Genomic DNA, 144,179 nt, shown 5'->3' on the forward strand with positions numbered 1-144,179 from the left:
AACAAAACAGAAACGGACTCATAAATACAGAGCGCTGGTGGTTGCCAGAAGGGAGGAAGGGTGGGAGGAGGGTGGGCAAAATAGGGGAAGGGGATGAAGAAGTACAGCCTTCCAGTTATACAATCAGTCATGGGGATGTCATTTACAGCATGGGGAATACAGTCAACAATACAGTGATAACTCCATATGGTGACAGAGTAACCAGGCCTCTCTGAGCAATCATTTTGTACATCTGTAATGTATAAAAATACCAAAACACTACGTTGGCTACCTGAAACTAATATGATACTGTAGTGGGTCAATTAAACATCAACTGAAGACACAGAATTAAGCAAAGGGACAAGGCAGAGACGGGCAGCATTACAGAGGGAGGAAGCCCGGGATTAGTTAGGAGCTGGGCTCCTCCTGATTCTTGGGGACACCGGGCTTGCACATCTGTGTCTCCGTCTCGTGATTTAAAAGAGGCAGAGGCCTAATCTCTGGGCCCCTTCCTGCTTTAACATGATCTGACTGCACAAGCTACAACGACCAGAGATTGTACTCAGGAGCTGGCGCTCCCCCTAACAATTAATGCACAGAAGCTCTGTCACTACGGACACCCCGTGCAGGGCACCCCTTTGGGAAGGCGGACAGGCTGGTTAATTTCTTCCGGTTCACCGGCTCTGAGGAGACCGAGGAGGAGACGCCAGTGACCGTTCGGGGAAGAAGCCGCCTCCTCACCCGCCACAGAAGCCATCCGGCTGCCAGAGACACCGGGTCCTCCGCTTGCTAGGCCTCAGGCAGAGCCCACAGATGGACTTTCCTTAAAGGAGAATTTGTTTCTTGCTAAAGGCCGGTGGCACTCACTGATTCTAAGACTGCAGTGTGACTTAAGGCTCACAGAACAGATGATCTGGAACTGACCAGGGATGAAATTTTAGTTTCTAGATGGGTTTTCTGGTGGGCTGAGGGAATCAGAGTTGGAGGCAAACGAGCATGCCAGCTGCGTTCTCTTCTGTTAGCTCCCGATGCTCTTCAAACTCGCCTCGGTGCGACGCCTTGGCTGCAAAGCCAGGCTGCCCGAGGCCGGCTTCCGCTCCCCAAAGCTCGGCGAGGCAGAGCACATCCCGTCTCTGGGCAGGCGTCACAGCAACGTTGCCTGCCACGTAAAATACAGAACACCCAGGTAAATCTGAATTTCAAACAAACGGCACATCGCTTTTTGCTCTAAGTATGTTCCATGCAACATTGGGGCATGCTTACGAGGAAAAAAAGATTCGTTGTTTATCTGCAATTCCAATTTAACTGGGCACCCTGCATTTCTATTTGCTAAATATGGTAACCTTAATTGCACCCAGTTCAAGCAAAGACCAGTTGGTTCTTAGTCTCAAAAGCGTAACAACATCCTACAACCAACCTCTCCCCTGCCAAAACAAAAAACGCTCAATACAAAACTTGTCTTTTTATTTCAAGATGTGGTTTTAAAAAGCAGGTCCGTAAGTATCAAATAAAATGCAGAAACAAAGAGATGTAGCTCCTTGGAAGTCTCCCTAAGTTAAGAGCTCAGAGTGCCACCACTGGCCACAGGCACTGGTGCCAGCCAGCTCTTTGGGCAACCCCACCAGCTTCCAACTGGTCAGGGTAGGGGGAGAGGGGAGGAGGCAGGTGTGGGCGGGGGCGGGGGGAGTGCAGAAGAATGAGAGGAAGCAGCGCGAGGGCTCAAGCCACAGCACTTCACGTCCCTCTACAGACAGCAACACCCACCTATGGTCAAGTTAACTGTGAGATAAGAGAAAAAGTGACTGATTTTATAGAATGCCCGGTAGTGGAGGGACACACACATCCCTGCCCCACCCTCGCCCCTGACTTCTCCTAGTCTCTGCACTTGGGCTGGTAACCAGGTAACCCTCCCACGCACTGCGGGCATTCCGGGCTTCTGGGCAGACGGCGCTCAGGGCCTCCGGCAGTTCGCTGTGCTGGGGCAGGTGAAGAGACAAAAGACCTCCCCGAGTTTTTCTGAAATTATGTTTATTATTCTGGTCAAAAGTTACTCGTATAAATGCAGTGGTCTTAAATTTTTATTTTGCATGGTTGACTAGCCTGAATAACGAGTTTGCAGTCTGAGGCAGTTTTCAGAAGCTTTGCTCTTCAAAATGGTGTTAGCGTTGTTGTAGGGCAAAGTCCTCACCAACAAAAAAATCAGACGAAAGAAATGACGTCAAGAACAACGTGCTGGTACCACAGATTACAAAGTGGCTCTAAGCCGAGCCCTTCCCCAACCTCTTAGGGCAAGGGAGATCAAGAGCTAAAAAATACCTTCGAAAAATCAAATGGCACCTGTAACACACTCTTATATAAGGGTCAAGTCTGTAAATTATTAATCCATGGTACTCAAAAGTGATAGAATTAAATGTAAAGCTATAATCTGGTAAATCTTCTCACTTCCTCTTCTTCGTGGAATATAGTTTTTCTTCAAGTGGGACTGGGACAATCCCTTCACACGCTTTTACTTCCTGGGTCAGAGGGTGTTTTACAACATTCGGTCTAATCACATCAATGTCTCGAGACAAATGTTCCATTATGCTTTCCACAGCGGTTGTTGGTGCATAAAAATCCACCAAGAAATACCTGCAATAAAATAAAAATGTGTGAATTCCTGCATTCTGAAATATAACACTTCTACTATTTTGGACAATGTTTTCTACTCCTGCCCAGATAAAGATCAACTACACAAAAACACATACACACCTTTGTCAAAATAGAAAGTACCAGCTGACCAGCTAAACAGAAGTGTTTGCCCACCCCCCACCCTTCCTATGGCTCTTCTCATTAACACTCTTAGGAAAATCCAAATCCAAACTCTGTGGTAGCAAAAAGTGCCGTGACTTTACATAGAGAGGGAAATAGAGACAATATGGTAAAATGATGGGTTTAAGAACAGAATTTACTATTCAACAAGGCTGGATTTTGCAAACTATTTTTGAGAAAACATCTTATTAGGGAAGGCCTTATAGTTTTCCAAAGGGTTACACAAGTAACTCAGTGCACCAGAGACAGTGCAGACCACCAGCCACACTTCACAAATAAAGAAAAACATTCTGAAAGGCCTGGGACTTGTCTAAGACTACCCTCCATGTTCAAGAACTGACAAAGACCAGAAAGAAAATTCTGTGAATCCTGAGCAAGAGAAAGAATGTAACGTTCCTCCACTCACAGCAGAATAACGCAGAAGGGCATCTCCTACAGCTCACTGGCTTCACCACATCAACAACTTGATGGGCTCAGCTGGTTGATGTCACAAAAGCAGCAGCAGCCCTTCTCCCTGCCCACGCCCTCCTCTCAGTTCTAAAAGTTTAAGCCTCCCTTGTACCGTTTGGTTTGAACCACAGTGCTGCAAAAGGCCAGTTTTCAGTGCAGTCATTCAGAATTCTGCAGTGTTCCATCTGGCTAAGGTGACCTTTGACATCACTTACTTTGTTGCAGCCACACTCTCCTCCCCGAACATATTCCCATCCTAGGTCTTCATTCTCACTGTTCCTTCTGCCAGAAATGTTCTTTGCTCGAGTTCCCCATAGCTCACCCCTCACCTCTGTCATGTCTCTGTCCAAATGTCACCTTGTAGAGAGGACCTCTTTGATCACTTCTCCTAATGCAACATCCTCCTTGCTCCACGTACCAAGCCTCATTACTCTCTCTTACGCTCTATTTTTTCCCACAGAGCTTATCACCACCAATACAGCATATGGTTGTTTACAGTCTATCTCACTCCACCAAAACATAGTTGCCGTAAGAAGGACTTTGTTAATCTCTCCCCAGCACCCTGAACAGAGACTAACACACAGCAGGTCCACAGTAAGTATCTGACAGCGGTAGTGTTATGTTAGCTTGAAAGGTGGAATTCTCACGGAAAGCAGGAGAGACCAAACTGAAAATGGACAAATGCAGCAAGGAAGGAAGTTACAGGAAAAAGGATGACGTTTTGTGTAATTCCATACAAAGAGGGTTCAAACTCACAAAACAACTTGCCAGGTGATCGTTCACCCTTAGCCAAGCCTAGTGGGAAAGTTTTTCAAGTAAATAATTATTCAAAGTGGAATGGAAGAAAAACATATACTATGCAAAAACACTAATCAAAAGAAAGCTCCAGTGGCTGCAATAATATTAAAGTAGATCTCAGAGCAAAGAAAATTACGAGGGATAGAAAAAGATAGTATGTAACAATCAGTTCACCAAGAAGACACAGCAATCCTAAATGCGTATGTATCAAACAACAGAACTTCTTCATACAGGAAGAAAACTAACAGAACTGACAAGAGAAATTCACAACTATAGTTGGTGACTTTTAATATTCCTCTCAGTAATCAATAAAACTACTATACAGAAAACCAGCAAGGATATACAAAAAATGAGCACCACCATCAACCAACTAGGTCTGATCTTTATAGACCCTCCAAACAAAAAGAGCAGGATACACGTTGTTCTCAACTGCAAATAGCACATTTACCAAGGTCAACCATATTCTGGGCCATAAAACAAGTCTCAATAAATCTAAAAGGACTTGAATCACACAGAAAAAACTCGGGAAAATCTCCAAATACTTGAAAACTAAACATACATCTAAATAGCCTACAGGTCAAATAAGAAGTCAAAAGGAAATGTGAATTGAATGAAAATGAAAGCAACATATCAGAATGCCACTAAAGCAGGAAATTTGTAGCACTAAACACTTATGTAAGAAAAGAGGAAAAGCCTCAAAATTTCTACCTTAAAAAAAAACAGAAAAAGAGCAAATTAAGCACAAACTAAGACAAAAAAAAAAAAAGAAGAGGAGAAGAGAGAAGAAAATGAAGGAAAGAAGGAAGGAAGGAAGGAAGGAAGGAAGGAAGGAAGGAAGGAAGGAAGGGAAAATAAAGATCAGAGCAGAAATCTCTGAAGCAGAAAACAGAAAAACAAGAAAACATCAACAAAACCAAATAAATACTAGTTCACCGAGATCAGTAAAATTGATACATCTCTAGTCAGACTGATCAGCAGAAAAAAATAAAGAGACAAATTACTAATATTCAGGAATGGGAGAGGTGAAATGATAACAGGATATGACAGACTATTATTATAAACAAATTTTGCAATAAATTTGACAACTTAGATGAAATTCCTTGAAAAAATGCAAACTACCAAAACTCACTCCAAAAGAAATAGATAACCTGGATAGCCCTATATCTATTAAAGAAATTAAATTTGTAGTTATAAGCGTTTCCACAAAGGAAACCAAAGACCCACATGGTTTCACCAATGAATTCCACCAAACGTCTGAGGGGGAAATTTTGTGCCAGTTTTGGCACAAACTGGTCCAGAAAATAAGAAAACACTTCTCAATGTGTTCTATGAAGCCAGCATTACCCTTATGGCAAAACAAGACAAAGACATTACAAGAAAAGAAAAAACTGATCAATATCTCTCATGAACATAAATGAAAAAAAAATTTAGCAAATTGACTACTAAAATATATGAAAAGAATAATGTATCATGATCAGGCAGAGTTTATCACAGAAAGCAAGACTGGTTTAACATTTTTTTTTTTAATGTTTATTTATTTTTGAGACAGAGAGAGACAGAGCATGAATGGGGGAGGGGCAGAGAGAGAGGGAGACACAGAATCGGAAGCAGGCTCCAGGCTCTGAGCCATCAGCCCAGAGCCCGACGCGGGGCTCGAACTCACAGACCGTGAGATCGTGACCTGAGCTGAAGTCAGACGCTTAACCGACTGAGCCACCCAGGCGCCCCTGGTTCAACATTTTAAATCAATGTAAATCCTATTAGCAAACTAAAAAAGAAAAATCATGTGATCATTCCAATAATAGCAAAAAAAAAAAAAAAAAAAAAAAAAAAAAGCAGCAACATTTAACAAAATTTCATATCCATTTCTGATAAACTCTCTGCAAAGTAAGACTACAAAGGAACTTCTTCAACCTTACAAAAGGCATCTCTGCAAAACCTAGAACTAACTAACATCATATCAACTGGTGAAAGTCTGAATCTTTTCTCCTGAGACTGGGAATAAACAAGGGTGTCTGTTCTCACCATTTCTATTCAGTATTTTACTAGAGACTCTTGCCAGTGCAACAAGGCAAGAAAAAAAAGAAAAGTATCCAGATTGATAAGTAGTAAACTTGTCTATATTTACACATGAAATGACTGTGTATACAAGAGAATCTAAAGAAATTTATAAAAAAGACACTAGAATATGTGAGTTTAGCAAGGTTGCAAGATACAAGATCAGTATACAAAGTCAACTATATTTCTATATATTAGCAACAAATAATAACACCTTGAAATGAAATATGAAGTACTTAAGGATAAATCTGACAAAAGGTATGCAAGACCTCTACACCAAAAACCATAAAACATTACTGAAAGAAATTAAAGAAAACCCACCTAAATGGAGGTTTATGTAGATGTCAGTTCTCTAAAACTGATCTATAAATTCAAAAGGATCCCAATCAAAATCCCTAAAAGACACTTTTATTAGATATTGATGAACTGATTTTAAGGTACACAGAGAAATTCAAAGGATCTAGAACAGCCAAAACAACTCTGATAAAGAATAAAGTTGAAGAACTAACACTATCTGATTTCAAGACTCATTATAAAGCTATGGTAATCAAGGCACTATGGTATTTGTATAAAGATACACAAACAGATCAGTAGAACAGAGTCCAGAAACAGATCCATATATGCACAGCTGATTTTTGACCAAAGGCAATTCAGTAAAGTGTCTTTTCAACAAATGGTGGCCAACAATTCTATATATGTATGCAAAAAAGGAACTTCGATCCATACTTGTACCAGATACAAAAATTAACTCAAATGGGACACAGATCTGAAATATAAAACACGAAGCTATAAAACTGGAAGAAAACACAAGAGAAAACCTCTGTGGCCTTGAGTTAAGCAAAGATTCTTTAGACATGACACTAAAAGCAAAATCCATAAAGAAAAATGTGATAAATTAGACTTCATCAAAATTAAAAATTGCTCTTTGAAAGATACTGCTAATAAAAAAGACAAGTGACAGGCTGGGATTTGCAAATCCCATGTCTGATAAAGGACTTGTTTCTAGAATATAAAGAACTCTCAAAATTTAATTTAAAAAAAAATTTTTAATGGGGCATAAAATGTGAATGGCCTTTTCACCAAAGATATATTCTGGCAAAGAAGCACATGAGAAAGATGCTTAATAGGACTAGTCACTAGAGAAATGCAAATTAAAACCACAAAGAGATACCTACTATATAAGCTAAAATTAAGAAGACTGAACAATACCAAGTGTTGGTGAGGAAAGACAGGAACTGGCATTCTCACACACTGCTGGTGGGACTGCAAAATGATACAACTTTTTTGGCATTTTCTTAAAAGTTAAACATACACACTTGCCATTATGATCAAGCCATTCTACTCCCAGGTATTTATCCAAGAAAATTAAAACATTAGTCCTTACAACAATTTGTACAGGAGTGCTCACAGCAGCAACACTTACAATCCCAAACTGGAAACAGAAAATATCCATGTAAACCATGTAAACAACATGTAAACCAATAAACAAACTATGGTATACGATGGAATAGTACTCAGCTATAAAAAGGAATAAGCTATTGATACACACTATTGATGAATCTCAGAATAATTTGGCTGATTGAAAGAAACTATGGTTAAAAAAAAAGGCGGGGGGGTACATGCTGTCTGATTGTATCTAAGTAAGATTCTAGAAAATAGAAACTAATCTATAGTGAAAGAAAGCAGACCAGTGGTTGTCATAGACGGGAAACAAGTGGAGGGAAGGATCACAAGAGGCAGGAGGGAACTTCTGGGGTGACCAGTCTGCTTATTGTCTTGCTTGTAGTGATTTCATGGGTATATATACATATGTCAAACATATATTGTGGGTATATCTACATATGGTACATATGTGAATGTATTATGTATATGTATTACCTTATGTAATATGTATTAATAAAAGCATGTAGTTTACTGTGTTGTCAATTATACCTCTGTAAGGCTGTTGATTTAATCATGGTACATAGAAAGCTGAAAGGGCAGGACTTGGTGAATGATTTGATATGGGTGGTAGCGATGAGGGAGCAATTACAGATAATGAAGCCGCCCAGAATTTCTCAAGAAATGAAACAGGCGTGCCTGGGTGGCTCAGTCAGTTGAGCCTCTGATTTTGGCTCAGGTCATGATCTCACGTTCATGGTTTTGAGGCCCCCCACCCCCCACCCCATTGGGCTCTGTGCTGACAGCTCACATCCTGGAACCTGCTTTGGATTCTGTGTCTCCCTCTCTCTCTGCCCTTCCCTTGTGCTCTGTCTCTCAAAACATAAAATAAAACGTTAAAAAAAAAAATCAAAAAAGAAAAAAAAAGAAATGAAATAAAAATGGTGTAAAGTCCTCTATCATCAGGCAAACTTCTAGGAAGTGACTTTTACCTCTGCTCACTGATGATATTACCATTCGTACTTACCGTGAAAATCACACACCAACCTGGCCAAATTCTCCAAGGTGTAATTCCACTGTGTTATTTCTGCACCACATGGAAGGCACGAGGTTTGCAAATCATCAAACTTAAGAACTGCTCATTTGTTCGATATTTAGTTATTGATTACTTACCTCGAGTAAGGCTCTAATATAGAGCCTAAAAAGTTACTGTGATCAATCATAAATTACCTTCTCTTTGCCAATCCCCAGCCCTTTATCCAACTCCCCCAAGCCCCAGTAACTATGGTGGCCTGGTGGGCAGGGCAGGGAACTCTCTCACTCAACACTGCCCCAGCATTTCCTTCTTCCTATTTCATTCATTTGTTCTTTCATTCTGTATTCATCAAAATGTCCCTCCAAACTACCACAGACAACTTAGGACCTCACCCTCTGTTTGCCAACATTCCCACCATACTTAATTCTACAGTTCCTTCCTCTTCCCTTGCTTTTCATCTAGTTTCCCTAGACTAGTCTTCCTCTTTTGCTTTATTACACTTAAAGCCCTGTGCTGATAGCCTGAGGCAGTGCGCTGGTGAAATGCCACATATCACACATAGGGTAATATGGAAGACCGTGCTAAAGCAAGGGCTGGGCATGCTCTGGGCACTCAATAACCCAGGCAATCACTACTGGCAGCCCTTGAAGTATTCCAAGTGCCCACTACCTCCAGAAGGTCCACAGACATCTCCTGCTCTAGAGTTAAGCCTGGCTTTCTTTACAGTCCAGTATTCAAGTTATTCAAATACCGCATCTGGGGTTCAGCAGCCATTGTTTTCTTCCATTTTCCATTCAAGTGTACCAGAGGCATTTTTGTGGGCTAGCCTCAGCGTCTACCAAACATGTTTCTAAAAGAAAGCGGGTGTACAGTTGCCAACGACCAACTCAACTGCCCACAGCTCAACTCTCGTGCAGTCTTCCCGAACAACATTACCCATCCACTCGCACTCACCAAATAATCCTAAGACACCCAAAGCTTCTGGATACCATTTTGTGATAAGGATAAAAATACCCAAGGATGGAAGGAAGCTAGATGCCAGACATTATCAGAAACCTCCTATTCCAGAAATTAAAAGGAAAGGGTCTCACACAGAACTTTCTAATTTTCAAAGTGCTTTCACATCTTTTAGATAGCTTCTGAGGAAGAGGATAAGCAGGAAGTAGAAGCTCCACCCCACGTGGCCCATTCAGAAAACGCAAGAGGAAGTTCCCCTGGGTGTTATTTTGGTCCAGGAGCCCTCTCTTAGCAACACTACTGCTTTAGCAGTTTTCAAAGTGGGCCTCCTAGAGATGGCCTCCTTTGAGTTTCAGAATGATTAAGTCACTAGCTCAAGGTCACTCAGCTACTGAGTGGCCACAGCCAGGGTTCTAACAGAGCAGATCTTCTGACTCCAGGATACAAGAAGCCACACGCTGCTCTGGGACCAATGGGTTACAGAATCACAGAACGTAAGTGCCAGAGGGGACCACGAAGGCAATGCAGTTCAACCCCTTCATGTCACTTATGAGGGAACTGGGGAACTGATCTGCTCCAGGTCACAGGGTCAAAAAGCAAGTTCCAGACTTCAGGCCCCATAGTTCCTCACTGTATCAACCACATCTCTTGGTTCCTGCAGCCAGAATTCTGGAGGTTTCTCAAGGATAAGGAGAAGTGCTAGAAAAGCCTGGAAGTCCTAAGACTGGGCTGCAACTTGGCTTCTGGAAGATTGCTGTTACTATAAAAACGCTTACAGCCTTTACCTTTTACCTACTCTGCCTTCCCCCTACCAGTCCTGACACTCCTCTAGCAACCAAACCTAAACAAGAGAACTGGCCAAAATGCAAATAGGTTTGTGCCCACCACCACAGCTGTGACAGTCATTTCATGCTCATCACCCTGCTGATCTGTGCCTAGGGTTCGTGTGGGCAAAGACTGCTTCTACTCCCATGTTCCTTATTATACCGTGGAAATTTCCACAAAAATGAAACACCACCAAAACAGAAAAGAGGGGAAGTGGCTCAGAGAGGGGCAGATGTTACTGTGTTCACCAGTCCTGGGTGAAAGCTGAACCTCCTACCTCCCCTGCTCCCACTTAGGGCATTAAGTGGTCTCACCCCACCATGAGGGAACCAAGCATAAGTCCAGAACAAACTCAATCTCCATCTACCCTCAGTGGCCCAAGCCCACGGGTCAATGGTCCGTTATGGCTTCCCCACACAGAAAAGACTATGACCAATTCCTGGTTGTTGCCAGTATATATTCTTTTTTCACGTAAGTGGACAAACTGAACTGGTCAGTGAACATCTGCTATGGGCACACCTCAGAGGGAGGCTAAAAAGGAGGAACATAATGGCCTGGACCACCCAGAACATGTAGTCCAGGCAGGGAGAGAGGTCACAGGGCTACTGGGCTGGCAGAAACCTGGGCTCCCACTATTTACACTGGTCTGCCAGTTCTGGAGGAGACCGTGGCGATGATGAGGTGGTCATGGACATCCGCCTCCTGGCGGCTGGGCTTTTCTCACTACAGAAGGATGACCCGAGGAATGACAGGGGCAGGAGACAGTACCAAGCGCAGCCCTGCATTTCCAGTTTTGCACACAAACAAAGTGAAGCCTAGAAACAGCCTACTTAGAATAGGGGGTTGGGCAGCTCCTGATGCCTGCAAGGATCCCTTTCCTGTGACCACACAGGTCCATAACAGAACTGAAAAAGTGGGAGTTAGGCTAAAAAAAATGACCTTGAACTCCCCTGATACCCACTCCTTACATCCCAAAGGCTACCCGGGAGAAACCATTCTGAAACCCAGATAAGTTGCTGTTCAAGGCAAGGGAGCCAAAAGAGGAATGTCTCAGTGTCTCCAGAGGAATCCGAGAGGCCCTGCCCTCCCCTTCAGCCTGGCCCTCAGGGAGGGGAGGATCAAGAGGATTCAATAACCACAATTAAATACCAATTTTTCCTTCTTCCCCTAACCAAGCAAGCCAGAACCAAAACACAAGACCAAAGTCACAACACATGTGGACTCTCTCTTACCTCCATCCTCACGATTTGAGCTTGAAAAGAGCAGAGAAGTAGGACTACAACTGCCACTGCCTAGACATCCCCAAAAGCTGGCATTCCAATAAGGAAAAATAGTTCTTCAGCTAGCCCCCCATTCCCCAAACAGTGTTTAAGTCAGCGAATGGACAGATCATTTTGGAGAACCCAGCTTAGTGATCTAAAGTCTAATTACATTATACACTCCCAGCACCTTCAACCCTGTGCTGCTCGGTGGCACTGGCGAGCTGGTTCTGCGCACCAGGCGGCCAGGGCTGATGGAAGCATCGCCACTGCCTTAAGCACGAAGCCCAGCAGTGTTTACATTTAAATGGGGGTTTTCCCACGTGTGGTTCTAATGAATCACTTCACCTACAAGGTAGAAATCAGCTTTACCCAGGCATCTCTCTTTCCTACAGAAAAGCACTGACCTTCTATGCAGCACCAACTCTGCAGAAGCACGAGTGAAGTGGTGACTGACACCAGGTGAGGAGAGAAAGGACAGAAAGAGGTTCAATACACAAATGCAATTCTCACTGCAGGTTCCAGTGTTCAAAAGCTGGAGGGAACTATTTCATGGATAGAACCTGCTCCCATATTCAGGGTGGTAATTTACCTTCCTCGGTATTTCTTAAGACACTCTCAACACTACAAATCTCTCCACTACTGTGACTGAAAGCCCCAGGGATCTGAGAAGATGCAGAGAAATGGGTTCCCCAGGATAGACTGAGCCCGATACTGGAAAATGATGCCACTAGGAACACTCCATCCACAGCAGTGTCTTCATGGGGCGCGGAGGGGAGGCAGCAGCAGCATCTCTTCTCACTATCCTTTCCCCCCTCCTCTCTGGGGTCCTACCCCTTGTCTCCCTCAGTCACCTCGTGCCCAAGCTGTCACCAGCCCCCTCCCTGCCCCAGGTTGTTGAGGAAGATATGCGTCTTCTGGCAACGCTCCTACGTTTAAAGGTCGTATTTGTTTTTTATTTCACTTTTGTTTTAACCCTGTTATTTACAAGTTTACCGTAAAAGCGCTCGCTTGAATTTGAGTTATGTTCTTTGTCTCTGTTTCTCTCAGACACAGTCACACACTCACAGCCTCCCCTTCCCCCTGGCAGACAAGTGGAAATTTCCACCGAAGCGCTGAGTGGCTCATGGTGGGTGGGGGGTGGAGAAGGGGGATGGGAGGGATTTGAAACCATGGAGCATCTTCGAGCCTTTTTGAGAATAGGAAACAGATCCATCTGAATGCCAGTTTCTAGACTGTATCAGCTAAACCTTGCTGGCTTCAGGCTTCGCTGAGACAGTGAATTCTTCACCTTAAAACCAAGGAACACTCTGCGTGGAAAAGCCCTATTTCCTTTTATATCTGTTGGGTCTCATACATTTTTAAAACCACTAAACCTACAGCAGAATCCTTACAAATCTTGGGGCGCTGCCACTAAAAAAGAAACCTCCAAGGCCACAGCAGCCCTGCCTTGAAACCCAGTTGTGGAGCACCTTCACACAAGAATGGGGTCAGGATGCTGGCCTGGACTTAATGCTGGCAGGAAAGCACGAGAACATGGAAATGTTAGCTAACAGGAAAACTACAGAGAAGAATCAATCTCCTCTAGAGAGGGTGCCAGCTCTCTTGGAGTAAGCTGCAGACACATTTGGGGAGCGAGTCAGTAAAATTCCACTGATTCACCATAGTGCCGGTTATTTTTATCATTCTGCTTACCCGTAAATAGAAGGGCATCTTATATGTAGGCCAGCAGACCTTATAAGCACTTATTCACATTTTAATGCAAATGAGAATGGAGAAAGAAGGGAAGAAACAGGCAAGAAAAATCTCCTTCACTACTCCAGAGTGTCTTTACACACGCCTTCTGGAATAAGTCCTATCTCAACGCAGTAAAATCAGACCTGGTAAAAATGGTCAGAGCCAATCGGGGGCATCCTCTTAAAAACAAGCACAAGCCCAACACTGAAATATGGACCACAGTCTCTTCTACAGTTCTCCCTCCTCCACCAGAAAGCCTGCTCAGTCTCCGTCCAGCCCCATCTAGTGGAAAGAGAGCCTTCAACTAGTATGCGCAGTCCTGGAGTCTGACACTGGAGTGGTTGTGGCCGAGAGTGACAGACACCACGACTCAGAAAATGCCTGTCCTTTTTAGCAAGGGTCTAAAGGAACATCTACTCCCGCTGCTCCCCTCTGCCTATGTGACATCGTCCCCATTTAGACTCTGAGGAATGCAGTTAAGAATCTTTTCCAACACCCACCTTCCCTTTCTGAGTTGATGAAGGTACCAAGGTGAACATCTGAAGGTACAAAGCAGAGAAAATCTAGTGGCCCCCAGGAGACCAAAGCAAATCCAGAGCTGAGAATAAATCTCAAGACTTGTAAGACCTGCCACCCCCCATGCCTTCCACAACTCTGAGTCCTGCTCCAATCGTTTCTAGACACTGCCTGGACACAACAGGTGGTGAGGCCAGAAGCCTCTATCTATCTGGAAAGCTGGTCCAGAAGACCCAAACTTCCCAACCACCCCAACCTGGCCCAAAGAGCAACAGAGCATCTGGCTAACTCCTTCCTTGTCTAAGTCACGTCACCTGGGGGACAACTTAACTAGCACGTGGAATCCGTACATCCATACATCTGTACATCTGTACTTTCTTTCTGGCATACACTGGTATAATAATGAACGCCAGGCACTGTCTCCTTCTCTGGGGAGACTCCCCAGATAACCCTGAGGTAGCGGTATCTCCCCTACCTACGCACTCTTCTACCCACACATCCTTCTTTTGGGTCTAGGTGGCACGTGTGTAGCAGTGGTATACAGCAGTCTGTGGCCGGCGCCTAGGTCAGCAATATGCTGGCAAGTCCCCGACTAGACTGACAACTCCTTGTGACCAGGAACCACAACAACCACAAGAACCATCCTAAGACCTAGGAATACCACCAGCACATATATTTCGTCCCATAAACTGCAAAAGCAACAAACACAAAATACCAACAGCACCACAGTGTGATGTGGATCCTTGGAGGGCATCTAGGCTCACTCATTAGCCAGCTAAAAAACTAGCTCTCACATACCAACCTCAGGATTCAAATCAGCGCCTCACCGAAAACTGATATGTGCCATGGCCTCCAGGGTTGTTCAAAGAGTTAAAAGCTTTTGAATGCTAGGGGCGCCTGGATGGTTCAGTCAGTGAAGCATCCTACTCTTGATTTCAGCTCAGGTCATGATCTCACAGTTCATGGGTTCGAGCCCCTCTTCCGGCTCTGTGCTGACGGCTCGGAGCCTGCTTGGGATTCTCTGTCTCCCTCTCTCTCTGCCCCTCCCCCACTCATGCCTGCTCTCTCGCTCTCAACAACAAATAAAGTTAAAAAACAAAAACAAAAACTGGGGCACCTGGGTGGCTCAGTCAGTTGAGCATCCGACTTTGGCTCAGGTCATGATCTCATGGTTTGTGAATGCGGACCCCGCGTCAGGCTCTGTGCTGACAGCTCAGAGCCTGGAGCCTGCTTCAGATTCTGTGTCTCCCTCTCTCTCTGTCCCTCCCCCCTGCTCATGCTCTCTCTCTCAAAAATAAACATTAAAAAAAATGTTTTAAAAAAACATTATTAAAAAAAAAAAAACTTTGGAATGCTGAATTCGTAACAAACAAGTCCCCTGTTTCTTCTTAATCACCTCAAAAAAGTGAGCCTTCCCAGCACCTGGTACCTAATCCTGACACATAATCCACTGAATACACGTTTGTAACACCTTATGTGGCTACGTGCAGTGCACACACAGAACTTAGCAGATGAACAAAACGCCTGGTACAAACATCACCGGGGGTGGTGACCCTAGGGGGAGGACCGGCTGAAGTCAACAGGACATCAGACCACCCTCAAGCTCCACGCTGCCGACACCTGACACACCACTCGATTTAAATCTTTATCCAGGTAACTCCAAAATATATTAGCCCCTCATCTCCTCTTTTACCAAAAATCACTGTGAAGAGTATTAATGAGTGTTACAAAATAAAAGATAATGGTCAAATAAAGGTGACAAATGAAGGGATCTAACTGAAGGGCCTCTCACCATCAGTACACTGATATGTGCTACACAGCTCTAGAAGGCATCAGACCACATCTAAATGCTCGCTCTCGCTCTCTCTCTCTCTCTCTCTCTCACACACACACACACACACACCATTTTTTGGTGGAGCATATCTAGTATTTCAGAGACCACACTTTGGGAAACATCACCTTAAACAAACACATACCAGACATTGATTAATCCCAGAAAAACAAGCTTAAAACATGAACCTCTCCAACTGGGAGGTTCTGTGTCTACATAGAGCACACACATACATTACACTTTAAGAATGCTGCTCCTCCTTCGCTGAGGAGTCTGGAAGTACAAGAACCAGAAATAAAACTGCTAAATGTAAATGAACCGAGAGATGCCACAGAGACCTTGGTGGGGCACGTGCACCTCGTCAGGAATCCGGAACGTAGGGCTAGACATCGTCAGCAGTTCTGGCTTAGTTCCAGGGAAGTTCTTCCAGGGTCTGAACTTATTCCGTCCACAAAAGAGGAACAGCAGCACCCAACCCCAGCACCGCACACAGACGGCGGATCTCAGAGTCTGGTCCTCGGACAGAGGCATCAGCGCCACCCAAGTACTTGGGAGAAGTGCAAAATCTACGATGCTGGTCACACCAACCCTCAACAAAGTCAAATCCGCTACTTGGGAAAGGGGCAGAAGAAAACAGTCCTAGTGTCCATCCCTGAGAGCACCTGAATGAGGCAACGGGCTTCTGTCCCTGCTCAGTGCCTTCCATCAGAGAACCTGACTAGTCATTCTTAGCTCAATTTTATATGTTCCTCTCTAAGCAAAAAGGCAAAAGGATTCACGGCCTTGCTGTTAAAATGAAGCCCCTTTGTGGTTAAAAAAAAAACGTTACATACACAATCTCCATCCCTCACTGTTATGATTGTGGGAGAGGAAAATCGCCACTGTGCATTTCATGTTGCCTAGCAACACCTCAGGCGCTCTTCAGAGGTGTTCTCGAGAAGCCGAACACTAGCACAAAACAAGGTGAAGCGATCCAAAGATGAAATCCGCAGGACGCACTACGCCCTGGCAGCAGGTTTAAAGGCGGCAGGAAAGCCTCAGCGTGCAGCGTGACTGCACGCAGGCCTCTCCCGTGCACGGCGCTTGCGCGGGCCCACCGGCTCCACGTGGATCACACTCCGTGCTGTCCACAGAGACATCCAGAGATGGCATCACTCGATCCCCACGACAACGTGGATGGGAGAACGACCACCTGAGTTCAAGTATCCAAGGAAGCAAGAACCAGAGAATAGCGCTGAAGACTCGCTCAAGGCCACAGGGCTGGCAAGTATCAGAGGGAGAATCAAGTCTTCAACTCCTGCACTTTTCCACGACAATGAAAACCGATTCCCATCTTCTCTATCACTACTTTTGGGAAACTCAACAATATGCGAAAATTCCTCATCCGCACCAGAAATCACAAGTGTAAAAATAACACCATCAGGGCTCAGAGGGGCTTCGAACCAACTCACCAAGCAAACTGGTATCAAAGAATTTCTACAAGGATAGTTATTCCTACAGGGTCAGACCTTTGACATGTTTGAGGAAGCTGCCATGAGAAAAAATTTCGTAACAGAAAATTGTGATTATTGTCTGGAGTACATAAACAACCATTTCTCTATTGTGGGTTAGGCACTGGTCAGAAGGAGTACCCTTCTGCTTCTTACCCGCAAGCCACATATTTACAAAGGATGCACTGAGTGTGTGCCCAGCACATTGCTCACTGAGGTGTTTTAAAGGCAAAACTTAAGAAATGTCAACAGAAAACCGTGCTTAGGTTGACAAGAACAGTTTCCCACAATCAAAAGCTTATATACCTGTGGCTCCCAGCATGACTTGCTTTTGTACTCTGATTATGGTTTATTACGGGCCAGCTTTACTCTAGCCCCATTTGACACACAACATGGCTGGAGTGTGGACCCGCACCCCACCTGGCACAAAGGCGATCTACGGAGAAATTATAATAATTTCTAAGATGAACTAACCAGTATTCTTTACAGCCTACCAAAGACATTTTTCAAGATGCATGTAGACACTTACCCTCCTCTACTGTGCCGCTGACTGTGGGCAGAAATCTTATAAGGCAGTGCTCGGTCACCCAGATTTTCCAAGCTCCTCACTACCGCCCCTCTGTCCATCAGGGCTTCTATTGTACGTTTCAAAGCAGCAGCGGTCTCGGGCTGTTTTTTTGTTTTCATTTTTAAAGAAAAGAAAAAAACATATCAGAATCAATAGAAGAACTAGAATGATAAAGTCTGGTCAGTTCCAATCATAACAGCTCTACTGGCAGGGAAAAAAGCAACAGAAACTGTCTTGCTAACTTAAAATTTAAAGAGAGAGACATTTAGTGTAAGGATAGGAGATAGCTCACAGATAACGAAGGAAAAGCTGAAGAACCAGGCCTCGGAGAGTTCGGGAACCAGAGCAGCTCCAGGGATCTGGGAGGCAGGAACTAATAAATGGCTTCTTCAGAGCACCTTGGCCAGGATGAATCCACGCCAATCATGGTCAGTCCTCGTATCCCATGACTCAAAATCTAAACTCCAGGGGAAGAGCGTCCCATCCTCTTGGCAGGACACTCTGATTGGCCGTCCCACCAGAACCATAGCCAGGGGGAAAAGGGTCGTCGCCAAAGAAAAACAGGCAGATTATAACCAAAAGGGGGGGAAAAGGATGATTAAGAGCCAATCTCTGCTCTCGTGGAGCTTACAATCTAATAAAGGGATTAACACAAAAAACCCAGGTAAGAAGACACGAGGGCAGAACACAGGACGTGACACAGGGGCTGGAGAGCTCCTGAAAGAAGGCACATTCAGTTGTGAGAACGACTGCATTAAAGAAAAGCTCATTTGCGAGGAGCCCTGAAAAATGACAACGGGAGATGCAAAGAACAAATGAAACCGGTGCTGAGTGAAGGAGCAAAGGCAAAGAAGTCCGGGCGCACTGAGGAAATAGCTAGGAGTTCCACCGGATGAAGACCAGGACCCGGGAGGGCTGGGAGGTGATAGGCTGGATACAAGCATACAAATACTAAATACCTGTTAGAAAAACAAAATTCAAACAACGTAAAATCTCACCACCCAGAGATAAAAAAACTTTAAACATTCTGGTGAATTTCTTTCCAGATCTCTCTCTTTACATATGTATACACAAAAGAATTCTGGAAGCAAAGATACTTTACAGGGTAAACCTGAGAAGATGTAGCTAATGTGATGTGGAGAATGAGGCAGAGATGTGGCAAAAGAGGGGTGCCAAGATACGGTGGCTGGGAAGACGGTACTGTTGCTGACACCTAACGGAAAATCTGGAGGAGCTGGTTGGGGACAAGAAAAGATGGATTTGGTTTAAGACATGCTGAGTTTGAGATGCCTACAGCTCCTCAAGGTTGACCTCTCAAAATGTTAACTTGAGCTCAAAACAACAGGGAGGGTTAGAGTTACCCATTTAATAATCATCTGCACAGGAGGGCTGTCTGAAGCCCTAGGAATAGCGGAGACGAGGAGAGAGGGTGGGGGGGGGCGGCAAAGAGATCAACCAACAGAACCTTGGGGAACACAACCATCTGGGGGCTGACCGGGGAACTTGAAGTCAGAAAAGCAAACGGAAAAGGTAGTCAGACAGTATGAGGAAAATCAGGCCCACCTGGTCAGAGAAACTAAAAGGAAAGGGGCGGACTCCAGAACAAGAGGGTAGAGGACGAAAATGAAGGCAAGGCCAGCATGTGCTGGCTGCACGGTCACACTGCGGGATGGGGCTAGAAGCTGGATGGCAAGTTTCCGCGGTACAGGTGTGACAGCAAGGAAGAGAGAGAAGCAGAGCCAGGGCCTGAGGGGCATCAAGTCTGAGCAGAGTGTCTCAGGGGGCAGAACACATGAGCAAGTTAGTAAAGGGGAGTGAAGCAAGTGAAGAGGATGGAACGTACGCGGTTTTCAACGACAACGGTGGCAGTGGCCAGTATGATTGTGTAATTGCTGCGAGCCCAGCACTGGCCTGGTACGTACTACATACTGTGACACAGTTAATGTTCACCGAATAAAAAAGACAAAAGGTTTACAGATCTGGAAACTGGGCCTCTGAGGGATGCCAGGACTCTGAGATGCCATGGCCGCGAGTAAGTGGATGAGCCCGATGCAAGGGAAGGAACGCCGGCGAAGTAAAATCGGGGGGCGGGCAGAGGGTGGCCGAGGACACCTCAGCAAGGAAAAGGGACACTTCTCCTCAAAGACATTAACTGAAGGGATGAAGGTAAAGGGATCGCGAAGTGCAGGAATGAACTTCAGAAAAGGCTACCTTCCAGTGGCTCATTTCAGATCAAATGAAAAGAATAATGCAGAATAATTTTAAGTGAGCACTTTAGGAACCAAAGAAAATCCACCGTTCCTATCAATCTTCCTTTCTGACGAATTCTGTTAAAATGCTGTGAATGCGCCGAGTATTAGTTTAAGGTTTACCAACAAAATTTTTACTTTCATTTCACATTGTAGCCCACTGGGGTTTTTTTTTAATTCCTGCTGAAAATTATATTTATGTATTTAACTTTATGATAAAACAGAAATTTCCTGCAAACAATAAAAAGAAGAGCCCAAATTCCTTCACAGGAACACTAACTAGGTGAAAAATCTATGGCAATCTCTCCTTATGATTGTACACAAACATATTTTTATACAGTTCTAATCAACACGTAGACTAAATTCTTCTCACATTTCATGAGTTCACAGACATTTCCGCATTTCTGCAGAAGCCTCATTACTAACAGCAGGGTAATAATTCATTTCATTAACAATGCCATTTCTTGACCTGGTATTGCACCAATTAACTTATGATAATTGGCAGACAAACAGTCTTTCCAAATAAAGAAATGGGTAAGGTTAAAAAAAAAAAATTGATGGATTGCAGTCTTCTGATTAGCTACCCAAATCATAAATTTTAATTTCAGTTTTGCCTGATTAAAAAAGAATATATCTCAATAACTCTTGTCTTGTTTAAATTCCAACTGCAATGTTTACAGTATGAAACATGGAGCACCCTCCTCTGAAATAAAAAATTTTCTTCTATCCAAAAATAGAGTAAAGCTACTTAAAAAGAATGTAACTCAGGAAAATATCAGAACCTATTTTGTTTGACTTAGGTATGTCAAGTCAAATCGTAAACTGCTGGAATAGCCACATTCACTTCATGGTAATTTCATAGGTAATTTCAAAAGTTTTAAAAGAAAGATGAAGAAGCAAAAATAATTCTGGTTTATTAGGGGAGCTCCACTCGTCCCATATCCCTTACCTCATCACTCTATAGCAGGGGTCAAGCAAACGAGGGCCTGTGAGCCATCTGCCTCAGTACCTGTTCCTGCAAATAAAGTTTTATTGGAACAGAGCAGCTCATACATTTAAATAGTGTCCATGCTGCTTTTATGCTAACGGCAGATCTGTAATTACATCTGAGGCTGCATGGCCTGCAAAGCTTAAATTATTTACTCCCTGGCCAACCTCTGCTCTATACTGTAATGGACTGACAGATGCCGGCAAGGCCTCAATCCACTAACCCTAAGATGTGCCACAAATGAAACCATGAGCCTGGCCCAGAGGTATGCAGACAGAGAATTCCCCATGGGATGGGTAATCAGGTAGACAGACGTGGCACCAACCTAACTGAACATTAGCCTGGCCGTTCAAATCACCCCACAGGATTCACAGAAGTGACTCTACAATATTCACCATTCCAACCTCCAAGCTCCTAACTTCCTAATCAACCCAGAGTGCCAACTGCAGCTTTCCTCATCTGGTGAAACCTACAGCTCTATTAAAATAAAATTCTTAGGCTTCAAAAGAAACCCAAAGTTCTCCTTAATCCAATCCAGCACAATTTTCAATCTGTAAGAACATATGGTCTACAGGAAGTAAATGATCTTAGTGTCATAATTCTCATTCACAAGGTCTCTGAACCACTGAATTTCAACCATTCTAAGAAAGGTTGTGTGTGCTTCTCATGGGCTTCTCCCATCCCATCTGAAAGCAACTCCTTAAAACTCTCCTTCAATCCACCATATGGCAATGAAACACAATTTTGGCAAGGCACAGACTGAGGGGCTAAAAACATTCAGTTGAAAAAAACTAAGGAAAAGAAACAATGAATGAATGTGAATGGGAACTAGGAAAACTGGATGCCGGTCCTAGCTCATTCACAAATGAGTTACAACCCTGGGTGAATTGTTAAAATCTGCCCATTTTTAAACTTGTGCCTCAGTTTTCTCCTGTGCAAAATCAATGGTTCCCAACAAATTTTCTGCCTCTACGACCTTTGCACAAACAACTTTTATACTGTAATTCTCAAAATATCCTAGGGGCATACAAAAAAAAGTCTCCCCCTCTTTTCTTCTGTGCTCATCCTGATGTCCTCGTCATCCAAAAGTGCCCCCTGCCTTACTCTGTGTCGTTCCCGTTTATCTCTATACAGCACTTGTGGCGATCCGTAAATACTCTTTCATCTCTAGAATGTAAGTTGCAAGAGAGCAAGGACTGTAGTCCATCATGGACTCAGCTGTATTCCCAAAGTCTAAACCAGTCCACATATCAGGGAGCAGGCACTAGAAATAGTGCTTAAATAAGTACATTAATGTATCAGTTCTACCTCCCTTACTGGCTTACTCCCTTTTTTTCTTGAGGAACCCCAAGCTTCCTCCAATCTATACTACAATTTGAAGCCACTTTTCAATGTAGCTCACCATCGGTTAGTAATTGCAATATTGAAGCAACATGACAATAGTGTTTCTTCTATTTATTTCATGTAATGCCAAAATGTTGATACTAATATTGTAGTCTTAATCCAGAACTCATCTAATGGAAGTGAAACTAAACAGTCATGTATTTCAGAGACCAAGTTCAAATACATATACAAATATAAATTAAACTTGGATTGCTCTAATTATTTGCTGAAAAGATAAAGTACTAAAAAAATTTACACTAAACAATACTTTAAAAAATTCACACTGTGGGGGCGCCTGGTGGCTCAGTTGGTTAAGCTTCCGACTTCAGCTCAGGTCATGATCTCACAGCTCATGAGTTTGAGGCCCACATCAGGCTCTGTGCTGACAGCTCGGAGCCTGGAGCCTGCTTCGGATTCTGTGACTCCCTCTCTCTGCCCCTCCCCTGCTCGCATGCTGTCTCTCTCTCAAAAATAAATAAACATTAAAAAAAAGTAAAAAAATAAATTAATTAAAAAAAATCACACTAGACAAAATTACCAATTTTGGTCTCATTATTACTAAAACTACTGGTATTCAGGCTACAAAAGACGACTGAGGGAAAATCTAACAGCGAACTTCATATATTTGCAGGGCTACTCTGAAAAAACATAGGTATGTCATATTTTGATCACTGAGGTTTAGCACTGTGGTAATCTATAAAAATCTCTGAAATCAGAGGGTAAAAATTCTAGAGAAAGAGAGCCTCAATGTGTAAACAACACATTTCTGAAATTACGGCTGTATGAAAGTGAAATGGGCTGGCATGACCCTCTCATCACTAGAAATGCACAGGTAGAGGATGACCACTGAATCAATCTTTGCATTAGGTGGGAAGCTGGTCTTGCTAACTTCTAAAGCCCCAGCCAAGATTAAATTCCAATACTATTCTGGCACCACTCATCATCCTGAAGGACACTGTGAAGTGAAAGTGGGTTAAAAAAACTACAACTGGGGGGCACCAGTGGGTGGCTTAGTCAGTTAAGTGTCCAGCTTCGGCTCAGGTCATGATCTCGCCGTTCATGGGTTTGAGCCCCCCATCAGGCTCTGTGCTGACAGCTTGGAGCCTGGAACCTACTTCAGATCCTGTGTCTCCCTCTCTTTGCCCCTCCCCTGCTCATGCTCTGTCTCTCTGTCTCTCTCAAAAATAAAGAAACATTAAAAAAAACTATAACTGCATGGTGGTGAAGAATACGATGACGACTAGTCAGGTTTGGTGCTGTTGCCTGGCTTCATATTAAGGCAACAGCTCTTTTACCCACTACTGCTTCTACTGCTTTTGTAACGATTCCCTGAGAGGGTCCCTAGGAAGCCCAGGTTCCTTAGGCTACATTTTGAAAACCCCAGTTCTAGAGATTCTAATGGTCGAAGTTTCTACAATAAAGATGAGAGCAAACAAATGAGAAAAATAAAAGGAAGAACATCTCTACTTGCCCGCAAAATAAAATCTCCATTCAGTAAGGTTACTTAAGCTAAGAATTCGTCGGAGTACTCTACCACCACCATTGGTCAATACCAACATTTTATCTAATTAAACATACGTTCGTCCTAGTAAGAGTAGCTTGTGAACAAAATTATCTTGTCAATTAGACTCTCTGCCAACCATTAAGTTTTTGAAGCCAGTGGCCCTCAGATGCATTCAGCTATCGCTACAACAGCCTCACAGTCCACCAGGAAATACAAATCACACAGAATACACAACATCTAACAGCATGCAGCACCCACGTACCCCTCACCTTTCTCACATAACAAAGAGGTGTGCAACTCCCAGGAGCAGGTAGGATTCAAGGAAGGCGGAGCCAGGCCAGAAAACTGTCAACACCTGTGAAAATGTAAGAGTGAAAGCCTTTCTCGTTCTCTGCCACATCTTAATTCTGGAATTTATGTCCTTAAAAAAAATTCCCTTGAAACCTGCATTTTCAGAGAGAATGTCCCTGGAAATTCTGCATTGAGATTCTCACAGCCATTTGAAAAAAGACCATCTGTGAGCGCCTTTCAACAGTAGAACAGGATTTAAAGGAGGTTTCTGTCACTAGCAGACCTCAGAAGAACAGAATGGACAACCATCTAGTACAAAATGTGTAAAGTGCCAGCACTGCCTAACAACTGCTACAAAGCCCAACTCTGAAAATGATTCCATGGGAACTGTTTCATAAAATATTTTTATGATCAGAGAACCCCTTTTGCCCCACAATTTGAATCAAGAGTTGCAGTCTTTAAAGATGAAAAATTATTAAGCACAGAAGCAATTTTAAAAATTAGCCTAAGATTCAGTAAAGAGAAGTACAGAAAACTAAAAAAATAAAACTACATAAATACATGGTCAAACGTGATTACGTAATATGTACACTGTATAACTTGTGGGTAAGTGACCAGCATAGTAACTTTCAAAGGCTTTTCAAAGGTCAAAGACAGAAAATGCTTCTATAAGTAGAACTGCACTGCTCTACTACTTTGCCTATGAATCTTATTTAAAAGACCATTTGTAACAAATATGGACGAGCTACTGAAGAAAGACTTAACAGGTTTTCGAAAGTGGGGGAAAGGACAGGAGACAGTAAGAGAACCAGCATCTATAAAGTGTACTAGGAAAATAACAAATGATTAGAATTCAGTGAAACCCTTTTTGTAAGCAACTATCAGGTGCTCTGCAAAAAGAAAAGTACCTCAAATATTAAAAACAATTTTAGGTTAAAAACTGTACATTCACAGTTCAGACATATCAAGTGATCATTTAACAAAGTTACGAGCCCGAAGAGCTGCTAAAATGTATAACAAGTGAAAAGAACCCATGAATACGAGATTTAATTTACACGATCATCTTTACGAGAAACAGTTGTAAGAGGAGACCACCTAGAAATCTTTATTGGGGAACAACTTTAAAATAATTTTAATGACACAAATCAGTTATAAAAGAGGAAGCATATTCCTGACATCTGGAAAAGGAAAGAAAACTGAACAAGCATACCAAATTCTGTGAGTTCAGAAATACAGGTTGAGATCACCACTGGGGGAGATTAAGTATAGTCAGATAGTGACCATTTCTTAAGGCTCCACCTAGTATTAATCTGGAAACATTCCTCTCAAAGGCCTCTTCAAGCCAAGTATTTCTGGGTTGCTTACTGTGAAATCCACCTCCAAAAGGGTAGCCACAAGGATGGGAAACACGAAGTCCCAGCCCTTTCAAAGTTTGTGATACAGACATGAAGACAGACACATGTAAGTAAACTAATTAAAACAGAAGTTAAACCTAAACAAGACTGAATCAAAAAGCATCAATGTGACAAGAACTCCAAAGGAGCTGCTACTTCTGACTGCTGGGTTAGAGACAGCTCTGCAACCGGTCCAGGACAGCTGAACGCCTCTCCTAGAGGTGGAGAGAGGGTCCGTTAGGGTGCTTTCAGAGCAGGTCTGGACTAACAGCAGGAAAGAAGGACAGAGAGAGTCAGATGGCATTTATTTTTGGATAGAATCAACATGGGCACTGTGTTTGGCACACGCAGAAGCCATCACCTTTGTCCATTCTGAGCAATTTTTTGCTTAGCACATTAAGAGTTCTGTTCAAACACTCACTTATACTGCTGGTAAAAATGTAAACTTTCTGGAGGGCAAATGGCAATCTAGATTAGTCTCAAATGTGTATACCTTCAATACTACAGCCACTTCTAAGAATTTACTCTGAGAAAACTGCCATACGCGTGCACAAGGACTTAGCTCGGAAAAACTTCACCATAAAGTTATTAGGATGGTGCATAAATAGAAATGGAGTTGTCCATCACAGACCACTGGTTCAATAAATTATTTTCACTGAATAGTAACACAGCCATTTAAAAAAAGGACGTTGATCCTTACGTAAGACGCAAAAATATTTTAACGAAACTAAAAATCAGCCGGTAGGGTCAATCCATATTTCTTTCTAAAAGAAAAAAGTACTTATGTACACATACATTGGAAAAAAGTCTGGATGAATATACAACAAAATGTTACTACTTTTCCCTAGGTAGTAAGATGACAGGAATATTCTGTTGTGTTTTCTTTTCATGTTGCTTTATTACCTGACTTTTTACAGTGAGCAATAAAAAGTTGTTTTAGAAACAAACTGCTTTTGGGGAAAATTCAGTTTTGTTTTGATTTAAAGAGGATTTCTTCCCCTAAGTCTATGCCAGAGACTTGCTTGCTATCTTACTATGGATGCCATAATTTGCAAATTTTGTACTGAAGTCCTAAACCTAAGCCTCAAACATTTAGAACTCATTCACAGACTCCACATCCATATACATTTTTAATACGAATCAGAGAGGTATTGATAGATAAGCTTTCAGTGGTTACTGAGAGAGCCTTGCAAGCTGTACTTCTAATATCATGAGCTATGTTTACATTGGCTGCTCGGATTCTTGACAATCAGAGAAAAACCAGAAATCTAGAAGTCAGGAGCCTAGAGATCACTGGTCCTAAAATCAGAGCCGACTAAGGACATGTGACAGGACAAGACCAAGTCTGGCCCTGAGAACACAATGGTCAATGATATCAAGGTAATGAGTGGTGGGTTAAGCATCCTACTCTTAGTTTCGACTCATGTCATGATCTCATGGTTCATGGGATTAAGACCCAAGTAAGGCTCTGCGTTAACAGTGTGGAGCCTACTTAGGATTCTCTCTCTCTCTCTCTCTCTCTCTCTCTCTCTCTCTGTCCTTCCCACCATGTGCATACATGCTCTCGCTCTCTCTCAAAATAAACATTAAAAAAGAAGAAGAAGAAGAAGAAGAAGAAGAAGAAGAAGAAGAAGAAGAAGAAGAAGAAGAAAAAATAATAATCAAGGTGATGAGAAAAGAGGAACTTGACCATATTCTATGGCCATGCACCAGGACTGAGATTCTTGAGACCTGGGAAATCAAACATAAAAATTTATTCTTTGGGGCATGTGATAAAAATAAAAAGAACCCAGGGAAGAATGGAAGAAAAAAAAAATCAGAGGAGCAAGAGTCCAATAACTGCTGAGTCCAGCACAGATTAATGTGTGCCAATAACAAACTGAAAATAATAAAGCAGTCACACTTCATAGCATGGCTGAGTTTGCAAATGTAAAGGTAGTTAGTAGGATGACCAGTAACTTCAGCTACAAGGTTGGCAAGACTGCCTCTAAATCATAAACTGGACTTACTAAGGGACCCTGCAGCTAGCCCACAGTGAGTCACCAATACCAGCTCTGGTGTCAAAAGATTATAAATGAATGAATTTCAAGACCTCACAGAACAAGAAAGTCATGATTACATGAGATCCAACTCTGTATGAATTTATGACTTGTCAGTTACTTACGGGCCCAGGTTAACAGTAAATCTGTGTAGTTCGACTATAATGCAGTTTTGTTCCTTAATTAATCCACTTGTTTCCCAGGTCTCAAGTCAAAGAATATCAATCAGATAGATGCCATTTCAGGCCAAATTTGGAGGTTCAATTGCATACAACCAACAGTTCCTCTCATGATTTGGGTACACCAAAAGAAAAGGGCAGAATCACCAAGGCATCCTCTAGAGCACAGTGGAATCATCTGAGGAACTTTTGTGTGTGTGTGTGTGTGTGAGAGAGAGAATGAGCGACAGAGGGAGAGGGGCAGAGGAAGAGAATTATCTCAAGCAGGCTCCACACCCAGCACAGAGCCCGATGCGGGGCTCAATCCCATGACCCTGGGATCATGACCTGAGCCAAAATCAAGAGTCAGATGCTCAATCAACTGAGCCATCCAGGCACCCCTAACCTAGGAACTGTAAAAAATGAGATGCTTATGTCTCACCTCAGATATTTTGATTCAATTGGCCTAGGAATTTAAGAATCCTGGGCACTAGCATTTTTGAAACTCTCCAGGTACAGACAAAGCTGAGAACCACATTCTAGTATGAAGTTGGCTGGCTTCTCATCAGCCAAAAAATGAGTGGTTCTGGCCGAACTGTAGTTTATAAAGGACTTTCAACAATGATCTCCTACAACTCTAATTTAATAAACATAAAAGCTCCACTTCTTTTTTCACAATAACAGAGCTCTCCCTGACATGAAATAGAGAAATAACAACCCCAATAGGTGACTACTTGTGGTTAATAGTACTTCAACAGCTGGAAACAATGCCAAAACGAAGATGTCCATCTTTGCTATTCTGAGGACATTCTGAAATCCACACCCTTTTACTGGGAGATTTCCACTTCTGTCTTCCCCATCCCCACTCCAGATGCCTGTACAGATGAATAAAAGATGGGAAAGAGGAAGACGACTGGCAGGAATCCTGGTTACTATGGCAGCAAGTAAATGAAATGCCAAAGCTCATGAAACGGATAGTGAGAGCAGGAATCAGGTATACATCACTGAGCTACCTGTCTTGTGGACTGCTCTCCTTCACGCACAATTCAGTTCCCTGCCTTCATCTTACAGTTCGGCCTCTGCAGGGAGTAGGAGGGCAGCACTGGAATGACAGGGAGACCAAGGGAGGTAAGAACCCGCAAAAGATTTAGTGACTAGAGACAACAGGGTTATTAAAGAAAGAATCCTATTTTATATCCTGTGAATCTTCTAAACATCAGTGTATGAGTTTAGCAAAAAATGTGTTCGTTGACTGGGTTAAGAGAAGTATTTTTTTTAAATATGCCCTGATGGAGAAACTTGGGCCTTGGCAAGAGTCAGATCTGCACTACCCTACAGACCAACTGTGTCCACCAACCAGGCCACTGCAGGGGTGCTTAACTTAGGAGGTGAGAGGAAGGCATTTGAGGGATTGCACTACTCTGAAGAGCAGGAGGAGCAGGGTATAAAGGCACAGTGGAATTAAAGAAATAAAAACATCCTTCCAGATTCAGTTACTTCCTAGAAGTGTGCTTCTCCTCTGCGATCCTACACGGACCGCTCCCATTCCACACACATCTTGCAAGTACAATTATGTCGAGTACCATCCCCTTCCTTAACTAAGCTTCTTCAAGGTTGCATCTATTCATCTTTACTACATGCTGGAGATGCAACGCAACTGGCACACCGAATGTGTTTGCTAAGTATTTGATGAATGCATAAGTCAAAGAATAAATGGAAAAATGAAGGGATGGAAGTTGCTAACTGCACTTGAATTCACTGAAGAGAAAGAAAATGCTAAGCCAAGTCAGAAAATTCAAGGAGAAATAAGATATTCAACTGCAAAGAGGAAAACAGCACCATTTGTTTTCAAAAGACAGATATGCATAATAAAGCTAAAGCACATCCTGTTAGTCAAAAACAGATGCGCAGTCAAGGAAGAAGGAATAAACAGGTGAGAGAGACTGATACAAAACAAAGACACAGCCAGACTCATAAAGGTGCTTCCAAACTTCCAAGGATTCTTGGGACATAATCAAGAATCATGGACATTCTACTCCTAGAGTGTACAGGAAATATTACGCATCCAACTTCAGGACTCTGAAAAGCTAGGACAACTTCTGGAAACCGAGTCAGCAGGTCGTGCTGTCTCTACATACCAAGTAGAGACAACAGCATTGTACAGTGTCTTCCAGAGGGTGTGACAATGAAATTTCCTATTACAACCGGAAGGACAGTGAAACCAAGGGAATGGTAGTCTTCACTGTTGTGTTTACTTCCCACCCCTACAGTCTAACGTCAGTAGTGTGTACCCTGGAGACTGTATTTGCTGATTTAAACATATAAAAAGGGACGTCAAAGTGCCTCAAAGTTGTCTAGAAAAAAAAAAAAAAGACAGGTAAAGGGTCTCTTGCACACCCAAGAGAATGAAAAAGATAAAGCTGGATTTTGAGACTTAAGAGTACCCTTATCTTGAGTATTTGTCTTCAAATACTCAAAGGGAAAAAAGGTAACACTTCAGAGGCAGAACTTGAGCTATCAAATGAAAGAGGCAGACTGGAGGTAAGAAACCCCTTTAAAATCAGAACTTCCCGTAACTGAAGTGCACCTTCTGGGAGAGCGGCTGACAAAGTTCTAGTTCTTGCGGGCGGTGGTTACACGGGTGTTTGCTTCGCAGGTACAGTGGATCCTCATTACGTGCGGAATCCATACATGCCAATTCGTCTACTAGCGAAAACTTATTTGTGCCGCCCAGGTGGACACTCCCACCAACTTCTGCAGTCATCTGCAGACACACGCATGTGGACACCGGCGGAAAATGTGCCACCCGACATGCACATTCCCGGCTGAGGCCCAACAACCGAGGCTCTGCCTTCTTGTTTCAGGTCTCCCATGGTAATAAGCAGGTGTCTTTTCTGCGGCCCACGTAGTGCCATGTTTTCCTGCATTCTTGTGCTTTTTGTCAATGCTGTTTAAAATGGTCCCCTGAGTGTAGTGACATGCTGTCCTAAATGTTCCTTGGTGTAAGAAGGATGTGATGTGCCTTACAGGAAAAATGCATTAGGTAAAGCTTCATTCGTGGCATGGGTTAGGATGCTGTTGGCTTTGAGCTCAATGATTATGAATCAAACATATTAAATATAATGTCTTCATCAGACTTCATCAGAAACACACATAAAAATGAGGTTATGTCTCGGTCAGTTAATTAAAATGTGACCAGCCAGAGGCTCACAGGAACCCAACCCTGCATCTCCTCAAGGGGCAATGACTTGTATTCACGAATTCAGCGTTAGAGGCCACTTTACAGAAAGTAACTGCCACAAATAACAAGTAGCAACCATACTCACTGTGCTGTATACCAGTTCATTTTCATGGGACGGAGTATGTATGTTAAACTCCACACACAAAAAATGTTTTCGTAGGTGGGCTTCGTGCATTGTACAGAAGAATCAAACACACAATTCCTAAGGCCCCTTTTGAAATGTGAACGATCATTAGCTCTGCGCTTTCAGAGACCAACAGAATTTTAAAACTCCAACTGTGCTTCTGGTTGTCAACATGTTCTTTTTGGGAAGGACTGAAATGGGCTATAGACTCAGAAATGTCAACTTTCAAATACTAAGCAAAGAGCAGATACCAAAACTTCCCAGTAAGTTGGAAGTTGCAACACAAGCATCTAATTATACTCCTTCTGAAAAACCTACTAGAACTACAGTAAAGAGCTTTTTAGTGTGTGTGTGTGTGTGTGTGTGTGTGTGTGCGTGTGTGTGTGTGTGTGTGTGTGTTTTAAGGTACAACTCTGAAAGAATGAGGAAGACAAGACGGGAACACAGCAATTCAATCTGGAGAAGAAAGAAAATATATGAAAGAAAGCAGCAATGGGGAAAACCAAGAATCAACCGTACTTAATGGAGAATCCTCCAAAGATCCAAGAATTGGCAACACGGGGTATGCCTGTGAAAGTGGGGGTGAAGTAAGAGGCTAAAATAAAGTCTGTCAAAAGCGTAAGGAGAAACTGGATCCTTAGATGCATGTCTGGAGGTTTATTCTCTGGAGTGGACAAAACAGAGAGAAACCTCTGGACCAGGAGACACTCGCACAGCTCTAAGTGGGGGCACCACACCAAAAAGAGACTGAGGAAAAAAATGCATACTGAATGATGAGACCCCTGGGCTCTTTCCCCACTTAGCTCCCAGAATGATGGCCCAAGGCCTTTCATCCTTCAGTCAAAAACTCTTAAGACTATTCTTTGGGCAATCTGACCTGTTCAAAAGATACCACAGGAGTCATGCAACAAACAGCCAGGCCATGAAGGCCAGACAATGAAGCAGACAAGCTCCACCCACGCATTCAGTAGTCCATTCAGTTAAACCAAAGACCGCATACATTTGAGAAAAGCCTTTAACAGGAGAGCTCGACACAGAAAAAACTGAAGTAAACAAACACTGCAGGAAGAGAAAACACTATCTTCAGAGATGAAAAGATACGGCAACCATGAAACAAGAGACTAGAAAAAAGGAAGATTCGGGGAACAAAGCAGCACTGATAAAGTAAATACCTGAGAAATTTTTTCAACAGAAGGGTTAGAAGATAAAGTTAGAAACACCCTTAGAAAGAGCAAAAAGACAAAGACAATTAAGAAAATTAAAAAACAAGAGACTGTATGAAACTGGACCAGTCCACATGATCCAAAGAGTTGAACAAAATTCCAAGTTCAAAAAACTCCTTTTTTCCAAAAAGGAGAAAACAGAGAGTAATCATCCTAGAAATAAAAGACACTCGGTTGCCAAACTGAAAAGAGCCCACTGAGGGCCAGTACAATGGAAGAAAAACTTTCAAGGCATGTAATAATGAAATTTCAGAACACTGAGACTAGAAGCTAGGGGGGAAAAAAAAGTCTTATGCTTACAAAAACTGAAGAAAAATACTTCCCAATCTACAATTCCATATTCAGCAAAACTCTTAAAAACATCTATACACCTGCAAAAACTTTAATTCTAAAGAGTTGTAAGATTGAAAAATGAGTTAATGTGTCAATATTATCTGATTTCTTGCAGCTGGAAAAGGGAGTAATGGGGAAAGCTAAAAGAACCTTCTAGCACTGGTGTAGAATTAGGAGGCCTCAGATGTATATGAATACCCTACTTCTGTATACTGAAAAGGGCCCAGAAGAAGGGCCATGTTCACCCCTGTAAAGAATGGGCACACCCAGACCTTGATTTCTAAATTCCATTCCCTAACTAAATGCCTGGTCCCAATGGGGAAAGGAAAGTACAAGATAAGCCTGCAACCCCTTGCTGTGTTGGGAAATCAGGAAGCACTGAAAAAATGATACAAATGGGCATCAAGGACACAGAAACTAGTCTGAGGAGAGTATCAATGGCTAAATCTGGAAACATTTGAGCAAAATGATGACAGTAATGGAGTATAACCCACTAAATGAGTTCATACAAATAAATGGGAAGAGGAGGAAGCTTTCCATTTGAGTGTAGCAAACAACAACAAAACTTCACACACAAAAAAATCAGTTTTGCATCATCGTTGTAGTAACTTTGCTCAGGCAAAAATTACCTATGGACACTGAATTCAGGGGTTCAAGCCTGATGAGGAGTAAGTTATTTACGTAATCTCTTATTATTTTCCCACAGATTATTTATTGGCTAAAGGAAAAACAGTAACTTGACAGTGGAGAAACCTGACAGACACCGTCTTAACCAAGTATCAAAGTTAATGTCAACATTAAGGGAACAACATCACGTACCTCCCAACATGAAGCTTTGAGGACATTATCATTGCTTCACTTATGTCATACTCCTGCCAAACATGTATAGTGTGAATCTAACCACGAGGAAATGAGGGGCATTCACAAAATGGCCTCTAAATTTCAAAACTATCAATACCATGGAAGACAAAGAAAAACTGAGGAATTGCTAATTAAAGGAGAGAGACATAAAAGCTAAATACAACGGACTGGCTTCTCAACTTAAAAAATGCTACAAAAGGACATTACTGGAACAGCAACATTTGAATAAAGACGTCAGATTAAAATACTGCATCACTGTCATGTTGCAGATATTGATAATTACATTCCGATTAGAGGACTGTCCTTGTCTTAAATATACTACAACTACCGAAGGAGTAGAGGGGAATGATGTCTGCAACTTAACACTCAAATGGTTCAGAAAAGTGTGTATGATAAAAGAATGACAAAGCAAACGTGGCAAAAATGTGTCCTACTGGTGAATCTGGATGAAAATGATTCCGGAGTTCTTCATACTGTTCTCACAACTTTCCTGTGATCTGAAGTTATTTCGAAACAGAAGTGATAAACTAAGAGAATTTTTATTTACTCGGTGATTGCCATGTCACTCAATTCCGGATCAACACCCGTAAGCCCTGGTTTACAATGGTAAAGAACAGCATTAACTGGTAGGGAAAACCTGTGGTGAGCCAAGAGAAAAGGCACTGAGGTACAACCTCTTCAACTCTAGACACAGAATCTCATCAAGTTTTGAGGGCAGATACGTGTTCATACTGAAAATACTCAGTCACAGAAATGTAAATTTTTCATTTTATTCAAAGTTGGTACAGAAGTGCTAATAACATTTCCATAAAATAATTACTATACTTCAGTTACAGGACAAGATACCACAGAAAGGAATATACTTTTCAAGAAATGTAGTTCATCTGAAGTTTCCAAATACTTTTGAAGGCTAATGCAGCAGCTGGCAAAATAACACACAGTACACAAAGAACAGTGTATTTTACAGAGTCAGTAATGAAAACTGACAGCTCTTTAGCAGATTTGCTTCATTGTTTTTCCATTTTTTCAACAATAACACTTTTAAAAACACATTAAACCAAGATCATACATGTCTACAATTTTAAAAATCAGATTGTATACAGTAGGTTAGAATAATAGTCAAGTTAGACTTGTCATGTATGGTTAACAATCCTAAATCTACAATTTCAATGGTATTCCTTTCAATACAGAAATAACCTGGTTTATACCAAATTCTACTTTCTGCTTGCAACTAAAACATTGTACAATGTGAAGATGGACCCCGATCAAACCTGAAGACAAAACAAAACAAAACAAACAAAAAAACCTGTGGACAACAAACGGTCACTGGAAATCAGTTTACAATTCAAAAAACTCACCAACAACTCAACAGCTTCATTTATAATCACATTTGGTCTACAATGCATAACTGACGAAATGGTACATTTACACAATACACACCCCCAGTGCACAGACTGGTCTCTTACAGAAAATATGAACAGAGTATAATAGGGAGGACACTGGGAAAAACAGCTTTCAATGTAGACATCTTTTTAAAACGCAATACTTACATATCAAAAGTACTAGATAAAAGCAGCAGTACTCTGCTGACATTTGGCTTAAAAATAAAGAAATGAATGAAGCAATTTCACAGGATATTAGAAAAGGAATCGGTTTTCTTCTTGAAGAAGACTACTAACTTTTGCACAGCAACTATTTTTGATATCCACCTTATCAAAAAAAAAAATAATAAGTACTGAGAAGCATAACATAGTTCATACATGATTGCCGACACAGGTCTGGGCAACAGAAAATGGGATGTCCAAGCCAAGAATGGGTAGATCCCTGCTCTATTTCTCAACTCTGCTGGCAATCTATAAACCAAAGCAGTACTGGTGGGGAAAGGCAGGGAACAGATGCCGTATCATCATCTGACACTAACGTAACATGTCATTATTAACAAAAATAAAGCTTTTGCATTTTAACAACGCCACAGAAAAGTCCATGAGCAAAAGGCTTGTTGATCTGTTTTTGCCACTCAAAAGTTAGAGATCTCAAAGTGAAATTAGAAAATTCTAATTATACATATTTACACTGCTAGGACTACTTTCACCTAGACGAATAATTAAAGCAACTTTCCGTGGAATTTTAAACGAAAGAAATTCTGCCAAAGGAATCTTCAAAAGCATGAAGTTCTTGCAAATGATTTTAAATTTAAATACATTTAAAGGTACAGACGCATACTATATAGGATTAACAGATTATAACTGTTTTGCCTTATCACACATCGCTAAGCCAAAGATACTGCTCAAACCTCTTTTTTTTCCTGTATTTCTGGCACCCCTCTGCCCTCACCACACACACCCCCACCCCGAGCCTGAGGTTTTACATTCTAATACTGAGGGAACACACCTGACTGCTTTTTGCTGGAGGGGGAATGAATCTCTCCCTTCAGGCGCTCTGGTTAACCCCTCTAAAACATGTGATACCAGTCTACACCAGCTTTAATCTTCATTCCATGTATTATCCGAGTTGACCAAGTCTTTCCCTAAGAAGATAAATACACAAAATAGAGGAGAGTGGGAACAAAGGTAGTCACTTGTCTCCCATTCTGAGAGTTACAGCTTTTGACATATGGGCAAAATTCAAGACAGAGATTATTTATGCATTCTTGATAGACTGGGACTATGCAGGTAAAGAAAACAAGGGCAAAACCGAGTGCAAGAAAAACACATTTTCTTCTGCTGCACCCACAGATTTCACCTCATCTGGTCATGAAGCGGGGGGAATGGTACAGGTAAAAGAAGCCTTTAGACTCTTACAACCACTGTGAAAAGCAAAGTAGCTCATTTGGCAGAGCTGTCTCAGACTTAGTTTGATGCTCAGAATACTTGGACCAAATTCTGCTCTATTAAAATGAGTGCAGTAAAGCACACGAAAAAATAAAGCTAAGTTTACCTCTTACAAACCTACACAAAGATGAAAGACAAGTATTTGCCCTGTCAAAATGTGAAATTTCTCCATGTTTTCAGGAACCTACCGATGGCAGGTAAAACTTCCTCAAGACTTAAGATCAAAAACCAACTCAAATGGGTCTACAACTTAAAGCAGAAGTTTACCAAACTGTCCCACCCACCAAAAGCTTAAAAGTCTGTCCCAGTTAGTTCCAGATTATAGGAAAGAACCCATAAACCCCATTTTCACTTGTAACCCCAAGTATAATTGCAACATTCTTGACACTGGTCTTCTCTCCCTCCACCACAGCAGTACCAACTTATTCAGATTATTACATTTGAATCACTTCTCATTTAGGACCACAATTTAGATCACCTCATTGTCTAGGGCTTTCAAAACGGTGGTCCTCCATAACTCCCAAGACAGACGCCTGGTGGGCTTTATGACTGGCACTTGCGGGACACTGAGAAACACTGTGAGTCTTGTGCTTTCTACGTGTGGAGATACACACCTGCGTGAACAGGATTTGTGCTTTCTACGGACCTTTACCTTAAGCTCTTTATCTAACATGGAATGTGAAACTGTTGCCACATGTATGTTCTCAGATATGCCTATTAAACCTACACTGGAAACACAATAGTTAAAATATACTCACAGAATAAGTAACTTTATAGTTTTAATGAAGGATACAAAACAAATATAGATGAATAAATAACATTTAAACTGCAACAGGAATTAGAGCTACTTGGTTTCCTTGAACCTAAACAAACGCTGCATATAAAGTATGTAAATATAAATGCATTTTGTGTATTTCCTTGACTAGTTATAACAAAATTTAAAAAGAGGAATTGTAACAAATAAATATATTCTATCAAGAAAGGGAAATGTGTAAACTAGCAGAGTCAATATTGGCAACCAGAAGGCACTAATCAAAACAGAAATTTCAGAAGCTGATTATATTATGAAATACCCTATATACTGGCCTTTGCCAATTTGGGATTTCAATAATAGCAATAAGCTTAATTTCAGTTTCCAACTATTATTACCAAAAAGCGAGTTATTAAGGAAAATTCCACTTACAGAAGTCTAGGCTACAATTAAATACTGAAAAATTATCCAGACTAGTTTGTCCAAAGGCGATAAACAAAGTAAACACTCCTTCCTCCAGCAGCACTGGGGTACAAGGTGAATTTACCAAGATAAATAGAAGTCTCCAATAAGGTTGTGGTTATCTACTGTCAACTTGTGCTGTTACGGAAATCACTGAAATATGTATTTCCCCTATTGATAGAGTTCACGGACTGCAAACTATTTTTAACTGGGGGTAGGGGTAGGAAAGGATTGGAGGGGCTTTAGGATCATGGGCAACAATTATGATCTAGTGCTTTTCTGCGAGTAAAGCCATTGCTCCTACACTAAGAAAAATCTGAGACCGCTGTGCTTTTTGTCTTGACTTGCTCTTCATTTGCTTATTTGTTCTAGCATCCCTCTCTTCACACATAGTATGAATCCAGGTAACCAAACCACACTGAAAAATTATTACATAAAGTAAGGTTATTTGGTTTAAACCAACAGCTTCCAATTATGGTCCTCCCCTTAAAAGTAAAGTACATGAAATGAGTAACGATACAAATACATCAAATCTTTCTCATCTATTTCTGAATAAAAGGCAATATATCAATGGTTAAGGCTGTTAGTTACCAGAGAAACAAAGCCAAAGTCCTATCTTTTCTAAAGGATTTGAGATGGAAACAGAAACATAAATTATATCCATTCTCATAACATTCCTTTAAAGGTGAATCAGTAGTTGAAAGCCTTATTCCCGGCATTGGAGAGAGAAGTTTAAATAAAAACATTTATATGACTATGTGACTGATGGTGTGGGACTCAGCACTGGCAAAGCCTATTATATAGTTTGAACCTTAGCTAAATCCAATTCTAGGAGTCAGAGTAGCTGAATACCAAGTCTTCCAACAGAGGGGAGAGTCTGAGAAAAAGGATACCAAATGAAGAGAAGTGACCTTAACGGAGGAAAAGGGGTTTGCCGCCCTGAGTTAATAAGCTAACCGAATGTAGTAATCAAAAGATTACTTCTTATATAATCCAGCTTCACACCTTACTAGTACAAAAGGGTTTCTCTATATGCCAACTGACTAGTTCCAACTTTGCACCTTTAAAGTACTGAAAGAACAAGGCTTTTTGGCATCAAAACAAACTCCATTCCTCTCTGCATTGTGATACCACCATTTCAAAGGGATCGGTATGAAGTTTAACTATTGTTGTCTCCCTAATTTTTGAAGAAAAGAGTTTTCAGAATAAAATACTGATGGATTATTAGGGCATTTATTAGTGAACACTAGTGAACATTAGCCTGAGAAGATCATTCTGGAGAATTAACAGTTTAAGCTTATAGAAATTTCGTATATTTAAACACGACTATACTTAATGAATCATTATTTGGATCCAAGTATTCAAAACTGGGGCAAAGCAGCACTTTTGCACATCACAGCAATAAACCTGAAAGTGAATTAAGCTGATAAAAGATCAAAACAGGAATCTGAGAAATGTTAAAAGAAAGAATAGGTGAAAAATCAAAGCAATGTGAGGGAAGACAAAGGGAAAGACCAGTCTCTCTGAATGGTAGGTGAGTATACACACAAATAGGAGTATACCCTATTTGTAAAGTCTGTTCAAGCTAACATCAGAATGACTTATGCAATGTAACATTTTGCTAATGAGAAATCTTATGAATACAAGCCTAAAAGCATTTTTTTCTACTAAAGTGTCACTATCAAATATCAGTCATTTAACCTCAATTAGGCTTAAAAACTCCTACTTCACAATATTTAACATCAAACCAGGGTTTTTAACAGGCTGGATCTTATTCGTTGATATACGCATCTATATGAGGAAAGGCTTAAATAAGCTGATAGCCAAGATGCTTCAAGTTCTGGAATTCACTGAATAGAATTCTACGTCTGCACATTTTAACCTAATGTTTGTCTGTTACCTAATTTGTTAAGTTTGTGTTTTTATCACCCAGGTATTTCTTCTCAGCATCTCATTTATAGTTTTTCGGACTTCTTAGAACAATTGTCCTGGCATGTCTCCGTGGTCACAAAATGTAACAGGAATGGTCTACATATATCTCTCAATCTAAACCTGGGGAATGGTAAGGTGTAACTACTCCATACCCACATGGTCCTTTCCAGCCATCATACCTCAGATGAAAATGACACAGCAGAGTAAAAAGTATAAGCAAAGTAAGTAAGCCAAATACTGCCAAGTGGGAACACTGACGGGTCTAATAATATGGCCAGTCTTCAGGACGGTAAAGAATGAGAATAGCCCACAGGCTACACTAAATGATATTCGAAGACAGAGGAGAAGATCCACTCACCCTGTAAGTATAGGGAAGAAAACAGCGGACTGAGAAACGGAGACACTTATAGACTCTAAGCGCCCTGGACGAGACTTCAGTCCCCCACTCCCAATTAGCCTCAGGTTAGAGAACTGAGTGACAACCTCCCAATCAATTCTTAAAATGTGAAGTTTCACATATGATAGGTCTCTGCTAATTACTTGACATGCTAAGAACTATGACCCTGGCCAGCCTCTTTGTACAAAAAGACAATGGATCCTTTGAGGCAAGGGAAATGGAAGCCTTGGGAGAGCAGATCTGCTGAATTTAGGCTAAAGGACACAGTACCACCACTATTGCTTGATGCTTCTCTAACCTAAAGATATGAGTGATAACCTCACCAGGAAAAGAATGGCTGCAGAAAAAGCTCGGCTCAGCTATTTCTAAAGCCACATACTATCTCGGGGCAAAAGGATATAGTATTTTTGGAGCCAATAATTATTCTGCATGCCCGAGTAATAAGCTCTTCTCATCAGATCTTAAGACTGAGATTGTGTGGAAGGACAAAAATCTAAGAACTGGGGATACCATAAAGAACAGATAAGACAGTATTTGTCTCTACTTTTTGAAGACCAGTGTTCTCACTTTTCATTTGGACTCTTAGGTAACTATTCTAGTCAATATCACTCTTACTCAATTCTGAACCTTAGCTTGAGCCAATATAAAAATATATACATATGTCTACAGAGCAAATGTCATCATTTAGGACCCATTTAGTGTAAAGTATGAACATTTTGCTAGCTTAAAACAGACCATGTATCATTCCATGAACAATCATTCTAATGAAATCTAGACTGAACAATGGTCCCCTGAATGAAGTTGCAATCGGCAATCCACATACTTATTCAAGCACATTATCTATTACTGGAAAGCAGTATGAAGGGCAAGCTTCAGGGACTTCAGTCTCAACACAGTGATGTTTATACTGACAAGAATAAACATCCTAATGGATATGCTAATAGTCATTCCTTATTTACAGACATTAGTACTCTAAACTTGACCTACTGCTATATACACACAAATAGACACAAGATGATGTATTTCACGTATCGTACTAAGACAGCAGCAAAGAGAAAGTAGGGGGATCCTAATACTCCAAACTATTAGGACTCGACATTAAACAAAGGGGAAAAAAAACCTACATAAACACCACCTATTAATTTATGCCGTAAAAAGAAGGATTAAGAAGGCTGCCCAGCCAATGTGTCAATCCTCTTTGTGGAGAGTTACACAGCAATGTGTTCAAAGAAAATTTTAATCCCTATGACTTAAAAGCCAATTTGAAAAATCTAAGGTCCTATTATTTCCCCAAATACCAAAAAGGTTGTCTCAAAGGAAAATAGTTCCTTTGAGAAAAGGACTAACCATGAGTCCAGCTTTGGATACATGGTTCTCTGTTCTCCCCAACAGACTTTTTGTAACCTTAGATATGTCACAGCCACAGCCTCCTCCATACAAGAAAAGGATGGTCCCTATTTATTTGGCCCCCAACTTCTAAATCTTAAGAATGAAATTGGGAAAAAAAATTCTACAAGGCACTCTAAGCTCTCAGAAATCATGCTATTCATACATAAATTACTTTTTCATCTACAGACTCAGTCCATCAGAAAGCCTCCTGGAGATGGGAAGACATTATGCTACCTGATAATTTCTAAAATCAACTTTGGACTAATCAAGTCCATCATAATGAAACTAGTTTACAGAATACAAAAAATTGAAAGTTATTAGGACTGAGTTTTGATTCAAAATCTACAAAAGTATCTAAAAAAGTAATACTTTTCCCTAAAGAATACAAGCTTAATAAAATCATGCAATTTAAAAAGTATCAGAGATTACAGGAAAGTCAAAGAAAGTAGATACACAATTAGTTTCCTTCATATGTCACAAAGGAAAAAGGACCATGTTGAGCACACAGACACATAACTACATGATCTATAGAGCTTTCCTCCAACATCTTTTGTACCCTGCCCTCACGAAGGGGAATCAGACTGTGAAAAAGATTCCCATCCATGAAGGTTACAACGGAGTGCCATGCCATGTGAAGATCGAGGGTCCTATAATTTACACAAGTCCTACAATACCCTCCACAAGACATACTATTAAGCCCAGAAGTTCTCATTCTTGACACCTCTTTAACATGCTATCTGTTCTACAGAAAGACAATACTGACGATCTACCAATGGCAAAGCATGCACTCTGACTTTTCTGTTACTGATGCCCAGTTTGCACTGAAACCTCCTCATGCTCTAGGTCAATATAACTTTTTAAACAAAAATGTAGAGGCTGTGTACAGATGGCAAGTCTTTCGAAAAAAAGTAAATCGGGGGGCGGGGGGAACTTCTCAAGGACACAATATGATCTCAGAATTAAATTTTCCCTCCAAAAGCTCAACTTCAATATATCATGGGGCAACCCAGCAAAAAGGCAGTGACAATTTTTTTTTTTTCAAATTTCTGGACATATCTTCTGACTGAATCCACTTGGAAAGATATGTGGCTAATAAAAAATGTTACCAAATGACAAGAACAAAGAACAAAGCTAGAGAATTAGTGGAGTACGAGTAGTCACCTGTTTAGCATAAGCTGACCAAACACTGCTTGAGGACTGCTAATTCCCAAACTGTATAAACAACCTGAACTTGGTCAATAAATCTGGGGATCATCAGCAATGTTTACTTCATTTTCTCCCCTAATCATCTGACAATACAGTCATGACATAAATGTATCAAGATAGACTTGATGGTCATTTGAGTATGGTTCACTTAAACTTCAGTCAAAGCAGGAAAAAAAGAAAAAAAAAAAAGGAACTGGAACAACTTTTGCTCAACATTCCATATATTGGTGGTACAAGAACAGCTACAGGAAAACATTCTTCTTCCTTTCTTTTGGCATTCAGAATCCATAGGCTCATGCTAGCAAAATGAGCCTGGCAAAAGAACTAACTTGTCCCGACACAAGTACCCCACAAGAACATGAGTTAGGTTTTCAGTACACAACTGATTATACAATGTCTACAAATTCAGTTTTAAATGGTAGTAGGGATTACAAAGACAGAAAAAACTTTGAAATGAGCAAGTCTTCTACTTCAGGCTAAGAAGGCCTACCAAGATTTGGCAGTGCAGACAGTATACCTTATTTGTAATATCTTAGCATATATCCTGCTCTACATGTTCTATGAGAATAATTGGTCTCTCTCCTTACTTTGGTATGGAAAATTTTAAACCACATTTGCACAATTCAGTCTGTTAAACAAGTTTTACTTCATTTAGGTTGAAAATTTGCTTTCATCCATCTCTGGGAAAATAAAGTCTTGCAAATAGATGATTTTCTGCTAAGTAAAATTTGGCTAAAACCTACAGCGTAAACAATGCCTGAGAGATGCAACAGTTACATGTTTTCTTTTTTTTTCTTTCCGAAGACCAGTATTTTCTTAAGTTAGTGTCTCATCATATCCTTAAAAGTTCATAAGGAAAAATAAACAAACATGAAAATTCCAAGTGAACACACAGCAAAAAGTCCAATATTTAGTATTAGTTTAACTTGTGGAGGCTCTTCCAACATTTGTAAACAAACAGCCTCCTCCTCCATCAGGTCTCTGAGACTCCTCTTGCTGAGGCTCTTACTTTTAAAGCCACAGAACCAATCTATGAACTTCCAGTACCGGCCTCCATCCTCTGTTTCTTTCTTTCTCTCTTTCTCACCCATGAGAGCTGCTTGCCCATTGGAATAAGCATCTACTGGTGTTTCTGCCTCTGAATGACCTAATGAAGCCACTGGATTGCCTTCTTCTCTGCAGGTCACCAAAAGATTAACATCTTCAGGCTGAAGGCCCTTGATGCTATCTTCAGATTTCCCATTGGGAATGATGTGGTTGATGGCCTCACTATTCTCATTGCATCTCAGAATGCTCTTCTCTTGCATTTTGTATGGTTCATCTTTCGGGGAGCAGCTCTCCTTCACCACCAAGCTCTTCTTAGACCAAAAGGTGGTGGTACGAATCTGTTCCTTTGTGGGAGGTGGTGTGAGAAGGCTAACAATGACAGTAATAAGTCCTGTGACCCAAAACAATGCTGTGGCCACATACATGTAATGGATGTCTTTGATGAAGCCTGGCCTGTTATCAGGTTGGTCACATTCTGGGGCACGGTACGCAAAGGCCAGTGTCAAACGGACTGCTCCAAGAACAAAGCCAGCCATTCCACCATAGAAAGCCCCTTGTTCATTGCAGCGCTTCCAGAAAATTGCCAGAAGGAATAGGGCCGCAACTGGGGGTGTCAGGTAATCTGCTACCTCCTGAATGTAAAGGTACATCTGGCCTCCTTGCATCTCCACGATGATTGGCACCCATGCAATGCTGATCACCACCATAAAAGCCACAAATATCCTCCCCACAATCATTAGTTCTCGGGAGCTTGCGCTCCTGCGGATGAGTTTATACACATCGAGGGTGAATATGGTACTGGCACTGTTAAAGATAGAGTCCAAGTCGCTCATCAAAGCCGCAATCATCACTGCCATCATTAAGCCCCGGAGGCCCACAGGAACCAGCTTCATCACCAGGCGTGGGTAAGCAATATTAGAGCACCCAGCTCTGCTTCCACATACTTGCATGCAGTGCTCTGGGTTGATGCAAGCTATATCATCAGCAAACAGTATCCTGGAAATCATTCCTGGGACAACTATGATAAACATTGGCAGAAGCTTCAAAAAGCCAGCCATAAGAGTAGAGCCTTTGGCATGAGCAATGTTTTTAGCTGCTAAGACTCTCTGCACGATGACTTGGTCAGCACACCAGTACCATACTGAAGCTGGGGTCTGCCCAAGAACGAATCCAGGCCAAGGAACATCTTCATCTGTCGGATTCCGTAACATTTTCAGCGCATCTTTCTTAGGGTGGACATTACAAGAATTTGTGTTGGAAAGGTTGTATGTCAACAAGATGGAAGTAACATTGGGCGAGGCCAACATGTACCTTCTCTTAACTTCCTCAAACCCGCCAATCTCCATCATGCTAATAATCATAAGTGTGAGTGCCCCAACGATCATAAGCAGAGCCTGTAGAGTGTCTGTGTAGATCACTGCAACAAGGCCTCCGGTGACAGTCAGCAAAGCAGTCATGCCAATGAGCAGGATGACAGACACATAGAGGTTCCAACCCAAAGACTCCTGGATAAAGAGGGCACCCGAATACAGATCCACTGAGAGCTTGGTGAAGATATAAAGAATCAGAGACAAGGCTGCGAAATAGACCTGAATCCTATGGCCACCAAATCGCTTGGACAAGTATTCAGGCATGGTGTATACCCCTGACCGGATGTAAATCGGGATGAAAACCCATCCCAGAAGTTGCAAAAGCAGTAAGGCATTGAATTCCCATGCGCCCACTGCAAATCCACTTGCAGCTCCAGATCCTGCCAGCCCAATGAAGTGCTCACTCCCAATATTGCTCACAAACAGAGAGGCACCAATTGCTACCCAGGTCATAGAGCGCCCCGCCAGGAAGTATCCACTCACGGTGCTTCTATTAGATTTCCACATGGCAAAAAAACCAATGCACATGACCAGGATAAAATACAGGGCCACTATGGCAATGTCTGCTGTCTCCAGTACAGCCCTCATTTTGGTAACTTTGTGAATAAGTGTCCAACGACAGGAAGTGTCCAACTTTTTATTTACTCATTAGTAACCCCAGCCAAGTCTGTAAACCATACGTGAACTGGACTACACAGAGCAACACAGCAGGTCAAAGTCTTTGTCCTTTGGTTTGCTGTCTTGATGGTGGTGGTTGTGATAAACTTTGAAGGAGACAGTTTAAATTTTCCTCCGCTTCTTAATTGGGATTGAGAACTTAGCTCGTACTCTTAATCCACTCTCCACAAGACCATCAGCATTTACTCAGGTGCTGGAGGAGAAATTCTGAGTTGCAGCTAAGTTAGTGAAGCCTACTGTACCAACCCTGCAAGGCAGCAAAGACAAAAGACAAAGATTGAATTAGAGGAGGGTCTCACCAAGTGATGAGGAAACTTTCAGTCTAGCAAAACGGCGCAACAAGACATTCTTTATAAAAAGAAAAACTTTTAAAATATACTTCAGTTCCAGAGGAAAGAACTATACTAGCACATCTGATACTTAAAAGTCATGAGAATATTTATCATTTTGAACTAAGAACAAAAATTCATCAACCTGATAACTAAGTGGCCTAACTCCTCTAGCAACTAAGAACTGCCTACCATGACATTGCCTTTTCTTGTCTTACTGTGATCGTCTCAGACTGGAAGAGACACCAAGATCTTAATTAAAGCACCTTAAAGGAGCAAGGGAGAAAAACACTAATTATTCATAAGGGCACCAGAATAAATCTTCAAATGCTTTACATCCTGAACAATGCACTTCTTATAGCCAGTTACGGTCCAGGATGGAACAGGCAGGTAGAGTTTACTGGATGTTATCATCTACCCCCAAATTAAGTATCACTTAGTCTATGCAAATTTATTATAACAAAATTTTCCTAAATCCCCACAAATGTCTATCTGTGGTAGTTATACAGCAATGTAGAAATTGTGAAAGGATTCCTGCCCTAAAGGAAAACAAAACATTCCACGCAAAAAAATTAGGAACATACAACTTAAAAACCCTAAAATTTTACTATTTTTGCTAGCTAAAAGGAGGACATCAGAAGATTTTTGAAAAATGTTCAAAAAGGTAATTTCCTTGCCTTCTTTTTCATCAGGCATTATTTCCAAGAGAATCTGAGAGGAAAAAGGCACACAGACATAAGGTATGATTTTGTTGAGTATTTTTTTTCCTTTTAATAATGCTTTCTCGTTAAAGGGTATAGAAAGCTAGGAGAGTAGAGAGGGGAAGAAAAAATTTCTGAAAGTCCAAAAAATAAAGTATTATTATATCTTCCAAACCTCAATAAAACAAACATTTATCAACCATTAGATAATAAATTATCTTCAATTAAGTCAATCAGATAACTTTTCAATCCTGGATTAAGAAAAAAATCACTCTGGAAAACAGACATTTAAATCCACCTAAAATCAAGTTCATGACTCTGACGATTTTTCTCCTGGAAAAAGAGACAAATTCTAAATCTACAAAGTTAATTATAACTGTAGCTGAAAGATCAATATAAAGAACAATTTGTTATTCAACCTAATGCCTTCCACACATCAACTTCTAATGTGATTTCTCCTTTTGTGATAAAGCAACCGCAAAGTGAAATGTTTTTCTATACTCAACAAAGTAGGTTGCTTTTTGATGAATCTAGGCAACTTCCTTTAAAAATCAGTAGTAAACTTAAACCCTATTAATGATACTAAAGCCACTTCTTTCCAAAACTGTTCAAAACAGACCACAGTATTAAAAACTTTTTTTTTCCTTTTAATGTTTGTTTATTTTTGTGAGAGCGCGCGCATGCGCGTGCATGGGCAGGGGGAGGAGCAGAGAGAGAGGGAGACACGGAATCCAAAGCAGGCTCCAGGCTCTGTCTGAGCTGTCAGCACAGAGCCCAACGTGGGGCTTGAACTCATGAACCGTGAGATCATGACCCAAGCCGAAGTCAGACGCCTAACCGACTGAGCCACCCAGGCGCCCCTTTAAAAACTTTTAAAAACACACCTCTCACTGGCAAGGAAAGGAGCTGGAAACAATGCCTAAACAGAAATGTTCTACCAAGTTAGGTTATCAGGCCTTATTCATAATGCTGCCTAGACAGACATGTCTTACTTAAACCCATCTTTATGCCTTTTTAAGCGTGAAGCACTATAATAATTACACTTAGAAAACTGATTAAAATCCTTCCTCCTAAAAGCCAGTGTCAATAATGACTAAAACTCCCACATACAAAAGCATAAAATACACTAACAGTTGGGATTTGTATCACTTCATACTTGCCAAATCTTGAAGCTGGTCATTAGTTCTGTGACCTCAAAAACTTTCTAAAGGAACCCTTGGACATTATGTAAGAAGAATGACCTAAATTTTTTATAAAATATAATCAGATGACTAATAAGCATTAACTATTTAAAAGAGCACCTTTAGGGGCACCTCGGTGGCTCAGTCGGTTAAGCGTCTGACTCTTGATTTTGGCTCAGGTCACGATCCCAAGGTCAATAAGATTCTCCACACACACACCACCCCGCCACCTCCCTCCACCCCTCTCTCATGCTCACGCAGGCTCTCTCTCTAAAAGGGCGGGGGGCACCTTTAAGGTTTCAGTATAAGGGGCAGGTCCTTAATTACAAAGAAAATAGTTGCTGGTAGCTATGAAATCCTGCCTTCAACAAAGCTCTCCCCACCATTCAACTACCGAGCCGCCTGTTTCAACTTACACAGAAAAGCCTAACTCACAAATCAGAACAGCCCTTTCAGGTGTTGCTCTTCTCCGTGGCGGTAGCCGACCAACCAACCATGTGTTTCCCCCAAGAAGGGACAAACAAAACATCCAGGGGTTTTTGCTGGGAGGGGAGGGGAGAATACGTGCTGTAGCAGCCCCCACCAGTAGCTTATTTGCTCAGAGAACCAAGTGCTCAGAAACAGAACAATCACTAAATCACTAGTAAGCACTGCTAATAGCAGTATCCTTGTTCTTCTTGTCAAATACAATCTATACAAGTCAGATACCCGAACCACATTCTGCTCCCTGATGAAGGGGGAAATGTTCACCCTGGTCTAACCCCTAACTTCTCTACAACAGCAAGTAAGCTAGAGAAAAGATGTTCTGCCCACAGGAGAGGTAGCAGAGAATGGCCAAACACTAGCTCAACTCTGTCTGCCTATGCCTCCTCAGACCATTCAAAAGCCATTGCCAGCAAGTCCCCATCTCACCGGATACCATACCAGCCTGTGGGCAGGCTTAAGATTTTTCCAATTTAAACAAAAAACATCCAGAGACCAGTACCCAGTAGACTGGAAAAGGAAAAACAAACAAAACCAAAAATAGGTCAACTTAGTTTGTAGAACGATATAAAATACTATAATGCAATGCAGCTAAATTTTACAGTCCAGTCATGAATACAGATGGTCACAGCCTTGAACTTTACTCTGTTAGGAAATAAACTGTGCCTTCCTTAAAAATGGTTCCAAATAGAATATACAATATAAGTTCTTCGTATTTTTCTCTTTCCTTTGAAGTAAATATTTCTATGACAAAAACACAATGAACACTAACCAGAATTCCTTTATTTTCAGAAAAAATATACATGCAGAAATTTTTTCATCAGCCAAAAAGAAGCTTTTTATGTTTTTATATTATTAGAACAAAGCTGCTACTTGGTTCAGGTAAATCCCATCAAGTGAGACAAGTAATAAAACAGGTACATGAATGATAAATATATGGGTTGGTTCCCTGGTAGTAAATTTTTAAGGAAACAAGTATTTCTATCCTAGGAGTATTATTTGTAGAATGTATAAAGTGGTCCCCTAGTGGTGATGGGCAGTATAATGAATTTAGCCAAATCTCAAAACACAAGGGGAGTCAGTGTAAAACAGAGCAGAAGCCCCCACAGAGGAAAGAGCTTCTTTCTCAGAAAGTGTTTTGTTGATAGTTTTGCACAAAATTAGAATACCATTTTGGTACTGTTTAGATGAATTAAATTACAACCGAAGAATTAATCTAAATAGAGAAGCATACCTAAATATTTGCTGTGTTTGAACTAAAAAGAGGAAAACAGGTAACACCAAATTAAATCAAATCAGCTATTAACCTCCCATTAGGTAATAGAATAAAAATATAATTATTATAATAAGCAAATCCAACATCTCTTTCCTAGTATCTAGGGTGACCAGATAATTTATCTTCCAAACTAGGAAATTATTCTGGGACAATCTATAAAATCCAGGACATATAGTCACTCTAGAAATAAAGTCACCAACAGAGAACAAGAAAAACAATTCCTAAAGCTATCAGGGCTCCACATCACAACAAATTCAATGAAGCAAAGGGACTAACAAAGGGTAGAATACAGTGACACTAAAAGTGACCAAACAACAATCATTTTAGCTTTGGAGTCACTTTAAAAACCACACAAAGGACCACCTGAACAGGCCAGTCCAGCACTACTAATAGTACTCTTGCCGGGTCTTGCTTACATTCTGATCCAAGGAAAAATGCTCACTGTAACAGCTAGTAAATTCAGGGTTAGAGAACACAGACACTTCTGAAAACTTACATGTATATAAGCGGCGTAATCAAGAAAGCAGACAAACTGAAGGGCTGGAGCCCAAGCTGTTTCTTCCTAAACGCACGATGGAGGCAAGTAATCTCTATCAGCCTCAAGTGTCTCCTCTGTAAAATCAAATCACCAACTAGCTCCTAATGATTTGATAAGGAATAATTAACACAGAAAGAACAGAATATTGCCCACTACAACAAACAGGCACTCAGTAAGTGTCTCTTTACCTTCTACAACTTGTGTGGACTAAAAATGATATCAACTCCTTTTAAATTGTCAACTATAATACAGGCATATTAGGTTCTTCACAAAAGTTATTTACAAAGAAAAGAACTAGGTAAAGTAATATATTAAATATGCAGTTCTCCCACAAATATTTCAAGGAGGCTCTCAACCATATCATGAATAATTAGTTCCTATTTACATCATTTCAAGTAAAACACACACAAACTAAATTTATACAAAATTCTTAGGGACTTTTCGTAACTCATTTTCACTTTTGTCACCTTGACTCAAGGTTCAGTAAAGCAAACTCCACTAGCCCAGTAGACTAATGGTGCATGGTACAGAGTATGTGAGTACTCATACAGGACCTTCTTCAACCCACACTTCTTCTAAAAACGTAGAAATGAGTATTGGCAGCAGTTTATCAGTGACACTTGAAAAGCAAAAGAAGCGTTCCTAATACAACTGATATGAATTCCAGCCAATTTCAAATTACAAGTGGAGCTAAAGATAACTCTACATGTAATCATATGATAGAACAGTCCCTAAAACACGTAAGGAGTTTGCCCTTAAAATCTCTCCGCAAAACATTTCTATTATACCTACAACCTTACCTATTCAAATTTTTAAAAGTACCTAAGAAATGCATGAAATTCTGAATTCAAATGGCATTTAAAGTGTATTCTAGGGATTTCTAGTCCCAGTGTATCATCACAGGGGTGGAAGGAGAGGCAGAGTGGGCAGGGATCTGAGCCCCACTCGAGCAACCCCCTACCGATGGGAACAGCTCCACTTTTAGCGAAGTATGGGGGAGGGAATTGGTTTAGGAGGACGGTTTCCCATGTAAGTAAACCATTTCTTCAGATAAAATCTTATTCACCTAAGAAAAATCATAAACTACCAGATTTATCATTTTATCCATATACACACATTCCCCAAGATATACTCATTGTAACCTGCTTCTATCGCTACAGAAGTCTGGCTCACAATGTTTTGTACTGTTGTTGTCGTTGTTGTTTTAAAAGTCTCAAGAGCATGAAAACCTTTTTGGGTATGGGGACAACTTTCAAATTACCACCAATCTCAACGTTTATGTGGGTGATACCGCATCACGTATATGGAACAAACTCCAATAATCTTGAGAGAAATGAGAATATGAAATAAGACAGCAGCAGCGCCTATGTTTGCTTGTAAGAGGTGACGGTCAAAGACAAGTGAGTGATAAATGACACTAACTGACCTAAGTCCTAACACCTTATATAGACACTGTACCCAGAGTGCTGTGTGCATGACTGTGCTCCTCACAACAATCACGGGACAAGCAGTTATTAATGACCGTTTCACAGATGAGAAACCTGAATCCAAAAAGTAGCATAACTTGCCTCATGTTAGTTATTATTTGTATTTACATCAAGATCTGCACTCACATTCATCTGTCGAAATAGTTTCTGCCCTTGTCATCACTAGGCAATACCAACTTTAATGACAAGAACATTTCTTTACTCATAGAAGAAACATAAACCGTATCAATTAATAAAAGATCATTCCATATCAACCATGTTTAAAAATCTGTGCCTGCAGAGAAAATACCTGAGATGTATATATGTACATACGACAAATGTTTACAGAATGGACAACAACAACACAGGATAAAAATTCAACTGAACTCTTTATGTACGATCACATGTAAATGGATACATGTAAGGAGAAACGGAGGTAAGTAAACAATCAGAGCAGATGGAGTCAGCTGTAAGACCAGGGCTCATCCTCCTCCTCACCATCCAAAGCCAAGGCTTCTGCCTTCATTCTCTCTGCACTGTTAATCAGTCCTTTCACCAGAGAATAAAAAATTAAATCTAGTCCCTTCTCCACCTGACTTTGTTACCGTGGGCTCTATCAAGCTACTACCCAAGCCAGGCTTCCTTCACCTGCCAAACCCTCCATCCTTAAGACATTAGGTTAAAAGAACTGGCAACACCTGGTCGTCTATCGGACGGAAGAGTTCTCCTAGTAAAATCTGTGCGGCACAGTTCTGACTGGAGTTTGGAGGCCACCTATCCTTGTTTGGGAGTGTGAATAACTTGGCTCATATCCCTCAGACCTGTCTTCCTGTCAGTCCTCCCCATCTCAAGGAATGGGGAACCCATCCTCACTACTGCCCAAGTCCTATGATGTCAGTAACAGTCATCCTTGACTGACTGCTGCTGCACGGTCTCTCTCAAGCCACACACATCAGTCCACTGGTCTGTTGGGTCTACCTCAAAAAAATATATCTAAAAGCAATCCACTTAACAATTTCAAATGCTAGAACTCTGATCCCAATCACCATTTAATCTCCTCTAGTTCACGAAATGCCCTCACCTCTTCACCTACCTCCAAAGTTTGGCCCTTGGCCCACTGCACGATATCAACAAACACAGGAAGCAGCCACCCCTTTATTCACAACGCACCAAACACACCTACGGGCCCTGACATTTGCTGTTCCCTCTGCAGGGTACACTCAGCACTCCCAGGTTTTCACAAAACTTGCTTTTTCCTCACTTACGTCTTTGCTCAAAAGTAACTGCCCTAGCCATCTCAGTCTCTCATCCTGCTTTATTTACTTTGAAAAGTAATTTCTACGCACACCGTGGGGCTTGAACTCACGACCCTCAGACCAAGAGTCTGATGCTCTACTGACTCAGCTAGCCAGGCACCCTATCCTGCTTTCTTTCTTTCCACAGCACTCGATACCTTCTACCATACCGTAAACTTGTTTATGTTTGCTGTCTCCTCACTACCAGAATGTAAACTCCATCAGGGTAGAGATTCTTGTCTGTGCTGTTCAGTGATGTAATCTCTGTCTAGAACAGTCTGGCACACAGCAGGCAGGCCAAGCGTTTGTTAAGTAAAAGAATCAAATATTAATGATCAAGTACCCAACCGAGCTACCCGATACTTTCAATATCCTACACGATCATCAACGGTGGGTCTTTTTAGGCAGTAAATGATGGCAGATTATTAAAAGGCCAAAAGGGAGTACAGCATTTGCTCCCATGACAAAAACATCAGCTATCACAAAGTTTGGAAGGTGTGTGGAACGACCAGGCAAATCCAACTAGGCAAGAAGCCTTCTGCTCAGATAAAAATCTCCATCGGGGGGAAAATCTCAATGGGCCATGAGGTAATAAAAATCTGTGTCTGGAGACACGATCTCATCCTACCTGCCCACCGTAAGAGTGGTCTACATACTTCATTGTGCTCACTCCACTTCAGAACGTGCTCCAGGTATTAGCAACATCCGCCTCGTAGCGCGCAGTGATATCCAAGTGCTTCCCGTACCGCAGTCATTTCTACGCAAAAGGCACGTCGGTGTGGGCAAGCAGCACCTTCCTTTAGCCCACTCAATACAAGCCCAAGCCTCTCGCTAACGTCAGCTTATGAAGACTCTCTCCCTTCAGCTTATGAAGACTCTCTCCCTTCTCCGCCCCTTCATTACACCTGACGGTTGAAATGTTTCCAAAGAACTGAGAGTTACTTTGTTAACTACACTTACAAACACTAGTGCCAGGCACCATTTCTACACTACATGTACCAGCTCATCCAATCTTCACAAAAACCCCAGGAGGAAGGCACGATAATTATCCTCAATCTACAGATGAGAAAATTGAGGACGTATCATTAAGGAAGTCCAAGAACATCCTCAGTGAAATGAAGATGAAGAATGTACCCTTTTATAACGTTCCCCAGGAAGATACACAGAACAGGAATAAACACAAGTCAGAAAAAAACCTCACTGATACAAAAGGAAAAATGCAATTAGAAAGTCACCCTTTATAGTCCCTGATGAATCAAAGTCTAACCTTATCTCTAATCATGAGAAAGCAACTATACAAATCCTACGCAATGGTTACAATGGATGCTAGAATCCTTAGGTGAAAGGTTGATGGGGAAATTTAAACTGGATGGATGAGGCTGACACTATCAAGAATCAATCTTCTCTAAAAGGCAGACATATAATGCCACACCCAGAATACTTATGTCCTCTTGCAAAACGAAACAATCAAATTTCTACCTGCCAGTTTACCGAAAATACCCGGAATAGATGAACACATAAAACACCGGGAAATTATCAAATTCAGAAAAGAAGGGTGGGGAATCTGTTAGAGTAAAAGACTCAACAGGCCATCTGGTAAATGTAGCCTGTGGACCTTGTTTGGACTCAGATTCAAGCAAACCAACTGGGGAAAAACATTTGAGACAATTTGGAGAATTTGAACATGGAGCTGTTATGGAATTCATTTGATGTCATAAAAGCACTGTGGTTGGCTTTTGTTTTTCTTTAAAGCCCTTAACTTTTGGATGCATACGAAACACTTACAGGTGAAATCTTATATCTGTACTTTGCTTTAACGTAGTCCAGCAACAAATGATTCAGAATCATCAACAGATGCTAACCCCAGTGGAAGACTGAAGAGAATACTCAGTCTCAAGTTTGTCACCCTAGAGGTCACGGATTACAAAAGGAAGATACATTTACATTAGGGCAATCTAATGGCTATCACCTACACCAACTGAATGCTTAACATCAATAGTGAGACAAACTGACATGCCTCTTGATACAATACACTGACATCCCTCTTTAATAATTATGCCAACAATGTTTAACCTATCTCTAGTCATGAGAAAACCAACTAGACAAATCCAAATCGAGGGATTCTGAAGACCAGTGGGCCTGGACTCTTCAAAGTGCTACTGTCATTAACGACAAGGACCAGAGAATTGTTCTAGATCAAGGAGACTAAACAACTAAATCCTTGATTGATTCTCGATTAAATACTGGATTAAAAAGTTAAAAGATATTAACGGAATAAATTTGAACGTGTACTGAACATTTTATAATACAGTAGCAATGTCAGAATTGTGCAATGGTTATGTTGTAGTTAGGAAGTAAAGCCCTTATTCCTTAAGAAAAAAAAAAGGGCCACGTCAAGATGTCTGCATCTCTCCAACAGTGCAGATTAAAACAAAAACAAAACAAAACGGCAAATATGGCAAACTCTAAAAGCCAGTGATCTAGGTGAAAAGCCTGCAGGTGTTAATTGAACTGGTCTTTTTTTTTTTTTTTTAATGTTTATTCATTGGGGGGTGGGGGGGAGTGGGGAGCAGAGAAAGAATCCCAAGCACGTTCCGCCCTGTCAGTGCAGAGCCCAAAGCAGGGCTCGATCTCACAAACCGTGAGATCAACCTGAGCCAAAATCGAGTCAAGACGCTTAACTGACTGAGCCACCCAAGCACCCCTGGGTCTTGTAACTCTTCCAAAGATTTAAAATTTTAAGATAAAGTTAAAATAAGATAAAATACTTCCGAAAACAAAACCAAAGGGGCAGAGTGTAGATGAAGCAAGATTGGTAAGCGTTGATTGGTTGCTGAAGCTGGGTGATGGGCACAGTATGGAGATTCACTGCACTATTTCCTTTTATGTGTGCTCAATTCTGGATCTTAATTTTCACTTCTACAAAATGGGGAAAAAGATGTACCTTAAGGCAACGTCTAGATTACTAAATGAAAAGGCCCTGTGGACAAAAAATAAGCAATAAACAATTGTTATGCACTGTCAATTCTTTCAGGAAAGGTTTGAAGGCAACCGACAAAACAAAAGCCTGCTGAACTGAATGCAAAGCTAACACAGAACTCCGACATATCTGCACTTGTTCATCTCTTCTGCCCCCAGTTACCGGCAGCAGTGTACTTAAGACTCCTCACTGAAGTTTCCGCCTTGCCTGAGCACTCTAACAAAAATGCAATTTGCCACATTTGTCTCTCATCACGCTTTCTCTAGCATCTGCTGGTTTGTCTCCCTTACTAGAATGTAAGCTCCAAGAAAGCTGGAACTTTGTCTTCCAGTTTACCACTATATTCCCCCAAAACATGGTACTGCCAGTCCTCTCTGCAGGCACTCAAAATAGATGTGAACTACTTCTTTCAATCTAAAGGGACTTTAACTGTACCACCATGATGTTGTAAACTCCTTTTACAGATACAGTGATGAAAAGCAGAGCTTGCTTCTAGGTTGAGACTGCTCGTGAGATGCTGGCCCAGCCACTCACTGAGCTGTGTGACCCTCGGCACCTTTCTGCTTCAGGTTTTTTCACTTGGAAAATGGAGATCACACCACCTCACCCTTAAGATGGCCGAGTATTGAAGGAGAAAATACACACACACACACACCCTGCTTGAACTACCCACTAAGGACTAGGTAGTATCAAACAGAAGGTTCAGAAGGAGAACATCCACCATGTCAACTCTGTGGTTCACCTTCATGTTTTCTGTGCTCATCCAACTTGATGTCTTATATTCCTGGAAAAAAGATTCCTAGAAGGAACACATGCCAAAATTTTCTTTTTCCATGTAACAAGGGCCAGAAAATATAAACACAAGCCTTCTTGTAGACCAGATTCTAATTCTCCCAGGAGGCCAAGGCATAAATAGAAGATCCTGAAACTGGGATGTTTCCTCAAGCAGATACATTTGGTTGGAAAACTCTTAAACTTTCTAATTTTCTTCAAAGGTTGGGGTATACAAGATTTTCAAGAAGTAAAAAGTAAGACCACAAAACAGGATAACTTTACTTCTATTTGGAAGGATTGGTAGAAATCATGGCTTGAATTGAATGTAAAAAGTGAACATACAACTGGGGTATGGTGTTACAGACTACGAATGCAGCTAGATTTTCCCCTTGTATTTCAAAGATAGGAAAGGAGACTGGTCTAAAAAATCCGGAAAAATAGGATCACAACTGCTTTCCATGAATGCCAGAAATTCGAAGATGCTTAAGTTACAGCTTCCAATTATTTCAGCCTAATCAGATAAAATATTTAATTTAAAAAACTTTATCAGGACTTTTTCTTCACCTCAGTCTTCTTAAACTGACCTGGCAAGCACTCCTGGCCCTTAGCCCACACGAGAATGGTTCCTGAGACCGACACCGCTACTACAGCTACTACGGACTTAAGCTCATCCTAATGGAAAGGTGGTGTCTAAGGTTTTCAAAACCGCAATTACTGTATATGAGAAAGCAACTGTGTGAAGTATACTAACAAAACAGAAGGCAAATAGCATACCAGCAAAAGAATGAGAATCAAAACAACGGATCACTGGATCATACATTTACTTAACAGGTTCAACCGATTTTTTTAAAAGTACATCTTTTCTATATGTAACATACACCTGGCACAGACCCTACTCTCAAATTTAGCCTTTCATTCACCAACACTCACCTTAACACTGAATCAAAACCAGAACTGAACGGTATTTTATATTCATAATCTACCCATCTAACTAAAGCAAAGGCTACACATGGGTTTCAAGTCCAGGACCTTCTCAGCACCTGAAATCCAAGTGCAGCTAAGGTCTTGATCACCACCCTGAGAATGTTCCCACAGTGGACTACTCCACAGCAGTCTGGCTATATGATAGCTGCACTTGGGTCTCTTGACGAAAACTCCAGCATTTTAACAGTAAGGGTGGGTGTCAACAAGAACATTTAAAAACTAAAGTCCAAATGAAGACAACACCAGCACTTCTGGATTCTGGGGCAGAAGCAACCGAAGCCAGTTTTCAAGCACTGAGGGCTCCAAGTTGAGGAGGTTCAGATTATGGTTTTGTTAAATCCACACTCTTCACGTGCAATTCTGTTTTTAAGCTCTCACCCACACCAACCACTCCTGAAATGTCCCCCAAAGTGGGTAGGGATTGCCTTAACCAGGACGCTGCAATCATGGTAAAAATGAATTTGGGGGGGGGGGGGTGGGGCGGGGAGAAGCAGGACTAGAAAGGCAGGAAAGAACCTGAGATGGACCTGAGATTTTTAATTTGCTGTTATGTATATGAAGTGAGAGTGGGGAAGTAACAAAGACAAAAAATGTCAGTCAAGATAATAACTTGGCTTCCAATCTACAGAAACATGAAGCCCTGGTCAAAAATAAAAATACTAGCTGGGGCTCCTGGGTGGCTCAGTTGGTTGGGTGTCCGACTTCGGCTCAGGTCATGATCTCACAGTTCATGGGTTCAAGCCCCGCATTGGGCTCTGTGCGGACAGCTCAAAGCCTGGAGCCTGTTTCGGATTCTATGTCTCTCTCTCTCTCTCTCTCTCTGCCCCTCCCCTGTTCATGCTCTGTCTCTGTCTCAAGAATAAATACACATTAAAAAAATAAAAATACTAGGGGCGCCTGGGTAGCTCAGTCAGTTCAGCATCCGACTTCGGCTGAGGTCATGACCTCACGGTTCTTGAGTTCCAGCCCCACGTCAGGCTCTGTGCTGACAGCTCACAGCGTGGACCCTGCTTTGGATTCTGTGTCTCCCTCTCTCTCTCTGCCCCTCACCCACTTATGCTTGCTCACTCGCGCTCTCTGCTCCCTCAAAAATAAAAAAAAAAAGATTTTTAATACAATAAAAAAATACTGTATCATCCCCTTGTTCTAACTGTGACTGGAAGAGCACCTACATTTTTTCAGGGTAATATTATATTCCAAGGCTCACGGGTCATATAAGCTAATGCAAACTTCAAAAAATTTCATTTTCTCGACAAGCTGTCTGCTCAAAATAGTACTGCAAACCCCAAACAGCTTAGTACAATAGGTATAAACCAAACTGCACTAATGCATGCTTAAAATACAAAATACAAAAAAAAAAAAGTGTAGTACTAAAAATACTAATTTCTGACAATTTACATTAAGCCATACTGCAGTTCTTGTGCAAGTCTCTGAAGTCTATACGTACACTTTAGCCTAAATGGGCATACCTAACACAGTAGCCCCAACTAGAAACCAATACTACTTTTAAGAATTAAACATGTTTGCCATTTATAGTAATTAACCGTTAGTCCTATCGTAAACCAATGACCAGTTAAAAAGTGAGTTTATCAACATGTGAGCAGCAATTTCTGAAACCTAAGTTCTAAAAGAAGTCTAAAGACCGTCAGGGACACCTTTAAAAAAATGTCTAAGGCCAATGATCTCAATCATAGATTCTAAGATGGTAGCATATCTGACCAACAGATAGATTTCATTTGGTTCATCGTGTTTAAATATTTTTGAGTTAATTGCCACCATCTTAAATATCAAATTTTCTATAAAATCTGGATTTCTGGCTGCGAACACTAGGGCAGAAAAGGACAAGCTGGCAAAACCAGACCCACGTTCCCAGGCAACAGACTTGGTTAACAAGCACCGTCCCTACCAGGACACACAATCTCCTCCACCCAGCAGCCCTTCCATTTTGCCACAGGCCCTCCCAACCCTTTGCAGTCTTGAGTTGAGACACTCCGAACTAGGACAAAATTTAATCTAAACCGAGGACGACAGTTCATACTTACCCGGTTTTAAAACACAATAGTTAAAAGAATCCAACACACATCCTGGCTATTCCTCAGGCAACTTTGTTAAGTAGCTTTTATTAACTCACGAATACATTTACATTCACATTGCCGGCTCCCAAACAGAATGAAAAGGACTTAAGTTACCAGCATTGCTATTCCTCTTGGTCACAGTCTGGTTTCTTCCGTTATAGACTCACATATACACATTTCTCAAGTGTGCTTCAAATGGTGCCCAATACCTCATACCATCCCCAATCCCATTATGCAACTTCAGCAAAATAAAATAATCAGGTACAAAGTCACAAATTAAGTCTGAAATAAAGTTGGATTTAAAAGATTGACAGTTAAGTAAACATCAAAAAAAATGCACATTCTCTTGTAGAAGATCTTATCTTGGACTCGTTAGATCACGAGTATTCCTGGCTTACAGAACAATTACTAAAAAAAATAAATAAAAGCATATTAATAAAATAAATATATACATTCCAGCAACAGGGGCTGTAAAATAGTTTTAATTCTTTCATAAAAGTAAAATCTGTACCAACAGGAATGGAACAAATCTCTTCAAATCACCAATTAAAATGAAATATTTAGTTTTATAATACAATGCTGCATCAGAAATGAAAAATAGAATACTAACTGAAAATACCATGGAGTGTGAGAAATCAACTGGGCTATCATCTATCTGCTCCATCTGTTTTTCGTACCGAAGAGTTCACCCTTACAGCTTTAGCAATTTGGTCACATTAGCAATCGAATACTCACTGAATAAATCAAAATACTGTTTCCCCCTACACTTGCCTCAAGTCACCTTAATAATTAAGAGCCTATCCAAAGTAATTCTTCTGTTTAGATTTTCCCTATTTGTCACTTTTCCCAACTTCTCACCTAAAATACTGTCTTACTAAGCACTAGTTATAATAAAGTTGGATGGGAATGATAACACAAAGACCAGATGCAAATAGTGTAGTTCTTTATGAGGAGTCCCAGTGCACAGTGCCTGGCAAAAGCCAGCAGTTGTTAATATAAATGATGGACATCGGTCTGACAGATTGTTCTAAGCTGGTGGAGTTCGTGGGAACCCTCATACTCACACGCTACATCTCCTATAATCAAAAGCTTGCCCTTGCTTAATTTGTATGCAAGCTATTATGCAGTATGACTCATGTTATAAATTCAAATACTTACTGAGCAACTACCATATTCCAGGTCTGACTAACTGTCAGATTCTGATAAAACAACTTACATATAAAAAAAATTTACCTTTTGGAGTCTTCTCATCAATAAAGCGGCCATAATGAAAAACTACGTAATAAAAGTTCAATAACTTGCCTGATATCACAAAGCTACTTCGGTGACATACTGAACACCTATTACCTCCAAGGTCATGTTACCACTTTATCTTCAGACTCTCCAACTTAGAGATTACTCCCATTTTACAGCGAGGAAATGAAGATCCAAAAAGGTTAAGATCCCTAGGAGATAGGTGCCAGGAACCAAAACCAGGTCGATCTGTCTCTAGCTCTTTCTAGTATCCCCGTGCCAGTTCTTTATTTCGACATAATACAACCAGTATCTTCATTGAGGGTCTTATGTTCTTCTAATCATTTAGAAAACAAAAATCAGAACACTTACTGAAGCAGAAGCTTTCATATCCCAATCATATCCAAACGTAACAGGTTAAAAAAAAAAAAAAAGGGATTAACGCTAAAGCAGGAAGTCAAAATATCATACATACGTACCTTAAACATTTTATTTAAGTTTAACACATAAATGTACATTCATTTGCCAATCTTAATATGGGGTCAAAGCACTTGGAGAATGGGATCGATGAGGAGGAGCGCCTTGCTGATTGAAGTTCCTTCTGCTTGATCTAAACCACACCTATTAATGCATCATCTACAATTTCCATTTTCAGTTTCATTAAAGTGGAAAGCACACAGAATCCTTTGGGACTAATGTTCTTCCTCCCAAACTTTTAGTTACTACGGCCATATCTAATTCTACAGCCATTATTTTAGGAACTCACCTTTATCAAGTCTTTCCAAAGAATCCAACTTGGTTTTCAGGGGAAAAAAAAGTTTTGCACTCATTTTATCAGTTTACATGATATTTAATTATCATAAAAACAAGATTACCTGCCATCAAATAGTCTTGAAAACGAACACCACTTCTGGTAGGCATATATCTTGCCCAGTGCAAGCCAAGTGCACTGACTTGAAAGCAATTCACTAACACAAGAGGTCAGCATGCTATCACCCAAAACTGTTTCAGAGATGAGAGTAGGAATCCCATAAGGTAGCTAAGTGAACACAGACATGTGCAGTGCAGAGCAGCGGAGAGGATAGAAATGAAACAGGCTGGACTCTCAAGAATTTGTAATCTAGCAAAGAAGGTAAACATTCACCAAGTAACTACAATATGCAGTAGAAAGTGATCCGTGTGATAAGACACAGGAAAACACCATGCAAATCCAAAGGAAAAATTACAGTCTATACTCCCCCAACAGTGCAGGCCCTCCCTCAATATTTTTTTAATGTACTAACGAAGTGAAAATGAATTTGAGGCAAGTTTTCATGTATATCATGGGTAATATGGAAAGGGAGGGCAGTCCAAGAAAAGCAGGATGACACAGGCACCAAAGAAAATGAAACGTAATGGTATTTATGGAGATCTACAACAGGTCTGTTTACTTAATATATGGAAAGGGGAATGAAAGAAATTGATATGAAGTCTGAAAACAAAAAAGTCGGGCATTCTACCACAGGTGGCCTTAGATGCCAGACTTCATTCTGAATGTCTCTGAAAAAGAGAGGTGTGCTGGAATTTGGCAAGTGTTGACACAATCAACTATTACAGAAAGACAATGAAGTACTCAGAAAGCCACCACTATACAATGCTTTGTATCATCTCCTACCTAAAAATGAATCTCAACTGAATCTGAATTTGATGGTCTTACAGCATCTCAAGAACTATTTTTGTACTCCAAGAAACATATTTACTACAGGCATTAATTATCCTCCCCTCAGCAGTGTGTTAGAGACCAGCTAAGAAACTGCAAGAATCAAGATAGAAATATTAGTGGTTCAACCTGAGCAGAGAAGACACCACATGGGATTGGAACTGCAGGAATATAAGGAGTTGCATTTGCTCAGCCACAGGTGACAGAAGACAGAGAAGCCACAGAGTAAGTTAGACCAGTTTTAGGGTAGGCGACTCAAGTCTGAACCATATTGAGTTTGCAGTGCCAAGGGGACATCCAGGAGGCTATATAACCAGCACACAGAAGAGCACAAAACGCCAGGGTTCTTGGCTTGTTACCAAAAAAAGGCAAATCATCCATATGAAAGTAAAAGGTATAGTAATAGGAGGAGGAAAATGGAAGGCACTGATGCAGAAATGTCAGAAAACAGCACCGTAAAGCTAATACTGAACCTAGGAAATTTTGTTTGTATACTCTAAATCAAGGGTCAGCAAACTTCTTCTGTAAAGGGTGAGAACAAATATAAAAAAATAAACAGGGTTATGTCCCAATACACCTACATTTATGGACACTGAAATTTGAATTTCATAAAATTTTCACATCATAAGTTATCCTTCTTTTGATTTTTTTCCCCAACTACTTAAAAATGTAAAATTCTTTCCAAGCTCACAAACCATACAATACAGGCGGCAGCTAAACTGGCCTGTGAGCCACAGTCTGCCGACTCCCTGCTGTAGCATAGAACAAAGATAAGAGAATTGGATTAACTGTCCTTTTCCAAACTCCTAAGGGCAGTTTTTCCTTTAAATATATTAATACCTTACCAGACATTCCTTAAATTTGGTTGATTTCCTTAAATTTGGCTCCACTAAGAGAGAACATGTGTTGACATCCCTGTTGGGTAAGAACATTGCCTTGCACTAAGAAGAGGTATTCTTTATAAGGAACAGAAAAATTATGCTTGTACTACAAATACAGCAAAGGCAACTGAATGAAAATTATTACCTTAGAATTTGTCCCTCATTGCTCTCAAACTCTTTGTTTCCTTTAAAGTGATTTTGTGATCTAAAGGTGAGAAGATTCAATAGCAGTCTGCACATAAATTCCCAGATTTTAAAAACCTATAAACATGAGTAACGAATGTGCGGGTCATGAGTAACAATTAAGAAAATAAAAATTAGTGCAGAAATGTCAACTTCCGACAAGCAGTCTTAACAAATACAAACCACATCTGGTGAGGAAGGATTCCTTACCCCCAAGCCACTCCTTGTACCTTAGCTGTAGCTCAGGGGCAGGAACAGGACTCCTTCTTCAATCACTTGCTGCGGGAATGAGCTGTAACCCAAGAAAACTTTAATACCAAATGAGAGTATAACATTGCCCACAAGGCTCAAGTCTTTCATTACTGGAGAACTATTTTCAGTTGTCTGGTTTCAAGCAGACAAAACACAAAGGGTGATTATTAAAGATACAAGCTAAGCTGTTCAAGGAGGGCCCAAGAGAAGAAAAAGACTAACTTCTCCATCTGACAGCTACAACAAAGAGGTTTCCTTTTGAACTTTTGTCTGCCACCACCTGAGAGCAGAAATGTCACTATTTCCTCATGATCAAATGTTGCCAACAAGCCAAGCTGCAATGACCTAGGTTTGGCCAGTCCCATACTTGAGTTCATTATCATTAGCACTTTAGGTCTCCAAAAGGGATCTCAAATGCAAACATTCTGTAGATATTACTTTCAGAGGATTCTATGGTGGAAACAACTCTAGAACAAACACAAAACTGTTGCCAGTTTTTCTCATCAAAAAGACTGTAGTAAAGAAAAATAGAAGACTCTTCACCGCACAATCAGAAAGCCTACTGCTTTCTATAGGAATTACAGAAATTGTAGAAATATTCAAGGATTGGAATATCACTACACTTCTATTTCTAAACTTGTAAAACCCAGGTTGTAAGTTAAACTCAGATTACAACATAAAACTCTTCGCAAAGAACTATTTCAATGACTGATTTTAAAATTTAAAATATAATCTGCTTTCCAATGAAATTTAAAATGAGAGTATTAAACATAAAATGACCAGTGAAATTTGTTTTAATGGAAAAGAACTCAAGATTTCCAAAGTAGCTATCTGCTATTTTATTCCTATTAGAAAAGTATATACAAGATAAATAAACACTATTCTGTTGTACACATGGGCATTCATTTAGCAATTAAACTAGTTATTTAAACCACTAATCTTTAATTCTTCATGTAAAAATTCCTGAGTAGCCATGGGAAAACTTCAGGAAAAGATATTTGCTCAGGGTTTTCACAACTTTAAACATGCCAACTCTGGGAAACAAACTAACACATGACAATTAAAATGTTCCTAAACTTAAAAAAAAAACTTCCTAAGCAAAGCAACCACAGAATATAAATGTTCTGCATAGATTTTTTCATCTCAAAATTCTTCTTCCTGAACCCATCCTAAAAGTAAAAATTTTACACAATTTACACAGCTTTTCCTAGGCTTTTCTTACACAGCACGTGGCTTTATCATTCACATATTGGCAGCTGTCTTCCGCCTAACTGAAATTAAATACCAATCTTTAAAATCTAATTTCAAGGTGAAATGAAAGGACAGCAGCCATTTTCTCAAACTCGCCAGAGAAAGGTCCTCAGGAGTCAGTGTCAGACCTCACCCGAAATGCATCACCCCTCCTCTCTCTACTTGAGTGTTCCCACTGCAAGAGGACAAGGTGGAGGTGAAGAAGGGACTCTCCATCTCAGTTTCTCAGTCGTCAGAAAACTCCGATGCTACCTGATATAGGTATATCAAGATTCCAATCTTTTTATTCTGGAAACCCTCCTATAAATATAATCTAAGAATGATCTAAGCAACCAACCATCTTTTCAAATGGCTTTAGTCATCACCTTTAAAGGCCTGGTTTCACAACATCCATTACTTTACCATTTCTAATTTCAGAATTTAGCCACACTTTCACCTACTTTTCATGCTAAATTAAAAGTCGGGGAGAAACAAAAATATGACCACTTTTTTTTATATACACACATTAAAACAAACTTCAAGCTAAATGGCATCTGCCAAATAAATTTGGTCTTGGAAGGACTGGTAACTAACTACATTCATGAATGTATAAACTGGGAAATGCAACAAAAACAGAGACTCCTTTAACTTCCAGTTGCAAACTGAGAAAGAACACAGCACTGGAAATTCTAAGGGACTGATCAACACAAAATTGTATAGCTGAATAAGGACTCGTGCTGTACGCTACACCCTGAAATCTGTCAACGGAAACTCCCACAAGTGACTGTACTACAGTGCACTGGGTCTCCGCTACACGAGATGCTGAGCCTCAACACGGTATTGTGTGTTTTAATTTTAAAAGTTCTTGTTTGCTCATTTTTAAGGAGCCCAGCTAGGAGTCAAAGGAAATAAAATAGGGGAGGGGAGAGTAACATACTCCAAAGAGACTAGGAATGCTCTTCAGGCTTCCAGAGTACCACAAAAAAGAAACAAAGAGGAAGACCTCTCTGGGAATCCAAAAAACAAAAAGCTGGAAAAAACAGTCTCAACTTCCATGTCTCCTGTTAAGAACGGTCAACATAAACCCATTTCCTCAATTCCAAGACACATAAATGGTTGGTTGTGGGAGACGGGGGGGGGGGGGGGGGGGGGGGGGGGATAAACCATCACCATTAGAGGGGGTTTCAGAATCTAAAAATATGAAAAACATGCAACTTGGAATTGAGAAGTTACAAGAGGCTTCCTGCAGCAGAAACAAACTGCCACAGACTGGAACGGAGGTTTCCCAGGCCTGCCAAAGGTGTTCAAGCTCACAAGTGGCATTTTGCATTACATACCTAACGTTCACTTTTTCATTCATTTTCCCAAGCACTGATGCTATTTTAGAATCCAATTCCTAAACTGAAAACAAAACTGTTCAAAACCAGGAAGTCTGTTTGTTACACATTCACAACCTCCTCCAAAACTAGTTTTATGGGAGGGGGGGGAAAAGGTATTTTTGCTGTTGTTTAATCTTACTTTTATTCAGGTCAAGGAATTCAACACAACTTCACCACTGTTACGATGTCCTATCAGAGGCCACGGAGGCCTCCTCCTCCAGGGAGGAGTTCACCTTGATTATCTGCTAGTGGGTCGCCCCACCCCCTTGAATTTCAAAGAAACTATTGAATTATTTTCCCCAAACTAGCACTAAAGTAAAAAATGTCTGCGCCACATAGAGGAGCATACAAAAAACAGAACACAAAAAAATACATAGAACATGGCAAAGGCAAAACATTTAACTAATCTACTTGGAGCCATGTGAACTACCCAATGTACTTGGCAGCTATGCTGAAGACAAAGTGCAGCGTTTTCATTTCAAAGGTTTATGGAATGAACAAACATTAGGTCTATACTCGGACTCTTTAGCGATCACCTGTTTGGTCCCAAAACGAGGTAAAATAAATGTCAATAAAACACGTTTCCCAAGCTCTATGGTATCGCCTCAGAAGCACAGATTAAAGGGCAGGGCCTAACCAATTTCTACATAGTTAAAAACGTATCCTTTTAAAAAATGTGCTTTTTGTCATCCCTCGTTCCTCTTCTCTTTAGGCATAATGTCTTAGCATGGAGACAGAAGACCCGGGGTTGGGGGTCGGAGATACTCCAGAGGTTAAACAACACAATCCTATCTTCTTCCAAATTCTGGAAGAACGAAGCTGGGGACACAATGGCATGCCTCACCAGACTCTCCGGACCTGATCAAGAGGCACTGGTGTCCTTTCCCACTTTATAGTGCCAAGACTGTAGCAACTTCCTACCGCTCCCTGACTGCCAGTTTTTCTACAGAGGTTGGACCATGATCCCAGCCTGAAATAAGCTGAACCAAACTTCACTGAATAGCTACTCCTCAAAATTGACCCAGAGCGTGATTATCTAGCTGCAGACAGCTCTGCTTCCCAAGTTCAGACGTGGTACAGGTTTTATTATCATTATTTTTTTTATTATACCTGGGCTTGGGGGTGGGGGTGGGGGGCACACACCACACTCTACGTTACCGAATTCACGGGAAGAATGGGGATTTCGGCGAAGGCTGGTGGAGTACCTGACCCAGAACAGAGGACGAAGAGCTGCCTTCCGGCCGCGGGGCCCTGTCCTCGGCCACACCATCACTTGCAATGAACGGGCTGCAGGTTCGCTTAGCATCCCTCCAGACCTGAAATTCCCTACCTCCAGAGCAATCAAAAGCAGGGGGAGAAAAAATTTCTTCCGGAAGGCGCAAAAAAGGCCACAACTTGGATGAATGAAACCGGGCTAAGGGCACCCGGAGCAGGATTTTCGCTGAAGTCAGAAAAAGAAAAGTCAAAGATTTTTTTTTTAACGTGAGACCGGTTACAAACGCCCGTGGTCCAGATAACTGCACAAACACGCTGTGGAGGACGTTTTATTGAGCGCGGACGGCTCCGGGGCGGCCGGCGGGCGCTAGTGTGGAGGCGGGCGGCGGAGCGGGCGGCGGAGCGGGCGGCGGCGGCGGCGGCGGGACCAGCGACGAGGCGGCTTCGCGACGACGGGAGCGGGGCCGGACGCTCGCGCGTGTCCTCCCGCGGACCTTCCAGGGACTCCCGCGGCCGCCCCGCCCCCCGCCCGCCCCGCCGGCCGGCCGCGTGCGAGGCACACCCTCCCGCGGCCGCGCTCCCGCGCGGGCACACCCCCGCCTCCCGCGCGCACGGGGCCTCGCCGCGCCGGCCGGCCCACGCGCGCCCCCTCAGCGCGGACGCCCGCCGCCCGCAGCCCGCCCGCGGCCCCGGCCTCCCCCCGGCCGCGCGGGGAGGGCGGGGGGCGACGGCCTAGCGGCTGGGGGTGGGGGGGGCGCCCGCGCGGGAAGGCGGGCTCTGGGTGGGGGGGGGGAAGGTCACTTACCCGCTGCATGGCTTTCAGGATCAAAGCCAGCTCGTAGCGGGGCATGCCCGAACGCTCCGCGCGCGGCTCCGGACCGAGCCGGTTCACGGGACGCAGGAGGGGAGGGAACCGCGGGGGCCTGACGGACTGCTGGGCCGAAAGGCTCCCGGGCGGCGAAAGCACGCTCCGGCCGCGCGAGCCCGGGCTTTAAGGCTCTGGCAGCTGCGCAGACGGCCCGCCACGCCCCCTCGGCGCGCCCCGCCCCCCCTCGCACGCCCGCCCCGCCCCCTCCTTAAGGCGGCCGCGCCGCGCCCCCTCGACAGTCTCTTTCCCCCCCCAGGCTCGCCATCCCCGCCGGGACCCCCCGGCCCCGTAGCCCCCGCGTGGGGGCGGCTCCGCGAGCCCAGCCAGGAGGGGCCAGTACGGGCCGCACTCCGCCTCCGACCCTGCCGCCGCCGTTCCAGCTACCTACGGTTCTCGAACCAGCTGGAACTTTCCATGCCTTCCGTCTCATCCTGGGCGGCGGGCGAGCGTGCGCCTTCGTGTGCGCGTGCGCTAAACAGTGCGGTCTCGTCCGTGCGCGCGCCCCTCTCCCGCGACTTCTCGGCGCGGGGGACCTTTTAGGCGTCCACGCTGCTCCGGGCGGGGTCGCGGCTGGACCTGGGCTCTCCCCGCCTCTGGTTGCGCAGGGGAGTTCCAGAACGTTCCGGCCAAGGACTACGGTTCTGCGCGCAGGGAATGCTTGGTGCACCCTGCCCCTCGCGCCCCCTGCCCACAGCCGACCTCACGCGGCTGCAGGCGCGGATTCCCAGGTCCCTTCCCCTGCGAGGTGGGCGCAAGGCGCAGACTGTGAGCCGCTGCGCGCGGGGTCGGGTCAGGCCCCTTCCTCGCCGGCAGCCTGACCTTGGCAGGCTGCTGCGGAAAGGGGATGTGAAGGGCACCTACTTCCCAGGACCGCGATGCCTTTGAGTGAGCTGATGCACGTAAACCGCTGACAACGATGCCTGCACAGACAAAGTGAGGCGCGACACAGGCATCTGTTGTTGTGTGAGCCCGGTCTGACCCACGTGTTGTTGCCAAGGGCAGACTAATACTTTGGCTCAAACCGATATTCTTTAAATGTTTGCTCAGTGTTCATTTAGAGGACCAGCTGAGAACTTGGAAAGCCGTTTAGTAACCGTCTGGGAGCCTGAGCGTGCTCTGGAGGGAGGAGAGTCTCGTGGTGCATTCCCTTTACCCCCAAAACAGGCACGCAGGGCTCACCTTTCCCTCCAACCATTGGCTGTACTTTCCCTGGCAGGCATTGTATAAAGTGCGTTTTCTCCAGCGCCACTCCTTAGAAACTGAGCGTGTGGCCATTGTCGCCCCTGCCCATGCTTGTCCCATTAAAAGGGCCTGTAGGTGAAATGTTTGCCTTCAAAGTGCTTTAATGATACGAGGTAAAACTTACTGAGCACTTACTGTGTGTCAGGCACCACGCTAAGGTTTTTACATGCCTCTCCAAAAATTCTTGCTTTATGAGGCACGTACTATTATTAACTCCCACTTTAGGGATTCAAAGATACAGGCACGCAAAGGTTATGTAACTAGGCCCAGGTCAAACAGTAATAGAGAAAATTTGGATCCACATAGGAAGGCTGAGCCCATACTTAGTCCAGCCTCTGCCTGTCTCCTACCACACAGACTAAGGTGCTAATAATAATATTATTTACCAGGTTTTCCCATGTAAACTTAGAGTCCCTTTGTCACCTTATCCAGAGACCTTCCTTAGTATTTCCCGTAGCTTACCTCCCAGCTCCCACCAAAGATAAAGATGATTTGAACACGCCTACTCTGTGATATTTGGGTTTTAACATTTTCTATTCTTGCGCTTCTCCACAATCTGTATTCTTCCAAAGAAAAACTACACAGGCATTAATACAAATCACCTGGTTAGTGCTGACTAATTTCACTTTTGGTTAAAAAAAAAAAAAAGAATATTATAAATAAATTACAGAAGAAAGCAAAGAATTTTTGAACCTCTAGAAGTGAGATACAGGTGTTCCAAGATGGTCCCTACTTCAGGTGTCCCTCCTGTTATCAGCCACATATCCCATTTTGGGAATGAGAAAACACAGACCCCAAAGTAATAGGACAAACCAAAGGCCAGGGCACTACCACCAGTTGACTTCAACTTTCAGTATTTCCTCTTGGAAGCTCCATAGTTTTTCCTAGCTAATACCCAGGGATGAGTGAGGGGGGTCAATTGGCATAAGGAAATTAGCCTGATTACTTAATGCCTCAACACAGCACCCCCAGCCTTCCCGATCTGGTGGCTGCCCACAGGCTCACTCCATTTCTTCGGAGAAGAAGAGGAAGGGCAGCTGCCCTGATTTGCCCCCTTCAACTTCTTCTTTTTTAAAGCACAGCACCAGAATGCTCATGGGTTCATTATAAAATGATAAAATCCCAGGGAAAGCTGATGCAAATTTAGTGTCTTCCTGTTATAAGTACAAATTTAAATTCACCAAAAGATTCTTTGAGTTTTGTACTATGTATGTAAGTCAGCATTTAGAGTTATAAAATATCACTGTAGTAGTTAATGTATCAAAATTACTCTGGTACTTAGGAATAAGCTTAACCAAGAAGATAAAAAATCTGTACGCTAAAACTATAAAACACTGATGAAAGAAATTGAAGCAGTCACAGATGAAAAGATATCCATGTTCATGGATTAGAAGAAGTAATGTTAAAAAGCCCAGACTACCCAAAGTGATTTACAGATTTAGTGCAATCCCTAGCAAAGCCCAATGACAATTTTTAGAGAAATGGGAAAAAAAATTTTAAATTCGTATGGAACCACAAGAGAATAGTGAAAGCAAATCTGAACAAGAAGAACAAAGGTGGAAGGCATCATACATCCTAATTTCTAACTATGTTACAAAGCTATAGTAATTAAAACAGTAGGGTACTGGCATAAAAACAGACATATAGACCAAACAGAATAGAGAACCCAGAAATAAACACACATATATGGTCAACCAATGGTCATCTGATTTTGACAAGGACCTAAGAATACACAATGGAAAAAAGACAGTCATTTTATTTTATTTTATTTTATTTTATTTTTAAGTTTATTTATCTTGAGACAGAGAGCATGAGAGGGGGACAGGCAGAGAGAGAGAGAATGAGAGAATCCCAAGCAGGCTCCACACTGTCAGCACAGAGCCCAACACGAGGCTCGAGCCCATGAACCCGTGAGATCATGACCTGAGCTGTAATCCAAAGTCGGACACTTAACTGACTGAGCCATCCAGGCGCCCCAAGACAGTCTTTTTAATATATGGCTTTGGGAAAATTGGATATCTACATGCAAAAGAATGAAATCAGACCCTTATCTTACACCACACTCAAAAATCAACTCAAGATAGACTAAAGTCTTAAATATGAGACCTGCAACCATAAAACTCTTTGAAAAAAACTTCTTGATGTTGGCCCTGGTAACGATATTTTGCATGACACCAAGAGCACGGGCAACAAATGCAAAATAGACAAATGGGACTACATGATACTGTAAAGCTTCTGCACAGCGAAGGAAATAATCAACAGAATGATAAGGCAACCTACAGATTGGGAGAAAATATTTGCAAACTATATGTCTGATAAGAGGTTAATATCCAAAACATTTAAGGAGCTCATACAAGTCAATAACAAAAACAGCAACAAACAAAAATGATTACCTGGTTTAAAAATGGGCAAAGAAAGGAGGACCGCCAGGTATGTGAAAATGTACTCAATATCACTAATCATCTGGGAAATGCAGATCAAAACTACAATGACCTATCACCTCACACCTGTTAGAATGGTGTCAGGAGTTATCAGGTGTTGGCGAGGATGTGGAAAAAAGGAAACCCTTCTACGTTGTTGGTGGGGATATAAATTGGTGCAGCCACTATGGAAAACAGTACGGAGACTCCTCAAGAAATCAAAGACAGAACTCCCATATGATCCAGCAATCCCTCTTCTGGTTTCATATATAAAGGAATTGAGAGCCGCCTGGGTGGCTCAGTCGGGTGAATGTCCAACTTTGGCTCAGGTCACGATCTCACGGTCCAGTCCGTGGATTCGAGCCCTGCGTTGGGCTCTGTGCTGACAGCTCAGAGCCTGGAACCTGCTTCAAATTCTGTCTCCCTCTCTCTCTGTCCCTCCCGCCATTTGCGCTCTCTCTCGCTCTCTCTCCAAAATAAATAAACATTAAAAAATTTTTTTTTAATAAATAAAGGAATTGAAATCAGACCTTGAAGAGATACCTGTACTCCTATGTTCATTGCAGCATTATTCGCATTGACTGAGCCATCAAAGTAACCTAAATGTCTGTGGGCAGATAAAGAAAATGGGGTACAATGGAATAGTAGTCAGACTTAAAAAAGAAGGAAATCTTGCCATTTGAGATAACGCGGGTGAAACTGAAGGACAAATACGGACACAAAAAGGCAAATGCTACGTATCACTTACATGAGGCATCTGAAATAGTCGAACTCCTAGAAGCAGAGATTCTAATAGCCAGGAGCTGGGAGAAAGGGGCAATGAGGTGAGTGATATTAGTGAAAGGATCCAAAACTTCAGTTATACAAGAAAAAAATTATTCCGCCACATAGCGTCTCCCAAACATTGTATATGGTATGGATTTAAGATTTGGTTAACCAGACATCTTGATTCATCTTCAAGTAAGGCTTTATGAGAGACAATAGAAAAGAAGAAATAAGGACAGAAGTTGAAATCCAACCCTATTTCTACAAAGTAACTTCAGCATATGCCCTGGGGCAGTTTAATCATTTTTTTTACCTTCTTATTTTATATTACTGTATAATAAGGCTTTACCTTGAGCTCACACAAGGTCGTTAATTCTCAAAGATATGTCAAAGACAGGCCTCCTTCACCTAAAGGCAACTCTCAAAAAGTGAAGAAATGTGCATGTGTTCAGTTAATGGAGAAAATAATCCCACAGTCCAGCCAAGTCATATTTTAAGCTGTCAGTCATCACTCTCCTCAGCCTATCATCTTCTCCCTGAGGAAAGGACACCGCCATTTCTCTGCCTGACGGCTCAGCGTCCATATTTGTTCCTCAGCTGATGGCCCAGACCCAAGTCACATTTCAAACTTATTTTGTGTTTAATGTCTTACTAGTGAACTCACTGGCGTTTCTTTAAAAAGAAAAAAATGTTTATTTTTGAGAGACAGGAAGCAAGCAAGGAGGGGGAGGAGCAGAGAGAGGGAGACACAGGATCCAAAGCAGGCTCCAGGTTCTGAGCTGTCAGCACAGAGCCCCATGCGGGGCTCGAACTCACAAGGCACAAGATCATGACCTGAGCCCAAGTGGGTCGCCCAACAGACTGAGCCACCCAGGCGCTCCTGAACTCTGGTAGTTCCAAACCCCCTTGCACACACCGTCACCCACCCTTGTAGACCGTTATAGGGTCATCTCCCACATGACATTGGCAGAGTGCCCTCCGGCGTGAAACACTTTGCGCAACATACATATGTTATTAGGTCAGGCATTTTTGGAGCTCTTTTGATCCACTAATTTCCTAATCATTCTTCTAATTTTGATCAAGAAAGTTTTTAGGTGGGGGAGACGGCTCAGATTTGGGCTCCACTTTATAAGAAAAAAAAAGTGAAGCAAAGGTTGCCTCAATGGAATGTTTCCTCACTTTCTCCTCTGCCTCCCCTCCCCTGCAAAAAAAAAAAAAAAAAAAAAAAAAAAAAAAAAAAAAAAGTGAGATCTCTTTTAGGAAGAAATACTATATTTTTGAACTTTAAAAAAACAAAATCCTTGCTGCATCTTCACTTAGGGAAGAGCTTAGTTTTTCTTCTGACGTTGTTACAATGTCTTCAACAGCCGACATTGGGGGACGTTAATGTTAAATGTCGATAATGTCGGAGGTGTGAAACAGCTCTGTGTTCTTGCTCCGCAAGTGCCAAATCCGGAACGCACCTGGAAGGAGTTTAGATTCAGTAAAAGGAACAAAGGCTGTGAGCTGAAGACGTGCAGGGGGACGAGGAAGCATCTGAAGGGGTCTTCAGGGGACGAGGCTTCCCCAGGGGAGGCGCTGTATAAAGCGAGCGGGAGCACCCGGCAAAATAAACTAGGGGGCCGTCGCTCAGGGTGAGGCCCAAGACATGTGCAAGCCGGGCCTGCTCAGCAAAGAGCAGTTTTAAGGCTGGACATGAACAGGCAGAAGGTAATCAGACCCTAATGGATTCAGAGGGGGCAAGTGCAGGAGCTGTGTCAAGCTCAGAGGGCGTGGCACAGGCCGAAGAGGGGATGGGGGCTGGCAGAAGTTGAGGGAAGGGGTGTGAGGGGATAGAATCTGTAGGAGTTGGTGACTGATTGGATACTTGCCGGGTAGCCGGTGAGGCAACAATGGATCCCAGGTTTCTCTTCAATAGACGTTCTGGACTGACTTTCCTTGGTTCTGGTCCCGCCTCCATGTGGTATTTCCTCAGCTCCTAATTCATGAAACTTCTATTACAATTCAATGTATTAGTATTTTTGTCTCAGGGTGTCTTAGCTTCATAAACCTTCACAGCGAGATTATAATCTTCTGAAAAACTGACAGGGTATCTTTCATTGCTCTAAATAGTCTCCCTACTCAGGGCTTTAACCCAAAGAAAGAAAGTGATAGTCCTAAAGCCTGTGAGGATCCACCACCTGAATGATCTGGCTGCCCAAAGAATGTTGAAAACTGGGTGTCATGACAACGCTAGTCAACACTTCCTGGTAAGAAGATCAATATACAAGTATCATCTCAAAGTCCAGCCCTCTGCGAGGATCATCTCGCCGGTGCTGCTAGGGCTCTGTTGATTCGTGTGGGGGAGAATGCCCTAAGTATAAGAAGAAAGGCTTGCACAGATTTGATAAAAGGAGCAAAGCCCATCGGCGTTAAATTATATCCAAGAGTTATTAACGCAGCCCTCCCATTGACTCAGGGTCAAAACAGAATTGTGTCCTTGATCTGATCCGAACTTCTTTGGACTTTCCTTTTACTAAGGCAGATGACGGGCGGGTACGAGCGTGTGGGAGGCAGAGGGGATTCCAAAAGACAACATATTCGGGAAGGAAATGATCTTTTGCGATGGAGAAATTGTCTGGGAGGAAGTCAAACCCCTCAAAAGCAGCTATCAGGAAGATTTTATACTTTAGAGCGTACCAAGTCAGGATGTAATATTTTAGTATTAGATAATCTCTATTTTTTTTTCAAATTGCCCATATTAAAAAAAAAAAAACAAACTTAATGGCAACAATAACAGCAGCTATCTATGCTGCCAAAAGAAAAAAAAAAATCCTACGCGCAATTAAAATTACAAGATAATTGGGAGCTATCCGATGATACCTCCTACAATAAATCATCTTGAACTTTCAGCCTAGGGTTACCAAGACCTGAAGAGAATACGCAGGAAATATCTTGGGAATTTAGCTCCCAACTTGAATAAAGAAGTCCACAACTTAATACTAAATACATAATTACTAAGAAAATATTAAACAACCATGTTAACCCAGTGCTCCTCTATAATATTGCAAATGGAACAAGTCATTTTAGTAATTAAAGAATCATTACATATAGTGCTATCATTAAATGATTCCTGAAAGGGAATTCCTAAGGGGTTAGCTTTTGCAGTGATCAGTTATTTACAAATTCTTTTTTTTTTTTCTTTCTTCTTCTGCCCCCAAAATGTTCAGCATCTAAATGAGAGGGCCTTTGGGACCAAGGATGACACTTTATCTTCAATCCATAATATGCCTGGTTGACATTAGAGAGCAGCCAGATAGGAGAATCTCCTCCTATTGTTAATGATTCAGTGATTAAGGCAAAGGCCCTACATGCAGAAAGGAGGGCCTTTGGTCTGACAGGAAGATCACCTTCAAGCCTGGGAATCGGTGCTATTAAATTTGACTCCAGCTGGAAGCCAACAGCTGCAAGCCCTGGACAAGTGCCACAGGCAACACTCTAGAACCAGGAACCCTTTCTTTGCCCACCTCACTGCCACCCATCTGGGTACTGTGAGGTATATCCCCACACTGAGGCCGTAGGATCTTTCTGAAAACGTACATCTGATTCAGTTTCTCCGCAGCTTAAATACTTCAGTGGCTTTTCCTTTGCACTGAAGGTAAAGTCCAAACTCTCAACAGGGAGTTGGTTACAAGGCCCTTCCTTCTGCAGTAGCCCCCCCCCCCACCCCCCCACCCCGACCTACACACACCTACCTCCATCCCTCTCGCCACTCCTCAGTGTCACTCCATGGTGTTTGCAACCCCTGAGCCCTGTACACACTTCCCCTCTGTCCTTTGTCTTCTGCCTGGAACACACTCCAGGCCCTTCCCCAAGTTGCTGAGTGTAGTTGTGGCTCATTTATTTTCATCGCTGAAACTACTCTATTGTCCAGCTAAACCGCTGTGTATCCGTTGGGTTGACAGACATGGTTGTTTCCTTCGTGGGTGGCTTTAACCAATAATAACACTGGGAACATCTTGTACGCATAGACGGGTGCGTATAGGTACATGTGCAGAGTGGAATGCACATGTCTGGAAAGTCTGGATCAGGTGCACCTCATCTGTGCTCTTTTTAGCACCTATGCTTACTCCATCATCACATGAACCACACCGCGTTACAGCATGCACAGGACAGAAGCGAAAAGATACTGCTGAGATCCCCAGCTGCTGTCCCTCAGGATCCATTGCTCTATTAGTTCTGAGGCCACATGTCCCTCCGGCTGCTCCCAGGTTCATTTCTATTATACACAGTACTCCTCTGATAGGTGACTTGGGCTCAAAGACTTCGCAGTGACCTGAACAAACCCTTCTTGGAATTGTACGACAGTCCTCTCCCCTCTGGCCTTCCCGCTTTCCTGCACAGATGTCAGACCTGCGATGTCTTCCCCCAGCCTTCTCTGCTTCCCTCCCTTTGTCCTTCACAGGCATTTCCTCCAAGAAATCTCTTACCTGTCTAATCCCGTCTTGGTGTCTGCTTCTTAGAGAGCCCGATCTAACACCGTGTCTATCTCTTCACTACCCTGTGGCCTTAAAAATTAATACGTAAATTCTCAAAAAAGAAACTCTTGTGCCCGCAGTGCCAACCGGAGGGACTGATATGTGATAGATGCTGAGTAAATATTGGAGGATAAGTGAATATAAATAAATAAATGAGATGCCTACTCCATGTGAACATGTTTTATTTATTTATTTATTTATTTATTAAAAAAAATTTTTTTAATGTTTTATTTATTTTCGAGACAGAGAGACACAGAGCATGAATGGGGGAGGGTCAGAGAGAGGGAGACACAGAACCTGAAACAGGCTCCAGGCTCTGAGCTGTCAGCACAGAGCCCAATGCGGGGCTTGAACTCACGGACCATGAGATCATGACCTGAGCAGAAGTCGGACAGTTAACCGACTGAGCCACTCAGGCGCCCCCATATGAACATGTTTCTGGTGTCATCTTGAAGGCAGAAGAAAACTACTTGGCCCAACTCTAGTGCCTGCTTGCTTTCTTTCTTTCTTTTTCTTTCTTTCTTTCTTTCTTTCTTTCTTTCTTTCTTTCTCTCTTTCTTTCTCTCTTTCTTCCTTCCTACCCTCCTTGAGAGAGACAGAGAGAGAGAGCATGAGCAGGGGAGGGCAGAGAGAGAGGGAGAGAGAAATCCCAAGCAGGCTCCGCACTGTCAGCACAGAGCCCGATGATGCAGGGCTTGAACTCACAAACCAAGAGTCAAAAGCTTAAGAGGGCCACCCAGGCACCCCACCTCCCTTCTTTCCGTGGGCCTACCCACAGACTGTGCTTCCTACTTAAAAGGTGCTGCCAGTGTGCAATGACGGACAAAGGAACTAAGATCTCACTTTCTCTCCATGAGGGAAGGGCAACGTCTCCCATTAGATCATTGGCTTGGGAACACTCTCTTTGGCACCTCATTCCATATTTCAGAAGCTTCTGATCACAACCCCAACCTACCAGACTTGTGTCACTGCCACGTGGCAAAGAGAAGGGGCCTGTGGTAAGTGGCCTTTAGGATGGTCTCCTATGATCTCTGCCTACTGGTATTACACTTTATATAATTCCCTGTCCTTGACTGTGATCCACATTTAAAAACCCTAAGGAATTGTATACAGCGGAAGTGATAGGATCTGCCTTCTGAGTTTACATTATAAAAAGACTGGAGCTTCCATGGGTTGAGAGTCAGAAGACCTAAGTGTAACCTTTATCTTTACAGGGCACTGGCCAAGTTATTTTCTTTTTTAAACTCTTTTTTTAAGTTTACTTATTTTAAGAGAAAGAGAGCATGCTCACACGCTCACAAGTGGGGGAGGGGCAGAGAGAGAATCCCAAACAGACTCAGCACTGTCCACGCGGAGTCTGATGCAGGCAGGGCTCGAACCCCACAAACCCTGGGAGCGTGATCTGAGCTGAAATCAAGAGTTGGGTGCTTAACCTACTGAGCTACCCAGGCACCCCCTGGCCAAGTCATTTTCATCTCTTTATGTCTTAGGTTCTTTATCCGTTAAACGCATTAAGTAATACCTAACTAATTATGATTAGTTTATGTGGGAAATTATATAAAAGCCAACTTTGATATAAGTTGGCGCATATATATATATATATATATATATATATATATAAACTTCCATGGGTGAGTTTCATCCTGTTATCCTGTTATCATCCTGTTATCATCCTCATTTCTTTTTTTTTCTATTCACACATTAGACATTTATCCATACATTACAATTTTATTTTTGTGTAAAAAGTTGTTTAACAATCACTGAATTTCTAGGCCAGGTTCAGGTACCTGAAGAGCCTTTATAACTAATTTATATTGTCTAGATCCAAGGTATGCTGCAAACAGGGTCTGGAGCAAATTGGGAAATAACATCTTTCTAAAGGCAGGCTTAGAACTTCTAGTCCAGCAAGTTAAGATGTTTCCTTTTTCTGGTAGCAAGGCTGACTCATAACTGGCTGCTAGGCCACCATTCACAGGTATAGCCAAGAAAACAGGGTATAGACCACCAAAACCAAGACCAACCAGTCCACCCTGTGTTATGGTACAGGTTTCACAATTCAAATCACCTGCATTCAAAGGTAGATTTACAAAACCTTTGTAAGGTGCATGCGCAGTCAAAAATGTGATCACTGACCATCGGTAAGCCAGCAGCTGTACGAGCCTGTATCACATTTAAGATGCGTCAAAAAAGACTATTTGCTATTAGACCACGGAGAGCAGCATTGAGTGCAATATGTACTGATCCATGTTCAAATAGATTCCTTTCTGCTTCTGGGAGGTGGTTAATTTTTCTGGTTACGGTATCGAAAATTAAGTCTTCCTTGACAGTATCCTCTGGTTCATGACATTTCAGCTTGAGCCCTATGCTCTGCTCACAACCCTCCTTGGCACCCTGGGGTTCACGCCAACCTTTGCTCGACTAGCCTGAACGCAGCCATCTTTTCATACAACTCAGCAGTAAAAAGAAGAGAGCTAGTCACACGTTCAGCAACATGGACGAACCTCAGTTAGGCCGAATGAGAGAAGCCAGACCCCTCCCCCGCAAAAGAACCCATACCAAGTGATTCCTTTCATATGATATTCTAGAAAATTCAAACTACCGTGACACAAAACAAATCAGTGGCTGCTTGAGGCAGAAGTGAAGAAGAGGGATTATAAAGGTGAATGAGGAAATGTTTAGGGATGATGGATATTTTTATTATCTTGATTAGAGCAATATTATCGTGCATGTATACCTAGGTCAAAACTTACCAAATTATGTACTTCAAATATGTGTGATTTATTATGCATCAATTAAACCTCAAAAAAGCTACAAAAATCTAAATCATTCACATCATTATTATACTCAGGAAAGCCATTCTAAGTCATTGTTCTGATATATCTCTGCTCTCTTCTTACCCTGCTTCCCCTTCCCCAAATTCCTGAATAAGAGGTGAAGACCACACTCACCTCTGGTGTTCCCGTCAATTAAGAAAAAAAAAAAAATAGGTCCATATGGAAAGAATTTTAAGTTTTACAGGACATGCAAAGATGGATAAGAAATACTCCACGTCTCTAAGAAATTGTAATCTACGCAGAGAGAGAAGCTATAAGTATGTTTAAAACTAAATTGTCTAACGGGGTTTAAGTGTCAATTCTAAGAAATAGAAAACATCTAAAAGGGGAGTGATTAACTGCCTAATGAAGAGTCGAGGCAAAAATTTCCAAAGACACATGACTTCGGGCTGGGATGGCTTGGGAATGTTTCATGTAGGATGTGGGATTTGAGCTGGAATGTGAAGAATGGATAACATTTAGATAGATGGGAGGAGAAAAGAGAATAAACACAAGATGTTTTGGTGGGGTCAGAAAATGGTGACATTGAGTGAATAAGTCTGACAGGAGGAAAGGTGTCTGCAGAAGACTCACAGGACTTAACTCTACAAAAGTGAGACCAGAGTTGGAGGGTCTTGAGTACCAGGTAGAGAGTCTAAACTCTCAGCCTTTATTTCATCTTAACAACAAGAAGGAAGGGAGCTTTTCGTTGTCAGAATCATTCAGCAAAGAGCGTATGAGCATATATGAGGAAGGTGGAGAGGAGATAACTTGTCTGAATGGACTAATCCCTCCCAATCCTGAGACACTGGTCACAGATTCATCGGCTTTGAAAGCATCAAAGAGGTAGCACTGGATATTTGTTTGATCATATCTGGGTTCCTCTTGGAGGTGGTGCCTAACTTCCATGCCAGGGTCAACAGGGACAGATTTTCCCCTATTCCACCAAGTTCAGCCAGCGAATGGAAAATGATCCATGTACAACCATCAGACTCTCTCTCATGATTTTGAGTCCTGAGTAAATGACTCAGTGACATGAGGAACAGTTAGAGGTCACTCGTCATGCTCACCAGACCCTTCCTTCTCAATGGCTGTGGTTATACTTCTTGCTAACCAGCACTCCAAAGTACTCTTGGTTCCTAACCAGTTCTCTAGTCTCTGGTCAATTCTGAGATTCCCCCAAATATTATTCCTATAAATTTCATTTTTGCCTAAGACTGTAGAGTCTGTTTATGTTACTTGAAGCCAACAACTGGGTCAACGTAGAACTCTATACATCTTAGCACTTCAGGCCCTGCATAAACCTGTTGGCCTTAGTTCAGCCCCTTAGGTCCATACAGAACAAGTCTATCCCCTCTTTCACATGAATTCTTATGTCCGAAGACAGCTCTCTGGCCTATCCTGAACCTTTCTTTCCCTGGGCTGTATGCCCTGTGTTCCATTGGGCACGCATCAACTCACATGGGCTGGATTGCTTCACCAGCCTAAACAGTTTTTCCAAGGCTGCTCAGCTGTTCACATTAAGACCTTGGTGACTTGATAAACATTTGTTGAATGATGGCTACAATTCCTCTTGTAGGAAACAGTCATTCATTTTTGGTTTTCCATGCAAAGGCTATGTTATAGTTGGGGTATTGGTTCAACTACTGAAATAAATATCAAAGTAACATTGACTTAAATAAGATGGTTTATTACATGGAAAGATCTAAATTTAAGTAGGGCTGGGGATCCAGGCTTTTTCCAGCTTGTTACTATCCATTTATACCCATTTATATTCATTTATAACACATGGCTTCATCTTGCGGTCTAGCATGGCCATTCCTGCTTCTAGCACCATGTTCACATTCCAGAAGCAGGAAAGAAAGGGAGAAAAAAAGCCTTGCGGCATTCCTTTTAAGGAATGTTCCAGAAGTTTTACCCATCACCTCTACTTATCTTCCATGAGTTGGAACTTAATCCTAGAGCTTTGCCTTGCCTTCTAAGAAGGGCTGGGAAATGTAGGTTTAGCTGAAAGAGGATGGTGAACCAGCAGTTTCTACCATAGACCATATAATGCAATTTAGGTATCTTCCAATAAAACACTCCCAAGTATAAGGAGCTGCTACACAAGTCACAAGTAGCTTATTGGCTGTAACTTTCTTATATTCAATGTTGAGTATTTTGCAAGTGGTTATCAGGCTAGAGTTATGCTAAGAATTGAGCTTTAGGTAAATTGGATTCATGGATTTACCAACACATGCCTTGGACTAGTCCCTGTACTTATAACCCAAAGGTCAGGTCTACACTGTAAAGTTCCTCCAACTGAGACAATCAAACAGCTATTTCTTTTGAAAACAAAACCCACAAATTTGCTTCACACAATGAGTTTAATATGTGTTCACACATATTAGATAGTATTCTTTTGGTTACAAGTAATACAAACTGACTGTAGTTTGTTTAGAAGGGAGGGATGAATTATTATAAGCGCACCAGATGTATCACAGTACTCAAGGCAATGTGCAGCTGACTGGGCCTCTGGAACAGACTATAATTAAAATGCTCTCCATCTCTTATTTCTGTCCTTCTGCCCAGAAGCTTTATTCTTCTTTGTCTTAAAAGACCCTTTTTCTCTGCTCTCCAGTCTGCACAGTAGACAACGGCTATTCCTAGCTTCTTGGTCTACATGTAATCCCTCAACCCACCCAGAGATATCTGAGGCTCTCCTTCAATTGCCATGTTTATTAGCCTTGGTTGGGTTAGTGGTCCACCTTGGGCCAATCGGCCAGGTCTAAAGAGTAGGCCAAGGGGCTCCTAAGTAGCTCAGTGAGTTAGGCGTCCGGCTCTTGAATTAGGCTCAGGTCATGATGCCCGGGTTGTGGGATCAAGCCCTGCCTGGAGCCCTGCACTGAGAATGGAACCTGCTTGTAATTCTCTCTCTCTCTCTGCCCCTCTCCCCTGCTCTCTCTAAAATAAATTTTTTTTTAATTTTTTAAAAAAAGAATAGGTCAAATCTTATCTTTATGACAGCCAGCAGCTACCTCTGAGCCCCGTAGGTTTAGAGGGTTACAGGCAGGGAAAAATAGCTTCCAGCGAAGGGAAGGCTAGACAGGCATCTCAACAGGCATATCCTCCACCCATTCATACGTGGAGGATTGTCATGAGCGAAATGAAGTTTAAAAATGTAGCTATGAGGTCGGTGACACTCAAGTTAGCAGCATGATGCAATGCGGCTGGGGAAGAAACTATGTCTGCCTCAAGACTGTTTTGGTTGTAACTGAAACCCATCCAAAAGCTCTTAAGCGTATCACTCGAGATATTTAATACCTGAAGAAGGCTTTGATGTACAGAGGGTCGCCTCTAGTTACTTGTTTTAACTATTACTCAAGTTGTCAAAGTTATATTATTTTTTAAAATACTTTATTTTTTAGAGTAGTTTCAGGTTCACAGCAAAATTAAGCAGAAGGTAGTGAGGTTGCCCATAAACCCTCCTACCCCCACATTTGCATGGCCTCCCCCATGATCAAAGTCCCACACCAGAGTAGTACATTTGTTACCGTTGATGAACCCACATTGACACATCATCACCCCAAGTCCGTAGTTTTCATGGATATAGTTCACTCCTGGGGTTGTATATTCTGTGGGTTTGGACAAATGTATAATGACAGGTATTACCTGTTACAGTATCGTACAGAGTATTTTCACTTCCCTAAACATCTTTTGTTCTCTACTTATTCATCCTTCTGTCCTCGCTAACTTCTGGCAATCATTGGTCTTTTAACTACCTTCACGATTTTGCCTTTTCCAGAATGTAACGTAAGTGGAATGATACAGGATGTAGCCTTTGTAGTTACAACCCGAAAAGCACAATCCATGAAAGAAAGAACAACCTGATTTAAAAATAGGCCAAAATCTTTTTCGCAAGAACACAGGTGTCGTGAAAACCACCACTAAACCTGAACCAAAGTGGGAAAGGAAAAGGCTCATATCAACGTCATTGTCATTGGACACGTCGATTTAAGGCTGCCACTGCCAGTCATCTGACCTACAGATGTGGTGGGACTGACAAAAGAACTCTCAAAAAATTTGAGATGGAGCCTGCTGAGATGGGAAAGGGCTCCTTCATGTATGCCTGGGTCTTGGAGAAACTGAAAGCTGAACATGAACGGGGTATCACCGTTCATAGCTCCCTGTGGAAATTCGAGACCAGCAAGTATTATGTGGGCATCACTGATGTCTCAGCACACAGAGACTTTATAAAATACATGTATAAAAAATGTGATTATAGGCACATCTCAGGCTGACTGTGCTGTCCTGATTGTTGCTGCTGGTGTTGGTGAATTTGAAGCAGGTGTCTCCAAGAAAGGGCAAACCCATGAGTATGCCCTTCTGGCTTACACATAGGTGTGAAACAACTAATTGTTGATGTTAGCGAAGTGGATTCCGCTGAGCCACCCTATAGCCAGAAGAGATACGAGGAAATCATTAAGGAAGTCAGCACCTACATTAATAAAACTGGCAGGGGTGCCCGGGCGGCTCAGTCGGTTGAGCGTCCGACTTCTGCTCAGGTCACCATCTCACACTTTGTGGGTTCAAGCCCCGCATCGGGCTCTGTGCTGACAGCTTGCTCAGAGCCTGCAGCCTGCTTCAGATTCTGCGTCTCCTTCTCTCTCTCTCTGTCCTTCCCCCACCCATGCTCTGTCTCTCAAAAATAAATAGATGTTAAAAAAAATTTTTTTTAATTGGCTACAAACCCAACACAGTAGCGTTTGTGTCAGCTTCTGGTTGGAATGGTGACAATGTGCTGGAGTCATGTGCTAACATGCCTTGGTTCAAGGGGATGGTAAGTCACCTGTAAAGATGACACTGCCAGTGGAACCACACTGCTTGAAGTTCTGGATTGCATTCTGCCATCAATTCATCTAACTGACAAGCCCTTGCATCTGCCTCTCTAGGATATATACAAAATTGGTGGTATTGGTACTGTCCGTGTGGGCCAAGTGGAAACTGGTGCTCTCAAACCCGGCATGGTGGTCACCTTGGATCCAATCAATGCTACAGCTGAAGGAAAGCCTGTTGAAATGTACCACGAAGCTTTGAGTGAGGCTCTTCCTGGGAACACTGTGGGTTTCAACGCCCAGAACGTATCTGCCAGAGATGTTTGTCATGGCAATGTGGCTGGAGTCAGTAAAAATGACCCACCAATGGAAGCAGCTGTCTTCACAGCTCGGGTGATTATCCTGAACCATCCAGGCCAAATCATTTCTGGATACGCACCTGTGCTGGATGGTCACACGGCTCACGTTGCCTACAAGTTTGCTGTGCTGAAGGAGAAGATTGATCGTTGTTCTGGAAAAAGGCTGGAAGGTGGCTCCATGTCCTTGAAATCTGGTGATGCTGGCATCGTTGATATGGTTGCTGGCAAGCCTAGTGTGTTGGGAGCTTCTCTGGTTAGCCTCTTTGGGGCCATTTTGCTGTTCCTGACAGGAGACAGACGGTTGCTGTGGGTGTCATCAAAGCAGTGGACAAGAAGGCAGCTGGAACTGGCAAGGTCACCACGTCTGCCCAGAAAGCTCAGAGGCCTGAATGAATATTATTCTCAATACCTGCCACCCCAGTCTTAATCAGTGGTGAAAGAATGGTCTCAGAACCCTTTATGTCCATTATCCATTTAATTTTAATAGTAAAAGACTGGTGAATGATAACAATGCATCGTAAAACCTTCAGAAGGAAAGGAAAATGTTCTGCGGACCATTTGTTTTGTGTGTAAATGTGGCAGTTTTCAGTTATTAGTTTTTTTTTAATGAGTACTTTTTAATGGAAACAACTTGATCAAAAATCTGTCCCTGAACTTCAAGACCCATTAAAACAAAGGTTTAATGAGAAAACCGTGTCTTCTTTTGGTCAACACTGTAACTTCATGCAGTACTCTTCAGGTAAAAGATTAAGAGTTGCCCATAACCTATTTCTGGTGTTACCTTATGTCAAAACTCAGAATTTGGGTTAACATTTTTTTTCTGGATGGGAATTCTTTTCACCTTGTCTGAGGGAGAGACGTCATCTATTTAAGAACATAGTAAAAAGCTATGGGGAAAGGGGATCTGTTGGTGCAACATATCATAGCTTAGAACAGATAAGCAAAGAGTAACAGTATAAATAAATAAATAAATAAAATAAAAAGGTTAAATTCTGTAATACTAAAATCAGTGTGTCGCATGTAATTTGTATTCTATCAATATTGGGTAAACTCGGTGATACCAAAAAAACGGGGGGGGGGGGTCAGGGTTAAGATTTTAACAGATACCTCACCAAAGAAGATATACACATGGCAAATAAGCACATGAAAAGATTTTCCACATCATACATCATCAGGGAAATGCAAATTGAAACAACAATGAGGTAATGCTACACATTTATTAGAATGGTCGAAATCCAGAACACTGACAACACACAATGCTGGTGAGGATTTAGAACCACCGGAACTCTCATTTAATGCTATAGGAATGCAAAATGGTACAGTCATTTTGAAGGACAGTTTCGCAATTTCTTACACAACTCAACATACTCTTACTGTATGATCCAGCAATCGTGCTCTTTGGTATTTACCCAAAGGAGTTAAAGACTTATGTCCACACACATTCACCTGCATGTGGATGTGCGTAGCAGTTTTACTCATAATGGCCAAACCTCGGACACAACCAAGATGTTCTTCAGCAGGTGAGTGGATAAAGAAAGTATAGTATATCCAAAGACTGGAATATTATTCAGCAATGAAAAGAAATGAGCTATCAAGGCATGAAAAGACATGAAAGAAATTTAAATGCATATTACTAAGTAAAAGAGGCCAATCTGAAAAGTTGTAACATTTTAAAACCTAGGTTCTTCCAAAGGCTTTATGTTTAATTCACAACTCCTACCCTTATTTATGTCTAGTAATTTTTATATGGAAATAATATTAATCACTTTCATTTTTTCTCTGATTAATGTTGAATTAACTCAATTTAAGTAGTAAGTTGTCCTAAGTAATTAACCCTATTTATAAGCTTATGATTTAAGTCTCTGAAACATTTTAAGTGCATTTAAAATTAAAATATAAGGCTTTCTAAAACACTTCAAACATCTGATGTGGCAAACTTATAAAACTAACAAGCAAAATTTTTCTAGGCCTTTAAGTAATTATTAAAATTTCATAAACCCAGGGAATGGAGTTTCTTAAGATTCATGGTGGATGACTATCAACTGTTTTCTAGTATTAATGCTCCCCTCTTTGCCTTTAGTTAAAACCTCTGAGCTTTAGCTGGACATATGTCCACCCAACAATAGACTACATTTTGCAGACAGCCGTGGCCATGTGACTAAGTCTGGACCAATGGGATGCAAGTAGATATGATATATACTACAACCAGATCATCTCCCTTAAGACACTTGCCGTGGACCCACTTCTTTCCCACTTCCCTGGGATGTGGTGGTGAGCAAACATCAACCATGCTGAGGAAGAGAACACAGGCAATGGCAGAGCCAAAGGAGAAAAGGAATCCATTCCCCAGACCTCACACAGCAAAGCTGCTTGGCTTACAGCTTTGGACCCCTTACTACTTGACTGTTACATGAGAGTGAACAAACTTCTGTCATCTTTGAGCAATTGTACTTTGGGGTTAGATTGTTCCCCAATAATACAACATTCAAAGACTTCCTACAAACTCAATTAATTGTAATTTCTTAAACGTTTCAAATTCAAATTGCAAGTCCAAAAGCTCGGTTTTCTCATATGTTCGATTTTCTTCAATGTTTCAAGTTCTCTAAGTAACACATAGATTATAATGATGATTCAACACTTGTTTCTGCTGTTACCACGAAAGGGACGCCATATTTCATGGGATCTAAGATGTCTTCGATTTGTAATAATATCACCATTTAAAATTGATGCCACAGATTGCAGAATGCATTCCAAATTCCAAGATGTTAAAACAGAAAAAGTAGCAATACTCTGGTCCTAGCTCAGCTCACCATCTATACTGATCTGTGCATTTTCTTCAGGTTACAAACTTACTTACCCAACCAAGAGAAGAAGATTTGCTGCCGTAGGCCATCTGAATCTAGCAGTGGAAGATTCAGGATTTTGAAGTAGTTACAGGTTCAAGTTCTTGGTAGAGAAGTGAAGGCAGGACCTGGATGTGGGTGCTTGGTACGTCCAGAATGACTCTACCTGAGAAGCTGGATATACCAGTTGGGATACTGGAGTTTGACTTTGTCCTGTCCAAAGGAAGCTCTGTGCCCACACCTTTAACCCAGAATCTAATTTCGTAACACGGTCTTCTGTGTTTTCTGGGTGGCTCTCAAGTTTCTCCCTCAACGTATTTTAATTGTATCTTCTTTCAACTTCTTATCACTTGATTTGAGTAGACATACCCCATACAGATTCACACCCATACATACACATGGCAGATTGCAGCTGTAAGATTAGGGTTATTTGAATGCTTTCTGCAATACTCCATATTTTATATTTTTGCCTATCTCATTGGCCACCATTTTGTAATCATGGCAGTGAACAGGCAAAAACAGGGATTTATTGCAGGATTCCAGACTATCTCCTAGATTCTGGGATAGGATCTGGGGCTCCTGAGGAGCTAGATGTGACATTTTTGGTTTCTCTGGGACTACATGTATCTGTCTCTGCTCTGCTCATGAACCATCTGACCCTGCCTCCCCCTTCTCCCCACCCCATCTTGTCTCTCTGGACACAAGTGCTGTCTGGTTCTCCGTGCCCACTTGGAAGATGGCTAGCCCATAGCCGGAATGTCCTGAGGACAAACATGCTGAGTTCAAGTGACCAACAACACTGACACTCATCTTTCATATGAAATCCATCTTGAATCCACAACAGTGTAGCCATGAAATGCAAACACTTAGTCCTCAGGAAAGAGCCGTCCTCGGAAGCTGCAGACAGGGCAGGTCTCACCAAAGATGGCTGCTTGGGGGGAGTAGAGTTTGGTGGCTAAGGATATGGAGCCCAAGCCAGACTGCCTGGATCCAAACCCAGGTCCTGCTGCTTCATGGCTGTGTGACCTTGACCAAGTAACTGAATGCTCAGAGCCTTAGTTTCCCCATCTGTAACATAATCATACCTGAGGCATAGGGTTGTGGCAAGGATTTCATGATGTATGTGGAAAACATGGGGAAATCTGCCACGTGGGAAGTATTCAATAACTAGTTTGCCATGTATTCTGATGGCAGAGACAGGAAACAGAAGCAGGTTGTGTGAATGTGCTCTCCACCTCAGGTGCTGGAATCTTTGCATTTATGCCTCTGCTTGTTTATTTGTTTATCTAAATCAACTGCTTTGGCTCCCATCTACCAAACCTAGCAAGCTATTCCATCTCAGTCATGACTTGCTCCTGGAATGCTCATTCTCCATCCAGACCAAAGAGATGCATCCAGAGGTAGAGGATTGCATCCCCCCAGGCCAACATGAGTGTGAGTTCATTGATTCACTCACTGTGGAGTGGTCATTATATGTGCTGAGGACTGGGGATGCAATGGTGACCAAAAGCACCATGGTGACCTTTCTGCCTCTGGAAGAACAACTTCAAAAGTGTAATCGGCAAGGCTTGGTGATCGGATGGATGTGGAGGGTGAGCGTGAGGAGGGGGTCAACAGCATGCCTGGGCTTTTGTTTTATGTCATTGGATAGATACTGATGACATTTAGGGAGACAGCGTGAGAGGGAAGTCACAATTCTTGTTTGGGGCAAAAGCCAGGATGTTTGGAGTGAGAGTGGGGCACCGAGAATCAGGCTGCCAAGCCCCAGCCCAGCCCCACACTCAGCAGCATTGCAACATCAGGCGAGTCCCTTAACCTCTCTATCGGTTTTCATGTCTGAAAACGAGGAAAGTAATAGCTTTAGGTCACAGGGCTGTTGTGAAGATAAAACATATTTATACAGGCGTATCTCATTTTATTGTGCTTCACTTTATTGTGCTCTGCACATATTGCGTTTCTTACAAATTGAAGGTTTGTGGCAACCTGGCATCGAGCGAGTCTATTGGCACCATTTTTCCAACGGCAATTGCTCACTTCCTGTCTCTGTGTCACATTTTGGTAATCTCACCATATTTCCAACTTTTTCATGGTATTTGTTACGGTGACGGGCTCGCTGATTGCATCTTGCTGAAACCTAAGATGATGGTTAGCATTTTCTAAATGAAAGTATTTTTAAGGACGGTATATACATCATTTTTTTTAAGACACAATGCTATTGCTTACTTAAGAGACCCCAGTGTAGTATAAACATAACTTTTGTGTGCACTGGAAAACCAAAAAATCCATTGACTTGCTTTATTGCAATATTCACTTTATTTTGATGGTCTGGAACTGAAACCACGATATCTACAAGGTGTGCCTGTACACATAAAATGTCTGCAACTGTGCCTGGCTCTCTAAGTGTCAGCCTTTAGCACATGATGGGTTTGAGGTGCCTTTGAACCATCAGCAGAATGCAAGCTCCCGAGAGCAGGGATGTGGTCAAATTGCTCTTGGATCCTGGCCCCTGGTATAGCGGCTGACACATAGAGAGCACCCAACAAATATTTGTTAGCAGGACAAGGTAAGGATTTTGTCTAGAGGGTGGAATGCAAATATCAACCTATGAGTCCCTGTATGGGTAGGAGCTGAAGTCTTTGGCTAGGTTGAGTCCCTAGGGAGGGAGAATAGAGGGAAAAGGGTCTGAGCTGGAGGGCTTGAGGAGCCTTAGACCTGGGGCCAGGGGGTCCATTTGGGACATGGGTGTCTCCCATTTCTGCCCCCACACCCCTTGCCTTTTCAGCCTCATTCTCCCCATGGATCCCTAAACATAAACATTCCAGGGAGTATTTGAAGACAGCTTGAACCTTAGGATAAGGATGCTGGCCTTTCCATCCTAGTGTGGGGTGGGAAAACGTGGCATTTTCTACTCCTGGATCCACAGCTGGGCAGAACAATAATATTGCAACACCACTGGAGTTTTTCTTCCTACGAATCTATCCTGTGGAGAGTCAGCTATAACCCATGCCGGCTGTCCTGTTCCTGCAGCCAAAGTCCCGTATGCCACCCCCCCCACCCCCTCCCTTTCCTCCCTCTGCTCTTGTTGGAAGACCTCGCAGGTGCCAGAGACTGGCCCCTGAACTCTTTCAGGATGGTCACCCTGTCATGGCTCATATGCCTCCCTGGGCCAGCTGTCTGGCAATTTCCCCCTGTCTTTGATGGTGTTATTTCCCCACGGCCTACAAGTTCACTCTTGGCATGCCAGGGTGGGGCACTCAGCCAGAGGGGCCCGCAGGAGGCTGAGCGCCTACACTTGTGAGCCCACCTCAACGCCTTCATGACCAGTATCAAGGGCAGGCTGTGGAAATGAGCAGGGAGAGGGTCTGGTTCCCAGTGGAGGGCCTGCCAGAAAGCCCCAGCCTGCTTCCGTGAACTTCCCCAGCTCAGCAGATAGAGCCCAGGCCACAGAGGACAGAGAGGGGCAGAGGGAGGACCAGGGCAGTCTTGTCCTTGAAAACCTGAGGAAACAAGGTCGCTGTCAAATTAGGTTTCAGGGTTTTAAAAAGTTATTTTTATTATATGCATTTTCCCATTGTAAGATCAATAAAATCTCATTACAGAAAATTTGGGAAACAGGAACAAAAAATGCCCCAAATCCCACAGTGCAAACCCAGCCACTGTTGACATTTTAGAGGTTTGTTTCTAAACTTCCTATGTGTGTGTTTTTATTTACATAGTTTTAATCATGCTGTATATATATTTCTGTGTTCTATTTTCTTCTTGGTATGTAATCGTTAGCATTTCCATGTTCTTTTTTTTAATTTTTATTTTTTTTACATTTTATTTATTTTTGGTAGAGAGAGCACAAATGGGGGAGGGTCAGAGAGACGGAGACACAGAATCTGAAGCAGGTTTCAGACTCTGAGCCGTCAGCACAGAACCCAACGTGGGGCTCGAACCCACAAACTGCGAGGTCATGACCTGAGCCGAAGTCGGACGCTTAACCGACTGAGCCACCCAGGCGCCCCTCGTTTCCATGTTCTTAACTGACCTTTGTAACTAGTATTAAACACTGTTACATTATATTCTACCCAAGGAAATGCTGTTGTCCACTTAATCATCCCCTTTTGGACATTCTGGTTCACACTTTTTCACTCTTCGTTCTTATAGCTAATTCCAAGATGAACATCCTTCTGCATCGGATTTTTCTGCAATTAGGAATGCTTCCTTTGGTTGGCATCCCAAAGTAGGACGCCTTGAATCATTTATGGCTCCTTAGGTCTATTGCCACTGTTTTTTCCAAAGGGCGTGCCGGCAGTGTGGAGCAGATTAGAATCAGAAGCAGGGGAAACTGAGGTCCAAAGAGCAAGGACCCTCTGCTCTCAGTACCCCAGAAACTGCAACGTGACTTCCCCAGGGCTCGGGTGAGAGGTCAGAGGTTCTAGGAAGAGGACCTGGGGATGACGGGAAACGCCTGATTTATGTGAAAATCTGTGCCAAAGAATGTGAGTAATAAGTCGATGTGTAATTGCCCGTGTGCGGATGTCGTGTTCCCAGGCCTCCCCAGAGCTGCACCGCCCTGAGCAGCTGATTGCTCGAGTGCTATATAGCAGTGAATTACAGGAGAAGGACAGGTGAAGGCCACAATCCTAGGGGTGTAACATTTAAAGGAGAAGCTCTAATCACCTGGCAGGTGGCATGGAAAGTTACTGAAGGACAGAATGCACCCCACCCCGATGGCTCCTGGAAGCCACCTCGCCCCCACCTCACTTAGAGCATCATATAAAAAGAGAGTTCCAGCACCTGCTCCCTGCTTGGTTCCAGGCTGCCTGCCTCAGCCATCCTGGATTGTATCCTTTCGATGTACAGTCTTACTGGACATTCTTTCATGTTTCAATTATGTCCAATGGCAAGGTCCTTGTATGTTTGAATTTGGTTCCTTCAAACCATAATTCTGGTTCCAGCACCACCTGCTAGCATCTAGCAGGCTTTGGGGCACCTCTCCATTTCTTCCTTTCCCATGCCATCAGGACGACCGCACCTCCCTCCCTGAGCTCTCTCCTTGTGCGGTTGGGTTCCACGGCCCAGACCCCGCTGGCATCTGTATCTTCCCCCGGCCCAGACCTTTCTGTTGGGCTCCAGGCCCACATTCCAGTCTGGAATTCCAAATGCAGTTCAGACGCAGGAGTCCAGGTGAACCCGGCATCTCCCCCTTTGGGTTGCACCCGCCCCAGCCCCTCGTCCTGTGAGTAGTACCACGAAACAGCCAGGTCTTAGGCCAGAAAGGCAACCCTCCCAGGCATGCCCTTACTTCTTCCCTCCCATCCAATCAGTCGCCAAGTAGTTTTCAAATCCACCCCTTCCTTCTGACCCACCTCCCTCCGGGGTCCTCGAATTGACTCCTGGGATCACTCCTCACTGACCCAAGTCTTCCTTCTTTCCCTCTGTGGCTCCCAGAGTGCTCCTTCTCAAATGTCCATCTAATCAGGTCACTTCTCTATTTCAAAGTCTAGCTGGCTCCTGGAGCAAGGGATGCTACAAGGTAACATTCCAGATCCTTTGATTCATTTACTCATTCGGCAGATACTTACTGAGGTCCTACTATCTGACAGGCACCGTGCCAGCAGTAGGTATGCATTGAGAAAGAGAACAAACACAGCGATATAATATTCAGTGAAGTTCAAGGTCACCTGTGAATGGCTCTTCCATACATATCCAGTTTAATCTCTCAATGCATCCCTGCCTTTTACCATGTAGTCCTATCCATGACCTTGCACGTCCCTGCCTTTGATGAGTTGCTTCCCAGACTTGTATAGGCTTCTCCGTTTCTTTGGATAAATGTGCTCTTCCTAAGTCACTTGTGCTCTCTCGGCTCCTCGAAAGCTTTCCCTAACACCCCACCCCAACTCCTCCGGATTGACCTGCCCTTCCTCTATGCCCCAGCACCTGTGTTTACCTCTGTGATTGTATTTACTATGCAGTGTGGTGACATAATTTACTGGCCTGTATTCTCTTTCACACACACACACACACACACACACACACACACCTGCTCCTTAAGATAAGAATATTTTTTATCACCCAGGCTCAGCAATGTGTGGTACATAGTCAGCCTTTGGCAAATATACCATATAAAAGTAACACATCATTCTTGTTGTTGAGTTAGTATCATATTTAATATGATATATAAATTTATATAATTCATAATAAATACAGGTAACCATCTTGGTCACTTTGGATGCAACATTTAATAAGCTATTGAGAGAGTAGCATTAAGTACATCTATTCAGTGCCCATCGAACTAGTTTTTGCTTGGTGCCTACTATGTGCCAGACGTCATGTTAACACTAGAGATAACGGCAGTGAAAAAGTTAGACAAAACCCCTCTCCTCATGTAGCTTGTATTCTAGTGGGAACTTCCTTCTAGTGGGGAAGGAAGGAGGGAACTAATTCTTGAGACTTAGCAGAACAGTGGAAGTAGGAAAAAATGTCTAGACAATATTCCATATGAAGCCATTCTAGACCATCTCCATCAAGATCTTGAGTGGCTTGACTCAAAATTCTCAGCTTGGTCCTCTCTCCATCCTTCCCTCCTTCCCTTCCTTCCTTCCTTCCTTCCTTCCTTCCTTCCTCCCATCCTCCCTTTTTCCCTTCCTCCCTCCCTCCCTTCTTTTTGGTTTGTTTTAGTTATACAAAATCATACCTATAACTTCTCCCAACAGCACTCAACCCTCTCCCTATAGGCAACCACCATTTTTAGGTATGGATACTTCTGAAATTATTCCTTATGTGTATGTATATATGACCATATATCTAAAAGTATATGGTACTGTCTTGTTTTGGTATGAATGTACTATATTGTGTGTATCATCCTGCAACCCGCAAATTGTTTAGTTTTCTCGGAGGTAATAATATGTCTTCAAAAACTCCCCACTGTCACTATGTAAAAATCTATTTTGTTTTTTAAAACTGCTCCTTAGCATCTCAACATGCCATAATTTACCTGTATCTTGGTGTATTTAATCATTCTTTTTTGTATTTAGTTACTTGGTTCTATAATGACTCATTATCCAATAGAGCAAATCCTTCTGTGTTATTATTCTTCTTACGAGTGCTTTGCTAAAAGAATAAATGTTGTTAAAATGTCCATATCATCCATAACAACCTACAGATTTCATTCAATCCCTATAAAAATATCAAAAGCATTTATCACAGAACTAGAACAAACAATTCCAAAATTTGTATGGAACCACAAAAGACCCGAATATCCAAAACAATCTTGAAAAGGCAAAACAAAAGTGGAGATATATCACAATTCCAGATTTCAATTTATATTACAAAGCTGTGGTAATCAAAACAATATGGTACTGGTACAAAAATAGACACATAGATCAATGGAACAGGATAGGAAATCCAGAAATAAACCCACAACTATATGGTCAATTAATCTTTGACAAAGGAGGCAAGAATACACAATGTGAAAAAGACAGTCTCTTCAACAAATGGTGCTGGGAAAACTGGGCAGCAACACGCAAAAGAATGAAAATGGACCACTTTCTTACACCATACACAAACTCAAAATAGATTAAGGACCTAAATGTGAGATCTGAAACAATAAAAATCCTAGAAGACAGCACAGGCGGTAACATCTCTGACATTGGCTGTAACAACATTTTGCTAGATGTCTCTTGAGGCAAGGAAAACAAAAAAGCAAAAATTTTGGGACTACAAAATAAAGAGCTCTGCAAGACAAGGAAATGGTCAACAAAACTAGACAACCCACTGAATGGGAGAAGATACTTGCAAATGACACATCTGATAAAGGGTTAGAATCCAAAATACATACAGAACTTATACAACTCCACACCAAAAAAAAAAAAAAAAAAAAAATCAATAGAAAATGGCAGAAGACATGAATAGATATTTCTCCAAAGAAGAGATCCAGATGGCCAACAGACACATAAAAAGATGCTCAACATCACTCATCGTTAGGGAAAAATGCAAATCAAAACCACGATGAGATATTACTTCACACCTGTCAGAACGGCTAAAATCAAAAACATAAGAAACGACAGGTGTTAGCGAGGACGTGGAGAAAGGGGAACCCTAGTGCACTGTTGGTGGAAATGTAAACTTGTGCAGCCACCGTGGAAGACAGTATGGTGGCTCCTCAAAAAATTAAAAATATGATCCAGTAATTGCACTACTGGGTACTTACCCAAAGAATTTGAAAACACAAATTCAAAAGGATATATGCAACCCAATGTTTATTGCAGCATTATTTACCATAACCAAATTATGGAAGTTGACCAAGTGCCCACCGATGGATGAATGGATAAAGAAGGTGTGGTAAATATACACAATGGAATATTATTTAGCCATAAAAAATGGGATCTTACCATTTGCAACAACATAGATAGGTCTAAAGAGTGTAACGATAAGCAAAATAAGCTAGTCAGAGAAAGACAAATATTACATGATTTCACTCATATGTGGAATGTAAGAAACAAAATAAATGAACATAAGAACCAAAAGAGACAAACCAAGAAACAGACTTTTTTTTTAACTTTGATTTTTTAAAAAAATGTGTATTTATTTATTTTGAGAGAGAGAGAGGCACCGAGAGAGGGAGAGAGAGAGAATCCCAAGCAGCCTCTGTGCTGTCAGCACAGAGCCTGACATGGGGCTCATTCTCAAACTGTGAGACCATGACTTGAGCTGAAGTCAAGAGTTGGACACTTAACCAGCTGAACCACCCAGGCGCCCCAAGAAACTGACTCTTCACTATAGAGAACAAAGTGACGGTTACCAGAGGGGAGGGGAGTCGGGGGTGGGTGAGATAGATAAAGGGGATTAAAGAGCACACTTATCTTGATGAGCACTGAGTGCTGTATGGAATTTTGCATCACCATATTTTACACCTAAGGCTAATATATCACTGTATGTTAATTACCCTGGAATTAAACATTTTTTAATGAGAATTTCAAAAAGTGCTTTACTCTTCTTGGTCCTTTGCATTTCTATACCTGTAGGTTCTTTTGGATATTTTACACATACTCTGATATAATCTATATATAATGAGAGTTGTATATTTTTCTTTCCGATTAATATATCTTTCATTTCCATGTCTGGCTTTTCTTCATTGGGTAGGACTTCCAGTACAATGTTGAATAGGAATAAAAGTGGACATTTTTGCCTTTTTCCCCACTTTCAGAGTGAAATCTTTCAACATTTCACCAATGAGTAAGATGTTTGCTATAGCTTTTGTTTTTTATTCAAGGTAAGTTTCACCAGATTGAGGAAGTTCTCCCCTATGCCCAATTTTCTAAGAATACTTTTGTATGGATGATAATATTGTATTAAGCTCTTTATTTTAATCCCAGTACAGTTAATGTAGAGTGTTATATTAGCTTCAGGTGCATAATACAGTGATTCAACAATTGCACACACTACTCAGTGTTCATCATGATAAGTGTATTTTAAAAGGATAATAAAGGGGAGCCTGGGTGGCTCAGTCGGTTAAGCATCCGACTCCAGCTCAGGTTATGATCTCACGGTTCGTGAGCTTGAGCCCTGCATCGGGCTCTGTGCTGACAGCTTAGAGCTTGGAGCCTGCTTCGGATTCTGTGTCTCCCTCTCTCTCTCTGCCCCTCCCCTACTCATGCTCTGTCTATCAAAAAAATGAATAAACATTAAAAATAATAATAATAAAACAATAAAAGGATGATAAAATGTCTCAAAAGATTTTTCTTCATCTCTGGGATAATCACAGCTTTATTGGTTCTTGTGGTAACTTCTACTGATTCTCAAATGTTATTCTTGGAGCTGATTTAATTCCATCATGAAATTATCTTCTACTTAATGCTAAATTTGGTTGGCCGGTGTTTGTTTGGGACTTTTGCTTGTGGATTCTGTAGTAAGATTGACCTGAATTTTCCTTCCTTTTCAAGTTTTGGCATCAAGGCTATGCTTTCCTCATATAATGACTGTTAGATTATTTTTTCTTCTTCTAGTTTCTGAGACCATTTGTGTAAGATTGGTGTTATTCTCTAAATTTGTGCAAATTCACCATTGAAGACTTCAGCGACGAGAGTTTTCCTTGAGAGGAGGTTTTAAATAATAATTAAATTTCTCTAATAGCTATTCAGGTAATATGTTTTTCTCGAGTCTATTTTGATATGTGGAAATTTTCTAGGAACTTCCTGCTTCCTTTTTTACACACAGTCTTTTCAAACTCCCCTCTTAAAAAAAAACCTCTTATCTTTTTGAGGCCGATGGGATCTGCAGCGAAGTTCCTCTTTCAATTTTTGCCTCTTTGGTCTACTTTAATGTAGATAATACTATATTATATGCTATATACTATAATCTATATATATATACTATCTATATATACCATATACTATAATCAAGCCTGGATCTGTACTGTCACACAAACACCATTTCCTTCATTGTTCCTCTCATCTGGAAAGCCAGACTTCACTTCCCTGCCTTTTCAAATGATGCTCATCCATTAAGACTCCACACAAGTTTCATGTAGAATTTGATGACTATCTCATCCTGCACTTGTTTCTTTCTCCTCAGGACATCTATATATTTTTATCTCTAATCTCTATTTTTATCTCCAATTCGTTCCTAATCATACACTTTTTCTGTTTTATTGTTTTGTCCCCTCTAATCAAACTGTCTGTTCTGAAGGTAAGAACAAAGACATTTTCAAATTTCCCATAGCAGTCAGATGGTGATAATTACACAGAAGGGCTCAGTTAAAGAAGAATACTGACTGAGAGACTAATCCTATAGTCCTATAAACTCAATGCTACAGAAATATCACAAAAAATAATACAGAAATATTGCCAAAAAATCACAATCTCACAGTCTCACTGCTTGATTGATAAAACAGTAGAATAACATACTAAGGATAGGAAAAAATAAAAGCACAACTAAAACCGTTCATATGCCAACTCTTCAGTAGGAAAAGAGCATCACCCTTTTACACCAGCCTCCACTGTCTCTATTCCCACAAAACGTAAAGTCTGAACTTAATAAGCTTACGTGTGAAAGTTAAACAATGAAGTTACAATTTATTTTTTTAAATGTCAAGAAGCAAGTAAGCAAAATAAAACTAAAATGGGGAAGAAAACTACTTCTAACTGGAACTAAAAAAAAGCCCTGTTTATTACACGCTCTGATTAATCTTATCCAGATATGATACAATGTGGATTAAATGGAAAGACAACTTTGGGAGTCACTACACAATTCCATAGTGCATTAGTCTAGGACGATGGGACAGGTAAACCCATTTGGAGAATCATCAGAGAAGGAAAGCCATGAAGACATTGGGAAAACTACAAAAACTTGAGGGGACTTTGTAAGAGATTTTAGTCTGTTCTTAACCTGTTCAGGCTGCTATAACAAAAGTACTGTAGATTGAGAGCAACAGGAATTATTTCTCACAACTCTTGGGAAGTTCAAGATCAGGGTGCCCACAGATTCAGTGCCTAAGGAAGGCACTCTCCCTGGTTCACAAAAAGCTGACTTCTTGCCCAATTGTCACATGGTAAAAAGGCCAGGGAAGTTCTCTGGGGTCTCTCTTACAAGAACGTTAATCCCATTCACCGGAGCTCCACCCTCGTGATCTAAAAGGCCCCACCTGCAATACAATCACATGGGGGGGGGATTAGGTTTCAACATATGAATTGTGGGGTGACATGCACGTTTAGTCTATAGCATTCATTGATACTTGTGAAAAATTGAGATCCATGAGGCAAACTACTATAAAAATAGAGAAGATATTTGGAAGTTAAAAAAGAAACGTACATCAGAATAACCTTACTGGGGGTGCTGAATAGCAAAAACAAACACAGTGTTTGCACAACTAAAAAAAATGAAAACCAGGAAATGGACATTTTAAGACTAGGATATGAAATATGGGTAGAAATCTAAGAGAGCCAGCCACTTAAATGAGTTCCAAAGGGCAATAATTCACTTGGGAGGAGAACCATAATCCATTAAATAGTTTTTAAAACCCCTCCCCTAAAGAAAGAGTTGGATTTTTATATCAAAGGAACCCACCAAACACATGTAGCAGGAATATTAAAGAAAACAGTCAACTAACCCTGCCGTGATGAGATTTATTTTCCCCATATTTATTCCCCAAATAATAAAGAAGAATGTATTTCCCCATATATTTAACGTATAAAACATGATGATTTGATATGTGTACACATCGTGAAGTGATGACCTCAATCAAGCTAATTAACACATCCATCCACCACCTCACACAGTTAACTTTTCCTGTTCACCTGTTTTTGGTGAGAACACTTAAGATCTACTCTCTTAGCACATTTCAACTATAACAGTACAGTATTATTAACTATATTAGTTCTATAGTTACCATGCTGTGCATTAAGTCCCCAGAACTTACTCATCTTACAACTGAAATTTTGTACCCCTTGGCCAACATCTCCCATTTTCCCCACCGCCCGGCTCCTGTCAACCACCATTCTACTCTCTCTGTGCATTCAACTTCTAAAAAATTCCACCTATAAGTGAGATCATACAGTATTTGTCTTTCTGTGTCTGGCTTATTTCACTTAGCATAGCATTCTCCAGTTCCATCTCTGTTGTCACAAAGCTGAAGATAAAAATCCTACACCCTTCCAGACAAAAACAGAAGACTACTGACGGAAGACTCACGTTGAAATTCTCATCTGCAGTTTTCAAAGGCTGGAAGAGAGAAACCACACTGACGGAATGCAGAGGGAATTCTAGAACTCCGTTCCCAGCCAAACTAGGATTCTTCTATGATCAGAAAAAGAAGGCAGGTTTGGACATACAAAGATTCAAATTACATGTCACCCCATAATCTTTCTGATTATATCTTATTTAATTTTCCCACGATAACCGTGGGTATGACTTCTTATTAGCTCCATTATATAGATGAAGAAAACAAGACACACAAATAATTTGCCCAAGGTTGTACAGCCTTTTGGCAAAGCTGACCTTTGGACCCGTGAGACTGACTACACAGCCACCGCTCTTACTCATCTTTTTTACTTTGATGATAAACAACAAAACCATCTATTAAGTTATTCTAGGTGCTAAAGATATAGGTGTAAATAAAACAAAGGAACTATCCTTATCATATCTGCACTCTTGTGAGCACAAAGTCAACAAACATACATGTGCTATGAAGAAAAACAATGTAGAATAAAGAGTGAACGGAAAAAGCTGCTATTATTGATGATGGTGGTCAGAGACGGCATCTCTGAGGAGACATTGGATCAAAGACCAAATGAGGTGAGGAAGGCTGCCATGAGGATGTGGAGGGGAAGTGTTCCAAGCACCGAAAAGGCAGATGTAGTCTTGGAAAACTCAAGAAACAATAGGAGGCAGGTGTGGCTGGAGTCAAGTGAATGTAAGGAGAATAGTGGGAGGTGGAAGGGCGGAGGTACCAAGAAACCAGGTATCCTAAGGTCTGTGTACAATGGAAAGGACTTTGGATTATATTCTAATGTGATGATAAACAATAGGGGGAAAAAATCACTCTTTCTTTGGTTTGGAGGCAAGATTGTAGAAAGGCAAAGGGAAAGAATCAGGACAGTTAAGAATCTATTGTGATAACCCAGGAGAGATGTCATGTTGCTTTGGACCAGAATGACATTAGTAGAGGAACTGGAGATGTGCTTTGAAGATAGAACCAACAGAATTTCCTAGGAGATTGAATGTGAGGGGTATGAGAGAAAGCGGATGTTCCAGTTTGATTTGGGCATGTTTGACCTGAGTAAGAGGGTTAATAGGGTGCCATTCACAGAGGTGGAGAATACCCGAGGAAGACCAAATCTGGGGAGAGAACAAAGAGTTTCGTTTCGGACATGTTAGTTTTTGACATCCCTACTGGACATCCAAGGGGGGAGATGTCAAATTGGCGAGTGGAGTTTAGAGGTCAAGATTGGAGGTACAGATTTGAGAATTATCTGTGAAAGATGGTGTGTAAAGACACGGGACCAGGTGAGATCACCCAAAGTATGCGGTAAGTGAAGACAGAAGAGGTCTGAGGACTCCGTCTTGGCATACTCCACTATGTAGAAGTCAGGAAAAAGAGGAGAATCAAGCAAAAGAGAATGAGAGGGAGTCTTCTAGAGATAAGAGAATACTGGGAGTATGTGGTGTCATAGAAGCCACAGAAGGAAAGTAGCTTAAAGAAACCAATGCAGGGGCACCTGGGTGGCTCAGTCAGTTAAGCATCCGACTTTGGCTCAGGTCAGATCTCATGGTTTGTGGGTTCCAGTCCCACATCGGGCTCTGTGCTGACAGCTTGGAGCCTGCTTCAGATTCTGTGTCTCCCTCTCCCTCACTGCCCCTCCCCCACTCACACTCTGTCTCTGTCAAAAAATAAACAAATGTTATGCCATTCGCAGCAACGTAGATGGAACTGGAAGGTATTATGCTGAATGAAATAAGTCAGTCAGAGAAAGATAGCATATGTTTTCCCTCATGAGGGTTTTGAGAAACAGAAGACCATGGGGGAGGGGAAGGGGAAAAAATAGTTACAAATAGAGAGGGGGGAGGCTAATCGTAAGAGACTCTTAAATAAAGAGAACAAACTGAGGGTGGATTAGGGGGTGGGGGAGAGGGAAAAATGGGCGATGGGCATTGAAGAGGGCACTTGTTGGGATGAGCCCTGGGTGTTGTATATAAGCGATCAACTATGGGAATCTACCCCAAAAACCAAGAGCACACTTTACACACTGTATGTTAGCCAATTTGACAATAAATTATATTAAAATAAGTAAACAATAAAGAAATAAATAAATGTTAAAAAAAGAAACCAATGCAAAAAATAATTACAGTGTTCTTATATCATTTAATTTAAAATTTTGTAAAGGAGATTTAAAATAATGTTACAAAACGTTGGAGGAAAACAATGTTTAAAAAAAATCCCTAAACAGTCTGAGGGGTGCTTCGAGGTAGTAGTTAAGAGCTTGGGAAAAACGAGACGACGCATATGAAACAAATATGGTACTTGGCACTTAGCACTCAGCACTCAACAAGCAATAATTATATGATTTCCATTATCATCATCGACAACAAAATCTAGGATGTACAGAGTTGAGTAGGGAGAGCAAGAGTGAAGCAAATTTCTCAGGTTGTGGAGATAATAGAAAGGAAGAGGAGTTATAAATGCTATTTAATTCTTTTTTTTTTTAATTTTTTTTTTTTCAACGTTTTTTATTTATTTTTGGGACAGAGAGAGACAGAGCATGAACGGGGGAGGGGCAGAGAGAGAGGGAGACACAGAATCGGAAACAGGCTCCAGGCTCCGAGCCGTCAGCCCAGAGCCTGACGCGGGGCTCGAACTCACGGACCGCGAGATCGTGACCTGGCTGAAGTCGGACGCTTAACCGACTGCGCCACCCAGGCGCCCAATGCTATTTAATTCTTGATGTTGATAGATAAATGTAGGTTAAAATAGATTTGTTGAAAATGTAAGACTATCTAACAGAATGAATTTTTTTCTTGCATCTCTTTTTTAAAAATCACTTTTATTTTTTAGATTGAGACATAATTTACAAAGCAGCATAAAATTCACCTTTTTAAAGTGTTCATTATATTTTAGTATATTCGTAATGTTGAGCAACAATTTCCACAAAAAGAACCTTCGTTTCCACTGACAATCATGCCCCATTTCTCCCTCCCCCAACCCTAGCCCCCGGCAACCACAATTGTACTTTCTATCTCTACAGATTTGCCTGTTCTGGACATTTCATACTAATGGAATCAAACAATTTGTGGCCTTCGATATCTGACCTCTTTCATTTAGCATGATGTTGTTAAGGTTTATCCATGTGGTACCTCAAATCAATATTTCACTCCATTTAACGGCTGAGTAATAGTCCATTATATGGATATACCACATTTTGTTTCTCAGCTCATCAACTGGTAGAATTTGTGCTGTTTTCACTTTTCTGGAAACTATGAATAACGCTGCTATGAACTTTCACGTACAAGTTTTTGTGTGAACATACGTTATCATTTCTTGGGTATGTACCTGGGAGAGAAATTTCTGGGTCATATGGAAACGCTGTGTTTAACTTTTTGAGAAACTGTCCAACTTTTTTCCAGAGCGACTGCACAATTTATTTTACATTCCTATCAGTAATGTATGAGGGGTCAGTTTTTCCACATCCCTGTCAACACCTATTACTATCTGTCTCTGATGATAGCCATCCTAGTGAGTGTAAAGTATTTCATTGTGGGTTTGATTTGCATTTCCCTAGTGACTAATGGTATTGAGCATATTTTCATGTGCTTGTTACCCATTTGCATATCTTCATTGGGGAAATGTCTGTTCAATTCTTTGCCCATTTTTAAATTGGGTTGTCTTTTTATTGTTGAATTACGATAGTTCTTTATATATTCTGTATACCATATCTTTATCAAATAAATTATCTACAAATATTTTCTCCTCTTCTGTGGCTCTTTTCACTTTCCTGACAGGATATAAATGGTCCCCAACTTACAATGGTTTGATTTATGAGTTTTGGGCTTTACAATGGTATGAAATAGAAACCATAGAAACATATAGAAATAGAAATGGAAATGGTCCAATAGAAACCATAACCTCAGATTTCTAATTTTAATCTTTTCCTGGACTAGAAATATGCAGTATGATAGTCTTTCATACCTATGTTTTCTTCTAAGAGCTTTATAGTTTTAGCTCTTACATTTAGGTCTTTGATCCATTTTGAGTTAAATTTTAAAACTGGTGTGAGCTAAAGCGTCCACTTTCATTTTTTACACATGTGGATATCCAGTTGTCCCAGCACCATTTGTTAAAAAGATTACTTTTCCCCGTTGAATTGTCTTCACAGTCTTGTTGAAAATAAATGCATGTCCCTAAACGTAAGGGTTGATCCTTGGATTTTCAGTTCTGTTCCATTGTCTAGTCTATCCTTATGCCAGCACCACACCATCTTGATTATACAGCTTTAAGTTTTGAAATTGGAAAATGTGAATCCTCAAACTTTCTTCTTTTCTTTTCTTTCTTTTTTTTTTTTTTCCAGAATTGCTTTGGCTTTCACTCATCCCTTGTATTTCTATATGCATTTTAGGATCAACTTGTCAACTTCTGCAAAGAGTAGCAGCTGGAATTTTGATAGGGATTGTGGTGAACCTGAAAATCAATGTAGGTGATATTGCCTTTCTCTGATCCAGAACGCAGGATGTCTTCCCATTTGTGTAGGTCTTCTGTGGGTTCTTCTACCGAGGTTTTACAGTTTTCAGCATGCAAGCCTTGTGCTTTTTTTGTTAAATTTATTCTTAGGTATTTTGTGGGTGCTATTATACCTGGGATTATTTTCTTAATTTCATTTTTGGATTTTCCATTGCTAGTGTGTAGGAATGCAACTGATTTTTTTTATACTGATTTTTTCTTTTTTGTGAATTCCTGAAGATTTTATATATATGACTTTTTTCCCATTTCTTTCTTTTGTCATGGTTCCCTTTAGTTGCATCTTTTTAAACATACTTAACAAAGCTGATTTACTTTGTATAAGAAGTTCAATTTGTGTCTCCTCAGAGACTGTTTCTAGTGACTCTTTTCTTGTTGTGTATGGGACCTACTTTCTTTTCATGTCTCATAATTTTTTGTTGAAGACTGGACATTTTGAATAATATAATGTAGCAGCTCTGGAAATCAAATCTCATCCCAGGCTTCTTGTTTGTTTTGTGTTTGTTTGTTTATTGAATTTTCTGCACTGATTCTGTAAAATGTATATTCTTTACTGTATGAGGCCACTGAAGTCCCTGATCAGTTAACTTAGTGGTCTGTTAATGATGCAACAGAGACTTCCTTAGATGACTGGAACCAATAAGGCTCCCAGTCCTTGCCAAGACATTTAGCCAAATACCTACAACTCCATCCTAACCAGTGGGGAGAGCTAGGGACTTCTCAGGTCTTTCCTAAACACACATAACAGCCCTGTGCAGGCTCAGAGTCCTACACATTTGCATGGTCTTCTGAGTTCCCAGGGATACTTCGGAGATTTTCAAAGCCCCCTATGGACATCCATTCTTCGGCTTTTCCTTTTAAGCCTTTTGGTTAGCCTATTGTTTGTCCCAACTGTTTTCTGCCACCTCAAGGAGCTGTGATGTTCAATAATTGCCTCTGATTCTTTTCAACACACACCCCTGGGGAAGAGGCTGTTTGTGCTAGATGAGCTCAGAGTCAGATCAAATAAAGACAGCTTTGCAAATGGGGTCTTCCAAGGAACCATCAGACAGGTCAAATAATGACAATTCTCTAAGCATGGGGCTTTCAAGGAGCTCCAGCCCCATTCTGTACCCCCCACTCCCCAGGGGCGACCAGGCTGCCCATTTTCACTGTGACTGCAGGCTCTTGGATTTCCGGGCTGCGGCAGTGCTGGGGAGGGGATATGGAAAGAGGGCAAGTTAAAGTGACACAAAGCTCATTGTTCTTACCAGGATTCAGCTATTTTTCTTGAATAGATGCTCTGCAGATTGCTGCAAGGCTTTGGTTAGTTTCCAGAGTTCTGAAAAAGTCAATTCTGAAATTATTTGCCAAGGTTCTTGTGGCGTTTCTGGAAGAGGGAATTTTTGGAGGTCCTTCATTTTTGCTAATGTCCTAGAATATAATTTTGATGGAGATTTTCAAACCTCTAGAAGTGTGCTAGATACATGTCGTTATTGAACCTTTGAAATATGGCTACTGCAAATTGAGATGTGTTGTACCTGTAAAATACATACTGGAATTCAAAGACAATACAACAACAAAAAATTTAAACATTTTCTAATAATTTTTACTTTGAATATATTGATATGATAATATTTCAGCTATCTTGCATTAAATAACATTTTTATTAAAATTAATTTCACTTTTTTTTTACCTTTTTAATGTGTGTGGTTGTCAGAATTCTTAGATGACCCCCAGCATCATGCCTCTGTGGCTGCTAGAAAATTTTAAATTACATATGTGGCTCTCATTACATTTCTGTCAGACAGTGTTTGTCTAGAAAGAAAAAAAGTACAAAAAAACACATATTAAGCTAGTAAAATAAAATATATTAAAAATTAGAAGCAAGCAGTAAGAATAATAAACAGAAAATATAAACCATGATGAAATAGAATGAGACTAAACCTATTTGTTTGTTAGATCTGAATAGAATACAGACATTGGAAAGATGAAGCGTTGTCCCTCCGAGCTCTCAGCTTGGATGGAGGTTTGAAGGCTGGAGTTTTACTGGGAAATGCCCTCAGGTACAACACCTGCGTAGGAATGAACAAAGTAGGAGGGGACAGAAGAAGTTGAACTGAGATGTGTTTGGAACAGGGGCCGTAGCTGATCCCAAAGGAAACTCTGAAGCTGGGAAGGCTTTTCAGAGTAAAAGCTGAGCCTCTGTACCCTGCACTGAAGGACCCCTGGATGGGAGCTGCCGCCTGGGAGAAGGTGTCATTTTGATCAAGGGCAAAGCCTAGGCTGTGATCTGTCACCGATCAATTTCCTGACAGCTGGGGAAATGAGTGCCTCAACTCTAAGGCAGGATCTGGGGAGCATGCCCTTCCACCCACTAAATTAAGTGGGAAAAAAGTGGGTTATAGATAGTATACTTGATATGCTAAACATTAAAAATACATGTTTATATGCAGGTATTAGAGGGGCGCCTGGGTGGCTCAGTTTGTTAAGCGTCTGACTTCAGCTCAGGTCATGATCTCACCGCTCATGAGTTCCAGCCCTGTGCTGGGCTCTGTGCTGACAGCTCAGAGCCTGGAGCCTGCTTCTAGTTCTGTGACTCCCTTTCTCTCTGCCGGTCTCCTGCACACACTCTGTCTCTTTCTCTCAAAAATAAGTAAACTTTAAGAAAAAAAAAGAAAGGTTAGGAAAGGTACACATCAAACCATTAAGAGAGGGGCACCTGGGTGGCTCAGTCAGTTAAGGATCCGACTCTTGATTTTGGCTCGGGTCACGATCTCATGGTTCGTAAGATCAAGCCCCACATTGGGCTCTATGCTCACAGCATGGAGCCTGCTTGGGATTCTCTCTCTCCCCATCTCAATCTCTGCCCCTCCCCCACTCACTCTCTGTCTTTTTCTCTCAAATAAATAAAAAAAGTTTAAAAAAAAACATTGAGACTCTTTGTGGGGAGAAGGGAAGGGTTGGCAGTAGCTGGAATGGGGGAAAATATGTACTTTCGAGTATTCTAATTGTTTTTACAATGATTGCATATTACCAGGGAATGGGAGGGATAAATATATGAAAATTAAGGACAGATTTACAGTATGGGCGTGCCTTATGGTGATCAACTGCAGTACAGGATTCAACTCTCAATTAGAATTGCTTTCTCAATTTTGCCTCCAACGTTTCCCAAGATTCTACACATAGGCAACAACCCCAGGTAGTTCTGACATTAAAGAGAATGAATCCACCTTCATCGAATTGCTACCAGGCCAGATGGCATCTGCCTTGTTGTGCAAACTTCATCTTATTTTAGGCCACATGTCTGCTATTTTATCTGGTTGAATTATTCCCGTGACTTTTTTGGTACCAAAAAAAGAAAAAAGCAGCAGACATAAATTCAGATCCTTGCATCATGAGGATGGAGTGTCTTCTCTAAATCTGGTTTTCTCAATCACCTAAACAAAAATCTTTTCATCCTGAAAAAACCACAGAGACTTTTGCAGACAAGGGAAGGCATGGCACCTTCCACCACCTATGTGGGTGGGAATTTATTTTAATTGCCCTACAAGCGGAAGTGACAGCTATTAAACGATCCATGCAATAACAGGCATCTACCAATTAGACACAGGTCCTTGGGGAGGTTGGGAAGTGTCCAGGTAGTGGTTATGTGGCAACCAGCATGAAAGCAGTTCACTAATTTAACAGATTGAGATGCACCTGCCAAATTGAGATTGCACCTGACCACAGGTGCAAATGCAGGCACAATGGAGGGAAGGCAGGTCACGGAGCTTACTAGGTGAATGAAGTGCTCCTAACCCAAACTGACTTAATGATCCTTCTCACTCAAGCTCCGGAACACGTCGGGTGGATGTGAAAGCACACGGCAAAGTCATTCAACTAGGACTCGCCCACTTCCTTCCCATGGTCCAACCTGAGTCACCAGTGTCCGTAGGATTATCACAGCACTCCGCTTCAGCAAAGATAGAGGTGCACAGAATAAACGACAAACAGCCTCCCCTTGATTGAAAGTCCGTGTGTGTGCTGCTGTCTCCAAAACACTAGGAGTGGGAGACAGGAAAAGGAGGGTGGGTTTTTTATTTCACTTTAAAATGCCACCGGACTTGTGGTAAATTGAAACATTGTTTTAAGGAATTGTAGGTATTTCCAGGCAGGAGAAATATGAGATCAGTTTGATCACAGTAATGTTGACTTTAACTAGTGTTCCTTGGGCAGAAATCTAAAACCATTGTGGACAAATGGACGTTCTAAAACACCTAACTGTGGGCAGAGCACTAAAGGTTTAGGACGTGCTGTTGCTCCTTATTTCGATACAAAAAGAAATAAAGAAGTGCACAAGCAGTCTCTTTGCATCTCATCTGACCTTGGCCATCAGGCCCCTTTATAGGCTAAATCAGGTGAGGAGCATCTCTAAGGCCCAAAATCTCCCCTCTGGGTCCCACCTCCCCTTGGGTATCATCCCCCTCTCTGAGTAAGGACCTTCTCAGTACTTGGCCAGGTCCACCATCCTCCCTGAGTACTAACCTCCCCTCTGGGTACTATCCTGATTTCCAGGTGCTAATCTCATTGGGTGCCATTTTCTGCCAAAGACAAGTCCAGACAGTCTCAGAGTTAGATGTTTTGACTTGCCGATTTTTTGACTTTATGATGATGCAAAAGCAAAATGCATTCAGTAGACGTCATATGTCAAATTTTGAATTATCCTCTTTTTTCCAGACTAGGGATATGCAGGCCCATCATCTCTCATGACGCTGGCCAACAGCAGCCACATGATCACAATCCCAAGGGTCATCAACTGATACACTGACAACCACTTTTTCACTTTGGGTGCAAATAGTCAGTAAATTGCATGAGGTAGTCAACACTCTGTTATAAAATAGGCTTTGTGCTAGATGTTTTTGCCAACTTCAGGCTAATGTAAGTATTCTGAGTACATGTAAGGTAGCCAGGCTAAGCTAAAATGTTTGGTAGGTTGGATGTATTAAATGTATTTTCAACTTAGGATTTCAACGTACGATGTGCTTATCAGGATGAAACCTCATTTTAAGTCAAGGAAGGTCTGTAGTCCCTCATGTTGCCTGAGTGAGCCTTCCCTCCCCCACCAAGAACAATAATCACTTACAGGTATGGCCTCAACAGGTGACCAAACGTTGTCATTCACAAAGTCTCCTTTGCCCCTCACCACCACACTGGGAAGAGGTGAGAATGGCATCCTCCAGTTTACAGATGAGGACAGGAGGACTCAGCAAGAGTATATGATTCCATTCAACCTGAAGAGGACAAGCATGCACCCATAATCCACACTGCTCTCACATTCCAGGACCACAGGGTGCAGGTTCTCAGCATGCCTAGCTTGGAAGGAGATGGTGAAATGAAGGTAGCTGGAAGGAGTCGTTCAACTGTTTCTGAACCTAACTTCCAGGTAGGGTGAGAAGGTAAAGAGATGATGTAGGTCAAGCGTGTATTGTTACGTCCGGCACAACAAATGGTTGATGTTATGAGTCCAATATAGAAGATGCTCTGGGAGGAAAGTCTCATCAAAACCCCGTGTAGCATTTTCCACACCAAAGTGAGTTTGCTGAGTGGTTCCACCTCTCCCTTGGCGTTAAGACTGGGGCCTGTCCAAATACCTTCCTTAGCAAAGTTGTGCACCACACCTCCCATGGGGCCTCTGCTTCTGTGCAAATTTCATGTCCATACCATACGCTGGTGTCACATTCCAGAGGTATTACAGTTGCATGGTAGGGAGAGGGCTTGTACCACCATATGCAAAGAGGGCTCCCAGGTCAACATCTAGCTGAGCCTGGCATCATAACCAGTCACTGCCAAGGGACCATCTCTGAGCTCCAGGACTAATGTTTGGGATGGGTCCACCCTACTGATATTATATACAAGACTCTCCTTGGCCCTCAAAGGGTCACAAATGATAGGCAAGATCTTGAGTTCTCAACATTTTCAGTATGGCCAGCAGACCAAGATTTATGCAGATATAAATTCAGCAATTCCAACGATATGCTAGAATGCAACATGGGCTCACGTGGAGGGTGTGTGTTTGGAAGTTTATGTGCTATGCAGGTATCACTACGTGGGTATTACAAATGAGAAGAGACAAGAGAAGAGTTTTGGCAAGCTGACGGACCATTTTTTAAAGATCCATGATCTGAACAAGTATGAAGATCGTGGGGGATAAACCAACTGACCCCCAAATTCCAGATCCTCTTTCAAGTGTCAAAATTTGGCTCGTCAAGACCATATCTGGAGAACAACCACCTCTTTGTTCTTGAGCTAAACGTCAGAAGGCTTCTGGAATCTAGAAGGATCGGGGTTGGCAGTGGGCCTGGCACATTTTCCTTAGGTTAAAAAAACAAAGAACAAAATAACAAAATAGCCCCCCACCCCCGCCACTGCATCCCCAGATAAAACAGGGCAACAGATCCAGCAGGGTTTTCCCTTTTCCCTTCCCCTTCCCTGATCCCTTTTCTTTGAGTGTTTTATCAACTACTGGAGTGGGCGGCATCTGGGCTACTGGTGTTTTTCTACTTACAGGAGTAAGAAAATTCCATTAACTGAAGAATAATATGGTTGACTGCCCCAATGGGAAAGGCATTCGGCATACTGCGTTCTTGTTTCCTGTGTCCCTCTCAGGACCCTGAGGTCTAGACTTGCTGGCTCCTGCTCCCTGGGTTGTCCAGGCCTCTGGGTTGTGACTCCCACCCACAGAGAAAGTACAGTGTGTGCTAATGGGGAGCACAGGGACAGATGGAAGAGAAAATGGGGGCAATTAGGCAGGTGAACTATTTCTTTTCCAAGAAAAGACAATAAAGAAAAAAATGCAGGCATAAATCTGAATTAGAGCTCATTGTGAGGACTCTGGAAATACAATCAGGGTCTGGAACCATCCAAAAAGGACCCACGAATTGCACCCACCAATCCCTTACCATTTAGGGTGAATGACTTTAGCCTTCTTGTTTGTTTGTTTTAAGGAGACAAGGTCTCATGCTTTATTGGTGTAAAATGGTACAAATCACTTGAGAAAACTGGAAGTTTCTTATATAGTTAAATGCACAGCTACTCTATGCCCCAGCAATTCCATGCCTAGGTGTATTTACCCAAGATAAATAAAAACATATGTCCACACAAGGGTTTATATAAGAATTTTCCTAGCAGCTTTTTCCAGAATAGCCTCAAACAACAAACATCCCAAATTCATCAAGAGGTAAATGGATAAACAAATGGTGGTATATCCATATGATGGAATTACATGAGTTGCCTAGTGTCACTATAACAAACTACCACAAATGTAGTGGCTTAAAACAGCACACATTTATCCTTTTATCGTTCTGGAGGGCAAAAGGCTAAAATCAGTTCTCCTGGGCTAAAGTCAAGATGTGGGTAGGGCTGGTTCCTCCTAGAGGCTCCAGGAGGGAATCTGTTTCCTTGCCTTTGTCAGTTTCTGGTGGCCTCCTGTATTCCTTGGCTCATGACCCTTGGCTCATGATTCCTTGGCACCACTTTGATCTATGCCTCTATCATGTTGCCTTCTCCTCCTCTGTAGTTAAATCTCCCTCCTTGTCCCTTTTCCAGTGATTACATTTAGGATCCACCTGGATCATCCAAGCTAATCCTCCCATCTCAAGATCCTTAGCTTAATCACAATGACAAAGTCTCTTCTGCAACATAAAGTAAGATTCATAGGTTTTGGAGATTAAGACATGGATATGTTGGAGGCCATTACTCAGTCTATCACAGGGCTATACCACCTAGAAACAAAAAGGGATGAGATGCTGATATACACAACATGGATGAATCTTGAAAAACATCTGGTGGGTAAAAGAAACAAGACAGAGAGAGAGAGAGAGAGAGAGAGAGAGAGAGAGAAAGGACATCTGTATGATTCCATTTCATGAAGTTCCAGAACAGACAAAACTAATGTCAATAGATATCAGAACAATGGTCACTGGGAAGCAAGGAGATATGGACACAGAGAACTTTCAGAGGTGATGAAAATGTTCTATATCTTGACTGGAGAGTTGATTACACAGATGTATACATTTATCAAAATGCATGGAACTATATACTTTAGATCTGTGCATTTAATTGTATCTAAATTGTTCTTCAAAAGAAAGTAGTATTGAGGGAAAGTAGATAACAACAAGGAACAAAAACAAAGAAGGTGGACAGGGACAGAGAAACAAAACCTGGTCTAAGTAGGGAACACATTTCCTCCCTCATTATCCCCAGGACAAGCTCCCTGTCACGGAAAGAGCTGGGACACAGAGGAGGAAGGTCAGCCACCCTCCAGCTCCTTCTAAGCATATATGACACCCAAAGCCATTAGTCTACTTTAGAAAAATTTGTAAGTCAAGACACCCAATGGAAAACCGAAAACATGTTGAACCCTTCCTTCCTCTCACAGGAAGTGAGAAAGTAACCTTATTTTTTACATATCAACTGCTTTCACTTTTTGCACTCCCTTCTAGAATTTGTACAGATTCCTTTCACATTGTTGTTCTCATAGCAGAGGGATCATTTATCTTCTGCCTTTTTTCATTTAACATCATACAAGAACATGTTCCCGTTTTGCTAGAGAGACTTCAATAAGCATAGCTTTTGATCATTGGATGATAATAGTTCACTGAGTTGGTTAAGTTTTCACCAAAGAATTCACTTAGCCTTTTCTTTCTTATTGAATATCTAGGCTTTTTCATTTTTTTCCTACGGAAAAATAATAGAGCACTGATTGCCTTTGTTCTTCTTTTGAATTATTTAAGAAGTGAATATTGAAATAAGAAATCAAGAAGAGGAGCGAGGAACAGCAAAGAAACCACTAGCCCAGGATTTAGAGCTCAAGGAACCTCCAGAATTATCTGATCTAAAATCCCAGTTTTGCGGAAGGGGAAACTGAGCGAGGCCAGGGCAAATGAAATGCCAATGCCACGTTGCACCTAAGTCACAGAGCAGAGACTCAAACTCAGGGCTTCTGACCACGTGCAGCACTTTTCAGTTCAAACCAAGTAAGTACAAGCTCCACTCTGCTCTGCCTACACAGCAAGCACCAACAGGGACAAATTTTTTCCTGTCTAAACTTGTCATAAAATTGTCTCCCAGGTCAACCATGACGGAAGTAACAAACAAATAAAGAACAGTTGGTCAAAGCCTGAATGTTACATTGAGCTCAGAATTTAAGCCACCCTTTAACTCAGTGAAAAAAAGAGAAATACCCCTGAAAAATGGAGAGAAGATACTTTTCTTTGCATTTGTGTGCTTGGGAGATGCTCTGGGCACGTGGCATTAAAATACAAGGTTGTTGGCTCTCTGTTACTGTACTAATAGCAGAAAACCCTGTCACAGATCCTACAAAATAGAAACTAATGCAAAAAATAATTTACAAGTGCTTTACATAATTTTCTGGCAGTGGATTCATCTTCTTAATTCTGTTTACCATAAAACTTGTTTCTAGAATATTTATCAATTGGAACATAGAGAGCGGCTTGATCATACCAGAAGAAGGAGGAAGAAGGAGAGAATGGCTATTTACAATGTGCCTATTCCGTGCCAGGCAATAAACCAGACTTCACTATTCTCCCTCGTGGGTTTTTATCCCCACTAAATAGGCATCTGAGGCTCGGCTGGATTAAGTAACTTTCCCAAGGTCACCCAATTAGATCAAAGTCAAGATTCCATTCCAGCATGGCCTGAAGTGGAAACCCACGTGTTTTCAACTCTACCAGGAAAATGAGATCAAATTTTATTCAACAAATATTCATTTATGTGCCTTCCACTTATCAAATCGTGTTTGCTAGGTAACAAGGGCATGAAAATAAATAAAAGAAATATCACTTGTGATTATTAGACCATTCTAGCACGGAGGATCAATCACACATAGTAGGTCATACATAAATATTTGATAAATGAGGGAACGAAGCCTCTTAGAGAGGAAGCTCACATCCTTACGTCAATGATAGACTGCTTAAATGCCAATCGGCATAGTTACATTCCTGATTGTTTCTTACAGAATGTGAATTCCATGCAACTATTCAACCCTACTCTAAATCTGAGACAAAAAAAGTATGAAAAAGTATGTTGATTCTCATTTCCCAATGGGGCTGCAAAAAAAAAAAAAAAAAGAAAAGAAAAGAAAAGAAAAGGATTAAATAAGGTGACTTTCCTGAAACCTAGACCAGTTTGTGTTCCACCTCCTTGCCTAAAATGAATTATAATCACCTAAGGGTAATCACTTGTTTAAATAACGTAATTAAATTCATGATTTCTGAATGGGGAGTTTTTGGTTACCAGTAACAAAAAATGCATATCACCAATTCAAAAATGTTTGATAATAGGAAACATTTATTATCTCTCATTTAGAAAACTATCTAGAGAAAGCACAGCCCCGGGCTGGTTCAATTGGCCTCTTCATGATGTCATCAAGCATCTAAATTCCTTACCTCTTCCTCCCTTTTATCCTCAACATGTCAGACTAATGGCCCTCATGGTTGTAGCATGGCTGCCATAATTCCAGGCATCACACACTGGGGCAGAGACTTGCTACGTGAGGACCAGTTGCATTCTTCTACCTGGGTACACAGAAAGACTACATTTCCCAGTTTCCCATGTTGTTAGTTGAGGGCATATGACTAGATTCTGGCCAATGGGATATGGACCAAAGGACTGAGTTTGTGCAACTGCCCACCCTCTTGCTTCCCCTTCTCCAAGGAATAGATGTGGCAGCATCACAAGTGGGAAGGAACCTGGATCCCTGAGTCTGCACTTGAGGAGAGCCTCTGACTTGCTAAACAAGATGTAAAGGTATATGAGGCTAGGCCACTGAAGTCTTGGACTGGTTCATTATAGGAACTATCCTGACCTTCCTGCAGACTTAGTAATATCCAGCAGAAGGAGAGAGGGGGTATCTTCCCTGAGTGATGGGTTCCTGACATAGGGGCTCAGTCAGCAAGGAAAAGGGGATGAGTGGGAGAAGCAATCACAACCTCTGCTAGACTTCACTTCCAGCTGGACTCTTTATGGTACCTAAGAATTCCCTGTGTCCCTCGTCAGTCCTCTGGGTCTGCCCACGGACTGTTGCCAGCCTTGTTCTCACTTCTCAAACCTCCCATTGGCCCTGCCTGCCCACCCTCAGGATGGCCCTGCACTCTGGCCCGCAGGGGGGCTGCCTACCAGATGCACTTGGCTTCCTGCAGCCAAACCTCCAGCCCCACCCATGTCTTCCCTGAGCTCACTGGCCCTCCATCCTGGATCCCCTACCTCCCCCTTTTAGAGACCCTGCTCTAACAAAATCTTCCCTTTCCTGTAGTTTCAGAAACGATTTTCCTCACTACTGGCTATTTCCATCAGCACTTAAACATGATCACATTCTCATATTAAAAATAAAATCTCCTGAACAACGTGTAGCCACTGCCCTCTTTTTCCCTTCCTTCCATACCAGATTTTTTGAAAGAGTTGCCTATGCTCAGTCTCCACTCCCTCCTGTCATTAGCTCCACTGCCCCCTGCAGCCTGGGGCCTCATCATTGTTATACCCAACCTGATTTCTGTCACTACAATTTCTTATGATTGCCTTGTCACTAAATCCAGTGGGCACATCCCCTTCTTGTATCAGTTTTGTAGGGCTGCCGTAACAAATTGCCACGAATAACGGGTGTCTTAAAACAACAGGAATTTAATCTCTCACAGCTCTGGAGGCCAGAAGTCCAAAATCAAAGTGTCAGCAGGGCCATGCTCTTCCGAAGGCTCTGGAAAAAGATCCTTCCTTGTCTCTTCTAGCTTTTGGTAGTTGCCAGCACTTTTTGGTGCTTGGCTAGTAGCTGCATCACTCCAATCTCTGTCTCCGTATCCATATAGCCTTCCTTGTGTTTCTTGGTACACAAATTTCCCTTTTCTTAGAAGGACACTAGCCATTGGATTAGGGCCCACCCTAGAATCTAGTAGGATGGCATCTTAACCTGACTACATCTACAAAGACTCTACTTCCAAATAAGGTCAATTCACAGGGGGTTAAGTCCTCAAGATATTTGCGGGGGGGGGGGGGCACAATTCAAACCCCAGCACTTTCATATCTAACTTGACCTGGCCCTGTTTCTTCTCTCCTTGAGACATCATCTATTCCTGGTCTTCCTTGGACCTCTCTGAAATCTGTTTCTCACATTCCTTCTTGGTCTTCTCTTCCTCTGTCTACCCTTCTGACATTGGTGTCTCTCGGGGCTTTCCATAGGCCCCTTCCTTTTCTAACTTACCTGGAAAATCCCAACCAATCCTGTGGCTCCAATGACCACTTGCAGACTGACCCACATGTACAAAAGCTCACAAAGCCAAAACATGTTCGGTTGAAGGTCCCACACCAAAGATCCATCGTTTTCATCCAACCGGCTCCACCATGCACGCGGTCTCCTGAATGGGCCTCCATTCCTGATCACTGAGCCTTCCCCCTCTATCACTCCCCACTGCCATCGAGGCCTGTCGAGTCTATCTCCCAAATACCTCTCCCCACACGGCAACGGTTCTATAAGAGATTTCTCATAGTCTCCCTGTCCTCGGCTCTTATCAATACTTCAACATTAAATACTTTGATTGTCCTTATCACCCTCAGAATAAATTCCAAACTCTTTAACTTGCCTTATAAGGCCCTCCATGATCCGGCTCTCCCTACCCCTAGACTCATCTCTCCATATTCTACTCTCATACGTGTGTACTCTGGCTGATACAAATGCCACAGACTGAATGTTTGTGTCCCTCCCAACACCAAAGTCATATGTTTATACCTCATCCCCAGTGTGATGGTGTTTGGCTATGAGGTCTTTAGGAGGTGATTAGGTCATGAAGCTGGAGCCCTCATGAATGGGATTGGTGACCTTATAAAAGGGACCCCAGAGAGCTCCCTGCCTTGCTGCCATGTGAGGACACCAAAAGAAGACAGCCAGCCTTGAACCAGGAAGCTGTACTCACCATTCACCAAAAGTGCTAGCACCTTGACCTTGGACTTCCAGCCACCAGAACTGTGAAAAATAAATGTCTGTTTTTTGCGTGCCACCCAGCCTATGATATTCTGTCATGGCAACCTGAGTGGACAAAGACTGCAAAACCATCTGCACTTTGCCCCCTGGTCTTTGTTTATGCTTATTCCTTGCCTGGAATATTCTCTCCTGCCCTTTTGGCTGCCCACATCACACTTAATGTTTCCTGTTCATTCGGTAAATATCTATTGAGTACCTACCATGTGCCATGAACTATTTCAGGCACTGAGGACAGAGTAGGAAAAAAAAGAGAGAAGAATCTAAATTTATGGTTGAGGGGAGCAGACATGAAGCATAAACAAGCAAACATGTAGAGTGTGTCAGATGGTGATACGTGCTGTAAAAAAATTCAGCAGGCTCTGGGGATAGGGTGTACGAGAGGGTGGCGGTTAGGTTTTTCAATAAGGTGGGCATGAGAGTCCTCGCTGAGAAGACGACATTTAAGCTCTGCACGTACCTTGCTTCCTCCAGTAAGCTTTCTGGAAATTTTCCAAGTCCAGGTTAAGTGCCATTTTTATGAGCTTCCATGCAGTCTCTAGCTCCATCACAGCACTTAACATGCTATATTTTCCAGTCGATTTGGGAGTATCAGCTGCAAAGTGTGGGGGCAGGGAATGAGTCTGTATATATTGTATCTCACCAGCTTCTTGTGGATGTTCATTACATGTGTCTTGAGCCAATAAATGAATTGACAGTCACATCATTTACGAGTCATGTGAAGAATTTATACAGTATTTATAGTCATGTTGCATTTGACAGAGTGGTCTCTCACCTGCCGTCTCACCTCAGACAGGCAGTTATTGTCTTTGTCCCCTTTTAGCAGCAACTCGGAAAGATTAAATTTCTTGCCCAAGATGCCACAATAAGAGGAAACTCCAGTTCAATCTGACCTCTTACATCTCTAGAACCAATGGGCTTTCCAGAAAAACAAAAACCACTGCATTCTTGAATCATGTTCTGTGAAAACACAAGCCACTAAGTCAAGTGCATTAGCCATCCTCAGCCAAAGTACATTCAATTTTTATCATGAAAAGATCTCTGCTCCTCCCTGGGTTCCCATATTCCCATCTCCCGAGAAAACGCCAAAGCCAACACATCAACCCAAAGGTAAAACCCTCTAGGATTCCTTTATGTAGCCACTGCCTGGTATGCCCCATTCTCACACTGTTTTCCAGAATGTTTACTGTCCTTCTCCAAGTACACATTAAGCAGATCCATTTGGACAACCACAGAGCGGGGATCAATTGAAGTACTCTCTTCTCTGGCACTTTGGAGCTGACGTTGCCTTTTTGACGTGTTAATTAAAACATGTGGGGTTCATAAAAGCTGCAGGCAGAATTGCAGGCAGGAGTCAATTAGCAATAATTCATATCCTCTATTCATGGCCTGCCACCCCACTGATAAAGTGTCACTCCATTTGGACACCAAGAACAGAGAAGGGGATTGGGCAAAAAAAAAAAAAAAAAAAAAAAAAAAATTACCATTTAACCAAAACTCTACACTGGGAGAAGGGCAGGTGGGTGGGCCCCAAAGAGCAGTGATTGAGTCTCCAAGGACTGAAGGATCACCTAATGGGGAAGTGAACGCAAGTTTCCCTCCCTTCCACGTGGTGACGTGAGTTGCAGGCGGGGTGGGACAGTTCTTGGTAGTTTTCCACTTGCTGCTCACAAGTTCTTACCCTCTTTGGTTCTTTGTCACTTGGCCCCAGAAAAAAACGCCCACTTCGGGGAACTTGAACGCTTGCTCATGCCACCCACCAACCCAGTGGCATGTGGGGATGAGGGTTACAAGTTCACATACCCTTCCCTTTTGTTTTCTTGTGCTTCTTTCTGCCTAAGCACCTCGAAACAGGCCGAACGGTTGTCGTTGCCATGTGACTTTGTACTGGTGGTTTCCTTGCTCCCTCTCATTCTTTTTTTTTTTTTTTTTTTTAATTTATTTTTGGGACAGAGAGAGACAGAGCATGAACGGGGGAGGGTCGGAGAGAGAGGGAGACACAAAATCGGAAACAGGCTCCAGGCTCCGAGCCATCAGCCCAGAGCCTGACGCGGGGCTCGAACTCACGGACCGCGAGATCGTGACCTGGCTGAAGTCGGACGCTCAACCGACTGCGCCACCCAGGCGCCCCAACTCCCTCTCATTCTTGAGGGCCGTGGGGAGTGGGGGAGAGTTAACTGTTTGAGACATGGTTCCCAGGGTGAGTAGGCACACACAAGAGTGAGCCAGGATGCTTTGAAATGAGCCGCTTTGTCATTGAAGGGGCTTTGTCATCGAAGGGCTTATTTCCGCCCTGAAGTACTTCCTTGCAGTTGAATAGATAGTGAGAAGGATAAACACTCATCTTTCTAGGGGGAGTACGGTTCTGTCAGGAAAGCTGGAAAATTCTTCTGTAAGTGCAATCATTTAGGGGAGAACAGAGACAAGTGCCCTAATTCTAGTAACTAGGGAGAACTGAATGGCTCACATGTTCTCACCTTCACCCCTGCCCTTGTGGAAGGTTCCTGCTGCTTATGCTCCACTCCTGTTCCCTCTCAAGGAGGAAAATTGTTAACCCTTCAATCCCTCTCCCACATCCGATGCAGATGGCTTCAACAGCTGGACGCCTTTGAAAAAAATGACTTTCATCATGACGAAAACATATTACTTGCAAACAGAGCTGAGAGAAAAAAAAAAAAAAACATTTTCTGTGATCATTCTTCCTTTGGGTTTCTGAAAAGTGAGGAAAGTTTTCAGGAAAAAAAAAAGCCATAAAGTTGTCTGAGGATGAACTCAACATAGATGAGGGAAGACAGCCATTAAGATAAAATAAATTAGAGAATGAGAAACCATTACGATACTCCGCTGTCTCTTTTCAGGAGGGTTTTTTTTTTTTTCCAGAAACTATTAAAACATCTAATAAAAACAAAATGTTTTAAGTTATGAGTGGCTTTTCAGGAAAGTATCCCTTTGCCTCAAGTGTGACTAACCAAAAACATGCAAGTAAGATAAATCTGTGTGAAAGAAAGAAGTGGGCGAAAGTGAATTACTGACCTTGGCTAGAGATTAATCTCAAGGGTTGTACTGAACCATCATTCCTGGTGATTGTGGACAAAGTCTCTGGAAGTGTAGGTGTCCTCACCTCGGGAATGGGGGAGCAGGGGCGAGGGCAGAATGCCGCAGATTTGTGCGCTGGGTTCAAATCCAGGCCGAGTCATTTCCTAGTCCAGTATGCTTTGGACAAATTACTCAACTTCTCTACCCCGAGTTCTCGCCTCTGTAGAATGGGAATAATAATAGTACTGCCTCATCCATCACAATGTGTTGAGCAGATTAAAAGATAAAATGCTTAGAGATACAAACTGCTTAGTATAGCGTCAGAAAAATGACTAACGGTTGCACAACACACACAATGAACGTTTCCCCGTATGTGCAAAGACTTGATGCTAAAGGACGCAGTTCAAGGTATTCCCGTGTGGAAGCATGTTCAACCTGGGCTAAAACCCAGATGAAACAGTATTCGCAAAGTCCGCTGGCAAACTTTCATGGTGTCAGCTCACATAGCACAGTGCTCAGGGATGGGGAGAGAGTACCATGGACCGGATTTTGCCCATCCCCCAATTTATATGTGGAAGCCCTACCCCTCCAGTGTAAGTATATTTGGAGACAGGGCTTTTAGGAGGCAAAATAAATTAAGTCATACGCGTGGGATCCTATTATGATAAGGATCAGCGGTCTTCTAAGAAGAGGAGGAGAGAGAGGTCTCTTTCTCCAAGGGCACCAAGGAATTTGAACTTGAAAAGCCACGTGAAGGTAAAGCAAGAAGGCAGCCGTCCACAAGCCAGGAAGAGAGTTCTCACCGGAAACAGAATCAGCCAGCACCTGACTCTTGGAATTCCCAGGCTCCAGAACCGAGAAATAATTTTTGTTGTCATTTAAGTCACCCAAACTGTAGTACCTGGTTGTGGGAGCCTGAAATGATGAAGACAGAGAATAAGATGCCACTTTTTTCTTTCCCTGCGACCAGAAAATTTAAAAATGTGCCTTCAAGGACAGAGAATGCCCTGTCCTAGCCTTGAGAGACGGTCAAGTGTGCATAAAACGAAGAATTGGTTTCATCTCATTTTGAAAGAAATACATCCAATCCTATTTTTCAGGGTAAGTAACTTCCAAATGGGGAAAAACCTTCACCTCCCATTGGAGAGGCATGCTTCACCCACCAGTTAGTTGGGGAACATGTTTTGCTGCGCAATTCAAACCTTTAGGCAGGTTTAAGTGAGAAATCTATGTCAATGACTTTTGTGAAAAAAAAAAAAAAAAAACGAAAACAAAAACAAAAAACTCCTTGAAACTAGAAGGTTCAGTGCTCTCTTGACAAGCATTTCTGCAAATGATTCACAAGTCTGAAGACAGATGTTATCATCAGTTATTAACATCATTTCCCCAGGGAGTGGGCAGTGTCCCAAGAGAGATAAAAATGTAGACAGAGGATGAGTAAATCCTGAGACATTCTAGTAATTTCTGCGGAAATGAGGTTGATGGCCATGGTTCTGCCTCTTTGCCAGCCCTACCCTAAGCAAATTGCTGCACAGCCCTCAAAAGTGGGGATGCTGTAGGACAGCGGCAAAGGAACCGGGCTGGGATTCAGGAGATCCGGGGCAAATTCATTAGCTCAGTGACTATTCATTGAGGGCCAACTATGCATTATGGTAAAGTGGTGAGATTCAGAGACTAGAGCCAGACTACCAGGTCAAGTCCAGCCCTGCCCTTCACCAGGGTGATGGGGCCTTGGGCTAGTCAGTCTTCTCCTGCCTTAGTTTCCCCAGCTGATGGGTTGGACTGAGAACAGGGCCTGAATGTCGTAAGTATGTGTTTGCAGTTATCATTGCTGCTACATGGGCCGGGGTCCATCCCAGCTCCTGGCATCAACAACCCCCTTCTGATACTTCATAGCTCTGTGTGACCTTCAGCAAGATCCTGAACTTGTATGTGCATCAGTTTCCCCATCTGCAAAAAGGAGACAGCAGTGCCTGCCTCACGGGATTCTACGAGTTAGTGAAATAAAATATGCAAAGTGCATGGCGTAAAATAATTGCTCAGGAAATGTTTTTCTTATTAATAATGGTTAATTTTCTTTTTTCCTTGACTTTCAGCTCCTCCACTCCCCCCTGCCCCCCACCGCCAGCCACCACCACTTCATTATTTACCATGGAGAATCCTTAGCCTCGACCACAGGCAAACCCTGATAATACTTACGGGCGAGAAACGTTGCTATGTTCTCTCTCTATGGACTTTCTCTCTTTGATCATTTGTGGTCAGGGTCTTAAACACACAGCACATAGTAGAAGTCAAAATAATTGTCTAAATCAGGGGTCCGAAAGCTTTTTCTATACCAGGTAGTAAATACTTTTGGCTTTGCCAGCCATACGATCTCTGTCACGATTACTCAACTCTGCTGTCATAGCATAAAAGCAGCCTTAGACAATTTGTAAATGCATGAAAATGGCTGCGTTCCAATAAAACTTTATTTACAAAAGACAGGCAGTGGGCTGGAATTGTCCTGTGAGCTGTTACTTTGCTGGCCCCCTGATCTTAATCTAGCCACTCAGCAAATACATACTGTGCACCTCGTATGTGACAGGCACCGTCCTAAGTGCTGGGGATACAGCTGTCAATGAAACAAAGCCCTTGCCAAAACCGAGCTCAAGTCATATTTAAAAAGCATTTGTTACTGTCTATTTCCCACAATGAAGCGACCAAGTAAAGACAGTTTTCCAAAAAGGGAGGGATCATTTGTGTAAGATGCTGTTAACCGTTTGGATAAGCTGAGAACTGGGAATTGGCCATTGGATTTGGCGACAAAGAGGTCATCAGGTGATAAGAGCAGTTTCCATGGAATGGTGGGGACAGAAGCCTGACTGGAGTGAACTCAAGATGGGCAGGAGGCAAGGGGGTGGGAACCATGTGGACAGGGAGGGAGGAGAAGCACAGAAGCGAAGTGGTAGGTGGAGGGGACTCGGGCTCAGGCTCAAGGAAGGGGGTTGTTGTTGCTGCTGCTGTTCTAAAAGTGGGGCGATCCAAGCATGCCTGCACAGAGAATGATCCAGAAGAGAGGGACAGTGGGATGTTATGACACAGGCGAGAAGGAGAAGTGGTGTTCTCGGGCGATGTTCCAGACCGGCAAGAGGGTAGGGTCCCCAGTACCCAGCTGAGGGCGGGCCTCTGCCAGGAGCAGGTGCGGTTCGCCCCTGGTAACAGGAAGGAAGACAGAGCAAAGGATACAGATTCAGTTCTGGGAGAATGATACAGTCCTTTTTTTTTTTCCCCCACTCAAATCAGAAGCCCTATCTGCAGATGATAACAAGAAGGGGAGGAAGTTCTGAGGAGAGATAAGAACATTCAGAACGGTCATCTCCAAGGGTGGGAGACTGTAGGGATCTGCGACACAGAATCAGCTTGCCAAGCGGTGCTGAGGTCCCTTATGGGGGGTGACCAGCCAGCAGGCTGGCGTGTTTCTCCAGCCACTGCCCCTCCTGGGAAGAGTTTTCCCACTAGGATCCTCGCTAGGCCTCTGGCCAGCCTACGGAATGAGTCCTTTCAGGTTGTTTGTCTACTTCTGGTGCAATCGCCAGAGTCCAAGGGGATGGCCTCCAGGGCACGAATCATAGCCTATTCTGTCCATATAACAGTCCGGCTCTGTGAGGGGCTGTATGTTGGGTGGGGGTAGTTTCCCTAGAGTGCCCTGTGGGCATCATCCCCTACAAGGGGGCCAAGGCACTGAATAATGGTCTGTGGTTAGGCCTGGGCAGATTCACTTGGTATCGGGTGGCCATGACTTTTTTTTTTTTTTTAAATGTTTATTTATATTTGAGAGAGAGAGTTGGGGGAGAGCGGGGGAGGGGCAGAGAGAGAATCCGAAGCAGGCTCTAGACTCTGAGCTGTCAGCACAGAGACTGACGCGGGGCTCAAACTCACAAGCCGAAGTCAGATGCTTAACCGACTGAGCCACCTAGGTGCCAGAAGTGACCTTGACTTTGATGTGACAGTGAAATCCAGGAGTATAATATAATATTCAAAGCGTCCAAAGCACAACATTGCCATATCCCACTCTGTTTTCAAAAGTTCTTGCACATGACCATGAGCCCTGTGTCTATAGTGAGAGGCAATCTAGTTTTGTATCACCATGTTTTCGGTTCTTAATATGTACCAGGCACTATGCTAAAATGTATTATTTCAAGTAATCCTTAAAACAATACATCGGTAGGAACTATCGTTGTGTCCAAAGCTTGTAAGGCAGTATATCCAAGGTCACTGAGCAGAAAATATCACTAGGGCTGCCAAACCTCTACCACTGGGAGAGACTGAAAATATCCGTGATTCAGTTAGAGGTCTCATTTGACTGCAAGTAACAGAAACTCCCAAAATATCAACTTAAACAAATTAAGTGGGTTTTTTTTTTCTAGTGTGAAAAATCCAGTGGTGAGAAGTTCAGGACTGGTAGATAACTGCACCACACCGTCTAGAACTGCAGTTTCTTCTGTCTTTCTGCTTCCCTATCCTTGGTTCGTTGTTACCTCGTGGCTACAAGATGTCAACGCTACCTCCAGCACTGTATCGGCATTCCAAGCAGAAAACAGGGAAGGACAGAGGACCAAGGTACATGCTAATTTATTCCCCTCACTCCACCTTTTAAAGAGCTTTCCTGGAAGCCCCACCTCACCACATCTACGTTCATCTCATTAGCCAGAACTGCCATAGGATCAACTCGGGCTAAAAATATAGAATTTGGGCTGGATCCATTTCAATCCTAAAAAAAAAAAAAAATGATGCCGCACTTTCCACTGTTTCTCTAGCGAACCTCTTTGCCAAAACTGCTAAGGCAGTATGCATTCTTTAAGATCAGAAGAGCCAGCTTTCCGAGTCGTTGGCCAGGCAGGTCCAGGTGGCCTGAGCTAGCGGTCTTGTGTCGAGATGCTTCAAAGTCTTGTTTAAAGTGTTTGGATTCCCACGAGGCCAAGTTTGCGAGGAGATTTGGGTAGGAATGGGGTTGACGGGCTTTGTTGTTTTTAAAATCAGGACTGCTGATAAAAGAAGTAAAGCTTTGAAAGCTTTGAGTCATGCACCTGCTCTAGGTCGTCATTAACCAGCTTTCCCTGGAGCGCACATCGGGCGGACCGTCAGCCTGGCTGTAAATTTCCGCAAGCTCTGTGAGATGGGAATGGGCATTGCGGTACACTTGTAGAAGGCGACATGAATACATGCACCTGGGGGAGGCACCACTGCCTGTGCCCATGTTCCTCTGTCAGCACCCCCCGTGTGCCTGTCCTGTGAATAGATCTTTGTGACATAGCAGGTACAGTCAGAATCTCACCGAGCCATCTCCTCATTGGAAAACCTAAGGAACTGAAGAATGAATATCTCGATTATCATAGATGTTGGGGATCAGAGCTAGGCAGCCACACTTCTGACATTCAATCAGTATCTGTTAAACAGGGGGAGAAAAGATTAGAAGAGCCACATGGTTAATATTCTTGGAAGGTTTCTACGCATGTGAAGTGTGGTTATGTCACAGAGAAGCTTCTCCTCATCGTCTTAAGGGAAACACCAAACTTCTTCAGGACAGCTGAGTCACTCCACGAGGAGCAGTATCCAAGACTTTCAACTGCCAAAACAATCCAACTATCAAAATGCATCCACCAATTTCCCAAGTCATTCCTCAAGGATCTGGAATTTCACAAAAGGGACAGTAACAATTCCATCCAGAGGTCTTTGCACCACTACATGTAGGAGCTAGAAAGACCCCTCTTCTTCCTCTTTCTTCTTGGAAAGAAGACCCCTCTTCTTTCAAGAAGGGACAGAAGAGCTTACACTTCCAAGGAAACAAGATACTTTTAAATCAGTTTACACATGTACCTAGTGGGCTGACCCCAATGTGTGGGTTAATAAGGCTGAGTGGTAGCATCTCGCATTGGGGTGGTACATTTGTTATGATTGATGAGCCAATATTTACACATTATTATTAACTGAAGTCCATACTTTACATTAGGATTCATTCTTTGTGTAGTACATTCTATGGGTTTCAACAAATGTATAATGACATATATCCACCATTATAGTATCATACAGAGTAGTTTAACTGCCCTAAAAATCCCCTGTGTTCCATCTGACTCCTCCCCCCTCTCCCAGACTCGTGACAACCATTTTACTGCCTCCATAGTTTTGCCTTTTCCAGAATGTCACACAGTTGGAGTCAGTATGTAGCCTTCTCAGATTGACTTTCTTGACTTAGCAATATGCATTTAAGTTTTTTCTGTCTTTTCATGGCTTAATAGCTCATTTCTTTTTATCACTGAATATATTCTACTGTCTATATGCACCACAGTTTACTTATCCATTCAACTACTGAAGGATATCTTGCTTGCTTCTACTTTTTGGCAATTATGAATAAAGCTGCTATAAACACCCGTGTGCAGGTTATTATATGAACATAAGTTTCCAACTTCTTTGGGGAAACGCCAAGGAGCACAATTGCTGGGTTGTATGGCAAGAGTAATTAGTTTTATAAGAAACTGTCAAACTGACTTCCAAAACTGCCGTACCATTTTGCATTGCAACCAGCAATAAATGAGAGTTTCTATCGCTCCACATTCTGGCCAGCACTTGGTCCTGTCAATGTCGGTAGTTTATAGCTCGTTCATCCAATAAATATTCAATCTGCACCTAATTAATGCCATGCACAGAGACACGCAGTCTCTTAAGTTGCTTGGAGTTCAGAATACCTGTAGGTTGAAAGTGGAAAGTTTTGAAAAGTTCCGCCTCCTTTTGATCAATAGTTCTTAAACTTTAGTTGGCATCTGAATCACTTGGAGAGCTTGTTAAAACATAGATTGTAATGGGCAAAGGGGGGAGGCAGGGCTCACCTCCAGAGTTTCCGATTCAGTAGATCTGGGATGGGACCCAAGAATTTGTGTTCCTAACAAGTTTCTGGATGCTGTTGCTGCTGCTGTTGGTCCAGGGACCACACCTTGAGCATCACTGCTTCTCACGTGGAAGAAAACTGTCAGATGGGACTGCCACACCCACCTTGGGCATCAGAAAAAACCCTGCCAAACGGGACAACTACAACCTTCACATTAGGCTCTGTTTTAGGACTTCTGAGATGCACCTAACCCATGGGAAAGTTCATGACATCTGTGTTTCGTCTGCCTTTAAAAGATCTCAAGCCTCTCTGAAGGGGTTTAGTTTAATTCCTATAGGAGAACAGAACAGAAAACCATTTGTTAGGTGCATTGTCACTAAGGGAGAAGCTCTATAGTGGGGAAGCCTAGCATGAGGATCCCTTCTGGAACATCAGGCAGATGTTGTTGTCAGAGGCTGTGCTAATGCATTTTGATGAGCATGACTCATGTTGGGTTTTTTGTGTTTTTTTTGGTTTGTTTTTGTTTTTGTTTTTGCAGCAGCAGATGCCTCCTCATGCTAGAGCTTGTGCTGAGCTACCAAATACCAGGTGGCCCCAAGACCCTGATTGTTTATGGTTTACTTCGCAAAAGCAATGTCATCTGCAGGACATGCCTGACTATTACCCCCAGAGCCAGGCCATTCCACAGTTCCTTCTTTGGTTCTACCCTTTACAAGTTACATTAAATACAGCCTCTTCTGCACCTCTGGCCTAGGAACCAGCTGCTATTCCAAGAAAATGTTACCCTAGGAAAGACACTAGCTGTCATTACTATTTTGTTTGCCAGAATTTTCTAGGCCTGAGTGTGCCACATGTCTTCTCCTTAGTCTTCCCAAAGGCCTCTTCCTGTTAGCATCACCATTCCCAATTTGCAGATGAAGAAACTGAGGTTGAGGTTCAGTGCAGTTGAGACACTCACTCCAGGTCATACAGCTAATAAGTGGCAGAGCCAGAATTCAAACTCAGGTCAGGCTAATATTACAGACCCTCATATAGGAAGGTAGATATGAGCAGAGCTACTAAGATATGGACCTACAAGACAGGAGATAAAGTCTAGAATTAAGAACAAAGACGTTTGTGATACATATGTCCAGTTGGAAGTCTCCTTCCACCTTCAAGTTACCATGGAGCTCTATTCATACCCCTTAGGCAGCACCTCTCTTGGACCATGGATTAATAGAATTATTTGTATTTCATTTGTCTCATCTGATCCAGTCTTGTCCAAAGTTGGCACTGGGAAAAAAGCGTACGTTTAGGAAAAGGGCGGATGGATGAAAACCAGTCAAACTGAGCATATCTAGCACCTAGATCTTGGTTTCTTAAACTGTACTCCAATATGAGGATCCAGTGATCCTTGGAGAAATGGCTGATTCTAGGACTGGAGCAGAAAATATACAAGATGAACCTGAGACATATTGTAGTGCCAGAAACTAAGGAAGTGCTCCCCCAGAAAAGAAGAAAAACAACTTCACAATGAAGGGGGGTTTGTCAAAGGGACACAGGATCCAACGGGAAAAGTTTCCATTGATTAAAACTAGAGCAATTTGAGCAACAAAATAAAGTAGTATTGGATTATAATCCAAAAAATAAAACCAATATCCATGAGCTCATAGTGATATTAATAACTGATTGAATAAATAAATAGAAAGAACAGACAAATCTCCAAAGCAGAAGAATCTCATATCAATTGTGTAGATATTCCAACTCTCAAGGCTGTAGGGCATAACTTCCTCCTCCTTAAGAGTGGGCTTTACATAGTGACTTCCTTCCAGAGAGGACAACATGGAGAGAGAGGGGAAAAAATAACTTTTACGGTGAAATCTGACAAATACTCTCCCAGTCAGGTGATTGAGGTCAACACCAACAAGATAAGTCAAGTCAATGCTACGTGCCCTGGATACGACTTGGTAAAAATGACACTTCACCTTTGTGTTCTTCCTCCCCAAAGCCCACGGTCCCAGTCTAATCATGAGAAAAAAACATCAGGTAAATTCCAATTGAGGAGCATTCTACAAAATAACTGACAAGTATTCTCAAAACTGTCAAGGTCATCAAAAACCAAGGAAGTTTGAGAAACTGTCACAGCCAAGAAGAGCCTAGGGAGACACAATGACTAAATGTGGTATCCTGGATTGAATCCTGGAAGACAAAAAAAAGACATCAGAAAAAAAATCCAGAAAACCTTAATAAAGTATAGACTTTAATTATTAATAATCTACCTGTATTGGTTTATTAATTGTAACAAATGTATCATATTAACAAAAGATGTTAATAAGAGACAGAAGTGGGTGTGGGGTATATGGGACCTCTCTGTCCAACCTTTACAATTTCTCTGTAAATCTAAAACTACTTTAAAACATAAAGTTTATGTTTTGAAAAGGCCAAATCATGCCATTAAGTAGGTGGGATTCCAGATTGATTACTGTATGTAGGCAGACGAGGGGAGCCATATTGAAAATGGAAAGCACAACAAAGTTACTTACAGTTCTCAACATGAATGGTCTTCCCATTAAGGATGCATTTTATTCATGGATTGTTATTCTAATAATGATGTTTATATTCTCGTGGCCATAGTGAATCAATCTATTAGCTGCATGGTATAGGATAGCACAACTATTCAAATACATGGATTTTTCCTTAGAAGGAACCAGGATAGCTTAATAAAGAGTCTCCATCTAGTTTCACAAGACCATTCCAGAGGAGGAATTCTGGAAGGTATTGTTCCCTTCTTCGTGGCTTTCAAAGGGCTTCTAGTTCCATTTCTAACCTCTATCAGAATCCTTACACTGCCCCAGGCAGTCACAACAGGTAGATGGCCAAGCACAAGGGTTTCTAATAAAGGTCTACACTTGCCTTATCTGTGTTTTTTTTTTTAATTTTTTTTAATGTTTATTTATTTTTGAGACAGGGAGAGACAGCATGAACGGGGGAGGGTAAGAGAGAGAGGGAGACACAGAATCTAAACAGGCTCCAGGCTCTGAGCTGTCAGCACAGAGCCTGACGTGGGGCTCGAACTCATGGACCACGAGATCATGACCTGAGCTGAAGTCGGATGCTTAACCGACTCAGCCACCCAGGCGCCCTGCCTTATCTGTGTTTTGATGATCATGGCTTATCACACTCAAGCAACTATAGAGTTCAGGTGAAAAGATGCCCTACAGTAGGTGGTCAAGGCAATCAGCCAAAATTTCCATACTTCCATGAGTTCCATATTTGACAGCAAGGAGTCAGTCCTATTTCTAATGAGGCAGTGTGTGGGTGAAACCCATCCTTCCTCCTTGCCTTGCACTGATCACAGAGAAACTGACCCCTGCAGATTGTGTTTTCCAGGGTTCCAGGCGAGTTTAGCAAAGGGGCAGCATTGGCAGGAGATTGAAGAGTGGGAAGAAGGGAGAAACCAGAGTATCTCTCCCCTTCTCTGTCTGCCTCACGGGGCATCTCAGCGAGGACTCCATCTCCTGCCTGGCTCCCGGCGCCCACCAGCCATGCCCACCAGGGTTGTTGGGTGACCAAACTCTCAGCTCTGGTAACACCCCTCCTCCCTCCGACTCCCCAGTCTAAGGAATTAGTGGCTTCCCACTGTTGCTGACTTTTGGATTCCTTCACTGCCCTCTGTTTGGCTTCTTGGAGATTTCATCAGCTGCTTAACCAATTTCCTCTATTAAATATCCTCTGTTTAAAATACTTTGAGTGGATTTTGATTTCTGGATTAAACCCTGCAATGTCTTAAGACCTGAGTTGCTTTCATTCCCATCCAGATCAAGAAAAGGACACACACATGCATCCCCTCACACTCACACACGTATGCTTTGAAAGCGCTTTGCATATTTTCTCCTTATTTTATATCATAACAGTTAGTGTTTATTAGGAGCAAGTTGCTGAGCAAGGTGGATCCCTATTTCTGTGATCGAGCAGGGAAGTCTTAAGGGGACCTGAGAGAATGATCCAGAGAAGCTCAGCTGAACTTCATATGACCTTCAGGCCTGACAGCACCAGCAAAATCATTATATGAATCTCCTCTAAAACAAATTTTTTGGCTACACACTTTGAAGGCTCTCCATGCCCGCACAGTGAAAGAAGCAATGACCTTTGCTCACTATGATGTGTCATGGGTCATCCTGGTATCTCTAGGTTAACTAGATGAACTACAAAGAGAGCTTCCTTGATGGCTAAAAGATGCCAATGTTCATAAAAAGAAAGATATTGTGGCTGTCAATTAATATTGGCATCTGCATCTGGTCTAACTGACTCCATGTGGTCCCTAGATGCAGTGGCTTAGGGCATTTAGAGAGCTAGGATGGTTTTATAGTAACTAAGGACTATTTGGTTTAAGGTCCACTTGTTACTTTGGGAGTGGGTTTGCTTTTACTGCTGTCCAATGTAATAGATTTTGCCTAAGTTAACCAGATAGTTTTAAACTAGGAAGTTTAAAACTAAAAACTTCACTTGATCCTAAAATAAAGCAATTTGGATCCACCCAAATTTATCCAAAAATGATCAGTACTCTGACTCCTTGCTACACTGATCTAATATCAGTGTCCTTTCAGCAACAGACATCAGTCCAGATTTATGCACAGTGTAAATTCCAGAAAGCATTATCATTGAGGACCGGGCAACTCTTGAGTGATCAAATACACAGGAATCAGTATATGAATACACAAGTACATATATACTCATGGAAGATTTTAAACAGTTTCACTAAACTGCTTTTTTATCACTTAAAAATTGTTGGCCTCGGAAAAATGAGAAGTTCAACAAAGTGGGTTTTATTATTTTTCTTTTGCTTTTATCAACAGGCTGCAATCACGTATATTGAAGGATACATTCTTCCCAGAAGACACAGAGAAGCAGCTTCTTAGAAATACTGTTAGTGGGCAGATGATAACCATGACTGCAAAAGGACAAGACACATGTATCAATCGGCAAGAGCAAAGGCTTAAAGTAGCCCCTGTCTTTAGCAGTTCAAACTTTCCCTACAGTAAATAGACACGCAGTGAAACAAATTCACATGGCCATCAGCAAAACGAAGCCGGTCTTACTCTCCACCGCCACGAGGTGCTGCGATGGATTAAAAATACGTGAAGGATTTTTTATAGCCAATGGCTCACAACTTCGGGGTGTATCAGGATTGCCTGGAAGGTTGCTGTGAAGCAAATTCTTGGCTCTAGTTCGCACATACTGGGTAGGTGATTAGGAGACCAAAAATCCACCGTTGAACTAGATCCCCTCGATTCTAATGCAGAAGAGTCTCTAGATCATGTTTCGAGAAATGCCGGACGGGGCACCACTCAGGAAAAGACACAGCCCCACCCCCAAAGACAAATAAGTTTGGTAGATTTCACTTTTTAACTTGACAGGTGCCACCAGCTGTACCATAGTGGGATTAGCTGATTGAGGGCAAGTACCTTAGGGCGGGGACAAAACGTTCCTCACTTGGTCCCTGCATGGTGGCTCCTCCGCGTCTTTGCTTTTATGAAACTCTTGTGGGGACACCTGATGTCCTTCATGCACTTTCATTCCGTGTGCTCTTTTCCAAGGAGGGAAAAGCTATCCGGACAACAAATCACTGCCTTCCTCACCAGAACCCCTGGGGAGATTCCACAAATGTTATTCAAAGTGTGGCTGGCACCCCGCCCAGGCCCAGAGGTACTCATCTAGCTGGTGCCTGGACAGGGTTTGGAGTCTGGGCCAAATCTGGAACGGGATTCTGAAAGCCAATATTGGATCATTTATGATTGAGACCTGCCAAATCATGTGTCAGGAATGTCTCATTCTTTCCCCATGAAGAGCGGCAGTGTTTAAGGAAAAAACACAGCTCTGGAAATGGAGACACTCTATGCATTATCCTTATTCATTAAAACTGGAACAAAACCCCAGGAAATGCAGACACTTCCCATCACCTCCACTTCCCTTTTTTCCCCTGGTTATTTGATATAAAGTGCTGCTGAAGCTATTCTGCAAGGACATACCACATGGAGGCATCTGCCAGGCCACTGTCCCCTTTCTTCTTGTCCAGCCTGATGCTAGGCGGTGGGAGGAGAGGTGTGGGGGTGGCAAATTAAACAAAACCTTTAAAAACCAAGACTCTGGCTGGGACTTCCACCACCCAGATTACCAAGCGGAGAGGCATTTTATTTTGCTAAATGAAAGAGCTAGTTTATATCTTCCCCGAATCATTTTCTAACCTAACTGCAGTGGAAACATTCTCAGAAAGAAAGACTTCCTTGTGTGTTTGCCCTTTATGTTGCCACGGGTCGTCCCACACGTAGAAGTTGGGCAGTGATCTGCTTCTGCTTGGGGACCAGGCCAGCCAGCAGACTCCTTGGGTCTCGTTAGGTCGCAGTCGACTCCATGTTTAAAGGTAGTACCTCCCAGACGCGGCCCAACTCTGGAAAGCATTTGCTTCTCAGTTTGCTTCTACCCACGTGACGGCTGGCAAGTTTCTGGGCCGTTCTGAGCCTCCTTTTCTCCACTGATAAAATAGGCATAGATAATTCCTCAGAGAATGTGACGGGGAACTCAGCGAGAGAGGCACAGCAAAAGGATGGCTCTTCCTTTTCCTTTTGCCTTTTTGCGGTGGGCGGGGACAGATCCGGGGATGGGAGGGAAGCGTGGCCGTTGGCTTGATCCTCAGAAAATCTCTTCATTCGTGAAACTTTAGGGTGTCCTCCTTCTACCCACATTTGTAGTGACGCGTTCGCCGCCTATCTGCAGAGATCTAACGATCTCGATCGGAGCGCTCTACACACAGTCCAGAGCTGACCTTCCATGCAGCGTCTTTGATGGCAGTGATGATGAAACTGTTTCCTGCACAGAGGAATGTAAGTCTCTTGGTTCTCGCTGACTGTGACCTAATTTCACAGAAACAGTTCTTATACGTATTTTCGGTGTAAATAAAAAGCGACCTTTAAAATAGTCACAAATGGGATTTTAAGGGCGTCTACACGACCTCTGCAAGCATGTGAATGTCCATGAGTACTTGTGGGCAGAACAAAGTTTCCAAAGAGAGCCTCGATAGCTGCACGTCCTGTAAAAATATAATGGGAGCCATGTATGTCATTTAAAACTTTTGGGGCGCCTGGGTGGCTCAGTCGGTAAAACGTCCGACTTCCGCTCAGGTCATGATCTCACGGTCCGTGAGTTCAAGCCCCGCGTCGGGCTCTGTGCTGACAGCTCGGAGCCTGGAGCCTGTTTCAGATTCTGTGTCTCCCTCTCTCTCTCTCTCTCTCTCTCTGCCCCTCCCTTGTTCATGCTCTGTCTCTCTCTGTCTCAAAAATAAATAAACATTAAAAAAAATTTTTTTTAAACTTTCTAGTAGCTGCACTAAAAAAGGAATTAAATTAATTCTAATCACCTATTTAGTTTAACCCAATATATTCAAAATATTATCATGTGAACATGTAATCAATATAAAAAATTATGAGATAGCTTACATTCTTCTCTCTCTCTCTCTCTTTTTTTTTTTTTAACCAAGTTCACATTCAGACTCGCCTTATTTCAGGTGCTCAAAGGCCACGTGTGGCCAGTGGCTCCTATCCTGGACAATGCATATTGATAGCTTTTTCAGATTTTCACATCTTATTAATAATAAGTAGTGTTAATAACGTAACAGTGAACAGTGAGAGAATAGTGTTGAAATCTTCCGAAACCAAGTTCTTTTTTTTTTTTTTCAACGTTTTTTATTTATTTTTGGGACAGAGAGAGACAGAGCATGAACGGGGGAGGGGCAGAGAGAGAGGGAGACACATCAGCCGAGCCATCAGCCCAGAGCCTGACGCGGGGCTCGAACTCACGGACCGCGAGATCGTGACCTGGCTGAAGTCGGACGCTTAACCGACTGCGCCACCCAGGCGCCCCCCGAAACCAAGTTCTTGGTCGTCCCAATAACAATTCAAAGGTCTCCTTATGAGCTCAAAAAGACTTGCAGATAAATTATCTCATCAGGCCCTCCTAACAACCCATGACGTGGACAGGGCAGATGTCATTTCCTAATATTATAGCCGAGCAAGCTAAGGCTTAAAAATATTAAGTAAGTGGCCCAAAGTTCAACAGCTAGAGGTTGGTGGGTTGGGAACTTGAACTGGGCCTCGGGGCTCCAAATCTCTGGGTCCGGACGAGAAAGAGGCAGCTGCCGCCCTCTGTGATCACATCGCTACCAGGGCAACTCTTGTTTGCATCCCGCACCGAATAATAAGGTCCAGGAGGACAGACTTTGACAGGCCTCCTGTCCACCAACAACACCTAACACGGTGCTTGGCACGGCGCAGGTACATGCCTCCTACTTGGTGGATTCAATTCAACTGGACCAAGAGAGTGATCCACACCAGATGCCCTCATAGTCATCGCCAAACCTCTCCGTCTCTGGAACTTTCGGTGAAGCCAAAACCACAAAAACCACCTACATGCTGAGCTCCTGAGTTGCCTTTGTTCAGCCTTTGGGGGCCTCTCCTTCCCCAGCACACAAAATATATCTTAGGAGTTTGTGTCTGGGCGAATAACCTTCATCATGGCTCTGTTTCAATGCTCACTTAGGGCTTTTTAATGGAAATGTACACCAGCGGTGGAAAATGCGCCCTGAAAGTAGACTCGGTCTGCCTTGGGACTTGGACGCTAACCTCTACCCGCCCAAGACCACCCAGAGGAGCCCCGGGACCACCTTGTGAGCCTGGTGAAGATGTAGTATGGGGGAAACACCCCCTTGCCCCTTCACCTTGCCAGCTGGATCGTGGTGAATCACACAGACCTGGGAGAGCGGTAAAATCCCTGACGAGCGATGTCAGTGGATGGCTTGAAACCTTGATGGAGACCAAGGTCTGTTCCCCGCTGCCTCCGTCCCGGGCCCCAGCTGTTCCCTGGCGTGCTTCTGTTCCCCTCTGTCAGCACTGGTCTCCTTCACTGAAGCTCTCTCGCCTCCCTGTGTGGCGGCCTGGCATCCCACATCTGGTTGCCATGCCAGGATTTCATGGAGAGCCTGGGCCAGGTGCTGAGAGCTGCTATCTCCTCATGGGTATTAGGAGGCTGGAGCAAGGCAAAAATCCAGGACTGACGCTTTTCTGCCCCATGCCCTCACAGGCTGCTTCTTGCCAGCTTGCCACTAGGCACCAGAGAGGACGTTGGTACAGGGGGCACAAGCAAAAGCTTATTCTGCACTCTTTACGCACACCTTAAATTGGACTGGCAAACATTCCCATAGCCCAGGACCCCGCCTGCGCCCCTACACGTGCAATCTGGGGTCCAGCTATTTCTGTCAAACGTGTCATGTTTTTGTAAGGCTGCTCCGTGAGTTAGTTTTTCTGGAGAAGACCCAAAACTGTATTCACATTTTGGTTGAAATAAGAATCATTTCGAAAGCTTTGTTAAATGAGCAAACTGAGCTTCGTGCTGTGAAACATTCAGGATTCACCTGGTTCATAGCCAAGTGCCTCCCATCCCTGCACGCTGGAGTTCTAGGTACTGGAGACACAAGGTGACTCAATCATAGAGTGTCTTGTAGAGTTTACAGTCTAGTGGGTGGGAGGTGGGGGTGGGTAATGAACGGACAGCAGGCAAACAGGAAAACAAATCAAACAGATCATTCTAATAATCCTAAATGCTATGAAGACATTCAAACAGGGTAACAGGGCACAGAATGATGCTGGGATGGGGAAGTCCACTTAGAAAGGTGGTCTGGAAGGCTTTTCAGAAGAGGTAACGTTGGGACTGTGGAATGAATAACAAGGAGCAGCCGGCCACATGGAGGTCCAGGGAAGAGCGTGTTAAGCAGAAGAACAGCCAAGGCAGAGTGGGCTTGGCGGGATGGGAGAGGCCAACATGGCCGGAGAGTGGTGAGTGAGGGGAGGGGAAAGTAGGAAGGAATGATGTTGGGAGTCATTAGGGGCCCTACGGTGACAAGTATGGATTTTACTCGAGGCCTCAGGCAAAGCCATGGGAGGGCACAGAGCAGGGGAGTAATGTGAATTGTGAGTAACGTCGCTTAGGCTTTCCGAGGTTCACAACGGCTTCTGCTGGGGATGGATGGGGGAAGGGGCCAGAAGGAAAGCAGAGGGCTGTGGTGGCCTCTTTCAAGGACATCCCAGTCTAGAGAAGGAGCAGGCACAAAATACCTAGGACTCAGGTCGGGGCGAGCCAACAGAGCTTTAAACTGAGGCCGAGACAGCAGCCAACGGTGCTCCCTGAGGGGACGGTGTTGCAGCAGGGCCAAACCTCCGGCTTCGTGTAGGCCACATCTTGGATTCCGTCCCTGACGCTAAGGGCCGTTAGACTGCTTATTCTCAGATAATTCCGTGAGAAAGAGAAAATTTTATCTTGTTTAAATCTCTTCCTGAAGTGGGCGTCCCTTTTCCTTTTGTCTCCCTCCGGACCCCTGGCACAGGCTACGTCTGGAATTGTCCAAAACTAAAGCAGTACATTCCAGTCTGACCCCAGGAAGAGAAGACATCGAGAAAGCTGATGGATGGGGAACCAGCCTTTGTCCTGCAGCCCAAACCTCCAGATGCTGGTGGAGACTTTGTAGGAAGACCTGGTCAGAATCTTCTGCCAGTCGGTTCTAGGGCACTGATCACGCAGCACCTGGTGCGAGGAGCCCTGCCTGCCCTCATCCCCACAGAGGGGGAAGGGCAGAGAAACAAAGAGGAACCAGGAGAGGAAACACGTGTCCACTCATGTGAAGGAAGTGACAGCAGCTGGTACAGGAGAGCGGCCGTTACCTTAGAGGAGGCAGGCTCCTTGTTCCAAAACTGTATTTAAGATTGGGTTGGAGGGAGGAGTGCTCCTTTGTAAAAATAACTAGCTTCTGAAGGCGACGGGAAAACTGGGAGGCAGGTGGTAAGCGTAGGCCCCAGTGGAAAACATATCCCACCATCAGAAATCGCCCAAGAGGGGCAGACACTAGACTGAGGAGAAATGGCGATGGCAAATGACAAAGAAACCCTTCTGTGGTGACCTCTACAGAGTCAAAGAACCACCATTATGGGATGCAGCCCGAGCTTGAACGTCCCTCTGGGGAGCCCCAGCACTCCCCAAGACTATGCAGGAGTACATATTGGGGATCTTAGAAGCACACATCAACATATGGAGTGGAAAAGTACCAGTCTTAACAGTTGCCCCATAGGTCATTTCTAGGTATTTCCTCAGCAGGCTGGTATGCCCCACCCACCACAGGGAAGGGGAGAGGCTGGAGATAAGCGAGCTCCACGCCAGGGCGTGGTCCTGCACAGCAAAGCCGCAGAAGCTGGAGGCGTTCGTGCCTTCTCTTCTCTCTCCTGGAAGCCTCTCTTAACACCTAGGTCTTCTCTACCTTGTCCCCTTCTTAATTGCCTCAAGGCATCCAATGAGGCCATGCTCCAACCCCCTTCTAGAACATTCGTTCAGAGCCTTCCCCTGAACTCCCACACCCCACACCATAAAGGCACACCAATCGTACTGCATGTCTGGAAAGGCAGCCTATTCAAAGCAGTTCGCTCAAAGCCAAGAAAAGTCCAGAGCAACTCGACCTTCCCAGGGCTATTTACAGTTTAAGATAGAACCCCAGAGGTGCCTGGTTGGCTCAGTCTCTGTCAAACTTCGGCTCCAGGTCATGATTTCACAGTGTGTGAGTTCAAGCCCCACGTCGGGCCGTCTGCTGTCAGTGCAGAGCCTGCTTCCTATCCTCTGTCCCCCTCTCTCTCTGCCCCTCACCCACATTGCATATCTCTCTGTCTCTCTCAAAACTAAACATTTTTTTAAAACTTTAAAAAATATAAAATTAAAAAATCTTTAAAATAGAACCCCAGGGGCACCTGGGTAGCTCTGTCGGTTAAGTGTTGGACAGTCGGTTAAGGGTTGGACTTTGGATCAGCTCACAATCTCATAGTTTGTGAGTTCAAGCCCCACATCAGGGTGTCTGCTGTCAGCACAAAGCCGCTTGGGATCCTCTGTCTCCCTCTCTCTCTGACCTTACCCAGTGTGTGCGTGCTCTCGCTGTCTCTCTCTCTTTCTCTCTCTCTCTCTCTCAAAAATAAACATTTAAAAAATAAATAAATAAAATAGAAGCCCAGAGAACACAAATGAGCCCCCAAGTCAACGCCTCAACCCAGGTGAGCCATCCGAACCTCCCGTGGAACTTTACAAAATACAGATTTTGTATTTCCCCTCCACATGTGGGTAAACAGAATGCCCAGGACAGGGGGTGGCAGGGGGCCAGGGAGGTGCAATTTTCAAGCTCTTGTTTGAGGGATTCTGATGGCTGCTGAAGCTAGAACCAAGGCTCTGAGGCAATATCCCACAGAGGCTTCCGGGCTCCACGCTCACTCAATCAAAAGGTGTAAAAAGGTAAAACGGGGGTAAAACTATACCAACACACACAGAATTCACATAAAGAATTTGAACTGCTCTTCTTGTCCCATCTCCCACAGCTCCCTGCTCCTCCCTCAGCTCACCTGGGTGTGGAGTCTAGTTTCTCCAGTCCACTTTGGAAAAGGCAAGGGGAGAAGAGAAAAGAGAAAGGCGGGGTGTCACTGATGCTCGTCAAAGCCATTGCGCCTGCACCTCTCTGCGTCTCCCCCCAACCCCAACTCCTCCCCAGAGACTGGCAATAAATCACGACAAGTAAGTAGCAGCCATTAATAATTTCCTTCCCAATTAGGGCAATGTTTAATTTCTTGCTGTCAGCCAGAATGGTCTGTGGACAAAGGATTTCTGATTAATTATAGTCATCACTGCCTTAGTGTTAGTGTTCTTCAAAAAAGAATGTATTTTCGTTTCACTTTTATTAGTGAGGTGTAGACTCTCGAATTTCTTGGCAGTCCTAAACTCAGTCAATATTTTCATTAAACTATTGTTCTCCAACCACTAAGTCTTCAAAAATCCAACAAATTATGGTCCTGCCTCTTAAGGACCTTAATTATTTTGCTAACAGGCATTCCCTGTTTAAGGACCTGATCGCGAACAAGCACATAGACGTCATCAACCTCATATGTAATTTTCACTGAGTCACTCCCTGAACCTGGCTGTGGCCCCTATCATGTCTCAGATGTAAATTAAAACCGGGTTTCCCATCAAGGCTCTCCACCATCTGCCCTCCCCCACCTCAGAGCTTTCTACTTGGGCCCCCTCCCCCATTCATGGCTTCCTTTCCCTCTTCCTGGAATCCTCCTGTCCTCCCTGTGCCATCTGGCATGTTCTCATTCAGCTTTCAAGATGGAGACCTCTACCATCTCCCCTTTCCAGGAATTGTTCTGTACCTTCTCTAGCAGGGTGTGCATCTTCTTCCTCTAAGCCTGCCTCTGCCAGAACTCAGACATATTGTCCTGGAATATCCGCACCTCCTTCCAACTCCCCAGGTGCTGGAGATGGCGGCTGGTCATGTCTGTATCCCCAGTGTCTTGCACAAAACCCGCCCGTGGTGGGTGATCAGTATATGCTGGACGAATTAAATAAATGTACAAATGAGAAAAGCCCACTTGACACAACTCAGTCTCTCCTCCGTCTTTCTCAACTTTCCTTCTTGTGGCCTAGAGTGACCCGAAAACCACATACCTACCATGAGGGCAGGGGTGGTGTCCATTCTGTGCCCTGTTGTATATCCCGTGGCAGATGCTCAATGGATATCTGTTGGCTATGTGGATCAATCTTTCAAGCTTTATTGCTCTAAATCCACCTCCTCTGCCCAGCTCTCTCCATTCCCCAAAAGACTGTCTTCTCCCCCTACTTCCACATGTCCATGGCATGACTAAGTCAAACATAACAGAAGAAGCAAGAGGGCCCGCAACCCCACATCTGGGTAAATCAATCATTTCAGGAGCTTCCTGCCCAAAAGTAGATATGATCTGATCATCCTTTGGCCTGCTGCTCAAGAAGCCCAAGGTGGGTGCCAGAATGAAAGCCGCCTTCTATAAATATCTATTCATCACATCACCCTATCTTGATTAGGAATTTTGGCACAAATATACTAGTCTGGAGCTTAGGTAAATGCTTCCCAATGTGATGCAATCCAGAAATTGACTATGTACTTATTTTTACCCTAGGTAAAAAAAAAAAAAAAAAAAAAGGAGTCTTCTGTACAAATGTTATAGGTAACTATTAGTTATTGCTATTAATCAGGTAGCCATTTGAGTAGGTGGAAGAACAGAGAATTCTGTTCCGTTCAACATTGTGGTTGATAGAGAATTGCCGTTTACATCACTCATCTGTCTGTCAGTTTCCAAGAATTAGAACACAATGAAATGCACTTCACGGTAAAAATCTATTGACCAGGATCCAGTATTTCCTTGATGGTTACGTGGCCCCGGGATCACTATCAGCAGCAATATCTTTCTATAAAAGGTATCGAGGCACTGTGGTTAAAAAAAACCCATTTGAAAGGGTGGTGTGTGTGTCGTCTGGGCACACACTGCCCCTCCACACACATTGGGTCAGTCTGTGTCTCACTGTCCACCCTGTAATGATTTCATGTCAACAAACTCCAGCGACTCCCTCATAACTGGCCTGGTGGCTAGTAAAAACCCAGCCACTGAAACACCCCACCAGCCCTCCCGCTCGTAAACTCCACCTCCTTGCAAATTCCAGTGGGAAACCCGATTGTTTTATTTTATCTTAGCTTTTCGTTTCCTCCTCCTTCTACTTCTTTTTCTGAAGGTTAGAGCCATAAAGGACTTGGGGGACAGCCAACAAGCCCTAGAGGGCCATCATGACATAGGATAAAACAGCAATAAAAAGCTTACACTTGGAGCTTAGGTTCGTCCTCTTTAAGGCGCCTGCGTTCTGAGGGGGTCTGTCAGGACACAGGTGAAAACGATGACTTGACCACCTGTGGGCAGGGAGACAGGTGAAAAACTGCAAGGTCAGTCTAATCAGACCTTGCAGTTAGGCTCGGAGTCCAGGATAGATTTGTCACGTGACTATCATGACATTTCTACTACCACTACTGATGCCTATCATTTTACAAGGTCGACAATTATCACCCACGTTTTATAGATGAGAAACCTGAAGCTCAAGCAGGTCGTGTATTGTTGGGATCGAGAGTTAACAAATAAGGTTGCTGATACTCAGACCCATCTGTATGACTCCTAAATTCAATCTCTTAGCTACCTGCTCCTCTGAGGTCATTTCCAGCCCCGGTCTATAGGTACTCACGGGCGCGCGCGCACACACACACACACACACACACACACACACATAGACTTCCCAATTTTAGAGGCCATTTGTGATTATCTTGGCTGCCCAGCATCCCTGCATGTGGGGAATGCTCCATCTTGCAGACGGATCTCGTGGGAGCCATCTAGAATGTTCCAGTGCCGAATTTGAAAATGCTGACTACTTCCTTTTCCCGGCCAATCTTTCTGTGAGGGCTCAAGCACGTGGCCTGGGCTCAGCCCATCCAGGGTCTGACTCAGAGGCGGCAATGGTGAGAAGCGGGCCCCACAAGAAGCCGTCCAGCAGCAGCCGCTGAGACATCCACAAGGAGGGCAGAGCCAGCAGGACCCGTGTCCAGACTGGGTGCGCGGTGTTTGGCTGGGCTTCCGGCTACAGTCTTCACTTCCTTCTGTCCTGTCTGAAGCCTTCTGTTTAGCTTTGTGAGCTTGGCTTTTGCCACAAAAGCCCAACGGATACGCCAGCTAGGAGCAAGCCTCTCAACACAGAGCGTCAATGCCCAGGTCTGTCACATGGATACCTGGGGGTGGAGAGAAGCTGACCAACCAGTGAGCTTC

At 42.5% G+C, this 144,179-nt stretch overlaps 3 protein-coding genes and 2 pseudogenes across 4 annotated transcripts; 2 read left to right on the top strand and 3 right to left on the bottom strand.

The window, feature by feature from the left end:
- Positions 1–1,990: 1,990 nt before the first annotated feature.
- MRPS6 (mitochondrial ribosomal protein S6) lies at positions 1,991–69,112 on the bottom strand. Of its 2 annotated transcripts, none has more exons than XM_042956808.1 (3): positions 68,954–69,112; positions 17,654–17,793; positions 1,991–2,607 (listed from the first exon to the last, which is right to left on the bottom strand). In XM_042956808.1, exons 1-3 carry the CDS (start codon positions 68,993–68,995, stop codon positions 2,418–2,420), a joined length of 372 nt encoding a protein of 123 aa, XP_042812742.1. In that variant the 5' UTR covers positions 68,996–69,112; the 3' UTR covers positions 1,991–2,417. The 2 variants fall into 2 exon arrangements, with proteins under 2 accessions (XP_042812742.1, XP_042812741.1); XM_042956807.1 differs by lacking the exon at positions 68,954–69,112 and adding an exon at positions 68,503–68,576.
- SLC5A3 (solute carrier family 5 member 3) lies at positions 34,235–68,578 on the bottom strand. The gene is made up of 2 exons (XM_042956805.1): positions 68,503–68,578; positions 34,235–45,790 (listed from the first exon to the last, which is right to left on the bottom strand). The coding sequence occupies exon 2, from the start codon at positions 45,451–45,453 to the stop codon at positions 43,297–43,299; it is 2,157 nt and encodes a 718-aa protein (XP_042812739.1). The 5' UTR covers positions 45,454–45,790; positions 68,503–68,578; the 3' UTR covers positions 34,235–43,296.
- A 10,154-nt stretch (positions 69,113–79,266) lies between the features above and the next one.
- Positions 79,267–82,159, bottom strand: LOC102949731 (annotated as a pseudogene).
- Positions 82,160–83,959: 1,800 nt separating this feature from the next.
- Positions 83,960–85,888, top strand: LOC107180410 (annotated as a pseudogene).
- A 40,618-nt stretch (positions 85,889–126,506) lies between these two features.
- LOC122241954 (ATP synthase subunit ATP5MJ, mitochondrial-like) lies at positions 126,507–126,678 on the top strand. The gene is given in 2 exon segments (XM_042998540.1): positions 126,507–126,550; positions 126,552–126,678. Coding segments are annotated over 2 exon segments (171 nt in total).
- Positions 126,679–144,179: the final 17,501 nt, after the last annotated feature.

Source organism: Panthera tigris, chromosome C2 (genome assembly GCF_018350195.1).
Source record: "Panthera tigris isolate Pti1 chromosome C2, P.tigris_Pti1_mat1.1, whole genome shotgun sequence".
Classification (NCBI taxonomy): Eukaryota; Metazoa; Chordata; class Mammalia; order Carnivora; family Felidae; genus Panthera; species Panthera tigris.

Bases quoted from the DNA above. Each gene is read 5' to 3' on its own strand.
- SLC5A3 (XM_042956805.1), bottom strand. From the start codon at position 45,453: ATGAGGGCTGTACTGGAGACAGCAGACATTGCCATAGTGGCCCTGTAT.
- MRPS6 (XM_042956807.1), bottom strand. From the start codon at position 68,547: ATGCCCCGCTACGAGCTGGCTTTGATCCTGAAAGCCATGCAGCGG. The intron at 17,794-68,502 runs GTAAGTGACCTT...ACAAAAAAACAG, and splicing joins TCCTGAAAGCCATGCAGCGG to CCCGAGACCGCTGCTGCTTT. The intron at 2,608-17,653 runs GTAAGTGTCTAC...ATTTTATTGCAG, and splicing joins CAGCGGCACAGTAGAGGAGG to GTATTTCTTGGTGGATTTTT.